The sequence below is a fragment of the Pseudochaenichthys georgianus genome, chromosome 1, assembly GCF_902827115.2.
Source record: "Pseudochaenichthys georgianus chromosome 1, fPseGeo1.2, whole genome shotgun sequence".
Classification (NCBI taxonomy): domain Eukaryota; kingdom Metazoa; phylum Chordata; class Actinopteri; order Perciformes; family Channichthyidae; genus Pseudochaenichthys; species Pseudochaenichthys georgianus.
The window spans coordinates 46,663,871-46,773,607 of NC_047503.1; the positions used below are offsets into that span (position 1 = coordinate 46,663,871).

General features: G+C 40.7%; 6 protein-coding genes and 1 long non-coding RNA gene across 12 annotated transcripts in view; 4 read left to right on the forward strand and 3 right to left on the reverse strand.

Annotated features, from left to right (window-relative positions):
- Positions 1-747: 747 nt before the first annotated feature.
- Positions 748-9,826, forward strand: LOC117453239 (B-cell receptor CD22-like). Its single transcript, XM_034092106.1, has 8 exons — positions 748-817; positions 1,363-1,707; positions 2,461-2,730; positions 4,111-4,380; positions 4,712-4,972; positions 5,097-5,184; positions 5,282-5,336; positions 9,557-9,826. The coding sequence occupies exons 1-8, from the start codon at positions 748-750 to the stop codon at positions 9,566-9,568; spliced, it is 1,371 nt and encodes a 456-aa protein (XP_033947997.1). The 3' UTR covers positions 9,569-9,826.
- Positions 9,827-21,466: 11,640 nt separating this feature from the next.
- LOC117453255 (igLON family member 5-like) lies at positions 21,467-26,077 on the forward strand. Its single transcript, XM_071204179.1, has 6 exons — positions 21,467-21,539; positions 22,113-22,373; positions 23,495-23,576; positions 23,684-23,744; positions 24,769-24,944; positions 25,039-26,077. The coding sequence occupies exons 1-6, from the start codon at positions 21,467-21,469 to the stop codon at positions 25,103-25,105; spliced, it is 720 nt and encodes a 239-aa protein (XP_071060280.1). The 3' UTR covers positions 25,106-26,077.
- Positions 26,078-31,664: 5,587 nt separating this feature from the next.
- LOC117451297 (N-acetyllactosaminide alpha-1,3-galactosyltransferase-like) lies at positions 31,665-40,516 on the forward strand. Of its 5 annotated transcripts, none has more exons than XM_071203853.1 (9): positions 31,665-32,134; positions 34,237-34,332; positions 35,046-35,115; positions 36,379-37,478; positions 38,074-38,171; positions 38,299-38,388; positions 38,493-38,588; positions 39,062-39,199; positions 39,492-40,516. In XM_071203853.1, the coding sequence occupies exons 5-9, from the start codon at positions 38,167-38,169 to the stop codon at positions 40,174-40,176; spliced, it is 1,014 nt and encodes a 337-aa protein (XP_071059954.1). In that variant the 5' UTR covers positions 31,665-32,134; positions 34,237-34,332; positions 35,046-35,115; positions 36,379-37,478; positions 38,074-38,166; the 3' UTR covers positions 40,177-40,516. The 5 variants fall into 5 exon arrangements, with proteins under 5 accessions (XP_071059954.1, XP_071059952.1, XP_033945421.1 ...); XM_071203851.1 differs by having other exon boundaries at positions 36,379-37,462; XM_034089530.2 differs by lacking the exon at positions 36,379-37,478.
- A 15,888-nt stretch (positions 40,517-56,404) lies between these two features.
- Positions 56,405-62,225, forward strand: LOC117451201 (uncharacterized). The gene is made up of 22 exons (XM_071204872.1): positions 56,405-56,508; positions 56,586-56,656; positions 56,740-56,835; positions 56,920-57,044; positions 57,447-57,590; positions 57,670-57,756; positions 57,844-58,008; positions 58,080-58,176; positions 58,260-58,477; positions 58,559-58,569; positions 59,201-59,346; positions 59,624-59,832; positions 59,913-60,030; positions 60,158-60,357; positions 60,426-60,540; positions 60,623-60,786; positions 60,857-60,954; positions 61,034-61,164; positions 61,329-61,518; positions 61,603-61,744; positions 61,829-61,949; positions 62,020-62,225. Exons 1-22 carry the CDS (start codon positions 56,489-56,491, stop codon positions 62,088-62,090), a joined length of 2,739 nt encoding a protein of 912 aa, XP_071060973.1. The 5' UTR covers positions 56,405-56,488; the 3' UTR covers positions 62,091-62,225.
- Positions 62,226-72,264: 10,039 nt separating this feature from the next.
- LOC117451233 (B-cell receptor CD22-like) lies at positions 72,265-88,301 on the reverse strand. Of its 2 annotated transcripts, none has more exons than XM_034089438.2 (13): positions 88,270-88,301; positions 88,113-88,192; positions 86,760-87,116; positions 86,422-86,631; positions 85,937-86,290; positions 85,512-85,736; positions 84,481-84,750; positions 83,343-83,600; positions 82,769-83,029; positions 81,938-82,019; positions 81,797-81,851; positions 77,288-77,376; positions 72,265-74,029 (listed from the first exon to the last, which is right to left on the reverse strand). In XM_034089438.2, the coding sequence occupies exons 2-13, from the start codon at positions 88,180-88,182 to the stop codon at positions 73,975-73,977; spliced, it is 2,286 nt and encodes a 761-aa protein (XP_033945329.1). In that variant the 5' UTR covers positions 88,183-88,192; positions 88,270-88,301; the 3' UTR covers positions 72,265-73,974. The 2 variants fall into 2 exon arrangements, with proteins under 2 accessions (XP_033945329.1, XP_033945336.1); XM_034089445.2 differs by having other exon boundaries at positions 77,240-77,376.
- A 9,647-nt stretch (positions 88,302-97,948) lies between these two features.
- Positions 97,949-98,853, reverse strand: LOC117451332 (uncharacterized). The gene is made up of 3 exons (XR_004552642.2): positions 98,599-98,853; positions 98,130-98,211; positions 97,949-98,007 (listed from the first exon to the last, which is right to left on the reverse strand). It is a non-coding gene; the product is annotated as an uncharacterized lncRNA (long non-coding RNA).
- A 4,027-nt stretch (positions 98,854-102,880) lies between these two features.
- LOC117451220 (sialic acid-binding Ig-like lectin 10) overlaps positions 102,881-109,737 on the reverse strand; it is an 18,756-nt gene continuing 11,899 nt past the window's right edge. The window contains exons 12-13 of the mRNA XM_034089413.2: positions 104,780-104,868; positions 102,881-104,608 (exon numbers count right to left, since the gene is read on the reverse strand). Coding sequence (XP_033945304.1) covers positions 104,554-104,608; positions 104,780-104,868 — 144 coding nt within the window. The 3' untranslated portion in view covers positions 102,881-104,553. The remainder of the gene's footprint in view (positions 104,609-104,779; positions 104,869-109,737) is intronic.

Sequence of the window (109,737 nt, forward strand, 5' to 3'; positions counted from 1 at the left end):
CGGCAGAACCCCGGGTAGATGAGACGTCCATGAGAGAAGGTCCTCCGCGAGCAGCGGGGTTGTCATCATGGCAACAACTCTTCCTAAATCCGGGGAAGCCATGGTGCCTGGGGTAGGCCACACATCAAGCGCAGGTGTGTCTTGTGGGTGTTCAGCGTCGGGAGCGACACCGGTCCCGGAGATCCCCAGCACCAGGTAGCCGACCAGGTAGAATAGCAGGGGAGGTAGCCACATCATATATAAAATAAACTCCTTAATGTTTCTTGATTTATCGTCCAGTTAAACTTGTCCTCTCTGACTCTAAAGTCTCAGAAAGTTGACGTGAACTTTATAAACTTCTTCCTTTTGACCGAAGAACAACCGTCTGGTTTCTCTCTGAAAGCAGCGGCACTACTATCCAGAAGAATATCCTATCATAATTAGAATTTTCTTTTCTGGTGTCAGTGGAATATCGGCAGCCAAAAAAGTTAAAGTCATATGTTTTGTTACAGAAAAGTTTATTTTTTGACAACAAAACATAACTGTGTAATGGGTGTTACTGGCATTTGGCTCATCATGCATATTAATAATCTAAAGAGGAAGGAAATCTTTTAAAAGCCTGATATCCGTCTTCTGCTTATTGAGGAAAGGCATCTTTGAACACATCGTTCCTCCTTCACTGTGAGTAGAAACATTTTATTGATGTAATGATTCTGTAAACCTCCTGTGGACATTATTTAATCTGACATGTTTTATAGTCTCACAGAGATGAGAGGAGCAGCTATGAGTTTCACTGCAGCAGCAAGTGGATTAGTTGTCTTCCTGCTCTCTGTGTCAGGTACTGTACATCTACACTTACATTCATCACATGAACAGAGGGGATTCTGGGAAATGTGGGACTTGTTAAAATCAGGTCACATGTGGGAATAAGTGTGCAGTCTTCTTCTTTTTCTCATCTGTATATCAGACGGAAGCTGCTCACACCTCAGTGCTCTGCATGTATTGTTATTGTTCACACTGACCTCAGCAGCAACCTGACCACAGAGCGAACAGAGAGGGAACTGTTCAGAGAATCACACACTATTCTAATTAATGTGATCGCTAATCATTCACTGTTCATTTATATGAAGGCATTTTCCAATCTTGTGTCAAACTGAACCCTTTTTGCGTAGACTTCTGTTCTACCTGCTTTGAGTAAGAAACAACAAAGTCAAAGAGTATCATTGGTTTTAAAATGCCTAAGAAGGAATTCACATGTGTTTCTGCTCTATCCAGTAAAGTTTGTAAAATGTTTATTTTATCATTCTTTGTTGAAAGTACTGATCTGGCAATTTCTCAACAATGTATAGATTCACTTTGATTGTGGTGTGCTCTGTGTTACAGTGGTTCAGAGTCAGTATGGCATGACTTACTCTTCTACTAAGATCTGTGCAGTGAAAGGATCAACAGTGGAGATAAGATGCAGCTACACATACCCATCAACATCAAATGGTCATGTTAACACAGTGGAGAAAACATGCTGGTTCACTACATGGAAAGATCTTAAACCTGTAGATGTGACCACAGACTCAGAGTATGCAGGTCGTGTAGAGGATCTCTGTGAAAACAACACCTGCACTCTGAGAATCAAAAACCTGACAGAGAGCGACTCAGTTGAGTACTGGTTTAGCATCAAAACAAGGCAATATACCCACTTGGGTGTTCCTGGAACCACTCTGTCTGTTACAGGTAACATTTACACTGGGTTTATAACAATAACTGAGTTATAACAATTAATTTCTTAATTTCAACTTCTTGCAAAATAGTGTCAATATTTTGATTTATATTTATGTTTTAACATAATGACAGTTTTGTTAATTCTAGCTTTATTCAGATCTCCAGGTGCAGGTGAGCAGATCAGGATCGTCTACTCTCCTTCAGTGTCTCAGCAGTTGTCCACCTGGTCACACTTCTTACATCTGGTTTAAGAACAGACAGGAAGTGAAGGAAGAGACATCTTCTTATGCATACTTCAATTATGAGTCAGCAGACAGTTATTCCTGTGCTTTGAAGGGATATGAGGACTTCCCCTCTCCTGCAGTGTGTGAGTTTACTCAAAGTCTTCCACTGACATAATGACATTAACATCCAGTATAAAATATATCATCATTGCACTCATGTATCTATTTACCCACCAGAGGTCGCCAGCAGACATGGCAGTGTCCAAAGACACTGAACCAGGGCTCTAGGTTTTCTGTTCGATTTTAAACTCGGTACAATATAATCTTGCTACGAGGGATGCTACTAGAAAGAAGAATACACGAGAATTATGAAGGAAACTTCTTCCATGACATAAAGATTAACACTTTCCCTCAACGTTTTTAGATTTCTGATAAAGGATGGAATCAAGTTAACCACCCACTCTGTGTTTTATTAAACTATTGCTCATTAAAATATCTTCGTGGAATTAAATGTGAAATGTGTTCATGTTATCCCCTCCAGATGCTCCAAAGCCTCCCTCTGTGTCAGTGAGTCCCTCTGCTGAGATAGAGGAGGGCAGTTCAGTGACTCTGACCTGTAGCAGTGATGCTAACCCAGCAGCTAACTACACCTGGTACAAGGAGGATGGAAATGCAGACCTTTCTTTTGTCAGTGAAGGACCACGTCTTTTCCTCAGCTCCATCCAGTCCTCTGACTCTGGACAGTATTACTGTACAGCTGACAATCTGCTGGGGAGTCGAAGATCTGAACCCATCTTTATTGATGTGACATGTAAGTAAAACCCAGATGATTTAAAAAGCATCATGCAACCAATGAAAACTTTGTTCACAGTCTGCTGCTGTAGGTCAATGAGATGGAGAGCAGCTACAGTCGATGATGAACATGAAGTTGTGTCTACAATTGGCTCCCAAATCTGCACAAATGTTCTGGGTATTCAAGCCAACAGTAATACAGAAAATGATATACGTATATACTAGTGCTGTCAAAATTATCGCGTTAACGGCGGTAATTAATTTTTTGAATGAATTGCGTTAAAATATGTAACGCATTTAACGCATGTGCAGAATGGCCCGCCCCATACGTGCCACCAGTGGCAGCGCCAGGGTATGGCTGGGGTAGGCTACACCAATACCAATAAATGGCTTAGCCCCACCATGAAAAATGATGTTAAAGTAAGCAAAATAAAGTCTGCCAACTCGCGAGGAGTAAATTGCACAGACAGCAGTTAGTAAGATTGATTTCAGTAGCCACGGTTTTGAAAACTTTTGTCACGTAGTGATCGTCTTCTCAATAGAACACCATCTGATAATGGCGTGGTGTTGTTGCAGGAAGTCCCGACGGAGAATACTTTTGCTGTAGTACAGGGGTGCACATAACTGGTACGCAGATTATGTGCGTAATCTGAAATGCGTACCGTCACTTGTGTCACACAGCGCATTTGCGTTCCGACGTACTTGTGAAGCTTTTCCAGAAGGCGGTTAGATCACCGGACGACAGAGTCGGTCTCCGTGTGCACAGACAGGGCTGCTGTTAACGTCGGTCTGTACAACGGAATTGTGCCAAAACTACGCCAACCGGCTGCGGAGGGAGACTCCCCCCCTTCACTGGAGAACTGCGCTGAAACAGCTGATCACAACGTTCACACTCTGTGGTCACGAAGTACTCCACTAGCCGCCGCCGCCCCCCCTCTGTCGACTTTCCTGAAGTACTCCCCCGTTGATAGAAATCAACACGTAATGAATTAAGACCCCACGGTTTGATGATTGATAGGTGTGTGGGTTGTCTTTCATTTTGACACGCAGACATTTTTTAGAATAAACATAGATACTGTATGATAAATGGATATATCCGCCTTCTTTCATTTATCTTTCCATTCCCACAACAATATACATAAAGAAATGGCATATTTTGGACATAGTTCGAATGGTGATTAATCATGATTAATTAATTTTTAAGCTGTGATTAATGTGATTAAAAATTGTAATCGTTTGACAGCCCTAGCATAACATAATGTTTTCTTCAGCTCTAAACCTGTGAAAAAAAACTCCAAATGCCAGATGTTCCCACAGAGAGAACTCTTTCTCATTTCAATACACAATTCAACATAGTGTGTTTTTACCCGTTTTTGTTAATTTATTGTATTTCCTCCAGATGCTCCAAAGCTCCCCTCTGTGTCAGTGAGTCCCCCTGCTGAGATAGAGGAGGGCAGTTCAGTGACTTTGACCTGTAGCAGTGATGCTAACCCAGCAGCTAACTACACCTGGTACAAGATGAATGGAAATCGTAAACTTCCTCCTCTCACTACAGAACCAAAGCTTTTCTTCAGCTCCTTCCAGGTTTCTGACTCTGGAAAGTATTACTGCAGAGCTGATAATTTGCTGGGGAGTAGAAGATCTGAATCCATCTCTATTGATGTGAAATGTGAGTAAAACCCAGGAGATTTAAAAAGCATCATGCACCCAATGACAACTTTGTTCACAGTCTGCTGCTGTAGGTCAATTAGATGGAGAGCAGCTGATGAAAATTAAGTTTTATCTACAATTGGCTCCCAAATCTGCACGTATGTTCAGGGTATTCAAGCTAGCAGTAATACAGAAAACGAAATCTATATACAACATAATTGTTGTCTTTAGCTCTATACAGTACCTGTCAAAAACACTTTGAAAGTCAGATGCTCACACAGATAACCATTTTTCATTTCAATTCAACATGATTTTTACTCATTTCTGTTGATTTATTGTATTTCTTTCAGATGCTCCAAAGCTTCCCTCTGTGTCAGTGAGTCCCTCCGCTGAGATAAAGGAGGGCCGTTCAGTGACTCTGACCTGTAGCAGTGATGCTAACCCAGCAGCTAACTACACCTGGTACAAGGAGGATGAAGACTCTCTAAAAGCTTCAGGACAGATCTTCACCATCACTGACTTCAGAGCTGAACACAGTGGGAGTTATTCCTGCGGAGCCCAGAACAAGTTAGGACGTAGCAACTCCACCTTAACTCTGATTGTTGTGGCAGGTAAGTTCTCTACATTCACCAGACCTGATTAACTTTGTAATAATAATAATAATAATAATATAATATGACAATGTGATTTATCAATCTGTAGTTAGAAGTATCACATATGTGTTCATGTTTCTAGGGAGTTCAACAATGACAGTGAATATCATCGGGACGACTCTGGGGGTCTTGATGCTGATTCTTGTGTTTCTCCTGAGTCTGTGGATGAGGTACAGCAATATAAATTCATCAGTTTAAATATCCTTCTTACGTGTTTTAGTTTACTGTTATGAAAAAAATCTGTATTTGATGTTGCCCTTAATCCAGGAAGAAGAAAGCTCTGCACTCCACCACTGAAGCACATGAACCTGTAGAGATAGAGGTGAGAGAGAGCGGACCTATTGACAACACTTTCCCTTCCTCAAAGCTATACTGTGGCTCATAAATGCAATGTGAAGAGAACTTGTGTTTAAAGCAACCCGGTAACATGTGACGATTTACCATGCTGGGAGACGTGAAGATGTCACGATTTCGTCCCTTCAAACGTGACGGTTACACGGTATAGTTGACCCATGTTAACCAGTGGAGAAATACCCGGAAATGCCAATCAAATGCTACCCCGACGGCCGGTTGTTATTGTCAATATTAATATAATAATGATTTATTTTGTAATAGTCACATTCGATTACGTCAATGTTCTTGTTGCCCCAGCTGGTCGACACCTCTTTGAGCAGAAACAAAAGCTACATCAATGTATTAAATCGATGTTAATCCATGCGTGTGGATGTGGAATTAACGGACGTGACGTTGTGCGATTGCGTTGCCAGGCAACAGCTTCGGTTCATGTTAATTTACAAACTCTTCAACTACAACCATTTTTATATTTAAAAACATGTTAGAAGGCCTCACGAAATACTTTAATGTATATTAACATTTAAATTTGAAGAAATGTGTGTATAACAAAATACATCCGTCATAAACGAAACCGGAAACAGACGTAGGCAAGATCCTCAGCTCGATGATTGGATGGTGTAGCCGCAATGCACGCTGGGATTTGGTGTTTATGCGATGTGAAATCCGCAAACATTTTTTAAAAATAAAAGAATACTTTATTCCGAGTGTGGTTGCTTTTCTCTTTGAAAGTCATCACATAACGGCATTGTACTCCACGGTTCGGCTGCATTAAATATTACATATCCGCCGTAGTTCGCTATTTATAGAGCCCTGCTGAGAAGACTTCTAGACAAACATGAAGAACTGCCGCCAAAACTGAAAACGTGATGTGGATCATAAATATATCAGCAATTAAACAACATCTTACATTTATTTTCACACAATACGTCTCCTTGCAGTATCAACACTAATTCTGCTGACTTTTATATTTGATCCAATTGGTAGATAGGCTGTATTTACACCATAACGGTGCACAGCTGATAGAAAGGGACACCTGGTGGTTAAAGCACGTTATTGCATTTTATTATTTTTATTATTAGATATTAATAGGATCCCTATAAAGTATATTCATTACTCATTATTCTCTACTAATAGTTCATTAAATACTGTATATAATGACTATTTTGCACATCCCTTTCAATATTTCAAGATTTTCTAAGGTTTATTGCCATATCATATACACAACTACGGTGTAGTTATGCAATGAATGAAAAACTTGGGTCACAGGTTCATTACAACACATCTATCAATATGTGTGTATAACAGAGGTGGGAGTAAGTCCTACATGTGCAAGTCATGAGCAAGTCTCAAGTCTTGACCTACAAGTATCAAGCAAGTCCCAAGTCACTGTGATGAGAGTCAAGCAAGTCAAGTCATTGCTCAGGTCAAGCAAGTCAAGTCAAGTCATTGCTCAGGTCAAGCAAGTCAAGTCATACGAAATTCTGATGAATAAACCCAGTTTCCACATTTAAATCAGTGACAATTAGACAGTGGTTATGAAAATGGATTCAACCCACACTATGATCTTCATTACATGCACAGTTAATAATTTGAAATCAAATTTAGACCAATGACAATCATATTAGATTCATATTAACCCTATAACTGCAGACAATATAGCTAGGACTCAAAAAGTCTGTTCAAAAAAGCAGAATTCCAGGTAAGAAAATCATATATGGCATTTGCCATTACACATATTTAATTTAAATGTATGTTAACACTAGAACCGCCAACAGCGTCAGCACCTACATAGATATCATTTTCAAATCATTTAATTTGTTCCTCTTCATAATTTCCTTATAAACTAAGTAGGACGATTTAAAACTCACTTAATTGGGTTAATTTTGAAATTGCTTCAGTTTATCATCATAACAGATAAAAAAGTTCAGATTCATTTTACAATAAATCAAGGAATGATGCACTTCTACAAACAAAAACAACATAATTAAAACATTTAAACAAACTACTAAAAGTAGATGAACTACATCATTCAACAGTTTACAGTAACTTCTGATAATAACACAGGGGAAATAAACGAGGCATCTCTTTTCCTCTCTCTCTCTCTCTCTCTCTCTCTCTCTCTCTCTCTCTCTCTCTCTCTCTCTCTCCTGACAGCCCGTCAGTATCAGGGTTAGTCAAAATGAATCCCTTGGCGGTTCTAGTGTTAATTTACCGTTTTGTCTTCTCTTTGCAATGCTTAATCGATTTGAAACCAAGTCTAACGTAGCTTAAACTTAACGTTATCTTTCTAGCTAACACAACACATGCACGTAACTTTCTCTGTGGGGTTTTTTGTAGTGACGAATGAAGTTGGATGTTGTGGTGGTCGTGTCACTGATCTTTATGCTGCAGACCCTGCATACCGCTGTTTTCTTCTTATTACCATCCTCGACAATATAATCCTTGAATCCAAACTTCACTATTTTTGGAGTAAAGCTAGCTGCTGCCATGTTAACTGAGACTCCTGCCTACTAGTGGGTTGCCAGGTTTGCGTGCATGGCGCTATAATCACTCAATCACGTTTTTCGAAAAAACTAAACTTAATATCTCACTACAAAAACAAACACAAATATTTAATTTTAAACAGTCAAGTCCTTTCAAGTCATCTATCTCAAGCTTAAGTCAAGTCTCAAGTCATGAATAGCAAGTCAAAGTCAAGTCAAGTCTTTCATCAATGTAAGTCAAGCAAGTCTCAAGTCAAAAAATATGCGACTCGAGTCTGACTCGAGTCAAGTCATGTGACTCGAGTCCCCACCTCTGGTGTATATCTCCACCATTAAACTGTCATATTCTGCACATTTCTTATACTCTCTACATACATCTTATAAGAGTATTATACATATGTATAATATCAGTTAAAATAAGTGCTTAAACATAGTTAACATTGCAGGAAAGTAATATATTAGACGTTAAATACTTTGTCAGGCTTAATATTTATCTGTAGATACAAATGTCACTGTGCTCTGCATGTGTGACCATTAAAGAGGGTTTCATCCCATATTCTTCTTCTATACCCCCAACGTTTTTGTCTTATTCAAAAGAAGACCTTAACCTAAAGTATTCTTTAATATTTTAATTAATTATTAGTTTGTCTGTTTTGCACATCCTCCTATTAATATCTTCTTTTATCTTAAAAACAAAGACCGTTATGGTGTAAATACAGCCTATCTACCAATTTGAACAAATATAAAAGTCAACCAAATTAGTGTTGATACTGCAAGGAGACGTATTGTGTGAAAAGAAATGTAAGATGTTGTTTAATTGCTGATATATTTATGATCCACGTCACGTTTTCAGTGGTGGCGGCAGTTCTCCTGTTTGTCTAGAAGTCTTCTCATCAGGGCTCTATAAATAGAGAACTACGGCAGATATGTAATATTTAATGCAGCCGAACCGTGTATTACAATCCCATTATCTGATGACTTTCAAAGAAAAAAGCAAGCACACTCGGAATAAAGTATTATTTAAAACAAATGTTTTCGGATTTCACATCGCATAAACATCATATCCCAGCGTGCATTGCGGCTAAAACATCCAATCATCGAGCTGAGGATCTTGCCTACATCTGTTTCCGGTTTCGTTTATGACGGATGTATTTTGTTATACACACATTCCTTCACATTTTAATTTACATTAAAGTATTTCGTGAGGCCTTCTAACATGTTTTTCAATATAACTACAGTTGTAGTTGAAGAGTTTGTAAAACGCAATCGCACAACGTCACGTCCGTTAATTCCACATCTACACGCATGGATTAACATCGATGTAATACATTAATGTAGCTTTTGTTTCTGCTCAAAGAGGTGTCGACCAGCTGTGGCAACAAGAAATTTGGCGTAATCGAGTGTGACTATTAAAAAATAAATCATTATTATATTAATATTGACAATAACAACCGATCGTCGGGAAGCGTTTGCTTGGCATTTCCGGGTATTTCTCCACTGGTTAACATGGGTTAACATACAATACCGTGTAACTGTCACGTTTGAAGGGATGAAATCGTGACATCTTCACGTCTCCCAGCATGGTAAATCGTCACATGTTCACGTCTTGCCGTGATACCGGGTTGGAGATAAAACCGGCCCACTCCACATGTAGAGTCACAGTTCCAGCTGTAACTTTACACAAAGTTTCTGTGATTTTCTTCAGACGCTCACCTGATGGAAACAAAGAAGAAGGACGTTGAAATGTCCCTGTGGAGAGCGAGGCTGTGCAGGATGTGTGCAAAGTGGATATATTCACGTTCAACTCTTAAAGCTTTTATTGTCAGTTAGTAGCAGCAGCTTGTAGGTTTAGAGAATGAGCTGCTGGCAGCTTGAAGTGAATCATGTCGAGGTGTCAAACATGATTTATCGTTAAGACCAGCCGATGGTCAGGTGCTCTATATTACTGCTTCAACTATGTGTACATGCTTATTTGTTATATGCAGAGTTGTTGATATGACAAAAGTCTCGTCAAATTGTTTTTTTAAGTCCACATAATAAATAACTTTTGAAAAATCCTGATCAGCTTCTTGGCTTGCCAGGAACATCTAATTTTACTCCGTGCCCACTTTAGATTTTAACACATTTAAATCAACATGAAAACAGAAGCACCCTTCTAGCAACTAGCAACACGTTTCAAGTGTTCTATATCAAGGAAATGGATCATCCCCCTCAGCGAGATTCTTACCATAGAGCTCATGACACATACGTCCCCCGTGCCAGTTTTCCAGTATCAGGTCCCAAGCTAGTCATTTGGTCATTTGATAGCAGACTGTGCAGACTGTGCAGCTTGGAAGCGAGAGCAGGCCACCACTATGGCGGATGAGGAAGGGATTGTGCTATCACACAGTGGTGTTTTGCCTCAGAGCGATTCTCCTCATCGTGATGGTTTCCGGATTTCTCGTAACAGAACATGCTCATTCTGTTTCTCTTCCAAGACCCAAGAAAAATAGATTGTGTTTCTTTTGTCTTGACCCTGATCATCTAGTGGCAGAATGTGTAGCTCAGAAGAAGCAGGTGGCAGCTTCCAAGCGGTCTATGGAAGAACCAAAAGGCCGGCTCCCAGTTGCAATGCGACAGAGTGGTGAGTTGCAGTTAAGTTCTGCGTCCGTCTCTGAAGCGGTGAGGGTGGACCTGGCTCAGAGCAATGTGGATCTGTGTTCAGTGAGGGATGTGTGTATTCCATGTGTTGCTCCAATATCAGCTTCTTGCGAGCAGTATAACGTGTGCTTAATGCAACTTATATACTCAATACTGTGGCTAATCACCACAGGAGCAATTTGGGGTGAAGTGTCTTGGGATTTGAACCTGCGACCACCTGATCGGAACACCAACGCTCAATCCACTGCACCACACACCTCCTATAAACCAAAAACAATGAAATGGCATTTTCCATCCTCTCTTATTGTTACGTGCCGCAGTTGGTGCTTGTGTGTGTGTGTCTCTCTCTCTCCCTGATTGTGTCCAGGTGCAGCCTCTTCCCCAGGTGCTCCCAACCCCCAATCAGGGCCTCCTTAAAGGACCAGAGGAAGCCTGCAGTGGCCCTCTTCTTCTCCTCTGGCTGCGTGTGTGGTGTGGTGTGGTGTGGTGTGGTGTGGTGTGGTGTGGTGTCTCGTCTCTGTGAGCCCTTCTCACTTCTCTTATTTTTCATCTCCTCGGTCTCGGTCTCACCGGAAGTTGATTTGTCTGCGCCATCTTGAGTAGCGTCCCAATGGCCTTATTTTTGCCGGAGGACCGAGGAGCGATAATGGAGGAGCTTTAACCGAGGAACCACCAGACCATCCTCCGATGAAATTCTCAGACACTCGCCCCGCCCCCTTACTGTGTATCGCTCACTGATTGGACGATGCAGCGCATGCACTGATCTGATGCTTCTTGACATGAGAGCAGTTTCCCAGCGGAGTGAAGAAAACACATGAACCTCACGGGACTCACTCCTCAGTTTATACCGTGTTTTGTTTCAATTCATGTTTCATTTAGTTACAAATATGTGATATATCTGAACAACAACGTGGTCAAAAATCATTTTCTTCATTTATTGGAAACATTTTCATGATCGCTTTTTTCGTTTATACATTTTAAGAATGGCGTTTATCTTTTTTGAGAATGAGTTCTTATTTTATTTCATGTATTTGGGTCTACAACAGATGATACACATGTTTGTGTCAGTCAACGTGTGCTAACAGAGGCGGGGGTGTGTGTGGAAATAACGGGGACAGAGCTGCTGTCAGACGATCAGCTGTGCAGCGTCATCACAAACGGACGTCGCTTCACGTGACGCTCCGGAGGAAAGGATGTCCCATTGCTCTTAAAACTCATTTCCCTGCTTCTCGTGGTTTCCTTGCGTCCCTCCATGCTTCCCTGGTGGGAGGGACTAGTCGTAGGGAAACAACGCAAGTGAGGGACGCAAGGAATCCATTTAACCGAAGTGAGAAGGACCCTGTGTGAGGCCTAGTTTAACTTGTGTTTTGTTTATTGTTAGGAAATGTGCTCCAGTTTACCTTTTTGTGTATTGTTTAATTTAGTCACTTTCTTTTCGAAGAAAGTTGTTCTTAGTTACTTTAAGTTTGTTTTGCAAATTGGCTGGTGAGCCTCTTTTCTTTATTAATTAAAGCATCACTTCGTGGCTTCAGCAGTCAGTTTCCTCTCCTTTTTCTCTCGCCCGGTTATTTTTGTGTTTTGTTTACTTCCCTTTGTACCCCTAGTTTAGGAGGGAACGTACCACTTATAATTAATAATATGCCCTTCATCCTGTTCAGTTAAGCTGCCTCGTGGTTCACGGGTCAATGCGTTCCTGCTCCTTCACTCCACCTGCAGACTGTGTGACGACGTCCTCAGTGCTCAGAGAGATCAACTGTTATTCTCTTCTTCATTTAAATGCTCTTTTCTGGTGTCAGTGTCATCGGCAGTGAAACAAATGTTTAACCAAAGTCTCTTTTAATGTGTACTTTTTTAAAACAAAACGTTGTTGTGTAATGGGTGTTACTGGCATTGGGCTCATCATGCATACTAATAATCTAAAGAGGAAGTAAATCTAGTCTTTTAAAAGCCTGATATCCGTCTTCTGCTTATTGAGGAAAGGCATCTTTGAACACATCGTTCCTCCTTCACTGTGAGTAGAAACAGTTTATTGATGTAATGATTCTGTAAACCTCCTGTGAACATTATTTAATCTGACATGTTTTATAGTCTCACAGAGATGAGAGGAGCAGCTATGAGTTTCACTGCAGCAGCGAGTGGATTAGTTGTCTTCCTGCTCTCTGTGTCAGGTACTGTACATCTACACTTACATTCATCACATGAATAGAGGGGATTCTGGGAAATGTGGGACTTGTTAAATCAGGTCACATGTGGGAATAAGTGGGATGGATATGGATGAAATGCAAACTTTCCAGAAATATTCAAAATATATGTTTTGTGTAGCTTTGTTGAAACGGGTAGATGTTACCAAGTTTTAGTAGTTTTTTAGTGTTACATGTAAAGGATATTTGTACAAATGTCTTTCCTGTATTGGTCAACGTCATTTTAACTTATCTGTGTGCTTATTACTCTGACACGCTTCAAACTGAGAATATTGTTCATTCATAACTTTTCCCTCCTCTTCATGTTATAACATTTTGCTTTGTTGTATTTTTAAGATGAGCCTGGTTAAAATCTTTCTGTCGTTTTCATAAAAATGTTAGTGTTTTCGAGGGATATTTTCTAACAAGTCATTTCATACTGTCTCAACTTCTCTCATGTCTACACTCTGCACCAAACCCTTCTAGTTCCTTCTCTCCTCTCTGACCTCAGTGTTATATTCCCATACCCTGAGTTAAAAGCAGTCTACTTCTTTTTCTTATCTGTATGTCTGACAGAAGCTGCTCACACCTCAGTGTTCTGCATTTATTTTAATTGTTCACACTTAACTCAGCAGCAACTTGACTAACTCTGAGCGAACAGCGAGGGAACTGTACAAGAAAAGCACATATTTGTACATTGAATAATATTCCTAATATGTTACTGTTCATGCATCTTAACACATTGTGTTTGGACTTATGGTCTGGTTTAATTCAGCAACAAAGTCATACATTAGTATTTGCAGCAGTTATCAACTCCCTTAAAAGGAATTAAGAGGTGACTTGATGTGCTCCCCTTCTCTAGTGTATAAGATGTATATATTTTTTACATTTTAGAAACTCAACTTCCATAAAAACATGATATAGTTCTCATTATCAGTTCAGCTCTAGTTAGATAGATTCATGTTTATAACGTCTGCTGATAATTGGAGATTTTGAAATTATAGTCACAAAAACTCCATAAACACATTTGTAGTTTGATGCACTGTTTGTTATTAACCAATTGTTAACTTAAGTTATTAACTTTGATCATAGTTTCTGATGTGCTCTGTGTTTCAGTGGTTCAGGGTCAGTATGGCTGGGGAGTGACTTACTCTTCTACTGAGATCTGTTCAGTGAAAGGATCAACAGTGGAGATAAGCTGCAGCTACACATACCCATCTACATGGAAAGGAAGTGTAAACACAGTACAGAGAACATTCTGGTTGACTCAAAAGAAAGATGGTGAATATGTAGATCTGAAAATAGACTCAGAGTATGCAGGTCATGTAGAGGATCGCTGTGAAAACAACACCTGCACTCTGAGAATCAGAAACCTGACAGAGAGTGACTCAGCTGCGTACAGGTTCAGATTCACAACAAGAAACGATGCATTCTGGGGTATTCCAGTAACTTTGTCCATCACAGGTATCTGAAATTGTCCATCTGAGATATTTAAAATGTTATTTTAATTTCTATTTTTAAACGTGATGTTTTTTTTGTGAAATTATACTTTTATTCAGATCTCCAGCTGCAGGTGAGCAGATCAGGATTGTTTACTCACCTTCAGTGTCTCAGCAGTTGTCCACCTGGTCATACTTCCTACATCTGGTCTAAGAACAGACAGGAAGTGAAGGAAGACACATCTCCTTATGCAGACTTCAGATATGATCCAGCAGACAGTTATTCCTGTGCTTTGAAGGGATATGAGGACTTCCCCTCTCCTCCAGTGTGTGAGTTCACTCAAAGTCTTCCACTAACACAGTGGTTCTCAAAGTGGGGGGCGCAGAGGCATGCCAGGGGGGGCGCGAGAGACCAGGAGGAAAAAAAAACAAAACAAAAAAAAACATAAATTGATAAATTATTGATTCGAAAATAATATGATATAGATGGTACAGTACTATTACGTCTGGGTCTCTGTGTTTCAATAAAGCTCGGCTCTGTGTGTGTGGAACGAGCCATTTTGTGTGTGCGAGCGAGAGAGCGAGAGCGTACCGGTACCGGAGATCGTTGTTGTTAGCTTCTGGTGCTAGCGAGCTACGCTAACAGATATAAGGAGTTTTTTCAACAACAAAGTGGAAGAGAGTCCTCTCCTGTCAGACTGAGAGACTCAGTGAGCTAAAGGACTCTCTCAGTGTTATCTCAGTGGGTCTCAAACGTTTGGGTCATCATTAATGTAAACAATTATTTCCGAGGCACACGTTTAGATGATCAATATAGTTATAACAAAATAAGAGAATAAATGAAAAAACAGCTATGAAATACTATATGACAATAGAACAAGAATAAAGTTTAAAATGGTAATTTATAAAATATCTATAAAGAAAAAGTAAATCTGTTTACAGTTCTGTTTCATATGGGTGTTGAGAGATGTATCCATAAATCTCTTCATTTTGCTCTCAAAGTGCACCAGATTGATGCTTTCAACTTCAACATTTAAAAATAAATCCTCGCGAGGGAGCATGCCCCTGGACCCCCCTAGAGTAGGTCCACACACCACCTATAAAAATAGCACTTTACCCCTGCTTACACCTATATGCCGTGAGCTGATTATCGAGCCTTCATTGTAACTGTCACACTGTGTATATGCGTGGGGAGTGTTGCAGTAGAAACTTCCACTGTAGCGACCGGTACATTAATGGGAAACCCTAAATGTTTGAGCACCCTCTATGAAATGTCAAGCTACCCCACAGCATCCCCAAAATAAATCTCTGGCGCCACCACTGAGCCTGACTATTTGTGTTGGGGGGGGACCCGACTTTTTTTTTCTCCAAAGGGGGGGCCTGACAGAAAAAGTTAGAGAACCACTGCACTAACATAATAACATTAAAATACAGTATAAAATATATCATCATTGCACTCATTTATCTATTTACCCACCAGAGGTCGCCAGCAGACATGGCAGTGTCCAAAGACACTGAACCAGGGCTCTAGGTTTTCTGTTCGATTATAAAATAGGTAAAATATACTCTTGCTACGAGAGATGCTACTAGAAAGAAGAATAAAGGAGAATTATGAAGGAAACTTCTTCCATGACATAAAGATTAACTCTTTGCCTCAAAGTGTTTAGATTTCTGATAAAGGATGGAATCAAGTTAACCACCCACTCTGTGTTTTATTAACCCTTAGATGCATAAGTGTTTCTTTTTTGACCCGGTGAGGTGGTTTTCGTGAAGTATCTTTGTAATTACATTTTTATATAATTTCATATTCCAGCTATTCCTCAAAAAACATGTTTTGGATATCAGGCCATTCAAATTGAAAATGTAAATGTTATACATTTAAAGAAATTGTAGTTTTTGTATTACTACCCCAAGCTTCCATAACTGGGTCAAAATGACCCGCATGCATTTTCTATAGAATTTCGTTTTTTTTTTTCAAAATGTAAAAAGTTTCTAAAATTATAAATAGTGAAAAGTTAAATATAAAATATTTCTATTGTGAACCCAAATATAATAGTAAATATTATACAAGTGATTTTTCTTAACCAAAATGGCATAAAAACACATTTTGACCCACTGTAGAGTGTAGGGTCCAGTCACTCGGGCATCTCAGGGTTAAACTATTTCTCATTTAAAATATCCTCCACTGTGGAATTAAAATGTGAAATGTGTTCATGTTATCTCCTCCAGATGCTCCAAAGCTTTAAAATGTTTTGCATTGTGTTTGTGAAAAATTGTTCCTGCTTTGTGCCTCTGGACATTTGCAAGTTGACATATCTACTTTAATGTTAATAACTTTATCAATCAATCAATCAATGTTTATTTATATAGCCCAATATCACAAATGATACATTTGTCTCAGTGGTCTTCACAGTGTGTACAGAATATCAGTATGACAATACGACACCCTCTGTCCTTAGACCCTCACATCGTACAAGGAAAAACTTCCAAAGAAAACCCAGTTTAAAGGGAAAAATGGGAGAAACCTCAGGGAGAGCAACAGAGGAGGGATCCCTCTCCCACGGACAGACGTGCAATAGATGCCGTGTGTAAATTGAAAAGATAATACATTTGCAACATAGGTAGTCCAAATGTTTGGAAATGCATGTGAGTATAATAGGAAGATGAATCCACGAGGATATCCATCCAGGACCTATGATCCAGGACCACAGCCACGACTCAAGATCCAGCGCTCGCGATCCAGGACACAGGACCGCAGGATCATCCATGACTCCGGATCCCAGCGTATATAGACACCAAAAAGAAAGACATTTGGGGAGGCTGGGTTAATCGGAACATGAGTGTACACGGGTATAGACAGAGAGAAGGAAGAAGTAAGATGTCCCCCGACAAACTAAGCCTATATCAGCAAAACTAGGGGCTGAATCTAATCAGCCCTAACTATAAGCTTTATCAAAAAGGAAGGTCTTAAGCGCACTCTTAAAAACGGATAGGGTGTCTGCCGCCCGAACACAAACTGGAAGCTGATTCCACAAATGTGGAGCTTGATAAGAAAAGGCTCTGGCTCCCATTGTACTTTTAAAGATTCTAGGAACAACCAACAACCCTGCATTCTTGGAACGCAATGCCCTAGTAGGACAGTAGGGTATAATGAGTTCTTTAAGGTAAGATGGCGCCTGCCCATTAAGGGCTTTGTAGGCGAGAAGAAGAATTTTAAATTCTATCCTGTGTTCTATAGGGAGCCAGTGTAAGGCAGCCAGAACAGGAGTAATGTGGTCCCTTTTCCTAACTCTGGTTAGTACACGAGCCGCAGCATTTTGAATCAGCTGAAGCGACTTGATTGACTTCTTGGTACTCCCTGATAATAAAGAGTTACAATAATCCAGCCTAGAAGTAACAAATGCATGGACTAGTTTCTCTGCATCGTTTTGAGGCAAGATATGCCTGATTTTTGCAATGTTACGTAGATGGAAGTAGGCGGTCCTTGAAATTGATTTTATGTGGGCGTTAAAGGATAAATCCTGATCAAATATAACACCAAGATTCCTTACAGTCTCACTGGAGGCCAAATTAATGCCATCCATAGTTAGTATGTCTTTAGATAATTTGTTTCGTAGATTCTTCGGGCCAAGTACAATAACTTCAGTTTTGGTCGTGTTTAACATCAAAAAGTTTAAGGTCATCCACGTTTTTAAGTCCTTAAGGCAGTCTTGAATTTTATTTAGATGATTAATTTCATCAGGCTTGATTGATAAATATAGTTGAGTATCATCCGCATAACAATGAAAGTTTACAGAATGATTCCTTATAATATTGCCTAACGGAAGCATATATAATGTGAACAAAATAGGTCCGAGCACTGAGCCCTGTGGCACTCCATGGCTAACTTTGGTTTGCGTGGAAGATTCATCGTTAACACGTACAAACTGAGAGCGTTCAGATAGATAGGACCTAAACCAGCCTAAAGCAGTTCCCTGTATGCCAACTAAGTGCTCTAGTCTTTGCAATAGGATATCATGGTCGATAGTATCAAATGCAGCACTGAGATCGAGCAAAACAAGAATAGAGACAAGTCCCTTGTCTGAGGCTATTAGAATATCATTTGTGACTTTAACCAGAGCTGTCTCTGTGCTATGATGTGTTCTAAAGCCAGACTGAAAATCTTCAAATAAATCATTGTTTTTTAAGTAATCACACAACTGTTTTGCGACCGCTTTCTCAAGAATTTTTGAGAGGAACGGAAGATTAGAAATAGGTCTATAGTTGGCTAAAACCTCTGGATCGAGGTTGTGCTTTTTAAGAAGCGGTTTTATCACTGCTACTTTGAATGATTGTGGAACATAGCCTGATAATAAAGACATATTCATAATATTTAATAAAGAAGTGCTAATTAATGGAAAAACTTCCTTCAACAGCTTAGTTGGAATTGGGTCTAACATGCACGTTGATGGTTTAGAAGAGAGAATCATTGAATGTAATTGTTCAAGGTTAATGGCTGAAAAGCATTCTAGTTTACTATCTAGTGTAATATTAGAACTTACGATTCCGGGAGCTGTTGATAACACTATACTGGTCGAAGGCAAGAGGTCATTAATTTTGTTTCTAAGAGTAACAATTTTATCGTTAAAAAAGCACATAAAATCATTACTACTGAGTGCTAAGGGAATAGAAGGCTCAATCGAGCTGTGGCTCTCTGTCAGCCTGGCTACAGTGCTGAAAAGAAATCTTGCATTATTCTTATTCTCATCTATTAATGAAGAGTAGTAGGCTGCTCTCGCTTTACGCAGTGCTTTCTTATATTCATTGAGAGTAATATGCCAAATTAAACGGGATTCTTCAAGTTTAGTGGAACGCCATATCCTTTCAAGTTGTCTAGACTTTTGCTTTATTTTGCGGGTTTCGGCATTATGCCATGGAGCTAATCTATGTTGTTTTATTTTCTTCTTTTTCAAAGGAGCAACAGAGTCTAATTTTATTCGCAGCGCATCTATAGCACTATCAACAACATGATCAATTTGGGGTGGTGTACATTTTGTATAAGTTTCCTCCCCTACATGCAGACATGCTATCGAGTTAAGTATTGGTGGAATCTCTTCCTTAAATGTGGCTATAGCACTAACAGATAGGTTTCTGCTGCAAGAGCTTTTGACTAATGCTTTGTAGTCTAGTAACAGTACTTCAAAAGTTACTAAGAAATGGTCGGATAAAGCAGGATTATGCGGTTCGACTAATAGTTGCTCAATTTCAATACCATAAGTCAGAACAAGGTCGAGAGTGTGATTATAACAGTGGGTTGGTTTATTTACACTCTGACAGAAACCAACAGAATCTAATATAGAGTTAAATGCAACAGTAAGGCTATTTTTATCATCGTCAACATGAATATTAAAGTCACCTACGATAATTACTTTGTCTGTTTTAAGAACCAAAGTTGATAAAAACTCAGAGAATTCTGATAAGAATTCTGAATAAGGACCTGGTGCACAATACACTGTAACAAATAAGATTGCCTGCAAAGTTTTCCAGGTCGGATGCGTAAGACTAATAACGAGACTTTCAAAAGAGGTATAATTACATTTTGGTTTAGTATTGATAAGTAAACTTGAGTCAAAGATTGCTGCAACTCCACCTCCTCGGCCCGTGCCTCGAGCAATATGAGTGTTGACATGGCTGGGTGGAGTGGCCTCATTTATGCTGACATATTCTTCATGTCTCAACCAAGTTTCAGTGAGACAGCATATATCAATATTATAATCTGATATTAAATCATTTACCAATATTGCTTTAGATGCTAGAGATCTTATGTTTAAGAGACCACATTTAATCTTCCTGTTTTGTTGCACTGTAGTAGTTGTTACATTTACTTTTATTAGGTTATTATGTATGACACCTCTATTAGGTTTTACCTTAAATTGTCCTTGGGCAGACACACACACCGCTAATATTGGGTATTTTATTGGGTTCGGGATTCCTATGGGTGACTGCCTAGGAGAGAGCGCAGAGAAGCGTGTAAGACTGCGACTCTGCCTCCTGGTCTCAACTCCAGTTTGTCATGGATTACGTCCACAAAGCCCTGAAATGTTTGCCGAAATGAGATCTGCACCTTTCAAAGTAGGGTGAATGCCGTCTCTCTTAATCAGACCAGGTTTTCCCCAGAAGGCTGTCCAATTATTTACGAAGCCCACATTGTTTGCTGGGCACCACCAAGACAACCAGCGCTGAAATGATGACATGCGGCTATACATGTCATCATTGATCAGATTGGGGAGGGGACCAGAGAAGATTACGGTGTCCGACATTGTTTTAGCATAACTACACACCGACTCCACATTAAGTTTGGTGCATTCTGATTGGCGTAAACGAACATCATTACCACCGACGTGAATAACAATCCTACTGTATTTACGTTTATCTTTAGCCAGCAGTTTAAGATGCGCCTCAACGTCGCCCGCTCTGGCCCCCGGAATGCATGTGACTGTGGAGGCTTCGGTCTCTAAATTCACGTGTCTCATAATAGAGCTACCAATAACCAGAGTTGGCTTCTCAGCGGGTGTCTCGCTGAGTGGGGAATATCTGTTAGATACGTGAACGGGTTGGTGGGGACCTGCGGGTTTCGCGTTATGCCCCTTCTGAACAGTCACCCAGCCTCCCTGCTGCTCGGGAGTTGCCGGGGGACGGCTAAGAGGAGCTTCCTTTTGCCGGTCCGCACATGCTAACATGGGCTTTACTTTAGCTGAGTTACTTTCTAAGATGCGGAGCCGGGCTTCTATGGCTATGATTCCCGCCTCCAACCTAACAACTATACTACATTTAACACATGTATCCTTACCAGTAAGGGAGGCCGGGAAGTAACCAAACATGAGACAGGAAGAGCAGGAAATAGCACCAGAAGGTGGGGAAAGAGCCATGGCTAGCTATCAAGCTAAAGTAGCTACCGTTAGCAAACCCGAAAAGAGTGTAGGCAACTGTGGAGTTACAGTCGCTAAGAGAAGGAGAGTTGTGAGTGCTTAAGCTGTAGTAACGTGTGATTACAACGTCAGGCAGTTGCCGTGATCAAGAGTTTTAAAACGATCGATTAAGTTTAAGTTAATAAGCTATCAGCAACAGAACAGGCACACGGGATACCCGGAGATGACAACAACAACCGGAAGTTACGACGTGCAACGTGCTCACCGCAATAGGTTCCTCCTGTGGTTAGGTAGATAACTTTAAACACTTATCCTCCAGACTCTCCAAAGCTCCCCTCTGTGTCAGTGAGTCCCTCTGCTGAGAGAGAGGAGGGCAGTTCAGTGACTCTGACCTGTAGCAGTGATGCTAACCCAGCAGCTAACTACACCTGGTACAAGAAGGAACAACATGCACACCTTTCTTCTGTCAATGAAGGACCACTTCTTGTCCTCAGCTCCATCCAGTCCTCAGACTCTGGAAAGTATTACTGCAGAGCTGATAATCTGCTTGGGAGTACAATATCTGATCCCTTCTCTATTGATGTGAAATGTGAGTAAAACCCAGATGATTTAAAAAGCATCATGCACCCAATGAACACGTTGTTCACAGTCTGTTGCTGTAGTGGTCAATGAGATGGAGAGCAGCTACAGGAGAGGATGAAAATCCATTCATGTTTACATTTGGCTCCCAAATCTGCTGCTATGTCCAGGGTTTTCAAGCCAGCAGTAATACAGGAAACTAAATATATTTAAACAACATAACTGTGTTCAGCTTTCTACCAGTCAAAAACACTTCCATATTTCAAATGCACCCACACAAATAACTGTCTCATTTCAATACTCAATTCAACATGATGTATTTGTAATATTTTGTTGATTTATTGTATTTCCTCTAGATGCTCCAAAGCGTCCCTGTGTGTTAGTTAGTCCCTCTGGTATTGCTATACATATACATTGATTGATTTATTTTCTTTTTATGAACTTTTATCAGTTAAAATGATCTTCCAATGTAAAAACTCATCTTCAAATGTCATATTAAATGTATTCTTTCCCAGATGCTCCAAAGCTCCCCTCTGTGTCAGTGAGTCCCTCTGCTGAGATAGAGGAGGGCAGTTCAGTGACTCTGACCTGTAGCAGTGATGCTAACCCAGCAGCTAACTACACCTGGTACAAGGAGGATGAAGACTCTCCAAAAGCTTCAGGACAGATCTTCACCATCACTGACTTCAGAGCTGAACACAGTGGGAGTTATTCCTGCGGAGCCCAGAACAAGTTAGGACGTAGTAACTCCACCTTTCATCTGAGTGTTGTGGCAGGTACGTTTTATGCATTCATCTACAACCACACACTTATCAGCTTGTTTGTTTTCAGTCACATTGTCTGGGTCGGAGGCTGAAAAAGGAGTGCATGTTCAAATGTACCTTTCCAGTTCGGGATAGGGGTTGTTTACTTTCTTTTACATAAGGAAATAATTATCCTGAGGGTCCTGATTCAGTATGGGTTGCATTCATTCCCTTTGTACTCAGAGTGAGAGTTGTGTCTGTTTTGTGAAGCTTATGCCAAGTGCAAGAGCCCACAGGCTGAGAGATATTCCATCGGTATTGAGAAGCAGTGTTGTGCTAGTTACTGAAAACCAGTAACTAGTTACCATTACTACACTGAACAAAAATATAAACGCAACACTTTTGTTTTTGCTCCCATTTTTCATGAGATGAACTCAAAGATCTAAAACATTTTCTATAAACACAAAATAACCATTTCTCTCAAATATTGTTCACAAATCTGAGAAAATCTGTGATAGTGAGCACTTCTCCTTTGCCGAGATAATCCATCCCACCTCACAGATGTGGCATATCAAGATGCTGATTAGACAGCATGATTATTGCACAGGTGTGCCTTAGGCTGGCCACAATAAAAGGCCACTCTGAAACGTGCATTTTTGCTTTATTGGGGGGGGTCCGAAAACCAGGCAGTATCTGGTGTGAGGGGTAGGATTAGGGTTAGGGTTAGGGTAATGTTGTGAATTGAGTGGCCCATTGTGGTGGTGAGGTTATGGTATGGGCAGGCGTATGTTATGGACGACGAACACAGGCCACTTTATGTGGATAATTATGTAAATGATGCTGTATGATGTCCTTTTGTTGTTCTATATATGTTTTTATGTTTCATGTGGAACTACTTGAGCAGGTCCTTGCCTTGAAAAAGAGATCAATGATCTCAATGGGATGTATCTGTATAAATAAAGGTTTGAAATGAAATTTGGTCATAATAAGGGCTTGAACAATCGACCTATTTGATCGTATGAGTTGGAGGACTTGTTGAAATAAAGTGTTACACCCCCTGCATTACTCCAAAGTGCCCCTAGAGGCCCTTGTATCCATATTAAGGAAACACCGCTGTATTAACTGTCTGTTCTCTGTTGATCTCTGTTTCTCAGGATCACAGAAGCTACTATCTTTTGTAACAATCCCGGTTGTTCTCCTGGCTGTAATTGCTCTCTCTGTCTTCCTGTGGATCAGGTGAGCAGATCTGATCGTCTTAATCATTGTTTGTTAAATCATTAAAAGTCTGTTTGTCTGGTGTCAAACATTTGATCTTCTTTCTCTTCATAAACTCTCCTAACCAGAAGAAAGAGGGCTTCTAGAGACTCGTCTGAGCCTGAAGAGAGAGCGGACAACAGGCGAGAGGTGATAATAGATACTTACGTAATTCATCTAGTACAAAATAAACAACCCAGTAACACGGCACTTCGTGTTATAGTCACAAAATTAATTTAATCTATTGATTCGTGTTCACCAACACGATTTCCCCCTTTTTTTCGTGTTGCACAGAACGATTTTAAAAGCAATGTATTTCTACTGGTAATGTGTTTCGTGCCTGCAGCACGTCTTTTTGTCCGGTCGGGTCGTGGAAGACCGGAAGCTGTGTGGTTCATAAAAACATGTTCTTACTCAATATCAAGCCACGATTATTGTTTTTATTTTAAATTGTATAATGTCGAACTTTTCTTGCCGTCCGCGAGGAAAATAAATGGCACTCAGAGCCTCAGAATACTGAAATCTGTATTTTTTTTATCTTTTTTTCCTTATAATTTGTTATTATTTGGTGCAGGCACGAAACATACTACCAATATAAATATATTTCTTCTAAAATCGTTCTGTGTCAGAATACTGAAATCTGTATTTTTTGAAATCTTTTTTTTCTTCTAATTTGTTAATATTCACATTGCTTTTAAAATCGTTCTGTGTGACACGAAAAAAAAAAAGGGGGAAATTGTGTTGGTGAACACGAAGCAATAGATTCATTTCGTGACTATAACACGAAATGCCGTGAGACTGGGTTGAAATAAAACATATTACTCTCAAATTATGAGGAGTATTTCATGGTATTTAAGTGCTTCTAGAAAATGCATCTGACATAGAAGGACCTCTTGCTGCTCTTTTTACATCCTTCTATAAAAAGTTAATTTATATTACCATCTCTTTGATTCTCCTATAGACGGGAGTACATTTCAAGTACATCCAGAGGTTTTCCTATCTTTGATCCTTTAATCTTTTCTGTCATACAGCATCATGTTGATGAATCAGGGATATGTTTCCATCATTACCACAGCTGCTGTTGCTTTGGCCTTTTCTGTCCTGGGTCCATTCCTCTGTAAATGAAATACCTATTAATGTAAAATGTGTACCTGAAAGTGTTTCCTCCCTGCAGTGTGTACCTGATCAGCCGGAGCAGCAGGAGGACCTTCAGTATGCCAGCGTTCACTTCTCCAACAACCGGGCAGACCCTCTTTACTCCAACATGAGAGCAGCTCGGCCCCTCGGACACACGGAGCAACAGGAAGTCCCGGAGTACGCTGCCGTCAAGTTCAGCAGTGCTGCCCCGAGGTGAGCAGATTCTCACACAGGAACATTGTTCACATATCATTTAATTCCCTTTGCATTATTATTACCACTAAGAAATACATGTTTTATTTCTCAGGACCAGAGGGCAGGACCCTGAAGAGGATCCAGCTGCATTGTACAGCACGGTCAACAAATCCAGATAAACACAGCAGGCGTTGCTTTTGAAGGACGATACTTCAGTTTTTTCACATTTCACATTTCTATTCACACAGGGTGATGTGGATTTTTTTTTTTATTTCTCAGGGTGGACCTCTCCAAGAATGAGGGTTTTCAGCCTAGTTATTATTATGTAAAGAATGTAATGTAAAGAATTGGCTAAGTATTTCACAACTTAATGCATTGAATTGTAAATATTTCTTATTTACATGATTTATACCACCGAAAAAAATTACAACATTTAGAGATGTTGCAACAAGGGATCTGATCCCTAACTGCTGGCTTGCTGAAAAAAATGTAGATATTACTGAAGAGTTATAATCTACTGATAACAAACCATTTCCATTGTTTTGTAAGTACATTGATCTACTTTCTTTATATAATATCTTTCTTTACAATGTTCTTTTTCTTGTCTACACTGATATCAACAACTACTTGTTTGTGTTATTTTTTTTCCATACCAAAATAAATGTTTTTGAAAAGCACGTTGGGATATTAGAGGAACATGCGTTTGCTGATGTAGTTGCAGTTTCATTCTGCTGCCACTAGGTTTCAGTAAAGAGCCATATTTCACTGATGGAAAACCATTACCAAGAGCCTGTAGTACATTTATCTTTGGTGTGTGTACGGCCGTAATGTTCACACATTCTTAATCTGCCATATGTTTATGTAAATATAAAAGTTCCATTATCACCAATTCAAATAGCTAATTTCTTTGTTAGTGTTTAAGTTTTAAGTTAACCATCACAACTTGTTGCATTCGTCTATTTTGCTTTGTTGTTAACACCTGTTATTCTGACCCTTCTCTGTTGTTCTGTACTTCATGTGTTTACCTTTCTCTCGTTCTGTTCTGTTTTAGTTTGAGTTCATCAATAAAGGTTGAAATTCTCATAACTCTTGTCCACACTAATGCTAATGATAGCATTAGTATCACTAATCTGTCATTTCAAAATAGAATAATTGCATGTGTTCACTTAAAATAAAAACACTGGAAACAATATTAAACAAAACAAGCTGCAGTGATGAAAGTGCAGAGTTTGTGAGGATACATCAGAAGGTATAAAGACCACAGTAAAGAGAGACTGTCACACTGAGGGAGAGAAGTGTGTGAGTGAGAGAAATGTGTTAGTGAAGTGTGAGTGAGAGCAGTGTGTGAGTGAGAGAAGTGTGTGAGTGAAGTATGTGAGTGAGTGAAGTGTGTGAGTTAGTGTGTGAGAGTAGTGTGTGACCACAGCCAGGGGCGGACTGGGGAGAAAAAGTGGCCCGGGATTAATTGACAGACAGGCCCACTTAATGCGCGGCATGTAACGGCCGGCCGGCGACGAAAGTATGTAACTTAACAAAAAACCCTATCATTTGATGTTATTTTGGACAATTATGTTATGATTCTGTTTAGTTGTATTTTTGTTGTGTGCTTTTGTGTGCTATTTCCTGTCTCACCCCTCTCTTATCTGTGTTCCTCTGCAGGGCTGGTGTGTGACAGGGAGTTGGCTGGCTCCTCCCAGTAGCAGACGAGGCACACCTGTTTCCACTCACCTCTTTACCTGTAGATATAAAAGCCCGGTCCTCATGCCACTTCCCTGCCAGATAATTCCTCTGTGTTTCGACCCTCCGGTGTGTCTCGCTGCTCTCCTCGTTGTTTGGATTATTGTTTGGATTTTTGCCAGCCAACTTCCTGACTCCACTGCCGTATTTTTTGTTCTCTGCTTGAATAAAGCTTTTTGTTTATCGACCATCTCTCTCCAGTCTTTTGCTTTGGGGTCCAAAATCCTATAGGCCGTAACAAATTATTCATAAAGTAATCACATTACCTGAGCCCTTGAGTTGCCTAGCAGAATAGTTACATCATATATTTAGTGATTTTAATGTTAACAGATCATTGATGCAATAACATTTGGACCCAATTTGTCTGACTTGACACATGGAATAAAACATGGGCGACGTACGAAGCATCCTCAATGTGGGTGAGACAATTTAACAGGGGGTGTGGGCAGGTGGTGGACCTCACCTCCTCTAGGGGGGTCCGGGGGCAAGCTCCCCAGATTTTTTTTTTAAATGTTGAAGTTAAGCATCAATCTGGTCCATTTTGAGAGCAACATTAGGGACTAAATATATGGCAGTCAGTAGGGGCTTAGATTGTGAGCCGTAGGGTCGCGGTTCAAGTCCCCGACCAGACCTATTTGGAGTGTGGACTTCTACTTGGAGAGGTCCCAGTTCACCTCCTGCCCTGCCGTGGTGCCCTTGAGCAAGGCACCGGACAGCCCCCTTCCCCCCTCACTCCCATTGCTCCGCGGGCGCTGTCCAATAGCTGCCCACTGCTCCTAGTACTACACTCCTGGTACTAGGATGGGATTAGTTTAGTTTATTTATTTTTTTCGAGCGTGTAAAACCAAAGAAAATACAAATGAAACAAAAGATGATACAGACATGATATACAAATGAATGCAATAACTAAACGAAATATTTAAATAATAATTTAATAATCTGTAGTATCATTGTCTGATAACAATAAACAACAAAACTTTAGGTAATTACACGTCCGAAAAGGGGTCGGAAGAAGTTTACACTTATTTAATCCGACCCCTTCTCTTTTTTTTTTTTTACATCTTAATATACGTTAATATACAATATAAATGAATACCTTAACCTTGAATAATTCATATAATCATTCATATAATATACATAGGCAAGTTAAGAGAATTGTCTCTATATATTTATAAATATTTATATACACATATGTATACACAAATTCATAAATTGAATACAAAACAAGAACATAACAGTTATGGTTTAGCAGTTTCCTCCCTGTACCTTGTGAGAATTGTGTCTTTATACCTCTTTTTAAATAGTTAAAAGCAGAGAACACATTTCAATGTGTGCTCTGCATGTGAGACCATTAAAGAGGGTTTCATCCCTCACAATTCTTCTTCTTCTTCTTCTTCTTCTTCTTCTTCTTCTTCTTCTTCTTCTTCTTCTTCTTCTTCTTCTTCTTCTTCTTCTTCTTCTTCTTCTTCTCCATATAAAACAGAACTGTAAACAGATTAACCTTTTTCTTTCAACATTTATTTGAACAGCAAGTGGAGGCAAAAGTGACTGCACCCAAAACAATAAACCTGCTAACTAATAGCCTAAACTCAGTAACAGAATGTGGGCGACACGTTCTTCTCCACAGCCGCGCGACCTCTGAGTCAGACGTCACCTCACCCTTTTCTATCCTACGGGTACAGCCGTCCAGCCACTCCCCCTGAACCCTGTTGTAACAATATAATACACTTTTTGGGGATGCAGCTTGGGATGTGAGGACATGGCTTAGAAAGGGTGTGTCGCCTTCTGTCCTGCCAGTGTTGGCAGGACATTAATTAAAATGTCGAACTCGGACTTCATTTTAAGGACATTTCCGCCAGGGTGTAGAGCTATATTTGTTCAAGCACCGGATTGTCAAAACAGGAGAGTGTGTGCACCAGTCTGCCTTGATCTATGTATTCATGTCTGTGACGCTCACAGTATCTGCTGCCCGCAGCTGTTTTATAGAAGGAACACCTCCTTCACTTCATGAAATCTCTGCAGCACCAGGAGGCAGCGGGAGGGTTAACTCAGCCTCTGAGAAGAGGAGCGCGCCGTGCCTTTCACGCACCGCCTTTCACGCACCGCCTTCACTGTGTTTACCTTCAGAATCATTAGAAAGGCTAAAGAGCGGTGTGGCTGATGTGTTTTAACCACACACACCCCTACATACACACACACACACACACACACACGATTTAAACGCAGACTTGTGTTCCTCCATGTTATGTTACACCGTTACATGTATTACGTTACAACCCAACCCTGGCCACACCCCACTGGGCTGGGCCGGAACACTTACAAATGTGGGCCGGTAGGATTTAGGCAAAAAAAAAAGATTTTTTTTTTTTTTATAAAGTTTTTTTTTTTGTTTTGTTTGTGGCCCTCCGGCCCATACACAGCACCGGCCCACCGGGGAAACTCCCGGTATTCCCAATGGCCAGTCCATCCCTGACCACAGCACAGCCACAGTCCTGCTCTTCACAGACAGAAATACTGATAGCTAACCTTCAGCTCGTGCTGCTTGTTGTAGTTTGGTTTGAGTTTGGCTTGAATGAATATTATCAAATGTAAAACCCAAGCTATTAGAGATGTTAAGATTCACCGATTCGCATCGGTGCACCGGCATAAACGTTCAAGATGCGAGTGCACCGGTTGAAAGAGTGCACATCGGCTACAGTTTGTGTTGAACTCGCGATGCATCGATTGCGTAGCGTCTTTGCATCGGTAAAAAACCGATTCATTCATATAAAATCCCCTCATCTTGTCAACGCTCAGCAGAGACGATCTTTGATATTTGCTTCGCCACTACGGAGGCCGAGAGTCTCAGTTATCAACACACACGGAAGTTGAGGAGAAAGAGAAACACAGCGCACCGAAAAATACCTACAAATCAAACGTTTGGCAACACTTCGGATTGTTCAAGAAAGACGGTGTAATAGTCCTTTATGCTATATAGCTGACCGCAGGTCATGGAGAGTGATCAGGTATCCGTAGACCTTTGTATGAGGTATCTTTATTACTCAACAGGTCTACAGCCATGATACATAGATCCGTCCTAGATGCGGGCTTGCATACACACAGTATCACTCCGCAGCCGCACCCCATCAGTAACGTCCTGATGGTATATGTGCGCGGCACTATATACTACAGACGGTCAACTTGAACACTCGCTCGCAAATTGTTAACGATGCCGAGCCGCTTTAAAGTACACAAGTAGTACGAGGAACTTAGCGACGCACATAAAGAGGCGACATGGGGTCTGCGGCTGAAAAGAGAAACCTGAAAGTTAGACTATGAGTTAAATCACTCAGTGAGGTGTTCTGTCAGAGAGAGGTGTTTAGTTTACAGCAGCCTGTGACGGCCAATAATAATTTAAATGTCTTCCTTACTGTAAGCAGTTATGAAATACCTGTTTGTGAAAGGTTATTTGTATTCTTTATTGTTATAGAACCCACTGCTTTCTGCTCACTGGTGAGTCAGCCTATGGATGAGTGTTAAGCACATCAGGCTGGCAGCTGTATGGCATTGCACTATGGTAGCTGTTATTTGCACATTGTTAATCATGAGCAATGCATCCTTACATTGTTTAACTGTGAGGTGTTATACAATTGTACTGTACTCTGGAGAGCTTTTAAAGTTAAAAAAATAAACGGCATGATGGGATGTGCAGTACCAAATATGTAAAGCACTTTTTTGTTAATGTATGATTTGCTGCATATAAGGAATAAAACAAAAATCCTCTGTCGTACCATGTTGAAGTATCATTATTTTTGCATCGTGTTGAATCGTATCGCACCGAATCGCATAATGTTGAATCAAATCGTATCGAACTGTATCGCAACAGGGGTGAATCGTATCGTATCGCATCGCCTGGTGTTTCAAATGTATCGTTAATGTATCGTGAACAATGAACAAATGTTGAGATGTTACTTTCTGTACACATTATAAAACTGTCCAGTAGGGGTGCAACAACTAATCGACTTAATCGATTAAAATCGATTACCAAATTAGTTGGCAACTAATTCAGTCGTCGATTCGTTGGTGACGTCATCACATGTGTTCTACACCCCGTTAAGCTCCAACGTTATTGCTCTTTTTTATCGGTACAGGAGACATTTAAAACATATGTCATATCTATTATTGCTACATAAACGTTATATCGCAGTCTTAGTGTCACCAACTCCGTTTCTAATATGCAATATGACTACAAAATGCGTCTATAATGTATTTTCGATCTTCCCAATTCAGACGAGATATCTCTCCCCCGCCTGCTTGCGAGGGGGCGGGGCAGTTTACACACACACACGCAGCTGCTACATGCATGCAACACACACACACGGAGGAGATGGCGGAGAGAACGCGCTCCGAGGTATGGTTAAACTTTAGCCGTCTCGATGTGGACAATGCTCGTTACCAAAAGTGCAATAAGAGTTTAGCATGTAAGGGCGGTAACACGAGCAATTTGTCTAAACATTTATCAAAAGTGCTCCAGATCCAGACGGAGGAATGCACCGGGTTCGACTGTCTTTCTAGTAGCTCTGTAGCCCCGTCCACGAGTAACGTTTCCACGTCAGGTGTTCTGTGTGCTAGCAGCAACACACGGAGCTAACTCAGTTATAAAAACATGGGTTAATGATTAGAGGTAACCGAGTTATTTATTTTGTTAAAGTTTCAGCTATTCTGTTTACAGTTCTGTCATCACATTATTTATTACGATTTGTTAAAACATTGTTGTTTCTTTTGATGTGAAATATTATGCATTTAATTAAAAATAAAAAGCGATGTTAGTTTTGTTCACAATTTGTTTAGTTAGCTTATTTCTTGTCAAAAGAACCGTTAATACTATCGTTAAAAGGACAGGATCGATAAGCAGTATCGATATAAGTAGTAGTACAGTTAAAACCTTAACGATCCGAATAATCGATTAATCGTTTCATTAATCGATAGATTAATCGATTATCAAATTAGTCGTTTGTTGCAGCCTTACTGTCCAGGGAGCTTCATAATAATATCAAGTGATGTTAATTTGCATTAGTAGTTTGTGTAATTTGCATTTTATTCACAGAACATGGTTTTAGATCTTGAAGTTTGACTGCTTTTATAATAAAGGAAGACATTAGGATGTGTCTTCTCTTGTCAGTGAGGAGAGGTGCTCTGTTTACCACAAACTGGTCTCTCTCTGCAGAACAACAAACCATGTAAAGCAATAATGTGAAGAGGAAGGAAGTGGTGTTTTAAACCACTTGCTGTCTGTCTCCTTTCTACCTTCAAGCCCACAGAGGGGCGTTAAGGTCTGTGAGAACTCCCTTTCTTTTAATGTATAGAAGGTTTTACTTGTGGACATCAATCTTCTTATTTATTTTATTGTCACTGAAGCCGCACGGAGACGAGAGGAGCAGCTATGAGTTTAACAGCGAGTGGATTTGTTGTCGTCCTTCTCTCTATGCCAGGTAATGTAAATCCACATATTTTTGTATCCACATTATATTTAGCTTTTCTAAACACTTTACAAAACATTCCATACAAGCATAGAGAAAAAATACACAGGTATATATTAGTAAAATAACAAGATGCAATTAAATTAATTTGGAGAAAATACAAAGAGACAACAGAAAGAAACGGAAATTAACCCAACAATCTACTTAATATTGAATTAAATAAACAAAACAAGCTTAACTCAACAGGGTCAATGAAAGAACTAATCATAAACAGAAATTAATCGAACAGTCCACTATAACAATGTTTAACATGTAGTGTAATGCACAGTGACACAAAGAGGCAATACAGACGATGCAGGCCAAGAGCAACACCCGCCAGGCAGCAGTGTAGCGGTGAAGCACAGACGTTGAGGCAAAACAGCAGTCTTTCTGTATTAGCCTTCCAGCGCAGGTGATGTTACGATAATAATACTACATTCATATTATTCAGGAAGGATGAGACAAGCAAAAAGCGTACCTACCGACCAGGCTAAGTTAAGACACTCAGCAGGAGAGCTTCGTTCAACAGCGGCAGCAGACATGAGAGGCTTCTCAATACTCAAATTTCCCCTCCTCGACTCCCCTCCTCGAGACTTAGACCCGCCCACAGGAGATGCGAGCGGAGGACCGAGGAGGGGAACCGAGGAGAGAGGAGGGGAAGTAGCAGACGTTTAAAGAAATGAGAACTCCTCTCCTCTGAGCGGTCATATTAAAGCGACGTCCGTTCATTATGACGTGGCAACAGCTGCATCAGCTGTCGAGTGTTTTGTCATATTTTATAATCTCTGTTAGATCAGCTGAACATTGTTCCCCCACATATTTTATTTGAATTCATTGAGAGTGCGGTATAATGAGACAATAACAGGCTACAGATGCGGACACACACACACAAATATATTTATATAAATATATACAATTTAAAGTATGAGAGCACTCTCATAATAACGTAACACAGTCAGAGACTGGATATAGTCCCCCCCCCCCCCCCCCCCCCCCCCCCCCCCCCCTCTCTCTCTGGTCGCTGAAATGGGGAATTGAAATTACGGGCCAAAAGTTGTATTTGCAAGTATTAAAAGTAAGGACATCAAACCAACTGAGACCCGTCTGTCCGCGGCATCTGCGCACTGTACAACACACACCTACACACTGTACAACACACACACCTACACACTGTACAACACACGCACCTACACACTGTACAACACACACCTACACACTGTACAACACACACCTACACACTGTACAACACACACCTACATACTGTACCACACACACCAACAGCTGCTAAAGCATAATCAGGCTACAGCCGTTGTGTATTTTATTATGTGAAGCACTAAATGGTTTTAGAAAAATATGGACTCTTTGTAGATATCTACTAAACTAAAGCAAATAAAGAGAGTAGGCCTGTTATACTGAGTGATATATATTTTACACACTGCTCTGCTTTCTGCACCTCACAGCTGTTCTCACTGTAAACATCGCGTTGCGATGAGAGCAGGTTCTCAAATAATATCCAGGGGATGCATGCAGAGCTGTCATTGGCTGAGATAAGTCCGGCCGTGCGTCACACCTCCACCGTTCCCGGAAATGCATCCGCGGAGGAGCCGTGGAGGAACCATCAGTGTATCCTCGGTTATAGCTCCTCCAGAGAGCCTCCTCGATGCTCGATCCTCGGTCCTCGGTGTGCATTTAGAGAAATGAGACGTCCTTCAAAATGGCGCGCTGAAATTCATTTCCGGGTCACTACCGGAGGACCGAGGAGTCGAGGAGTCGAGGAGGGGAAATTTGAGTATTGAGAAGCCTCTATGGGCTGCAGGATCCCTGCAAGGGTCTACAACCAGCAATAAACATTTAGTATGTATGCTACTTGCTACTTACCGGAAGTGGCCTTTCTGCCAAAGAGCAAGAGGGAGCAAGAGCGACACTGACCCCACTTTGGACATGTTGCCCCGTGTTGATAGGGCTGAACAGTTTATCCTGCTTCATTGAGATAACGACGAACAAGTACATTTAAATGTGCCAAAACAATCAGTGTTAAATAATAAACTGTACTTTGTTTCCGGGTCCTGATTCAGTTTCTGATGTTTCACTGTCCTCTACTGGGGGATCTTAAGTGAGACACATTCAGGCTTCTTCACTCAGAGAGCTCCCTCCACTGTCTGCTTTAAAGGGTCAGTTCACCCAAACTACTAAAGTACTGATGTCCTCTCTTACCTCCTAAACATGCAAATCATTCATAATAAAGTTTGCTGCATGCTGTGAGGTTGTTTTTCAAATGTTAAAGTGTTTTAATAAATGTAAACATTGGAAATAGGTTTACAGTTAACTGATCCACCTAAACATCCAAAGTCATTGGACATGTGTTTTTCCAGTCCACTTGATTATGTGTGTGATGTGTGTGTGTTCATGTTGGGTTCACACTAACAGGCATGTGAGTTGCTCACGTCTCAGAGTTCTGCATTTCTCTGAAACAGAAGCAACCTGACCGCAGAGAGAGCAGAGACGAAACAAACCAAGAGAAATGAAATGACATTTTCCATCCTCTCTTATAATTAATACAGTTCTCTTCATCCTGTTCAGTCAAACTGCCTCATGGTTTCAGAGGTTAATGCCTTCCTGTTCCTTCACTCCACCTGCAGACTGTGTGACATCCTCAGTGCTCAGAGAGATGAACTGTTTTTCACCCTTATCATTTTAAATCCCTTCTAATGCTTTTTTCAGGAGTCAGTATAGGCAGTTAAACGGGTCTTTACCCATAGTTTATTTAGTTTAAGAAAAGTGTATTGTTTGTTAAACAACACAACTTTACTGTGTAGTGGGTGTTACTGGGGTTTGGCTCATCATGCATATCAATAATCTAAAGAGGAAGTAAATCTTTCAACAGCCTGATATCCGTCTTCTGCTCATTGACGACAGAGGAAAGGCATCTTTCAACACGTCGTTCCTCCTTCACTGTGAGTAGAAACAGTTTATTAATGTAATGGTTCTGTATACCTCCTGTGGACATTATTTAATCTGACATGTTTTATAGTCTCACAGCGATGAGAGGAGGTGGAAATAAGTGGAATGGATTTGTGTAAACGGTTAACTCCGTGAAGCAATACAAGTAATTAAAAAAAAAAATAATAATCTTTCTCTGCCAGGTACTCTACACTCTTGATTACCTTCGTCACATACATACTGATCTTTTATTGAACCACCTTGTTCTTTGCAAACAAAACACTTTGATTTAATCTAGATTATTATACATTTTTAGTAGTTTGTGCCTTCATCTTGTTCCTTATTTACAACTGGACCTTAGTTTATGACCCCGTCATAGTCATTCTTCTTATTCATGTTTAATAATGTAAGGTGATTGTGTTTTTGTTACTCAACTTCTATCATGTCACCGTAACTCTGTACCAAACCCTTCTAGTTCCTTCTCTCCTCTCTGACCTCAGTGTTATATTTCCACGCTCTGAGTTTAAAGCAGTCTTTTTCGTTTTCTTATCTGTATATCCGACAGAAGCTGCTCACACCTCAGTGTTCTGCATTCATTGTTATTTTCACACTGACCTCAGCAGCAACCTGACCACAGAGCGAACAGAGAGGGAACTGTTCAGAGATTCTCACACTATTCTAATTAATGTGATCACTAATCATTCACTGTTCATTTATATGAAGGCATTTTCCAATCTTCCTGTGCCCTGACTGTAAAACTGACCATACACTTTTTGTGTAGACTTCTGTTCCACCTGGTTCAATTAAGAAACAACAAAGTCAAAGAGTATCATTGGTCACCCAGCAGCTAAATACACAGACAGACAGACAGACAGACAGCCAGACAGCCAGACAGACAGCCAGCCAGACAGACAGACAGACACACACACACACACACACACACACACACACACACACACACACACACACACACACACACACACACACACACACACACACACACACACACACACACACACACACACACACACACACACACACACACACACACACACACACCTTGCAGAAAAAAAACATGGCATTTTCCAATCTTCCTGTGCCCTGAATGTAAAACTGAGCATACACTTTTTTTCATACATGTCCTTTTTTTTAAAGGACATGTATGAAAATAATTACCAAACAATATATCGATTAATACAAATTGATCAATTTATCCAAAATGCAACATTTGAGAAAGTCACATTAACATTTAGAGCTTTGTGATGTGAATGACACAGGTCTCTCTGAATCTCCGGAAGGGATCTCGTACGGACGGCCCGGGGGCAAGGCAGAAGCCGAGAACGGGGACTCGGGCGGACGGCCCAGGGGCAAGGCCTGGCATATGTACTACAGTGCAGTGGCGAGCCGTGACTTTTATAGCTAGGCCATCTGACCCCCCCTGAGCCATCATGAACAAACTTATGCTAATCATAAATCTATCGATTAGATTTATGATTCGAAAATAATAAAAGTAGGGTCGACATGTGGATATTATCCGGCTGAACAAAACGTGCATTTATCTAACAGGTTAGATAGAGGGTTGTGTTCTGACACTTGGTGAGTTCCCTGACACACCGGGGACACATAAAATACGTACAAAAGTGCATTTTGCATGACAGGTCCACTTTAATGGAGCTTTGTAAAAATGCTCGTCATCATTAAGGTATGATTGTGCAGTGCCACACCTTCTCACACAAACTAAACCCACTAATAAAACAACGAAAAATATATAAGTTTAGCTTATTTTTATTGAAGAGGATTAGGGCCACATGGGAAAACATGTTTGGCATCAGACCAAAAGTAAAATCATCTTAAAGTCAGAATTCTGTTTTTTCTTCTCAGAATCAAAGTGTTTTTTGTACTTTCAGTCACATCCCAAAACATTGTCCTAATAAGGCCCTAATCCTCTTCCGTACTTTTTCACTTTTTCCCTTCATCATTAACTGGCGTGTCCATCATGTATGTTGTGAATGTGGAAATCAGGTCACATGGGGTGGTATTTCTCAATAATCGAGTGTGATAAAAAAAGATGTATACATCTGTCCAGAAGGGTTGCCAGCGTCCCTGAGCCCTCATGAGCTCACAGCTTTTAAGTCATGCGTCGAACTATGGGCGACAGTTAGGTGTTACATAACAGTGTCGACATAGTAAGTGTATAGGAGCGGTATCCGTCGGTAACACACCTAAAAAACAGAGGGGCAGGTCGTTTTCCTGTTAACGTCAGAGAAGACCTTTGAACAAGAAGCCCCCCCTCTGCATTTTGACCCAGAACACAAAGCTGAACCGCAGGGAGACGAATCGTGTCTTAAGACAACATCAAGGGTGGGCTATTTACCTGGTAAAACTAGTATTTGATGATTATGGATGAATGCCGGTGACTCTCGGTTGAGTTACCTTTGTATGTCAATTTAATTATGTTATCCTGTTTGCACAGTTGGTCCGGTCAACAATGTATTTCTTAGTCTGAATTCAGTTTAAAGGTGTTTCCATACTATGAGTGAGATTTTCGAACATTGACAATAATTTATGAAGGTTTTTGTCTAATTGTTGGATGCTATATGTTTTTATTTACACCGGCAATTCCCGGAAAAACATAACTAGCACTGTTTTTGTCTTTTCTAACTAAACTCTTCCAGAGAATAGGAGAATAAAACATATATATAAAATCTAAATGTTACCAAATTTGTAAGTGTATTTTATTTTGACAAACTTCTTGAATGGCTGCTTGTGTTAATATTCAATCGCTTGTACTTTTAGATCTTATATTGTAAAATATCATTTTGGAATCAACACCAATATTAAGCTACCCTATCACCTCCACTATCTCGAAAGTTAAAAGAAAAGCACTGCCATACCTAGATGGGTGAATTTGAACCAATGAGATTCAATGAGAATTGTTTCAATAAGTAAAATACTTGCTCTTCTTTTCTCAGGTGCCGTTTCATTCATGAAACATCAGCTGCTGTCTCGTTCTTTCACAAGATAGATCACCTTACACTGAGCCTTGACCACAGCGTTTCTCAACAATGGGGTATTTCACATCTTTAAAATAAAAAACAAACAAAATAAATACTACTTTATTGTTTAAGCTACGGTGCCACACACAGAGGTTTCTGTGTAATCTGACTAATCTGACATCTTTGGCTCTTTTTTCGCAGACATCTTCAGAGGATGAGGAGTGTTTTCAAATGTGTGCTCTTTGTTCCCATCGCACTCTGTGCTATCTACTTAATATCTCCATCTGTAAAGTGAGTCTGTGATAAATGTACGGGACACTACATACAAGAACAATTACTGTAAGCCTAAATGCTAACATTACTTAATGAACACGTGTTTTTATTTTTTGTTTTAGACCTTTAATGGGCTTCATACCTATGGGGAAATGCCATTTGGAAAGTGCAAAGATGCTGAATCTGGACAGCAGTGTGGACGCCAGCCTCAATCTCCAGTAAGACCAGAAGACCGTTTACAATGTGGCTGAACAGATAGTGCTGAGACCAACACAGACATGTATCTATCATGTTGAGAAGCCGCAGGTTTCATCTGATTGGACATAAAGCAGCAACAACAAATAAGTGGTGTTTTTTGTATTTCACCTTTTTAAATAATTCCTAAGAAGAAGGTGTTTTATAAATAAATGTTGGCTTAATTAATGGAGCCACATAAAACTATTTTTGCTTAATCCATATTAGAAGGGTAGCTATTTTATACGTTTAACCTGACATTGCAGTGAAAGTTTTGGTGCAACAGAATTTAACTAAATCTAAGTTGAGTGTAAATATAAAATATTACTATTAAAACTATTTAGATGCATATGAGTTGTTTAAGTCACAATTTACCTGTAGTAAACTTCAGGTTGGTAAAGAAGAGAATTATAAAAGGGAATTCAGTCTAAATAAATGCATTTGTTTTATATTTCAGGTCCAGACCTGACGTGCTAACCTGTACATATTGGAAAGCTGCCATCATCTGGGAAGGGATGTTTGACCCCCGCCTCTACGACGAGATGCACAAGATGAAAGGATCCTCTGTGGCTCTAACAGTCTTTGCTGTGGGCAGGTTGGTTTTCACATTATAAAGTAATAACTCTAAAGATAATCTGTCGTCAAACCTAAATACCTCCTGCTCAGCCAACTGTATGTTTAGTGCATTAATGTTTAACTAGGTTGTAAAAACGGTTTACTGTTAAAAAAAAATAAAACCTGGTGGCAGCAAACCGTTTTTACTTGCAGCAGCAGACTAAAGAAGATCTGCAACAGTTTGTTGCACGAATCAATGGACCTCAGTTTCCTCTGGAGGTAGAGTGATAAGAGTCTAACAGAAAAGTGACTTGTTTTCTTTTCCTCAAAAGATACCTTGATGCTTACCTACACACATTCCTGAACTCAGCCGAGCAACACTTTATGGTGGGTTTGCCCGTGACCTACTACGTGTTTACGGACATGCCAGAGAAGGTGCCTAACATCAAGTTGTCTCCTCTGAGAAGCATGAAGGTGATCAAAGTGGAGAAGAACTCCAGGTGGCAGGACGTCTCTATGATGCGAATGAAGAGCATATCAGATGTGATAGAGTCTGATATTCGTCACCACTGCACGCACGTCTTCTGCTTTGATGTGGATCAGGTATTTACCGGGAGATTTGGATCAGAGGCTCTTGGGGATTCAGTGGCTCTGCTCCACGCCCACTACTACCACCTTCCAAAGTATTTTTACACCTACGACCGCAACCCAAACTCCAAAGCGTACATGGAAACTGGGGATTTTTACTACCACGCTGCCCTCTTCGGAGGCTCGTGGAAGAATGTGAAAGCGTTGACCGAGGCCTGCTATCAGGGCATCATGGAGGACAAACAAAACAATGTGGAGGCTCTGTGGCACGATGAGAGCCATCTGAACAAGTACATGCTGCTCCACAAACCCAGCAAGGTTCTCTCTCCAGAGTACTGCTGGGATACCAGCATCGGTTTCAGGCGCGACATACAAGTCACCCGATTACTGTGGGAACCAAAATATTATGACACACTTCGCACACCTTAAAGACTTGACAAATGCTAACAAAAGTAAAGTCTCAGGTTCTCGTGCTCCCTGGCTCATTGTATTATCTCAGGAATTACTTTGCAGATCTGCAAGTATTGTCATAATGGAGTGACAACTTATATAAATACACGCTTTTCTTTTATCCGGATATCAAATGTTTTTGTTGCATTTTTTTACAGATGTATATAAGTCAACTTTTTACATGTTTGATCAAACTGTCTGCACTTGTTGATCCAGCTTATTTATTTGTATGTCACTTTGCCAAATGCCACTCTCTCTGTTTTTAACTGATACTTATTGAATGTGTTCAAATGTTTTATAAATCTCAATTGCTTTTCTTCCCCCTGTTAATGTGTGATTTGTGTGTCAGTCTTTCCTCTTCTGTAAAGCGATGTGCTGCTCTTCGTTAACTGTATTCACAGTGTTCATGTACAATGTCTATTAATTATATCTTCACCAATTTAAAATACACATATAATCACCATAATGTCAGTGTGTCAGATTAATATGTTGTCTTCAAAGCATCCAATTTGAATGTATTGAAATGGGGGTCGTAGACATACATGCTAACAACAGAGACACTTTATGTTAGGGATGCTTTGCCTTTAGTTCATTCAGAATGGAACAATAGAAACATATTTATTCCGTGACTGCAGTGGCTCCCTGCCATTTCTCAAAGATGTGTTGGAGGAATGGACATTTAATATCATCGTATCAGTTTCTGAAGAAAGCTTAAAGGGAGAACCCAGTATACTGTACTCTGCTAAGCTTTAGTAGAAGAAAAGGATTTTAATATAATTTGATGTAGTTGCATTGACAAATCATTAGAGCTCGATCAATATTGAAAGTACATTTTTTTGTTTACTTCAACAGTTTTGTCATGAATGTCATATTGTTGTTCTTTCAGTCTGATATTCATTATGAAATAGCACTTCAGTTTAACCCAGATGAGCTTTGAATGAGCTGGTGTGACTCCTGATGCCTGAAATCTTTCTATACATTTGTACTATTGGAAAATAGGGTGGTCCTTAGGAGAGTTGGGTGTTACTGTAATAATATTACTTTTGTGGGTAACGGAGTAGTGTAACTCACTACTTTTATAATTCAGTAATCACACTACAGTTACTAACATTGCCCCGACACGCGTTACTTCGTTACTTACTAAATATCAGCCATAATCACACTGACGGACAAGAGGGGTTTCCGCCGCAGGTTTATATGTACGTAATCTGCGGGTCCACATCTCCACGTGCAGTGCTGCATAAACATGGCTGAGTCAGCGATAACTTTCGAGGGGTGGAGGTATGCCCATTATTTTGAGTTCGTCCGAAGAATAGACAGGAATGTGACGGTGAGGTGCAAACTGTGTCCAGGCCAGAAGCTGTTATCCACTGCTGCAAACACCACATCAAACCTCAACAAGCACCTGCAAAGAACACATGCTAAGGTGAAGCTAACGCACACGCTATTTGTTGTTTGTTTATATCACGTAGTCTGTTCTTCTTCTCTGTCTTCCGGTTATTGCCTGTTTTGAATGACGGATACACACTAACGCCGCCTGCTGGTAAGGAGAGTTATTGCCACTCATGCATGCGCAGTTCGTACGTGCTCGGCGAGTAAAGTAACGAATACAGTGACGAGTAAAGTAACGAAGTAGTGTAATATATAACTTTTTTTTAAAGTAATGTGTCATATATTTAAACATTTTAGTAACGACCCATCTCTGGTCCTTAGTGTAATGTACATTTTCAAATTCATTTATTTTAAGCTCCAACCACCGGAATTCGTTGTGATAGTCAAGAAAACTCTCCTGGTGAATTTTATTCAAATTCCAACAGCATTTACCCCTCCCTCATCAACCTTGACGTTTAGCCTTAGTAGGGTGGTCCTTAAAATTGAAAGTCGGAAAGTCTAAGGTCCAACCCCCATAATTCATTCTATTAGTCAAGAGAACTCTCCTGGTGAATTTGTTTTCTCAATCTGACAACATGTACCCCTCCCTCATCGAGCTGGGCTGCCGCACCAGCAGCCGTGGTGCTACAACTGAGGCTAAACTTCAAGGTTGATGAGGGAGGGGTACATTTTACGAAAACAGTTCTTGTATATGTCGAGATACTTAAAAACAAATAAAGCACAGCTATGTAAGATGCATTTGAAAGAATAAATTGAATTTCCTCGGTCACATCAACAGAACTAAATGATTCACATTTCTATAAAACAAAGTAAAAAGACACAGAAAGATCAGACGGGAAAAGCAAAGTTCTTTTGATGCTGAGCTCTAACCAACATATCGGTATCTTGGCCTTGTCATCTTGATGGAGGCAAAAAAGAAACAGGATTTATCCTCAGTATCTTTCAAAAATGGTGAGGTAAATTAAATGAACTTTTAATATTTACACAATTTTTTATTATTGCACTTCATTTATTTAATGTTGAGAAAAGTCTGGTACAAGTGTTCATACACTGTTTATCACTGTGTATTTCATGAAAATTCAGCAACGAAGCTGAATGAAAACTTCACACATATATCTGATTAAAAACAGTTTAACAATGAATTTAACTTTTACAGTACTGACTTTTCACATGATGAATAGCAGATGAAAAGCAGCAAAAATAATTACTGATACACTCTTATATCTGAAAATTGTATTTCCCTTTCACATGGTGAAAAGCAGATGACCACTAAAGGTGCTATAATGACTGTAGCTGTCATATATACTTGAGTTTTCACACAAACGCAAAAACACAACATCTCCGACCTCTAGAAACAGCGTTGCACCATTTGCAGATGACCCAAAAAGAGACATCTGATGTTGAAGTGCACGACAAACTCTCTCTCCGTTCTTGAACAACACAGCACATGAAGGATGTGAAGGATGTCCGTCAGCACCAATGTAGAGCTCAAAGTGGTAGGCTCCTCTCACTGGTGCAATGAAATAACCTGTGGGACATTTCTAGTCAGTGCAGGTAACTTGAGATGTGTTTGTTGATCATGTATTTGAATTGTGCATAGCCAAAAACGTGAGATTGCTGTGACTTAGAGTGTGGAGATTTGAGTACCTGTGTTTGGGTTGTAGGCATTCCCAATGTTTGAGAAGACGTATCTGAAGACCAGATTAGTTTCAGTCTTAAATGGTCCGATAGTTCCCGAGCCTGAAGCCAACAGAGATGATGAGAAAGCCACCTGTTTGACAGAGAGAGAGAGAGAGAGAGAGAGAGAGAGAGAGAGAGAGAGAGAGAGAGAGAGAGAGAGAGAGAGAGAGAGAGACATTTTATTTCCCTACATTTGTGTGTCTGAAAGAAATAATGTTTGATAGTTACAAGTATTTCATCATCGCTCGCATTATCAAGGTTAGCATTACCTATGGAACTTCTTTTTATTTATATATAATACATTTCTGTTGCATCTTATATATTTGTTCTAACATATTATGTCTGCTAAAACAGTTTTTTTTCCTGGTTTAAGATACAGTATCACAAATAATTGTTCACTACAAATTGTTAGAGCCATGATCTTCTCCACAATACCTTGAAGTTGTTGCTTTAGCTTCCCCACCTCAATCTTCTGTAACTCTAGTTCTTTCAGCTTTGCAGTTTGACCTTGATTACAAAACCAAATGCATGTATATTGTTAATTATTTAACCATCCATTTGTTTTAACTCGTGCAATACTTTTTGTGTATATATCATATTGTATGAGTTTCTGAGACCTCTACGTCATCCAAATGACTAGTACGTTTCTAAAAGACCTGTTGTATACAATGTGATACATGTCTTCTGCCCTCTGGTGGATCATTCAGGCATTGCCGGCTGTAGATTGCTTTTACTGACCAAATCCAAAATCAACAAGTCCTCCAACTCATACGACCAAATGGGTCGATTGTTTAAGCCCTTATTACGACCAAATATGTCGTTTGTTCAAGCGCTTAATACGACCTATAATTACATTTGAAAATTGTCGGCCTCGAGTGCTCCCGTTGAATGCAAACGTTACAGAGGGTTGTTTATTCACAAATAACCCTCTCTGTAAAATCCTAAATTGTAGGATAGTTTGGCCATTAAAACGCTTTATGATTAGATTTCTAGCGAGAAGTATATATTGTACTTTTAGAATTCATGTCCAGTCGATATGTAGGATCTATAGTTTGATAGATATTACGAAGATGATTTGAGATTTCGTCAGGAGAACGTGTATATGCGGCAAGCTTCCATGTAAAGTTACGGGTTGAAAACAGTATTTCCGGTCTCGCCGTTTTCATAATAAAACCAATGATCAAATGATTTAACAGTGATATCTGCACTACTCATCCACTAAAAAAACATCAGTTTATCCTAGTTAATTATACGACATTAATTGGTTTAAATTGTGTACAATGCTTTTGTGTTTTTCCCATAGGTTTTTCTCTTTCGATTCTGAGAGACACATTTCTTTTTTCAGAGGTTTTGATAGGCTAAAATCACACCGCAATGCACGTCGGGATATGGTGTTTATGTGATATGAAATCGGAAAACATTAAAAAAAATAATAATAATAATACTTTATTCCGAGTGTTCTTGCTTTTCTCTTTGAAAGTCATCACATAACGGCATTGTAATACAAGGTTCGGCTGCATTAAATATTACATATCTGCCCTAGATATGTATTTATAGAGCCCTGATCAGAAGACCTTTTGACAAACTGGAAGAGATGCCGCCAAAACTGAATACGTGACGTGGACCATAAATATATCAACAATTAAACAACATCTTCCATTTCTTTTCACACAATACGTCTCCTTGCAGTATCAACACTAATTCGGCAGACTTTTATATTTGATCCAATTAGTAGATAGTCTGTATTTACACCATAACGGTGCACAGCTGATAGAAAGGGACTTTTTTGTAGTTTTTAAAGATATTACTGATTTTCTGAACTACCTTTCCAACTCCTCATGCAGTTGACTGTTACAGGTCTATACAGGTTCATGGTACAATGCATAAGCTTCACATCGAGAGACTGAAACTGTATTTTCCTTTACCGTTCTGTTTTAAACTCACAATAAAGTGAATAGTCATATTATGTACGATATTATTATGTTTTATTAACTAGACCACTGGTCTAAACCGCACCTCCTAGTGGTTAAAGCACGTTATTGAATGTAGTTGTTGAATAAGTTATATTTATTTAGTTATTGATGAAAACATTTAAATATTAAGAGTAGCCTACATACAAAATAGGGGTCAATGATAGAAATATAGAATGGAAAATATCTAGAAGATACTGTAGTGATCTCTACAGTAAAACAGTTTAGTGCAGGACGTCCAAAGATATTAACAGGAGGATGTGCAAAACAGACAAACTGATAAGGCTGAATTTTCCTCAGGTGTAACTAAAGTCTGATTTAAGGGTTGTTTATATTTCACATCATTAATCAGAATCTGCAAAGTAACAACAATAAATGTAGTAGAGTAAAAATACCAGGTTAACCTCTGAATTGTAGTGGAGTAGAACAAAGTAGTACATGCTGCTGTAACAAAAACATTTCCCAACTTGGGATCAATAAAGTATCTTATCTTAAGATGATCGATGGCTACTGCCATATTTGCTAAATGTGCATCTGAACCTTGACAAGTGCATGTTTCAGGCTTATCAATTAACAACAGGAGGGGTCACAGACATAAGACCAGCTGTCATGTGGTATTAATGCTGCCCATTATGGACACAAGCAATTTTCACCCATGTATTAATTATATGTTTTAAATTTGATAACACCAATGTGTGTAGAGACGTGCCATAGAACATGTTGCGAAACACACAATAGCCAGCAAGTGTCATTCTGGGGGGGAGGGCCGGGCTGGACCCGTCCAAGTCCAGTTTTGGATAGTCTGGCGTGGTTCCATTCCATTTCAAAGAGCTTTGACGCTCAGCGTAACCTTGTCGCACTGCCACTCCAATATCCAATCACAGAGCTTGAGGGCTAATCACGGGGTTTGTAAAGCAAGGCGGATGTTGTAGTCCCAAACGATAGCTGGGGATTCTGGTTAGTGTAGTGTCTTCGGAAACTCTGTAGTGTCTAAACTCCGAAAAAACAATTTGTTTCTCCGAATCGAAGGTTAAAAACACAAAAGCATTGTACACAATTTAAACCAATCAATATTGTGTAATTAACAAGGATAAACTGATGTTTTTTAGTGGATGAGTAATGGAGATATCACTGCGTAATCATTTGACAGTGTGGGGAATACTTCCGGTTTTATTATGAAAACTTCGAGACTGGAAATACTGTTTTCACCCACGCTAACTTTACATGGAAGTTGCCCCATATACAGTACACGTTCTCCTGGCGAGACCTCAAATCATCTTCGTATATCTATCAAACTGTAGATCCTACACATCCACTGGACGTGGATTATAAAAGTACAATATACACTTCTCGCTAGAAATCTAATAAAAAAGCATTTTAATGGCCAAACTATTCCATAATTTAGGATTTTCCAGAGAGGGTTATTTGTGAATAAACGACCCTCCGGAGCGTTTGCAATCGACAGGAGCATGTTGTTTCTTACACGACCACTAGAGGGGCTACACTTTAAAACGTGTCTCTGGGTCGTATTTAGCTGCTGAACAATCGACCTATATGGTTGTGTTTTGTAGGAGGACAGGCTGTCCAAAATGGCTACCGTCATGTAACGGTTCAGACGCTTTTGGAAGCGTCATCTTTGCCAATATTGAATAAATTACGGTAAGAATTATTTTTATATTGTTTCTGATATTTCACTTTACTGTATTGAAGCAATTTATAATCAGTCTATATTTTGTAGCTTATTTAATAGAGAAATCGTGTTGAAAATGTATGTATCAAATAGTATACAGCAGGTTGTTGAGTACATTTTTCCGGAAAATATGTGACGTTGGAAAATATGTGTCGTTGTAGTACATGTCATGATGCAATCTGCATTTTGCTTACCACAATGCCAAACAAACTGTTTAGATTATTTAATTAACCTCTTAAGCCGAGAGCCCCCTCAGTCGGGGGCTGCGGGGTGTTTTTTCAAACACAGACATCACAATACGTAGCATTACGGAGCAAAAACGGAACATCGTCTCACCTTAGCTGTTATTCTGATCAAAAGTCGATAAAAACGATTAAACACGCGGCTGAAAGTTAATCCATAGGTTAATCCAATGTGTCTGTCAGTGTCTGTCACGTTGACAACATTATACCCAAGTGTTTGAAAGCTGGGTAAAAGTGATGTGAACAGAGGGATAGAGCAGCCAGAGAGTTAGCGGCCTGTGAGAGCCACCGAGCGCACCCAGAGGACAGGCTGTTTCACCCAGGAATAAATGTGTGAAAGCTGGGGAAAGTGTTCCTGCAGCCCCCCCCCCCCCCCCCCCTCTGCATCATTCACCTGTGAATTAGTCATGTTTGCGTAGACTCCTGCATGGTGACCATAGAGCAGGGACCAATGGAGTGAGACATAGCCGTATAGTAGGTAGCGGGCTTCTACCGAGGGGGAACGCTCCATTCGATCCAACAGTTCAGGGATGCACTTGACAGAGGCAGAAAGACACTTTTCAAGATCACCATAGCCGGGCAGGCTGTCCAGCTTATGCCTCTTCACATGGAACTGATGCACCGTCACATCCCTGTGCAGACGCACCAGGCAACCTTGCAACTCCCGCAATATGGTGTGTATGTAAGACTGACTGAGCCTGTTTGCTTTTAGATGCGAGTCCATCAAGTACCGGATAAACTGCAGTATATTTTTTATATAAAAGGCAACAGTCGTGACGGCAAGGTTGCTGTTTTCTCTCAGGTCATGTGGCCAGGCACGGATCTTTGAAGTGTCCTTCAGGAACAGCCAGTCCGACAGACGGGGAGAGTCTCGCCCCATAAATAGTAGAAAAGTCTTGACCCGGCTCACCTTAGACTGCACATTTTCTGACAACTTTCTGTCTGGATCGATCCCCGCGTTGTGGTATCAGTACTCTGTCATTACCGCCTCCATGCTGGGTGGAAGTGTGATGTGCCGCATTGTATTTGCACGCCCACTACCAGAGGGCCTGGGTGACGTTTTCCCAGCCACGGGGACCACTGCCCGTCTAGCACGCCGAGCTTCGGTGTTCCTGACAATACAGGTACGGAACAATCGCCATGTCCTGCTGGTGGAGGATGATTGCGCACTGACAATGGCTGCAGCATTTACAATGCTACTGTGTAGGCGGGTGACCCTGACCCTGGGCTGTGTCACTGGAGTCGTGATGCCGGAGATCGTTGGGATTTTGGGTTGCTTTTGACCCATGAGGAGCTCCGTGACTTCAATTGCCATCTCCGGCTCAACCACGTCAGTCATGGCCCGATCATCCCAGTCCTCACAGTCCTCCTGCAGCTCATCACTAGGTGCCAGTTCGGCCCCTATGGCGTTCACAGCAGTGTCCTCCATGACTTCGAGCAATCCAGGGGTATATCTGCCTGTTGCGACTGGATTGCTTCTGCCTGTTTGACGTGCTGTCGCTGATTTCCTCCTGATTCCCGCTTTTGTTTATTGTGTGGTGGACTGGCACATCATAAAGTATTATTAGAAGCAGTGTCATTTAGAAGATGGTCTGTCAATCATTTCCGTCTCCGGGCTGGGTGAGGTTGCCTGAGTCAAATTAAGCCGCAGGCTCCACTCCTTGTGGTGCGCTTCCGTCAATTCCTTTAAGTTGCAGGTTGCTTTCTTGATATTCAAGCTGTTGAGAAACACCCGGGCTGGACCAGGCCGTTGATCCTTTTAGACACAAGTGTGATGCACATGGCTTTCCTACCCAGGAATACGTGTTTGAAAGGCGGGGGAAAGTGCTGTGAACAGAGGGAGAGAACACCAGGGTGTGAGACGTCCGTCCATGGGATGAGACTCGATCAGAAGGACTCAGGCCCCCGAGCGACACCGGGCAAGCGTTGATGTTTTTCATCGACGCACGGGCCGAGTGATCCACCACCCTTTTCATAGACATGCATATGTGGTCACGGAGGATCAAATGGGTAGCCTGTGATGAAGTAGGGTCGACCCTATATCATGTGAAGCCACCGAACACTGGTCCCCGGGGGGGGGAACCGGTGCCTGGAGCAAGGCCGATTGCTGAATGCCGCAGCCGACGAAGGCCGCTATGCAACAGTGGAGGGTTCGAGAAACAACAGTGTTTGCCGGGCGCACCACGGCGGAGGTGGGGAGGTTCCAGCCCGGAACCTCCGTCCCGATGCGGGACCCGTGGTGGGACCCGTAGTGGGACCCGTGGTGGGACCCGTAGTGGGACCCCTGAGTCCCGTAGTGGGACCCCTGAGTCGGTTCGTCTTGGTCACGCTTCATATCGGGCGGCCCATCAGAGTCGAACCCGCAGTTCGGAGGAACCGACCACCAGAGCACCGGCACGAGGCCGGGCCGGCGGAGGCCCTCCGATGGCGGGTCACGTTTGCCATTCAATCAGTGAGAAATCAGGGAAAAACGATGTTATCTTTTGGGAGAACCAGAGAAAAGGGGTGAAAATGGAGAAATTGTATCCCAAGATAGTGTCTCTTAAGGCGGGTAGAGTCCCCTGACAACTCTCCTTACATTCCTCCAGAGTCAGGAAAAACTCTGTTATCTTTTGGGAGAACCAGACAAAAGGGGTGAAAATTGAGAAATTGTATCCCAAAATAGTGTCTCTTAAGGCGGGTAGAGTCCCCTGACAACTCTCCTTACATTCCTCCAGAGTCAGGAAAAACTCTGTTATCTTTTGGGAGAACCAGAGGAAAGGGGTGACAATTGAGAAATTGTATCCCAAAATAGTGTCTTTTAAGGCGGGTAGAGTCCCCTGACAACTCTCCTTGCATTCCTCCAGAGACCAGTTCAAAAACTTAAAGTTTTGTAACAACCATACTGGGGGGTCTCCATGCAACAATTGTATCCGAGCCAAAGCGCTCAAAAACGGGTTTCCCATTTCGTGCAGAAGTTAGCTTGGAAAACATGAATGAATTTTTTTGACGGAGGAGGGGAGGTCTCGATTCCCCTCTCCGTTGTAAAATGCAACGGGGGAGTGGAAAAGTGTCAGGGGCTTCCGCCCGAAGCGCCGAAGACTTGAGCTGTTTGGAGCCCCTTCTCTGTTGGCACTCGTTTTTTTAAACTTCATTTTTGATGGGTGGGGGCGCATGGCAGGCCGCCTATGAGCTCCCAAATGCTGCCTGGAACCTCCAGGATTTGTGAGCGAAGCTCCATAAACTGAGAAAGTCACCCAGAAATGTCACTTTTATAGCCCAATAATATATAATACAAATACATTTAAATAGTAGTAAAAGTAATAGTAGTAAAAGGTACAATTGTGCTCCTAATTACCCGGAATTTGATTTATATAGCGCCATGATAGTGAATACAAATCATTTTCATGGAAAAAAGTGTTAAAACACCTGATTAATATGCTTGTAATGCTGGCAGCAGGTTCACTGCTGTAAGCAGGGTCTCACACTCAAAAGCACCTAGGCAGAGATCCAGAGTGATGCACATAGCTTTCCTACCCAGGAATAAGTGTGTGAAAAGCGGGGAGAAGTGCTGTGAATATAGGGAGAGAGCAGCCATGGAGAGAGCAGCCAGAGAGAAGCGGGCTGTGAGAGCCACAGAGCGCACCCAGAGGACAGGCTGCTTCACAGCACTCTGTAACCCAATGAAGCAGCTGCAATCGTGGGTGAACAATGTTTAAATAGTGTGACACTTCCAGGGCACTTGACAGCACTTTGTAACCCAGGAAAGAAGCTTGAATTGTGGGGACATGAGTGTTCATTTCATTGAATTTCAAACCTTTATTTATCCAGATTGGTCCCATTGAGATCATAGATCTCTTTTTCAAGGGAGACCTGCAGCATATAGGTTCCACATGAAACATAAAACAATAAGGACAGTGTTAAAAGTGCATTAAACGGTTTATTACACTTGTGTCCAAATTAATACTTTTCTTGTCAATGCTGGTACACTAAACTGAACGGCAATTGGAGTATCTTTTCCATTGAGATGCGTTAAGCCATTTCGTCGTCAGTTTCAATGTTAATTGTGTCCATTTGACGCCATTTGCCCTTACATTCCTCCAGAGACCAGTTCAAAAACTTAAAGTTTGGTAAGAACCATGCTGGGGGGTCTCCAGGCAACAAATTCATCCGAGCGGACACATTCCTCCATGAAATCACACACCCGTTTTTTTTCTGAGTCCTCTCAAAAACCAGGTTTCTGAAATCATGCGGACAGTAGTCGAAGTAGAAAAAGATGAATGCATTTTTTTGTCGGAGAAGGGGAGGCTTGGTTTCCCCTCTCCGTTGTAAGTTGCAACGGGGGAGTGGAAAAGTGTCCGGGGCTTCCGCCCGTAGCGCCGAAGACTTGAGCTTTGTGGAGCCCCTCCTCTGGTGGCACTCATTTTCTCGAGAATTTTTTAAAACTTCATTTTTGATTATTTTAAGATATAATTGACCGTTTTTTCACGGGTGGGGGCGCATGGCAGGCCGCCTATGAGCTCCCAAATACAGCCTGGAACCTCCAGGATTTGTGAGCTAAGCTCCATAAACTGACAAAGTCACCCAGAAATGTCACTTTTATAGCCCAAATAATATATAGCCCATTTCGTCGTCAGTTTCAATGTTAATTGTGTCCATTTGATGCCATTTCCTTACATACCGTAGGGTCTTGTGTGTACACTGTGTGGACATTAACTACCGGTCGTGGTACGCCAAGTGTACAGCACTTCAATGAACGATCGTTCATGAATGCGTTCATATTTTGGGCGAACGTGAACTGAACGTACTGTATTTCCGCTAGATGAACATAATTGAGAACGCGTTCATTTTCAGCGCTGTATAACGGCGTTCAAAAGTGCGTTCATTCTCAGCACTGTATTAAAACGACATGGATGAATTAGTATGGACGAAGCCGAGAGCAGCTGCAGCAGCACTCGCTCAGAGTCAGACTATACGGTGTCGGCGTATGAGCATTTAAAAGAGTTTTACATTAAAGTCAGTAGCCTACTGACTCAGACGGAAAAAATCTAACGTTTGCCTGTAAACTGTGTCCGCCCGGTTTGAAAAAGCAAGTCCGTACATCGACGACGTCGACAGCAAACCTTAAACGGCACATTGAGAATAAGCACACGACTAGCCTTTCACGGTATGTGCGAGTGGCGAATAAAAAAGAGAGCCAAAACAGATCCACTACAACCCAAATCCCATTAACATCGTACAGGCAGGGCCGCCTTAATGCGCGGGCTGACCTGGACTGAAGCCCAGGGGCCTATGGAGATCGGGGGCCTATCATGAGCCAATAAAAAAAATAAAAAGTTTTATTTCGGATGTTTTTTTTACATTTTAAATAAACAAAGTCTTGGCTTTCAGAATATGAAACTTTTATTTCCAAAATCACACGATATATAGATTTTTAAAGCTTGTAAAGGGAAGATGACAGCTCTCCCCTGCGACTCTGCTGTTCTAAAGCGCCGTCTCCGCTGAAATTATTAATGCAAAGCGTATAGTAATCATAGATAACACGGCAGGGTCCGTTAAAGTTTGTTTTCATCTGTTTTCAAATAAAGTCTTGGCTTTCAGAATATTAAACTTGTTTCGGCAAATTCAGATGATAAATACAACTTGTAGCTTGTGACGGCATAATTACAAGCGGAGAACGGAGTAACTTGACGTCACAGCAGGCATAACAACAGCCGGTGTTTCTCGTGAGCGTTTTCCCTGGGAAACAAACATAATACACACAAATGCAAAAATACACAAACACACACACACACACTCACACACACTCGTGAGCTTCCAGTAATCCAAACGAAAATATCTTCCCTCCGTAGTATTTTGATCATTTGCTCCGCTAATCAATCAGATCGATGGATTCCAGAGATTTTTCTCAAAAATGATGACTCCGAAACAGTCAGTGGGCACCACTTAACAGCCAATCAGAATGACAGTATGTTTCACATGTGATTTATTCCAATTGTGAGTGATTGAGTGACAGATGAAGGTTGTTTAGGAGAAAAAGTTGAGAAGAAAAAGTTTGAGAGTGGCGCTCGGAAAAGGAAATTGTTGAGGGAAAAGGAGTTTCGAGACAAACAGCTATTACAAAAAATGCCGAAGCTTACAGGTTATTGTAAACCTGTAGGCCAGGATGAGGAGGAAGGACAGATGAGTTCTGTACCGAGCGCCAGCGGCGCCTCGGAGTCAAGTAGGCCGTCTGGTTCTGATAGCGATGGAGTAGCGGGAGAGGAAAAACAGACATGAGGGACATTATCTGTTGGAGGAGATGGAGAGGACGACGAGGACTTGCTACGTGGAGGGGAGCCATCGGCAAACCGGACAAATACATGAGGGAGGCCCGATACGTCACTCATCTGGAGGAGAGGACCAGGCGCGCGTAGAGCAGAGTGGAGAAATGCGATCACAGAGCCTGCCGAGGCTATAAATGACTTTGATTTGTTGTTTAAATAGGGGGCCTACAAAACCGTCATCAGGTCCTGATGGCAGGTTAAGGCGGGCTTGGGTGGAGGACTTCTCTTTAGCAATACAGAGTGAAAGCCGCTATGAGACACCTTTCTACTACAGAGGACTCATCCACTATAGACTAGGTAAGGGTACAGAGACCCCTTTTAGTCCAAAGTTCACAGGAGATAGAGTTATCTGTTATTTTCAAGCCTGACAGAGTAAAACAAATTCACTTCCGCTTTGCTTCAAAATAAATGTCAAAATAATTGTATATATAGGTTGGATATTGGATTGATATTCACTTGTGTTTTCTAGGTCTGCTTCACTAACTGTCAGAACCTCTTTTCTTGTGGATTTTAGTCAATTTTTTCTTTTTAGATTATTATAAAACTAAAAATAAATAAAACGGTTTTTTTTACAATAGCTTCCATATAATGTGACCTATTGACCCCAAATAAATGCAGCATTGTACAACATAACTAGACGAGAAGGATACACCTCTTTGTACATTTAAATGGCTTTTTCTATTTGATATGAATATTGTCATGACAACTGAATCTGTGTGAACGTGAACATTAATAGAATATCACCTCCCATCTTCAGAGCAATCTGACTATTATAACATTAGCGTTAAGAAAGCTTAATTAAATATCTGCCACAACATAAGTAACCGGATCAAAGTAACAGAACAGTCCGCGGCATATCACTTCATAATGTATCATATATTTCCTTATCTGAGTCAGCTGAGCCGTATCCGTGCAACACTCACAGTGTCACATACTGTATGCAGAAGTATTATTTTCAGCAACACATTAAGTTGATGAAACACTCGAGACAAATGTAATTAAAGTCAGATCCACTCGTGTTTTAGACGGGGCAGTGATTTCATAAACCTGTTAATGTACGCATTCAAACACTCGAATGCTCCAAATACCACTCCTTTCATGTGAACGCGCACCTAACTTGATAGGACACGGCTGGCTTGAGCGATCCACTTGATAACTCGCTTCGTAGTACAGTTTAGCGAGAGCGCGTATGTTTTGGATTAGGCCAACCGGCTAACTCAAACATATCCAGGTCAGGTTGAACCAGCTTCGTAGTACAGGCCTCTGGTTTGCTTTGGGGGGACAATGCTTCACATGATGCCAGAAAGGAAACAAAATAAAATAGAATGACTAAAATCCTATAAAAAAAGAGGTGTATTAATCCAATGCTGCATTGATTTGGAGTCACATTGTGGTATAGTTACATAGATTGGTAAAATGATCAATCAAAATATCACAGCGCTGGCTCAGTGAACTATAGAAACTAAGCTTTCTTTAAATAGCCTTTCCACAAGCTTCCTGTTGGTTGTTTTAGCAGAATACCTTGTGGCAGTGACTCTTTCTTTAGAAGTCAACCAGCTCTCTTTTAATATAGATCTATAACATCTGTCATTAACTGTGTTGTGGTGCGGTCCCAGCATTAGATGGGTTAATGTGTGTGTTTGAGTCAGTCTGTATGTTCTTCTTTTAACACCAGATGGAGCTGTGTACTCACTTGTTCTCATGATGCCCAGAACATAAAACTGCTGACTCTTAATGAGCTAGTTTGGCAGTACATTACATACCATGACATTTATCTATGAACATTTGTAATGTCTTATAGGTTTTTTCGACGACGCCAAGAGTGACTTCCAACAAGTATTGAAGATTAATCCAGATTTTGAAGATGCCAAAGTGAGCCTGAAACAGACACTTCTGGACCAGCAGCAGAAGATAGACAGGGGATACTGACAACTCCATAAACTATAGAATATACCTTTTTATAAATCCTGAAATCTGTTGGCTTGAAGAAACAATTTGTCAAGTTTTGTCAAATTATTTACAATAATGTACAGCTATCATATAGAAACTTGGAATTGTATTTGATCCGAACATGAACCCTTTGATTAAAGATATCAGAATGAAGATTAACCTTAAAGTAAACACAAACCACAGACAAAATAACCTACACAAGGAACAGAAACAATGAAAATAAAACTATTGCTGCAAAAACATTCAGTTTGAACCTATGAAACCAAGTAGAAATCCCACAGGGACATTTTGATATGGTTTTTGTTAAGCAGAGCATTGATTATTCCTTCTTCTGCACTGACTCAACACTCTTCGAGTTGGAACATATTGTTACGGCCTCATAAATGAACATATATCATTGCATAATTGGACAGAGCAGAAACATCGACCCGGGTGAAACGATAAGCTCGGGTTTTACTGTCTGTAATAAATGTTAGTGCATCCTTAGTGGCTTGAGAATATATACAAACAATAATCAAGTGTTAGATTACAGTCATTATAAGGAGGCTCAAAGGAAAAATCAAAAGCACATGTGATTTTAAGGAAAAGTTTCATTTATTATTAACTGTGGATTATTTTTGTTGCTTCTTCAAATATAAAAAAGTAATATATATCAAATACAAATCTACTTTTGGTGAACAATAAATACTTTTTTTACACTAAAAATGTGTGTTTTTCCTTTCCATACATATGTTTTTACAATATGTTCTTAATAAACTAGGCATACATCAGCTCACCCTGTGTGTGTGTGTGTGTGTGTGTGTGTGTGTGTGTGTGTGTGTGTGTGTGTGTGTGTGTGTGTGTGTGTGTGTGTGTGTGTGTGTGTGTGTGTGTATGTGTGTGTGTGTAGAATTCTTAACAAGCCTCACCTGTGCTTTGTCGTTAAGTGGAATATAAAGCAGCTGCTGATGTCTCAGTTAATCATCCAGTCCCCTTCCTTTTAGACTTGTGTTTTTGTTGGAAGGTGTGCTGGACATTGCCAAGCTCTGATACTGACTGTATTATTTTTGGTTTTACTGCAACATGCTGAGGCTTGGGAACATGTAAGTTACATTTCTTGTATATTTCTTTCTATGTGTGTACTTAATTTTCTCTAAATGATGTGTTTTATGTGTTCAAGTTTGTTATGGATGGCTGCAGCTATCATCTTGTGTCAAGCCAGGCCTAATGTGAAGCTAAATTCGCAGTCAAGTAAGCTTCAATTCTCATTAAGTCATTTTACACAGCATATTAAGTCGATTTACATTCTCCTCACAAGCCTTTTCTTTTAACAGGCAGTGGTTTAAGGTCTGACTGTGCCGCAAATGTAATGAGACTGTCGTTGGACAAGGCTTTAGCAGTGGGAAACCAGCTTGAGGTGGAGGCTATCAGTAAGTATTAACTGCTAATAATGCAGCTGATTGGTTCATCACTGAGGAAAGGGGTCCCAGACAAAGCTTATTTTCTCCCCTCAGATGGCACCAAGCACATTTTGTTAACACCTAGCATGGCTGCTCAGTGTGGATACAGCATGGAATCTGACCCGTGGGGTAACACCAGAATCTACACCTCCCTCATGGGCTGCTTTGTGGACAACAAGGTTTGTTTTGAGCTAAAGTGTTTTTAACAGCATTCAATGTAATTTTCTACCAAGTGTAGCTGTGCTAATTCTGTCTCAAGTGACTGAATTAATGGCTCAACAAACACATGGTTGCTCCCATTTTTGTGTTTCCCTGAATTTATTTGTAACCCCTTACCGTTAAAAAACCCAAAGTGCATTTCCCTTTTTTGTTTGGCACATCCCTAAAATATTAGCACTGCTCCACTCAAAGCTGTATTCCTCAATGAATCTACTGGGTACTTTCTGGACTTGTTTGTTATATCCATTTAGACTTCAAATGTGTCCCTGAAGGCAAGGATATTACATTTTCAATGACAAAGAAGCTGGAACCAAAGAATATTGGGGAGTTTCACTTAATTTAGTTTTTTTTTATATTTATAGGATGATGCTACATTTAACGTTGGCTTGAGACTCCAGATGTACGGCGAGAATCCATCAGACGTGGTCAGTCATGATGTGTCTCAGACTTGCAGCTACACTCGCTGGGCCTCCAGGGAGATCCACTGCGACAGGAACTACATGGAAGTAGGTCATCTTTACATTGACGAGTCCACCATCTTGTGTGTATGGAAACGAATGCTAAAACCACCATCTTCTGTTTTAGGTTTCGCACCACATGGCTAACCTTGATGCTGAAGCTAAGGGTCAGACTCGGGATGGTAAAGACGAGAAGCTCAACGCCAAGCTTGAAGTATGTTGAATTAAACCGTTCAGATACTACAGTTTAGTTCCTCCCTACACCAATGAGGATTTAATTATTATTTGTTCTTTCCTGTAGGCCTCTGGTGCATCACAAGGTATCTGGAAGATGACGTTTTACACCCCAGAACCAGTGGCCATGGTGTTGCAAGAGGCTGAACAAGCCGGCTACGCTGCCAAAACTACCACTAGTCGCCTGGTTATGCGAAGCCCGTACAATACAGCAGAGAGTTATTCAGAGGATGTAAGCAACACACTCCTATACAGTGTTTCTTTCCCTCCATGTCAATTATAGTAAACCTCTCCTCTCTTTAGGTGGCTGGAGTCCCCATGGAAGTTTTCAGGGTGAGCGCCTACTACATGGCACCACAGGGTCTGAATGTAGTGAACTTGGCAGCTGCTTGTCCCAAAGGTGAGTCCTGAGCAACATATTGCCTTCACAGTGAGCTTAATTGTTGCACAGTTAAACTCAACAGCTCCATTTGTCATTAACAGGTGGCGTCCTCTTCACCGAGGATATGGTCTCTTGGCACGTACCTCGCCGTGTGACTCCTTTGTTGGACGGCAGAATTACAGTCTCAGAAATGCACATGGGAATCAACGGGCAGAGGCTTGATAGATCTCAGATGGCCGCACGGGGGTACACACTGAGCACCACAGACTTCCACATCGTCGTCGAGATCCCAGTGGGCTCGCCTGATGGTTACTACAAGGTTGGGGAAATCTCTAGATTAGAAATGCAAGAGTCACTAGTGCATTTGCATGTTTTATTGAAATGTCATGAATTATTGCAGAGCCATGCCCCAGATTATCAATCAATCAATCAATCAATGTTTATTTATATAGCCCAATATCACAAATGTTACATTTGTCTCAGTGGTCTTCACAGTGTGTACAGAATATCAGTATGACAATACGACACCCTCTGTCCTTAGACCCTCACATCGTACAAGGAAAAACTTCCAAAGAAAACCCAGTTTAAAGGGAAAAATGGGAGAAACCTCAGGGAGAGCAACAGAGGAGGGATCCCTCTCCCAGGACGGACAGACGTGCAATAGATGCCGTGTGTAAATTGAAAAGATAATACATTTGCAACATAGGTAGTCCAAATGTTTGGAAATGCATGTGTGTATAATAGGAAGATGAATCCACGAGGATATCCATCGAGGACCTATGATCCAGGACCACAGCCACGACTCAAGATCCAGCGCTCGCGATCCAGGACACAGGACCGCAGGATCATCCATGACTCCGGATCCCAGCGTATATAGACACCAAAAAGAAAGACATTTGGGGAAGCTGGGTTAATCGGAACATGAGTGTACACGGGTATAGACAGAGAGAAGGAAGAAGTAAGATGTCCCCCGACAAACTAAGCCTATATCAGCAAAACTAGGGGCTGAATCTAATCAGCCCTAACTATAAGCTTTATCAAAAAGTTACCAGTACCACATCACCTACTTTGTGGAGCCCATGCTCGAGGTACTGTGGAGGGAAGATGACACCCAAGATGATGCCAGATACAAGGTTTTGTTCCCCATCATGACCCCTCTGATGCCTCAATCTCCCCAAATCCTGGATGGTAAGTCAAATGTTCTAGTAGGTATGAAAAAAATGACATTTGAACTCGGGCTTGCTCGGATATATCCTAATGACTGCTAAACCCATTAAATAAAGTCTTCAGTTTTTGCAAAATGGTGTGTTTGGATGGGATTTGAAGCCAAGTACAACATCTACTTTTGCTTACAAAGGGCACTTTTTTGTTTTTTTAAATAGCACTCAATCCAACTACTCAAAGTTTCTCTATCAATGTTGAGGCTGGTTTAGAAGTTGTAAACCTGCCACTTTCTGTTCCTCAGACACTGTCCCAGAGACTCGGGTATTCAGCGTTCTCTTGGGAACCTTCCTCCATGACGTTGAGCTGAGGAACATCACCTTCTCCACCGGGGTCCTCACTGTTGAGGAGAGCAATGCCAAAGGCTTCACAGTCCAGGAACACAGCTTGGCTAATGGCTCCAAGAGCTTCTCTCTTCAAGTGCCCTTTGATGCCGATGTTGTCTTAAAACATGTATGACATTATAGGTTCAAAATATCACTTTTTACCAGCATATTTTCAGTGTTGCTGAGCTTTTATTTCATTTGTTGCAGAATCCTGAGCGCTTGGTTACATCCTACTTCCTCCCTCTGATCTTTGGGTTGATCGTCCTGCCTGAAGAAACTCCTTTTGGTCTCCCGGTCGACCTGCAGGCCTCTCTGCAGGATATTGGTGAGATCATATTGAATTTGCTTTTGACAATATCTTAATGAAAATTATGTTTTCTAAAATTAAATGAAACTTATATAAGAGTAAAAGCAACACAATCAAATGGATAATGCCTGTTTTGCTGCTCTAGTGCTACCCATCATGGCTGGCACCTGTGACCAGAACCAGTTTTACATCAGCGTGAAGTTCGGGAGTCACGGCTCTAATTTAAAGGCTATCGTTGGACCTCGAGAGCTGACGGCTGAGATGGCTGAAGACTACAATTTCTATGAGAACGGCACACACCTCAGCCTCATTCTGCCATACACTGCCAAGGACGCTGTTTTCGAGGTATGTCAAAACTACAAAATCCCACCATAGATCTTCTGCATTGGCTAACTTTACTTTCTTTTCCACAGCTGCTCACTGCAGAATCAGTCAAATCCAGAATTGACCTGCTTCTGTTGGAGCGTGCAAACGACTGGGTGCTTGCTGATCTCTATCTGGCTTGCTACTTCCCCTTAAAAGCAACAGGTAAGATGGAACATGTAAGTATATTTGCTGCTTTAATTTATTGATGTGTGTTGCTTTACACATTGCCTGCTTCTTCCTCCAGAGTGCCACCCCAATGGCACAATGACCGCTGTGAAGGTTGAATCGACTCGTGATCTGGAGCCAAGTCAGCTGACGCTAAAGGACCAGTCCTGCACACCACAGTTCAGCGACGATCGCTTTGCATATTTCTCCTTCAGGGTGGATACCTGTGGAACCACCAGAACGGTGAGTGTGAATCGCATTTAAATATCAAAAAGGTTTTGTCAAATGTTAATGCGGTTTTGTTGTTAAATAGTTCTTTGACAACTACATGATGTATGAAAATGAGATCCGCCTGTCTTACAACAACGCCAAAGGAGCAGCAAACACATCACCAGTTGATCCCGATTACAGGTAAAATATTTGATTATGTCTAATTGGAGATGAACACCTTCAATGTATGCATTTATATATATTTTTTTTCCCCCAATAGGCAAACTATTTCCTGCTTCTATGTGGTCAATGAGACTCAGACTGTTGCCTTCAGCGCTAAACCAAGAACCTATGAGCCCGCTGCAGAGATCGGCACCGGGCAGCTGATGGTGCAGATGAGGCTTTCCCAAGGCATGGTGGAATTTTACAACATCTTGTTCATGCATACAAAACACTGTTTGCAGGTCTCCTTTGAAAAAGAGATCTATGATCTCAATGGACCGATCAGATTAAATAAAGGTTTGAAACTGTAAATGTCCAGGCCTCCTGTCTCTAACGGGACTCCTCTCCTGCAGATCCATCCTACGAGCTCTTCTACCAAGCAGAGGATTATCCAGTGGTGAAATATCTGCAGCAGCCTCTGTATTTTGAGGTGGAGCTGATGCATTCTACCGACCCGAGCTTGGAACTCATTGTTGAGAACTGTTGGGCAACCCTTTATGAAGATAGGACATCTCTGCCAAGCTGGGACATCATTGTGGAAAGGTAATGTTGTTTAAAACTAACTAACTACTCTCATTTCATTTGTTTAACTGCTGCTTTATTTTAACTTTCGAATTCCTTCACTAGCTGTGAGAATCGCAATGACAGCTATGCAACCATTTTCCATCCCGTTGTGAGTGGCTCCAGAGTTTTAGTCCCGTCCCACATCAAGCGGTTCTCTGTAAAGATGTTCACTTTCACTAAAGATGACGAGGTTCTGAAAGACCAGGTAAGACTTGTAAATCCAAATCTGGAGTCTTTTGGCCACTGCTGCATGTAGCCATGTGTAATAAATCATCCTGTCTGTCCACAGATCTATGTCCACTGTGATGCAGTGATTTGTGACACAAGCAGCCAGGCAGATGGTTCCTGCAGAGGCCAGTGTGTGCATCCTCCAGGTCAGAGCTACTCAAGACCTGCAGGTGTAAAAAAGGGTAAGTGACCGAGTCTGAACAAATGTAGTCGCTCTGGATGTGCAGTTGGTAATCTTTACTTGTTTTGCAGAGCGAAGAAGCACCGACTCAACACGCCAAAGGCAGATCTCCTCTGGGGCAATTATTCTGTCTAACCTTTGAATATTTTCTACAAGTGTTTACATGTTGTCATTTGCACCTTATGTTGTTTTGTTTGGGACCAGGGGAACAGTTTTATCAATGAATGTACTGTACTGCCTTTTATATTGATGGATGACAATAACGAGTCGTATATTTTAAAAAAAATAAACTAAAAAAAAAAATGGCCACATTTATTTTGTCGCTTTTATCAATGTTTTGCATCTTCTGTGGTCAATTTTAAGTGACATATTAATAAAAGCAGGTTCTGTGTCAACCAGTACCCGCCTAACTCCAAGAAAATGCAGAGAAGCATTAACATGCTTAACATAACAACAAGAGGCGGTGGTGGCGAAGTCCATAGGGACTTGGCTTGGCAACTGGAAGGTCACCAGTTCAAGTCCCGGCAAGACCAAGTGCTACCGAGGTGTCCCTGAGCAAGGCACCGTTCCCTACACTGCTCCCCGGGCGCTGTTCAAAATGGCAGCCCACTGCTCCTAACACTAGGATGGGTCAAATGCAGAGAACAAATTTCCCCACGGGGATTATAAAGTATATCAAAAATCAAATAAAAAAAAAAAACATATGTAGAAATGATATCCTATATAATCAACTCCAATAAGTTGATTTAGGCGCTAAATGAAAAACGTTTTGAAGTTGTTATTGCCCCGCCTACTAGAGACGCACTAAAACATGATTGGGCGCTTTTGTTGTGTGTTGTCACTTCCGCCTTTAGGAAACACAACGAACCTTAACAGAATTCAGGGCCAATGGAGCAAGACAACCCTCAAATACTTGAAAATGCTCACTCTGAGTTTAAAAACTATAGAACTTCAAATGTGCAGAACCACTGTATACAAAGTTTATCTCTTCCTACTTACAGTCCAGGTACTCTTTGTTCAATTTTTGGCGATGTCTGTAGGCTACTAGTGTTGCAACTTATTCTGCTACCCGTCTAAATCTGTGTCCCCGGTTAAAGCTAACGTCCATCGTGTTCTGTCACTTTCTCATTTCATTACATGTATTGTTTTAGAGACTTTCAACGCTGTCATATTTCCACAGGGATTGTAAAGCCAGTCATTTGGCCACTGCTTACAACAGCGGACAGATAAAGTACCTCGGGGTGGATTTTGGTGAAGCGGTGGAGGCAGGGCCGCCTTAATGCATGGGCTGACCTGGACTGGAGATCGGGGGCCTATCATGAGCCAATAAAAAAATAAGTTATTTCGGATGTTTTTTTTACATTTTAAATAAACAAAGTCTTGGATTTCAGAATATGAAACTTTTATATCCAAAATCACACAAATACATTTGTAAAGCTTGTAAAGGGAAGATGAAAGCTCTCCCCCGCCACTCTGCTGTTCCAAAGCGACTCCTCCGCTGAAATTATTAATGTAAAGCGTATAGTAATCGTAGATAACACGGCAGGGTCCGTTAAAATTAGTTTTTTCGGAAAAGGAAATTGTTTAGGGAAAAGGAGTTTCGAGACAAACAGCTATTACAAAAAATGCCGAAGCTTAAACACTTTTTCTGTTACCAGCTGTATTCACCTTGCAGGGGTAGCTATGTTGCTTTGATCCTGGATCAAGTGTTTAAGTCATGGATTTTTAAAGTTTAACTTCTTCATATGTCTAATATTAAAGTTCACTTGTCATTCAGAAAGTATGACGCTGCGCTGTCAGTGCGCTTCTCCATGTTTGTGATTGGTCGAATGCTCCAAATACCACTCCTTTCATGTGAACGCGCACCTAACTAGATAGGACACGGCTGGCTTGACCGATCCACTTGATAACCCGCTTCGTAGTACAGTTTAGAGAGAGCGCGTATGTTTTGGATTAGGCCAACCGGCTAACTCAAACATATCCAGGTCAGGTTGAACCAGCTTCGTAGTACAGGCCTCTGGTTTGCTTTGGGGGGACAATGCTTCACATGATGCCAGAAAGGAAACTAAATAAAATAGAATTAAAGATATCAGAATGAAGATGAACCTTAAAGTAAACACAAATCACATACAAAATAACCTACACAAGGAACAGAAACAATGAAAATAAAACTATTGCTGCAAAAACATTCAGTTAGAACCTATGAAACCAAGTAGAAATCCCACAGGGACATTTTGATATGTTTTTTGTTAAGCAGAGCATTGATTATTCCTTCTTCTGCACTGACTCAACACTCTTCCAGTTGGAACATATTGTTATGGCCTCATAAATGACAACCCAGTCTCACGGCATTTCGTGTTCACCAACACGATATTTAATCTATTGATTCGTGTTCACCAACACGATTTGCCCCATTTTTTCGTGTTGCACAGCACGATTTTAAAAGCAATGTATTTCTACTGGTAATGTGTTTCGTGCCTGCAGGCTGCAGCACGTCTTTTTCTCCAGTCGGGTCGTGGGAGACCGGAAGCTGTGTGGTTCATAAAAACATGTTCTTACTCAATATAAAGCCACAGTTATTGCTTTTATTTTAAATCCTATAATTTCTGACTTTTGTTGCCGTCTGTGAGGAAAATAAATGGGGCTCAGAGCCTCAGGATACTGAAATCTGTATTTTTTAAATCTTTTTATCCTTCTAATTTGTTATTCTTTTCAAAATAACACACTGTTATTTACTCACCAATAACACACAATTATCCTTGCTTTTATTTATTGGTTTAATTCCATAATCTCTGGCTTTTTTGGCGTCCGTCAGGAACTGAATTTCAAAATAAATATAACCGGAAACAGACTTAGGCATTTCGAGCAATTACCCAAGATCCTCAGCTATGGTTTTAAGCTCGCTGATTGGATGTGTTAGCCGCAATGCATGCTGGGATTTGGTGTTTATATTATATGAAATCCAGAAAACATTTTAAAAGAATAAAATAATACTTAATTCCGAGTGATCTTGCTTTTCTCTTTGAAAGTCATCACATAACGGCATTGTAATACACGGTTCGGCTGCATTACATATTACAGATCTGCCGTAGTTCTTTATTTAGAGAGCCCTGATGAGAAGACCTTTGGAAAAACTGGAAGAAATGCCGCAAATATATTAATAGGAGGAGGTGCAAAACAGAAAAACGGATTAACCTTTATTTAAACATTAAATAACAGATGAAGGTCTTCTTTTAAATAAGAAAAACACTTTGGGGGTATCTATCTACAGATAAATATTAAGCCTGACAAAGTACTTAACGTCTAATATATTGCTTTCCTGCAATGTTAACTATGTTGAAGCACTTATTTGAACTGATATTATCAACACATCCTCACTCCCAGGTCGGCCTATATTGACGTTATGTCAAGTCCCCTGCCGGCTTTTTCCAACGCAAGGGGGGGGGCCTTAGCGTCCATTTTCAACGCAAGGGGGGGGGCCTTAGCGTCCATTTTCAACGCAAGGGGGGGGGGCCTTAGCGTCCATTTTCAGCTTTCCGGGATGTCCATGTGCTTCTATGGACGCTCATGGAAGCAAGGCATTCGTTTGTGTCGACTGCCCTTAAAGGCAATGTGAGCGTCCATTCTCATTGGATAGCGGAGAATTGTACACCCGGAAGTAAATATTCCCCTTACTGACGATTGATTTTACAGTGATATCTGCACTACTCATCGACTAAAAAACACCAGATTATCCTTGTTAATTACACAACATTGATTGGTTTAAATTGTGTGCAATGCTTTTGTATTTTTCCCCTTCGATTCGGAGAAACAAATCTTTTTTCGGAGTAAAGGGTGGCAGAAGAGACTACACTACCCAGAATCCCCAGCTATCATTTCTCCCTGCAGAAAAAGAAAACATGGCCGAACTTCGTTTTATTCTGGGTGTAAAATGCCTATTTTAAAGTTAGTTTGGCCATTAAAATGCGTTTTGATGTCATTTGATGCGAGAAATATGAGTTGTTATTTCAGATTATGTGTGCAGTGGATGTACATGATCTTTAGTTTGCTAGTTATTACGAAGATTACTTCAGGAAACTGCGTCCAACGTTTTCATTGTTACCAAGGTGGTTGCTAGGGACGCTGCTATCGATATTATTTATGTTATGTTGTGTAACTGTTTAATGGTGTTATCTGTATTGCTACCCCCTTCCCCGTCAATGTATAGTGTTGGTCCACAGCGCAAACATATTAGTTTAACAAAATCCGCATCTAAAGATACGTTATTTCCCCTTGTGCAATTCCAGTCTCACATCTCACAGCACATCGTCATTAACAAATACCGGAAACAGACCGAAAACATTTAAAAAAAAAAAAAATAATACCTTATTCCGAGTGTGCTTGCTTTTCTCTTTGAAAGTCATCACATAACGGCATTGTAGTACACGGTTCGGCTGCATTAAATATTACATATCTGCCGTAGTTCTGTATTTATAGCCCTGATGAGAAGACAAACATGAGGAACTGAAAACGTGACGTGGATCATAAATATATCAGCCATTAAACAACATCTTACATTTCTTTTCACACAATGCGTCTCCTTGCAGTATCAACACTAATTCGGCTCACTTTTATATTTGATCCAATTGGTAGATAGGCTGTATTTACACCATAAAGGTGCACAGATGATATAAAGAGACACCTGGTGGTTAAAGCATGTTATTGAATTTCATTATTTTTATTATTAGATATTAATAGGATCCCTATAAAGTATATTCATTACTCGTTATTCTCTACTAATAGTTAATTAAAGACTGTATATAATGACTATTTTGCACATCCCGTTCAAGATTTCAAGATGTTCTAAGGTTTATTGACATATCATATAGGCCTAACACAACTATGGTGTAGTTCTGCATTGAATGAAAAACTTGGGTCGCAGGTTCCTCAACAGTGCATTACAAGACATCTATCAATATGTGTGCATACCTCCAGCAATGTTAACTATGTTGAAGCACTTATTTTAACTGATATTATACATAATGTATTATACTCTTATGATGTATGCAGATATTTCATCTCCGGCCTTGTCAGGTATTGAACAATCAATAAATAAAGAACACAGAATTGTTAAATATAAAACACAGAATTTGTGTGATTATACTAAATGATTTTCAAATAAACACCACTGCATATTTAACTGTTACACATGCTGATGTAACGCAAATGTTCCAACTTGGGATCAATAAAGTATATCTTATCTTAAGCTGATCGATGGCTACTGCCATATTTGCAAAATGTGCCTCTGAACCTTGACAAGTGCATGTTTCAGGCTTATCAATTAATGTAATGTAATGTAATGTTATCAATTAACAACAGGAGGGGTCACAAACATAAGTCCAGCTGTTAAATAAAGCTCTTCTGACCTTAGCTGGCGTGTGGGTATATATATTAATACTGCCCATTATGGGCTTTGCAGAGCGAAGAAGCACCGACTCAACACGCCAAAGGCAGATCTCCTCTGGGGCAATTATTCTGTCTAACCTTTGAATATTTTCTAAAAGTGTTTACATTTTGTCATTTGCACCTTATGTCATTTTGTTCATGGTTTTGTTTGGGACCAGGGGAACAGTTTTATCAATGAATGTACTGTACTGCCTTTTATATTGATGGATGACAATAACGACTCGTGTATTTAAAAAAAAAAATAAACAAATTAAAAAAAAAATAGCCACATTTATTTATATAGTCGTTTTTATCAATGTGTTGCATCTTCTGTAGTACATTTTAAGTGACATATTAATAAAAGCAGGTTCTGTGTCAACCAGTACCCTAATAACTGCAAGCAAATGCAGAGAAGCATCAACATATGTAGAAATGATATCCTATATAATCAACTCCAAATGATAAGTTGATTTAGGCGCTAAATGAAAGACGTTTTGAAGTTGTTATTGCCCCGCCTACTAGAGACGCACTAAAACATGATTGGGCGCTTTTGTTGTGTGTTGTCAATTCCGCCTTTAGGAAACACAACGAACCTTAACAGAATTCAGGGCCAATGGAGCAAGACAACCCTCAAATACTTGAAAATGCTCACTCTGAGTTTAAAAACTATAGAACTTCAAATGTGCAGAACCACTGTATACAAAGTTTATCTCTTCCTACTTACAGTCCAGGTACTCTTTGTTCAATTGTTGTCGATGTCTGTAGGCTACTAGTGTTGCAACTTATTCTGCTACCCGTCAACATCTGTGTCCCCGGTTAAAGCTAACGTCCATCGTGTTCTGTCACTTTGTCATTTCATTACATGTATTCAAAGCTGTCATATTTCCACAGGGATTGTAAAGCCAGTCATTTGGCCACTGCGTACAACAACCGCGGAGAGATAAAGTACCTCAGGGGGGATTTTGGTGGAGGCAGGGCCGCCTTAATGCACGGGCTGACCTGGACTGAAGCCCAGGGGCCTACGGAGATCGGGGGCCTATCATGAGTGTCATGGCTTAGCTCTCAGCCACAACAAACACGCGACAAACGAGGGCGTGAATAGAAAATAGTTTATTTGGCTGCTGAAGGACACAAACAGGCAAAACAAGAGGTCAGCTGGTCGTGGCTGCCCTTCCTCCTGCCAGAGAGAGAGTGAGCGAGATCCGGTCCAGTCCTTTATCCGGCTAGCGAGATCCGCCAGGTGTCCTCAATTCCCGTGAGCACACACAGAGGGAGAGTCATTAAAGGGCCACACACACACCCACCACCAGAGATAGTGAGGCAGGGGTCGTCACATGAGCCAATCAAAACAAGTTTTATTTCGGATGTTTTTTTTTTACATTTTAAATAAACAAAGTCTTGGCTTTCAGAATATGAAACTTTTATTTCCAAAATCACACGATAAATACATTTTTTAAGCTTGTAAAGGGAAGATGACAGCTCTCCCCTGCCACTCTGCTGTTCCAAAGCGCCGCCTCCGCTGAAATTATTAATGCAAAGCGTATAGTAATCATAGATAACACGACAGGGTACGTTAAAGTTTGTTTTCATCTGTTTTCAAATAAAGTCTTGGCTTTCAGAATATTTAACTTGTTTCGGCAAATTCAGATGATAAATACAACTTGTAGCTTGTGACGGCATAATTACAAGCGGAAAACGGAGTAACTTGACGTCAGAATGAGAATATGTTTCACATGTGACTTATTCCAATTGCGAGTGATTGAGTAACAGATGAAGGTTGTTTAGGAGAAAAAGTTTGAGAAGAAAAGAAAAAGTTTGAGAGTGGCGCTCGGAAAAGGAAATTGTTGAGGGAAAAGGAGTTTCGAGACAAGCAGCTATTACAAAAAATGCGCAAGCTTACAGGTTATTGTAAACCTGTAGGCCAGGATGAGGAGGAAGGACAGATTAGTTCTGTACCGAGCACCAGCGGTGCCGGCCTCGGAGCCAAGTAGGCCGTCTGGTTCTGATAGCGTTGGAGTAGCGGGAGAGGAAAAACAGACAGGAGGGACATTATCTGTTGGAGGAGATGGAGAGGATGACCAAGACTTGCTACGTGAAGGGGAGCCATCGGCAAACCTTACAAATACATGAGGGAGGCCCGATACGTCACTCATCTGGAGGAGAGGACCAGGCGTGCGTAGAGCAGAGTGGAGAAGTGCGATCACAGAGCCTGCCGAGGCTATAAATGACTTTGATTTGTTGTTTAAATAGGGGGCCTACAAAAACTATCAGCCCCAGGGCCTGATGGCAGGTTAAGGCTGGCAGCAACGTATTGACAAAATAACTATAAACTAGAAATTAGTTCATTTTTGAAACCATGAACTTTAGTTCATAATTTTGAATTATGAACTATGAACTGAACTAGTTCATTTTAAAATGTGTGAACTGTGAATTGAACTAGTTCATGTAGAAAGTGAACTTTCCAAACACTGGTGTACAGACATGCAGTTCGGCCCCAGAGCAAAATAAAAATAAGCTGAGGTGCTACATGGATAGCCAGTGCAGGGGCCTTCCACGTGGAAAAAGAACCCGAGACGGACGAACTTTCCCCGCACCAGATGCACCAGAGGGCGTAATGTCCAGTGTAAATGTTACCTTAAACAGACAGAGTGGTTCCAGGATAACCCGCGTATGCCTCGTTGTTTGTTTTGATATTGAACATGTACTCAGCTGAGTCGCTCTCTCTCAGGTTTCTGATTCTTAGAGTGCAGATGTTGTTTTCACAGAGATCCTCTACACAACCTGCATACAGTCTGTGGTCAGATCTACAGGTTGACCATCATTCTGTTTAGTAAACCAGTATGTTTTTCCTACTGTGTTAACAACACATGTATATGGGTATGTGTAGCTGGAGTTTATCTCCACTGTTGATCCGTTCACTGCACAGATCTTAGTAGAATAGCAAGTCACTGCCCAGCCACCCTGACCCTGAACCACTGAAACACAGAACACACCAGAAACTATAATAAGACCATAACAATAAGTTAATGAGAAAAAGTGGATCATACTACTAATATTATTTAGAGCAGGGGTTCTCAACGTTTTGATGAGTGAGGGCCAATTTAGGTACCCAATATTGGATTGAGGGCCGCCCAACAAAAAACGTAACACAAAATAATTCCAAAACAAATCCTTTCTTTATTGTACTAACCAATTATACATACAGTATACATTAAGAACTTGCAGAGGACACAAAGTTGGGTTATCTACAGACAGTGACTAGCTAAAATCGCTAGCTAACTCCCGTTTCTGATTCTGATAATTTACAACAGATTTTCCGCTTAACCGCAACTCACGAGCAAACTTTCCACAAGCTGTCATTCATAATTTAGGAATGACAACCCAGGGGGCGCAGTTTTACCATTCTTAAATTCCATTCTAATTCTTACTAGATACGAACCATGGAGGATTAAAATATAACGCATGCATTTCAGCGTGTCACATTAACTATCGCGGGCCGCCAGAAACATTTCCGAGGGCCGCACTTTGAGAACTCCTGATTTAGAGGAATTGTACCGAGGTCAAGCTTCAAGTTCCCCAATTGTCGGAGGTCTACATGTCTCTGATGAATCCTTAACATACATAAATGAGTAGGGACAGTATTGATAATAAGAGTGTGTGCTTGTCAGTTTCCTCTCTGTTCCCTCTGCGGTCAGGTTGCTGCTGAGCTAAGTGTGAACAATACAAATAAAGGCAGAACCCTGAGGTGTGAGCAGTCTCTGAGTGATAAACAGTCAGATAAGATCAAAGCTGAGCATTCCAAGAGAAGGAACTGGCAGGGTTTGGTGAAGATCAATAAGAGAAGATTATATCTTCAAAACGAGCTGGCTAGTTTTAAGAATAAACAGTGCAACATGTTTTCACAGGGTGAGGAGTGACCAGTGGGAATAAACAATATACTCAACAGCATGAGGAATATATTTGAGGTTACTTCATGCAACAAACAAGCACAATATGTGTTTATCATAATTGATAAATGTTGATTATTTCTTACTTCTGGGTGTTTAGATTTGGTCTGTATTACTTTGAAGACATTTTACAGTTACAATTATTAACTGCCTAATTATTAACCTAATTAATAAAATTATTTCATTAGTGCTTATATGAGGTTTTACATTTCAATTGTCAATATTTCAGAAATCCATGTGTAAAATCAGACGACAAACAACCTGCAGCCCAAACTGAAGCTTAGCCACAAGTATGTCCGCAAGGGAAGAGCAGGACAGTGGCTGTGCTGTGGCCACACACTTCACTCACTCACACACTTCACTCACTCACACACTTCACTCACTCCCATACTTCACTCACTCACTTCACTCACACACTTCACTCACTCACACACTTCACTCACACACTTCACTCACTCACACACTTCACTCACTCACACACTTCACTCACACACTTCACTCACTCACACACTTCACTCACTCACACACTTCACTCACTCACACACTTCATTCACACACTTCACTCACACACACACACACACACACACACACACACACACACACACACACACACACTTCACTCACTCACGCACACACTTCACTCACTCACACACTTCACTCACTCACACACTTCTCTCACTCACACACTTCATTCACTCACACACTTCTCTCACACACTTCTCTCACTCACACACTTCATTCACTCACACACTTCTCTCACACACTTCTCTCACTCACACACTTCATTCACTCACACACTTCTCTCACACACTTCTCTCACTCAGTGTGACAGTCTGCGTTCACTGTGTTCACCTTCTAATGTATCCTGACAAACACTGCACTTTCATCACTGGAGCTCAATTTGTTTTTACTGTTTCCACTGTTTTTACAATCAAACAAATGCACTTTGATATTTTAACATCAACATTTATTGCATTAGATATGCGCGGTTAACATTTCAAACAGATAATTATATTTATACCAATCAAACCAAATCAATACAGAAGAGAAAAAGAAACATGCTTGCAGAGCCAAACAGAACAGGAATTAACAGCAAAGTGAGATACACAATTATAATGAGCTCTGATGATAAAAACCTTAAAACTACAAAAACATAATATCACATAACATGTTGATAATGGAGCTGGTTAATAAAACGTGATGGCCAACAAAGCATGTGTGTTAAAATACTGTACACAAAGATAGTTATATACCCACCAGTTCTATTAAATGGTTTTCTATTGGTGAAACATACATCTCTTTACTAAAAGCTAGTGGCAGCCGTATGAAACTGCACCAAGATCAGCTAATGCATATTCCACTCCAATACCCAATGTGCTTTCCAATAACAAAAGGTTTTATCGGGTGGGTTTTAATCCATTCATCCATCATGTTCAATGTGTTACTTTTAGCAGAATAACTTTTATTTTACCTTTTGAAAGATATGAATATGTGACATTTTAAAGGTCACCTAATATGCAAAATTCACTTTTTCATTTATTTTCTACATCAACATGTGTCCCCTCTTCTTCATGTCCCTTCTACATCAACATGTGTCCCCTCTTCTTCATGTCTCTTCTTCATCAACATGTGTCCCCTCTTCTTCATATCTCTTCTACATCAACATGTGTCCCCTCTGTGGAAAGATACTCTGAAAGTTTAAGGAAAAAAGATTCTCTCTCTTTTTGTCCTGATCCATTTCTATAAAAACCTGTCTGAAAATGAGCTGATCAGATTTTGGCCACTTTATGATGTCATAATGATGTGTTGTCTTGTGTAACCATTAGCCAATCAGAAACCAAGGTAACCCCGCCCCCTTATCACCTGAATCTCCTCCTAGAGCACCATTGAGTTCTTTGTAACCAAATCTCTCTCAGAGGGGCGTGGGGAGGGGCTCCTTATTTTCATCTAAAGTAACAGACAGAGAATCAGCACTTTGGAAACAGGGCTGAAACAGAGGGGATTATGGGTAATGCTGCAATGATCTGTTTGGTGTTTCAGCCAATCAGAGACAGGTTCTGTATAGATCTGAGAACTATAATATATTGATGAAAAACAGTATAATAGGGGACCTTTAAGGCATTTAATCCAATAGTAGTTGGGACATTTCTGACATAAGGTCAAGTAAGCCTCAACATCATTTTGATTTATCCTTTGGATGATAAATGTTATATGAAGTAATTAAATGTTATATGAAGTAATTAGAGAAATGTAAAAAGGTAATTGTCTTTTATCATTAAAATCTAATGCTAATATCTAGAATTTCCCAATAAAAAAATGCTGGCAGTGGGAAGCCAGTTAGGGATCACATCCTTTGTTGTACCGAAAGCTACTACTTTTTTATTGGGAAAAAGTAATGCTAACCAAGTTAAATTCAAATGTTGATGCATTGAATACATTTGCTACTACAGATGTCCAACTAAGAGTAAAAAAAGCTAAGCCGAACTCTTTTGAATTAATACATGTTATGTGTTTTTAAGATACATAATTGTCTCATGGCACATTTTTGGAGAGGCCCATCCTGTGAAATATATTTTAAAGATCAATATTAACCTGCGTAATTTACTCATTGTCATAAAACAGAAGTATCAGACTTCAATGCACAGCCTGCTGTGTTCAGTGGGCTTTGGTGATCACACTGTACAATTCAGCTGGGTCCTCTGGTCTGGTCCTGAGAAATACATGATAATATCTCTCAGTGACAATAGGCATACAAAAGCAATTCATATATTTCAAAGTAATATCATTGTAATCTTGTAATGAGGGTAATGTTCCCGTGTGAGGATCTGCTCACCCAACCCAGTCTCACAAAAAAACGTGTAATAACTACGTTGGTCCACAACGTAGGACGTAGTATTTAAACGATAACGCCTCTGAAATTGTAAGATCCCTACGTTTTTTTTCACCATGCATTCCAATGGCTGGCGTCTATGTCACGTGATCTTCACATTTCTCCCTGCAGAAAAAAAAACATGGCCGAACTTCGTTTTATTCTCGGTGTAAAATGCCTATTTTAAGGTTAGTTTGGCCATTAAAATGCCCTTTGATGTCATTTGATGCGAGAAATATGAGTTGTTATTTCAGATTATGTGTGCAGTGGATGTACATGATCTTTAGTTTGCTAGTTATTATGAAGATTACTTCAGGAAATCGCGACGTTTTCATTGTTACCAAGGTGGTTGCTAGGGACGCTGCTATCGATATTATTTCTGTTATGTTGTGTAACTGTTTAATGGTGTTATCTTTATTGCTACCCCCTTCCCCGTCAAAGTATAGTGTTGGTCCACAGCGCAAACGTATTAGTTTAACAAAATCCGCATCTAAAATGGTGCAGAAACGTTATTTTCCCCTGTACAATTCCAGTCTCACATCTCACAGCACATCGTCATTAACAAATACCGGAAACAGACCGAAAACACTTTATTCCGAGTGTACTTGCTTTTCTCTTTGAAAGTCATCACATAACGGCATTGTAATACACGGTTCGGCTGCATTAAATGTTACATATCTGCCGTAGTTCTGTATTTATAGAGCCCTGATGAGAAGACCTCTAGACAAACATGAGGAACTGCCGCCAACACTGGAAACGTGACGTGGATCATAAATATATCAACAATTAAACAACATCTTACATTTATTTTCACACAATGCGTCTCCTTGCAGTATCAACACTAATTCGGCGGACTTTTATATTTGATCCAATTGGTAGATAGGCTGTATTTACACCATAAAGGTGCACAGCTGATATAAAGGGACACCTGGTGGTTAAAGCATGTTATTGAATTTCATTATTTTTATTATTAGATATTAATAGAATCCCTATAAAGTATGTTCATTACTCGTTATTCTCTACTAATAGTTAAGTAAAGTCTGTATATAATGACTATTTTGCACATCCCTTTCAATATTTCAAGATTTTCTAAGGTTTATTGACATATCATATAGGCCTATGGTGTAGTTATGCATTGAATGAAAAACTTGGATCGCAGGTTCCTCAGTGCATTACAAGACATCTATCAATATTTGTGCATACCTCCAGCAATGTTAACTATGTTGAAGCACTTATTTGAACTGATATTATACATATGTATTATACTCTTATAAGATGTATGTAGATAGTATAAGAAATGTGCAGAATATGACAATTTAATGGTGGAGGTACACATATTGAAAGATGTCTTGTGATTCACTGTTGAGGAACCTGTGACCAAAGTTTTTCATCTCCGACCTTGTCAGGTATTGAACAATCAATAAATAAAGAACACAGAATTGTTGAATATAAAACACAGAATGTGTGTGATTATACTAAATGATTTACAAATAAACACCACTGCATATTTACAACTGTTACACATGCTGATGTAACGCAAATGTTTCCAACTTGGGATCAATAAAGTATATCTTATCTTAAGATGATCGATGGCTACTGCCATATTTGCACAATGTGCCTCTGAACCTTGACAAGTGCATGTTTCAGGCTCATCAATGAACAACAGGAGGGGTCACAATTAATGTAATGTTATCATGCAACAGGGGTCACAAACATAAGACCAGCTGTTAAATAAAGCTCTTCTGACCTTAGCTGGCATGTGGGTATATATATTAATGCTGCCCATTATGGGCACAAGCAATTTTCACCCATTTATTAATTATATGTTTTACATTTGAGTGTTTCCTATCCCCTAAACCTCCAGGGATGTACACAGTTTAATACTGGCAACTTCTTATTATGGGAAATATGAAAACGTCTTTTAAAACTACAACTCCCAGTAGAGATGTTGCGAAACACACAATAGCCAGCATGTGTAGTTCTGGGGACGCGGTGGACCCGTTCAAATCCAGTTTTGGACAGTCTGCCGTGGTTCCATCCCATTTCAAGTGCTGTTCGAGGCTCTGCACACTCTCCAATCACAGAGCTTGAGGACTATCACGGGGTTTGTCAAGCGAAGCGGAGAGAATACTTACTTCCGGGTGTAATATTCTGTAAAGCAAATGAGCTGCTCCGACCCTCGGTCCTGACGGACTCCAACTTGTGTTTATTAATCAAACAAATAAATAAACACAAGGATAATTATGTGTTATTGTTGAGTAAATGGAGAATTGCACAGGGGAAAATAAAGTATCTATTGTGGTGATTGACATTATTCACCCACGGATCTATGGGTTAGGGTATTGTTCTGCACGGACATTTTAGTGAGCCGGACTTCCTGTCTCCGCCGGTCTTCGCTTCCGGGGCATGAAGTTGTTTACATGTGTTTTGAGATGCTAAATAAAAGTCTAGCTTGTACCTTTGATACCCCGCCTCCGACTCCCATCTCTCGGCACCACACTATGCCACAATTTTAGATGCGGATTTTATTAAACTAATACGTTTGCGCTGTGGACCAACACTATACATTGACCGGGAAGGGGGTAGCAATAAAGATAACACCATTTTACCAAACATAACAAAAATAATATCGATAGCAGCCTCCCTAGCAACCACCTTGGTAACAATGAAAACGTTTGTATAGACACCATTTCTTGAAGTAATCTTCATAATAACTAGCAAACTAAAGATCATGTACATCCACTGTACACATAATCTGAAATAACAACTCATATTTTTCGCATCAAATGACATCAAAGGGCATTTTAATCGCCAAACTAACCTTAAAATAGGCATTTTCCACCGAGAATAAAACGAATGTCGGCCATGTTTTTTTTTTCTGCAGGGAGAAATGTGAAGATCACGTGACATAGACGACAGCCATTGGAATGAATGGTGACAAAAAACGTAGGCATTTTACAATTTCAGAGGCGTTATCGTAGAAATACTACGTCCTACGTTGTGGACCAATGTAATTATTACACGTTTTTTTATGAGACTGGGTTGGCTCACCTCGGGGCAGCACTGCTGAACTTGATGGCAGCGTACTCCGGGACTCACTGTGGCTCCGTGTGTCCGAGTTGTTGAGCTGCTCTCATGTTGAAGGAAAGAGGATTCGCTCGGTTGTTGGAAAAGTGGACGGTGGCATACTAGAAAATAAAAAAAATAATACTTTTTATTTGGAGGTGCCTTGTAGGACACCCAAGGACACCTTTCAATGGATACAACAAATTATCGAAAAAGAAAAACAACAAATCCTGAACCAAACATAAGGGGGACAGGGTCAGTAGCATCACAGCATAAAGAATGGTTGGTGTGAAGTGGGGATGGTTAGATAATCAACTGAGGATGAGTGGAAGGAGCAAGAGGGGGTATACTCATGTGAAAGAGGTCAGTGAGATGGTTGGTGGGGAGGTTGTGGAGGGCTTTGGAGGTGAGAAGAAGGTTGTATTAGTCAATGTTGGTATTGAAGAGGGAGCCAGTGTAGCTGCTTGAGAAGGGGAATGATGTGGTCAGAGGATTCTGTGCGGGTAATTATCCCAGTTCTGAAGGATTTGGAGCTTGTGGAAGAGATTAGTGGACAGACCGGAGAGGGAACCCTTGCAATAGTCAATACAGGATGTGACAAATGCATGGATTAAGACTTCATCTAGAGAGGGATGGAGGGAGTCTGGAAATGTTGCGTAGGTGGAAGAATTCAGTTTGGGTGATGTTTCTTATGTTAGGTGCATAAGAGAGGGTGGTATGGTGACAACAAGGCTTTTGACTTGACTGGAGAAAGGTACAGAGAAGCAATCAATGATTAGGTTAGGGCAGTGGTTCTTAAACTTTTCTTTCAGGCCCCCCTTTTGGGGAAAAAAAAAATTCGGCCCCCCCTACACAAATAGTCACGTGATGGGCCAAGTTAATATTTATTAAAATACATAAATATGAGCCTGAGCATTCCTTTAAAAAAAAAAAATCACTTTGCTAGACCAGTGATAATAAAAAAATGCTCCATAAGTCTGCGTGCTCAAAAAAATAAATACTTAATACAATTGTGCAATTCCTTTGCTAGAACAATACGTTATAATACTTTGTTATAAACACAGAGACCCAGACGTACTTGTACTGTAGCATATTATTTTCAAATTAATAATTTTTCAAATTAAATACAAATTATGATCTTTTTTTTGTTTTTTCATAACAATGTTTCCTCCTGGTCTCTTGCACCCCCCCCCTGTCATGCCTCTGCGCCCCCCACTTTGAGAAACACTGGGTTAGGAGGAGGGAAGGTTTGTGGCATGGAGAGGTTGGCATAGCAGTGAAAGTGGACATCATGGTGAAGGAGGAAGATGATCAACAAGAGTGGACCCAATACTGACACCTGGAGGATAACTCGTGAAACAGCAGAGCACCCTGACCTGTGATTGCTCGTTTAGACATATTGTTGTCTGACATTGGGATCAGCTGTACATTTGAATGTTATTTGGTTTATAGTTTTTCAAAGGATTGCAGCCAGGACAGAAAACTCAAATGTGGTATGATGGAAGAAATATCCCTGCTTCATCAACATCATGCTGTATGAAAGAAAATATTAAGGATGTTTCAAGACCGTATTAACCTGTTAAGCCTGTTTCTTTTTTTTCACGACACTGTGTCTCAGCATCTTATTATTTAAAAACCTATTCGTGTGTTATACCAGATTAACGAGAATAATCTCAGCTAACTGACGATATGAACCATTTTTACAAAAACAAAACACAAGTCTCACAAGAAGCGTTAGCATTAGCCCTTAGCTAACACAGGCAGATGCTACTTCCGGTGCTAACTAGCAATAACAATTGTTAAAACTTAATATTTTCTGCACAAACTACATATCATCTGAAAGTTGATACTCCACAGATTATTTTGTTATAAGTATCATCACTGTAGGACACACACTCACTGAGCTATCAGCCAGAACAGAGAAGGAAAAAAAAAACAGTTTTCAAAACCATAACAATAATTATGTCTTACCGTTGCTTTTTTGTGATCAAAAGTGATCACGTTGTGATCGTGTTCAAGGGAATAAAAACGCTGCTCAAGGTTAATCCAATGTCTCTTAGTCACTGTAGAATTGTTTCTGATAATCTATCATTACATTCATGGCAGCAGAGTAGATATAAAGTTTCGCAGTCCCGAGCTAATGCTGTCTCACGTGCTGTTTACGCAAACCTCTCTCTACTTGACGTAAGTGTTTAGCGGGACTTACTAACTGTCACTCGATTATATTGGCTCTAACGGTTCAGAAAAGGTGTCAATCACCCAAATCGACCAATGGGTTCCAAAGATATGATCCTGCGTAGTATAAACTACGCCCGCTCCGGCTCCATTACGCATTACGCAGCCAGAAGGGAGAGCTTCACCACCGAGCAGGTGCTAGAGATGGTAGCTGACAATAGCGGGGCTATGATCCTACCAGATGACTCTTCGTCGGATGATGAATATCTCCTCCAGCCAGACCTGGATCCAGACAGTAGTGACTCGGATGTTGAACTTCCACCACGGGAAAGGTATGTAATCTCTCTGTTTTTATATATTACTTATGTGTTTGGTGGAACTGCATCACAGTGTTAGCTTAGCCAACAGGAATGATTAGCCAAAATGCTAAATAGTGTTACTTGTCTTTTTGGAGTTACATTTTCTAAATGAATGGCCAGTAAATGAATATACATGTGTTTACATTTATAGTCCAATATTATCCTATAAGTATAAGCCAGTGAATTAATCTAATCTCTTTGTTTTTCCACATTTGTTAGATGAGGAGTGACCCCAGCAGGACAAAGCCACACACCCAGAAGACTTTCAAGGAGCAGCTTGCTGCAGAATTGTTGGAGTTTGCTGAAGGCCCTGCTGAAGGCCCTGCACCTCCACCACCCCCTCCTCCACCACTCACATGCATGCCCGAGTATTATGGGGAAGATGCCACCAAGGTCAGGAAGAACTGCAGGAGGTGCCTAGATGCTGGACTCAAAAGGGTGAAGACACCTGTGTACTGCAGGAAGTGCCAGGTCCCTCTGTGCTTCACTGTCAAAAAGAACTGTTTCAGGGAGTGGCACAACCTAAATACTGGAATATTCAGGTAGGTATAAAGTTCAGGTAGGTATACCGTTTTGCGAGTGTTTATTTAAAAAAAAAATACTTGTTGTTTTTTAGTGTGATTTTATTGTATAGTGTGTTGGTAAAATATTTGTAGTTTTTACAAACCTACAGTGTGGTTTTATTGTATAGTACGTTGGTAAAATGTTTGTTTTTACATGCCTATAGTGTGTTGGTAAAATGTTTGAAATAAATCTGCCCCAGTTGGAGTCAAATGTTACCTATGTTTCCGTTTTTTTTATTGTGCAAGTACACCTACACACACTGACCTACAGTGTAGTTTTATTGTATAGTGCTTTGGTACAGTTACATACACACCCACAGCTACACTTACACATACACACCTACACATACCCACACACACCTACACTTACACACACCTACACACACTCACACACAAACAAATATTTAAATTTAAATATATATTCTTTTTAAATATTTTGTTTTGGGTGGAATGAATACCTATAGTGATGATTCAATGTAATACAATGATTTTTATAGTCTAGTTCCTGAAAAAGGTCAAATGGCACTGATGGAACCAAATGTGCCCAAATGTGCCCAAAGCTTATTCCGCCTGGACTTTATTTTCATAAACCTCTCTAAAAAGGTCAAATGTCACTTGTTTTGCCTCAATCTTGATACAGGGTACTTATTATATGTTATACTTTGGATTCATAAAGCTTTTAGGCTACCAACCCATCATTCAAGGTTGGTCTTTACTATAAGTAATTGTCAAAAGTTAGACACTTTTATTATTGTTTGTTTGATGGCTCATCTAAACTCTCCTGTCATTTCAGATCCCGCTTTCCTCCAGGCCCTTGTAATCAGCTAATTTCCCTCACCTGGTCTCCTCAGCCCTTCCCCTCACCTGTTACTCATTCCCTCATCACTCCACAGTATTTATACCACCTCATTATCAGTTGTCCTTTGCCAGATTGTCTTGTCGTTTCCGCCAAGCTCTCCAGTGAGTGTTGTGCTCTAGTCCCGAGTTTTGTCCTGCCCAGTTTTCGATTCCTGCCTGCCTGTCTGACGGATTTACTGGTTTTGACCCTGCCTGTCCTTGACCTGAAATAAACTGAACATTACTATATACTGGTTGTATCTGAGTCGTGCTATTGGGTTCTGATCTGTACCTGTGATCGTGACAGTAATGGGTTTTCTTTAGGCGGAGACAGGAATTTACATTTTGTTTGCTATGTTCCATCTGAATTTACTCTGACACAGAACAATCTATATTGATTCTGACACTTCTACATCCAACTCACAGATGTAACCTTGCTTTGATAACAACAATTATTCATATAAACCGTATAAAGAAGTGAAGTTATAGTCATTTGTTCTGGGAATGTCATTTTCGAGCCTGAAACCTGAAAAACAGGCTTGGGGTTTAACAAATAGAACAGATTGTTGGGACTAGATAAACAGTATTTGTTATAAAAATATTCTCACCTCTTCTGTGTGTCTCTCTTCAGGTTCAGCAGAGTCCCTGGAAGCCCTCTTTTTTCTGGTTACAAAAAAAGTGATAAAGTTCTAACAAACAGATTTTCAATGATTTAACAAACAATGATTAAGTTGAACAGATCTGCTAACCTGATCCACAGGAAGACAGAGAGAGATATGACAGCCAGGAGAACAACAGGGATTGTTACAAAAGGTAGTAGCCTCCGTGATCCTGAGAAACAGTGATCAACAGACAGTTAATACAGCAGTGTTTCTCTAATGGGGATACTTTTTAAACCTGAATACTGTTTTTCCTTCCCTTTGAATCTCCTGGTGCTCCCAGAGCAGCTGGATAGCTGACCAGCCCAGTAAGTCTAGGGTTTGTCTCAACACTTTCTCCTGCTCAGTTGTGCCCAGAATGTCCCTAATGTTAATCTTCAACTTAATTCTGAATAAAAATACCTGCATTACTAAGGTCTTATCAGTTTTAGGCACACTGATGGTCAAGGTCTAATTAAAAGGACGGTATCGTCTGCAAACAATGAAATTGGCATCTAATGTCCCAATAAATGGGCACTGTGCAGACCTTGGATTTACCTTACTTTTCTGTTCTTATGTAAGAAAGAAGAACCCTTTATTCAAATTGGGTGTGCTTATCCCTGTTTGTAATCCCTGTTTTTAAATGCCTTTTTAAATAATGTATTTATGCTGTATTTGTTCTTAAATGTATTTTGCTTTTAATCTGTAAAGCACTTTGAATCGCCACGTGCTGAAAAAATATATAAATAAAATTGCCTTGCCTTGAAACACGGGCACAATACAATTAAATGAACCTATTTTAATGTAACAGAAATAAAACTTTCTTACACCCACCACATCAAGAAAGAAAACTGCATCATACAGACTTTTTTCTGCCTCCTATATGACTGAAAACACACAAGCTGATAAGTGTGTGGTAGTAGATTAATGCATAACAATTACCTGCCGCAACACTCAGATGAAAGGTGGAGTTACTACGTCCAAACTTGTTCTGCGCTCCACAGGAATAACTCCCACTGTGTTCAGCTCTGAAGTCAGAGATGGTGAAGATCTGTTCTGAAGCTTTTGGAGAGTCTTCATTCTCCTTGTACCAGGTGTAGCTAGCTGCTGGGTTAGCATCACTGCTACAGGTCAGAGTCACTGAACTGCCCTCCTCTATCTCAGCAGAGGGACTCACTGACACAGAGGGGAGCTTTGGAGCATCTGGAGATTCAGAGATTATAATGTAATTATTGCCATAAATGTTCTTTTAAAAAAAAACATTTTAATAACAGTAAATATTAGTTAAATATAACAATTTTTAACAGTCGTTTCTCGATGATGTCATCATTAGCAATTCTATCAAATGTGATTAGAAGTTACTGCCAGTTCACTTTTCGTTACCCGCTTGTTCCCTGGATCCCATGTAATGTAAAGCAAGCTGAGCTGAAGAAAGTAGTGATGATAAGTAACATCTTCTCTTGAAACAACTAGACAGATTTAAGCTTGTTATCTTTAAATAAACTGTCTTACTCACATTTCACGTCAATAAAGGTGTTTGCAGATGTGCTCCTCCCCAGCTTGTTCTCAGCTTTACAGAAATACTGTCCAGAGTCAGAGGACTGGATGGAGCTGAGGACAAGCTGTTGTTGTGGTTGTTCACGATTTCCATTCTTCTTGTACCAGGTGTATTTAGCTGCTGGGTTAGCATCACTGCGACAGGTCAGAGTCACTGAACTGCCCTCATTTATCTCAGCAGAGGGACTCACTGACACAGAAGGAAGCCTCGGAGCATCTGGAGGAGAAGTGTGAACAGTACATATTAAGAATGTGTTGCTCACTGCATTAGCTCAAAGGTCTCTACATTATTGAACGCTGAATGAAGCTGCATTTCGAGTCATTACAGAGCATTGAACGAGGAACTCATTCCAAAATAACCCTAACTTGAAGGACAGTTGTTGAGTATTTACTAATCACATTTTGTAGAGTACACTGAAAACACTAACACATTGACTTTAATTAAATGTATTATGTCAATACATTAATAAATGTTGCATTAGGTGAGTTGAAAGCAATAATATTTAGTTGAACCTAATATTATTCATTTTAAATATATATTATTGCTTTCAACCAACCTAATACAATTATGTTTAATTTGTTGACATGATACATTTAATTATAGTCAACGTTTCAGTTTTTTCACTGTAGCTAAGGAATATATTTTAGAGAAACAACCGTTAGATATTATGTAAATGAATTAATATGTAACGTTAATAATTGTTCATGGGTATTTCTGAATTCTTATTAGTCATAATAAAGTAATGATTTGTCATTGGTTAAATGCCGTTTAGTGTATCACTTAATCAAGTCACAACTATGAATTGAGTCATGTAATTTAAGGATTTAGAGATAGCCTTGTAAAGTTAATAAAAGTCAATATTAGTTAAATATAACAATATTCAACACTCTTTTCTCAATGATGTCATCATTAGCAACTCTATAAAATATGATTAGAAGTTACTGCCAGTTCACTTTTCGTTACCCGCTTGTTCCCTGGATCCCATGTGATGTAAAGCAAGCTGAGCTGAAGAAAGTAGTGATGATAAGTAACATCTTCTCTTGAAACAACTAGACAGATTTAAGCTTGTTATCTTTAAATAAACTGTCTTACTCACATTTCACGTCCATACGGAAGCTTTGAGATGCAGTCCCCCCCAGCTTGTTCTCAGCTGCACAGAAATACTGTGCAGAGTCAGAGGACTGGATGTAGCGGAAGACAAGCTGTGGTCCATCAATGAAATAAGAAAGGAGTCCATTTCCATTCTTCTTGTACCAGCTGTATTCAGCTGCTGGGTTAGCATCACTGCTACAGGTCAGAGTCACTGAATTGCCCTCCTCTATCCCACCAGAGACTGACACTGACACAGAGGGATGCTTTGGAGCATCTGGGGATACATAAATAAATTATGGGTGTAAATTGCAATCAAGCAACATGTAAATTCAAAGGATAAATAGTGTGTCCATATCCCAAGTATGTTTACATCGTAATGTAGATCCTGGATGTGTAACACGTCTCCTGCTGATGAGCACTGACAGCCAAAAACACGTGTTTATTCATTTGAAACCTGAACATCTTCATCTTGCTAGCAGACTAACTCTAACCCTGCATGAAGACAGTGATGTTAATCACGGTGCACTAAGTGTTCTTGGAGATTAGGATATTACACGTCATATTGAGCTGTACATCTCTCTGTAGGATAAACTGGTTCTTTTGAGTTATAACTGTTTTTTCACCTCCTTAATGTGTATTTCAAAGTGGGCCCACATCATGATTACATTCTGTGGCAGCTGCCGACTGAGCTTTTTAGTGAGAATCCAGTTTTTTCTTCATCTTGCTCCTGTAACTTGGAATAACATGAAGAACAATATAAAGCTAACCTTATTTATGATATATATTTGTGATGTTTCTTGCTGCCTACAGGATTTTCTGATATTGTTGATATTTTGTATTTTTATCTCTGATATGTTGTTAATGCGGTCTCTACCAAAATCTATTTAATCTGTATGTTGTTTACCTGAGAAGCTTTTTGTTTGTATCAATAATACTGCTGCGTCTGCATTACGAATCAGAAGACTATTGTAAGGTTTCTATCTGAGATTGTCAATGTATTGAAATGTCAGTGTGTGTGTGTATGAGTGAACTCACACACTGTAGGAGAAGAGAAGGCTTCATGACCTTCCAGAGCACAAGAGATCATGTCTGTGAGTTGAATCCAGCCTTCATAGGAAGATATTGATGTTGTCGTGAATTTATTTCCGTTATTGAACCAGACGTAGGAAACACCAGCTGGACTGCAGCTGCTGTGACACTTCAGCTCTGCTAAGGGATTAGACTTCTCGTAACTTATTTTGATCACCTGCACCTGGAGAGCTGGATATGAGAAAAAGAAACAATATTATATCACTAGGTCTGAAATGAAACTGATGATAAATGTAACTTTAACACAACAGTCTAAAGTAGGTGAACACATATGATAACTCATCCAACAGTAATTACACAAACTCAACTTCCAGTATTCTCTAATTGTAATGTGTTGGTGTATACATACATCAGTGTGTGTTGATCAGTACCTGTGACAGTCAGAGTGGTTCCAGGTAAATCACTCCTCCATTCAAACCCTGGTGTTTTGAATGTGAAGAGATACTGAGCTGAATCTGAGTCTCTCAGGTCAGAGATCCTCAGAGTGGAGCGTCCTTTCTCTGTTTCAAGGATCTGAACACGTCCTGCATACTGGGAGTCTTCACTAAGGTCCTCAGGTTGAGAGGGATTCTGTCCCTGATGACTACGCTCAGGACTGAACCAGAACTTAGATGTAATACTGTCATTACTGCTGTACGTGCAGGAAATGTCCACTGATGATCCTTTTGGTGCACAGATACTTCCTTCAGTATAAGTCACCGTGTTGCTTTCTCGACCAGTGACACCTGAAAAATGAGAAAACTCATTTTTAAACAATTGTTTTTCCAGAGTTGATGAGAAGTCACATACCCATACAGTTAGCTAAGGCTTCCACTAGATGGTGTTATGTTAGAATAAGGTAGTGAAGTGAACTCACACACTGAAGGGGAGGGAGAGTCCTCAAATCCTTTCAAGGCACAGGAATAGCTGTCTTGAAAACTCAAGTCGACTTGAAGAGAAGATGTTCCTGACAGAGTGCTTCCTCCATTTTTGTACCAGACGTAATCATCATCAGGTAAATCACAACTGCTCTGACACTTCAGGTTTGCTCTGCTAGAATCTTCACGTTCCACCTGCACCGAGAGATCTGTATTTGTGAAGAAGGAACAGGAAAGTTATTTAAGAATAAACTCTCAACATTCATGTATATAAAAACACATCACAATGATATTATTGTTTTCTTAAAGTTGAACGTTTGGAACTGATTGGTGTTACCTGTGAGAGACAAAGTGACTCCAGGTGAACCACTATATTTTCCATCTGGTTGGTTGGTTGTGATCCTGAACTTGTACTCAGCTGAGTCGCTCTCTGTCAGGTTTCTGATTCTCAGAGTGCAGGTGTTGTTTTCACAGCGATCCTCTACACGACCTGCATACTCTGATTCTGTTGTCACATCTACATATTCACCATCTTTCTTTTCAACAAACCAGAATGTTTTCTCAACTGTGTTTACACTGCCTTTCAATGTAGATGGGTATTCGTAGCTGCATCTCATCTCCACTGATGATCCTTTCACTGCACAGATCTCAGTAGAAGAGTAAGTCACTCCCCAGCCATCCTGACCCTGAGCCACTGAAACACAGAGCACATCAGAAACTAGAATCAAAGTTAATCTATAAATTGTTGAGAAATATCCTGATCAGTACTTTCAACAAAGAATGTAAAAATAAATATTTTACAAACTTTACTGGGATAGAGCAGAAAAACACATGTGAATTCCTTCTTAGGCATTTTAAAACCAATGATACTCTTTGACTTTGTTGTTTCTTAATTAAAGCAGGTAGAACAGAAGTCTACGCAAAAAGGGTATGCTCAGTTTTACAGTCAAGGCAAAGGAAGATTGGAAAATGCCTTCATATAAATGAACAGTGAATGATTAGCGATCACATTAATTAGAATAGTGTGTGATTCTCTGTCCAGTTCCCTCTCTGTTCGCTCTGTGGTCAGGTTGCTGCTGAGGTCAGTGTGAACAATAACAATACATGCAGAGCACTGAGGTGTGAGCAGCTTCCGTCTGATATACAGATGAGAAAAAGAAGAATACTGCTTTAAACTCAGAGCGTGGAAATATAACACTGAGGTCATAGAGGAGAGAAGGAACTAGAAGGGTTTGGTGCAGATGTATGGCGACATGAGAGAAGTTGAGACGGTATAAAAGGACTTGTGAGAAAAATATCCCTCAAACACTAAAGATTAATAAAAAACAATATTTTTTTATAATCTTAGAAATAAAACTAAGCAAAGGTTTTCACAGGGTGAGGAGGGAACAATATCCTCAGTTTACAAATGTTCTGGGCACACAGTTACTTTAAGCAAAAGATACAAGCAAATGACGTCGATCAACACAGGAACGATCTTTTTACGAATATCCATTACAAGTAAAAACTTGGTAACATCTAAGTGTTTCATCAAAGCTACATGAAACATATATTTGGAATATTTCTGGAAAGTTTGCATTTCATCCAACCCTGATCCACTTATTCCCACATGTGACCTGATTTAACAAGTCCCACATTTCCCAGAATCCCCTCTGTTCATGTGATGAATGTAAGTGTAGATGTACAGTACCTGACACAGAGAGCAGGAAGACAACTAATCCACTCGCTGCTGCAGTGAAACTCATAGCTGCTCCTCTCATCTCTGTGAGACTATAAAACATGTCAGATTAAATAATGTTCACAGGAGGTTTACAGAATCATTACATCAATAAACTGTTTCTACTCACAGTGAAGGAGGAACGATGTGTTGAAAGATGCCTTTCCTCTGTCGCAATGAGCAGAAGACGGATATCAGGCTGTTAAGAGACTAGATTTACTTCCTCTTTAGATTATTCATATGCATGATGACCCAAACCCCAGTAACACCCACTACTCAGTAAAGTTTGTTTTTTTAACAAACAATACACTTTTCTTAAACTAAATAAACTATGGGTAAAGACCCGTTTTGCTGCCTATACTGACTCCTGAAAAAAGCATTATCCTCCTGGGACCCGAGGAAAAAAAGTGTCTTCCAATTTCAGCCAAAATTAACAGATGGACTATGTAACGTATTATGGTTATAGAGTGATATTAATACAATAATACATTCACCTTTATTTAAAACATAACTAAGTAATTGATCTGAACATTGCTGTTTATTTGGTCAATACAAAACTAGCTTGTTTGTTGGTGAATCTTTCCAGATCTTCAAAGATTTGTAGTCAACGTAGTGGGAAAGTACCTCATTGACTCCAGTCAGCATGGGCTGTAGGGTCATCTTGACTAGTTTTATGGATGTGGTCTCCATCTGACCTGCTCATAGAAACAAAGCTTGCATTCCTGAGGCAATTCTCATTTTTCATGCGTCCACTTCAAATGAAAACAACAATAAGACATACGTGCTTCTCTTGGTCCACAGAGGGCCATGTCTTTCCAGCTCGTCCCTATCTATCTGTGCGCTCATGGAGCCTCCTGCATATTTCCCCCCCTTCTTTTTGACCCTCTTCTATCCCAGGTGTGAAGGTCTCATCTCTCTCATCATCTGAGAGCTCAACATCTGAATCTTCCTGAACTTTCTGGTGCAGAAAATGTCTGCTTCAGTTCCGTCTCCTGCAACAATATTGAGTCATAAAGTCCATGAAGATAGTCCTGACGTCCACTAGAATGGACATTTATAAAAGGGCTGTTATTTGAAAACTTGAATTATTTAATTGCTTTCAGAACTAATTATATAGTTCCTCACATGTTAATAAACAAGAATATATATGATTTTCATGGTAAAAATTACAATTATTCAACAATATTTGATTTCTCCTCCTGCTTCTATACAATTTTGTTTTTCGTATGCCAGCCATTTTGGATGAAAAGAAAGAGGAACTTCCCAGCATGCAATTTTAACCAATATCATATCACTGGAAAGACCAGGATGTCCTCTGTACAGTACATCAGGGATTGATAGAGTATCTCAAAAGAGTAAAAGGAGATGCATGTTAACAAAATGTCCACTACAGTGGACATTTCCAATGGGCTGGGTCCCAGGAGGAAAGGATATTAAATGATAGGGGTAAAACAGTTGATCTCTCTGAGCACTGAGGACGTCACACAGTCTGCAGGTGTAGTGAAGGAACAGGAATGCATTAACCTCTGAACCCACGAGGCAGTTTGACTGAACAGCATGAAGAGAACCAAATTAATTATCAGAGAGAATGGAAAATGCCATATAATTTCTCTTGGTTTGTTTCTTCTCTGCTCTCTCTGCGGTCAGGTTGCTTCTGTTTCAGAGAAATGCAGAACTCTGAGACGTGATAAACTCACATGCCTGTTAGTGTGAACCCAACATGAACACACACAATCAAGTGGACTGTAGGATTTGGACACACAGTGTTTAATGATACGAAAAACACATGTTCAATGACTTTGGATGTTTAGGTGGATCAGTTGAATTAACTGTGAACATATGTCCAATGTTTACATTTATTAAAACACTTTAACATTTGAAAAACAACCTCACAGCATGCAGCAAACTTTATTATGAATGATTTGCATGTTTAGGAGGTAAGAGAGGACATCAGTACTTTAGTAGTTTGGGTGAACTGACCCTTTAAAGCAGACAGTGGAGGGAGCTCTCTGAGTGAAGAAGCCTGAATGTGTCTCACTTAAGATCCCCCAGTAGAGGACAGTGAAACATCAGAAACTGAACCAGGACCCGGAAACAATGTACAGTTTATTATTTAAAACGGATTGTTTTTGCACATTTAAATATACTTGTTCGTCGTTATCTCAATGAAGCAGGATAAACTGTTCAGCCCTATCAACACAGGGCAACCTTTCTAAAGAGGGGTCAGTGTCACTCTTGCTCCCTCTTGCTCTTTGGCACGAAGACCACTTCCCGTTTACGTGCTTTCTCCGATGGCACCATGGATGTATAATAAGAACTGGATACAGCGTGGGAGGCAGGGCCTCATTCATTCCTATGAGAGTTGCTCAATGGCGCATGATGACAAAATGGCCCAACTTTTGAGAGAGCGAAACGTCACAGATTACCCGGCATGCCTGAGAAGTATCCGTATGTGCACTCATAGAGCATGCGCAACTTTGACCACGCCGCCCAAAAGGCTCGTTCACATTAAGCACGTGAATTTGCGTACACGTAACAGCACCGCGCGTTCATGACAGCATGGTACTGGATTTATATTAGTGAGGCGGCAAGCTAGTAAATTATGCTAAGTTACACATCAATCGTTATGTACTTTTATATTACGCTGACATCAGGATCTAGTGATATCCAAGCAACAGAGCTTCATTTAGCATGATACTTGTGTGGGTTGTACATGAAACCACTTGGTAATATATAAAAATGTATATGTTGAAGCCTGTTATGATCAATTGTGAGTTAAAACTTTATCTAAAAAGTAAAGCTGATGATGGATTACTGTGGTGGAGTTAAAATAACAATAGCCTATTTCTTTTTTAAATGTGATGGAGTAAAAGGATAGTAACTGTAATTATTCATGTTAAGTAGCCCACAAGTAACTAAAACAATTGCAAGTGCAATAAGAAGCTACAGGAACATTAATCTACGTCGGTAATATTAACTTTATTTAATACAACATTTACGGTACAAGATTTACATCATACAGCCCATGTAGTATAATATTTTACAAATGATGAATTACAGCAAACATGTGCAATATATCCATTATTACAGCTCCGTGGGCTGGCAGTAAGGCGATATGGTCCGTTGTTATTGTGCATCCATGGGTAAAGAGAAACGCATGTAGTGCTGAACACGTAACATGAACGTGCCGGGCGGCGCGGTCCCGTGGGTTAGATGCGCGTTCATAATGCAGAGGGAAATAACTCTCAGAATAACGTTATTAGCACATTTTTACAACTTGAGGAATGAATGGTTTTAATAAGGGCTATACAAACATTCATACTGGGTAGTTTATTTAGTTTAAAAAAAATTATCCAACGAGTTACAGACCACTCTTTCCCAAGGTAAGTCAATGGGAAAAAGTGTTTCCGGGCCCAGCAACCTAAAGGAAGTGTAGTACCGCCGTTTGACCAGCACGAATATTCTCATCAGACTCCGGCGCACTTCCTGGGGGCTTGGATGGCACCGGTGAGTTTGCTGCAAGCCCCCAGGAAGTGCGCCGGACTCAGATGAAAATATTCGTGCTGACCAAACGGCGGTACTACACTTCCGTTTGGTTGCCAGGCCCGGAAACATTTTTTCCCATTGACATACATTGGGAAAGAGTGGTCTGTAAATCGTTGGATAATTTTTTTTAACCTAAATAAACTACCCAGTATGAACACTTGTATAGCCCTTATTAAAAATATTCGGTCCTCAAGTTGTAATAATGTGCTAATAACGTTATTCTGAGAGTTATTACCCTCTGCATTATGAACGTGCATCTAACCCACGGGACCGCGCCGCCCGGCACGTTCATCTTACGTGTCCCGACCAATCAGAGCACACTGTGCTCACAGGGAGGGTGGGGGCTGGAGCTATTGGAGCTACAACGAGCCGTTAAAGGCAGAGAGTGCAATTCAGTGAATACACATAGTTTACAGAGATGCTGTTTGAGAAACCAATGTGAGTTGCGTTTATCTTTAAGAACGGACCCATATCGACTTACTGCCATCCCACGGAGCTGTAATAATGGATATAGTGCACATGTTTGCTGTAATTCATTATCATACTACATGGGCTGTATGATTAAATCTTGTACCGTAAATGTTGTATTAAATAAAGTTAATATTACAAGTATATATATATATATATATATATATATATACACAGTGCAATCATTATTTCATGCTAAATGAAGCTCTGTTGGATATCACTAGATCCTGTTACAGCGTAATATAAGTACATAACGATTGATATCACATTAGCATAATTACTAGCTAGCCGCTCGCTGCTAACTGCCGCGTCGTTAATATCAAATCCATCATAATAAAAAAATCATTACCATGCTGTCATGAAAGCGCGTTGCTGTTATGTGTATGCAAATTGACGTGCTTGATGTGAACGAGCATTTTGGTAAAAGTTGCGCATGCGCTATGAGCGCACATACGGGTACTTCTCAGGCATGCCGGGTAATCTGTGACGTTTCACTCTCTCAAAAGTTGGGCCATTTTATCATCATGCGCCAATGAGCAATTCTCATAGGAATGAATGAGGCCCCGCCTCCCACGCTGTATCCAGTTCTTATTATACATCCATGGTTTGCGGTGGCTGCCGTTTGTTGTATGCATAGCATGACAAGTAGCATACATACTAAATGTTTATTGCTGTTTGTAGACCCTTGCAGGGATCCTGTCTGCTACCGCTGCTGAACGAAGCTCTCCTGCCGAGTGTCTTAACTTTGCCTGATCGGTAGGTACGCTTTTTGCTTGTCTCATCCTTCCTGAATAATATGAATGTAGTATTATTATCGTAACATCACCTGCGCTGGAAGCAGTGGCGGTTCAAGACCAATTTGACTGGGGGGCCAGTTATTTTCTGAGGGGGTGTTACGTTCCCTATTGGGCTAGGGGAACCAAAGGGAAACGACACGACCAGAGTGGTATTGGTATTAATTATAAGTGGTTTCATTATAAAGCAAGGTGTAACAAAATGGCAGGCAGGCAGCCTGAAACAAACAAAAGGGCCAAAAGGGCACAGGTTGACAGATAACCAAACTAAGGGAGGACTCAAAAGGAGTCTAAAGGCATACCGGGGAAATCAATACTAATATGCTAAATAAAGAACGAAACAAAACCTCACTTCAAGAGTGGTACAACTAACAAATGGAGTCTACACAAAACACACAGCTAACCTAAAGGCAACAGTCACAAATCCTAACGATACTCTAACTAACTAACACTAACTAACCTACTCTCCACTCTACTAACACACAATATCACACAGAGATAAACGCACCAGATTAACCACAGAATGATGAGCAAAATGCGAGAGGCGTCTGTTCACTCAACAGAGCCTCCAGAGTGATGATAGTCCGCAGCCTTTGTAATCCTCCCCAGCAGGTGTGCGTCGGCTGTTCGCTGCGATTGGACGACGTCGATCCAATCACCATCTTCAGAAGCGGACCAGGAGATGGGCAGCCAATGATGCTGGAGCAACCACACAGCTCATTTGCATAAACACACACACAGCTGAAAACACTCACAGGCAGATTAAGGAGCAGACAAACAGCAACCGTAACAGGGGGGCACAATAAATGCAGGACGAAAAAGGGAACTAGACAGTATGAAGTAATTGCGCATAAGAAAACAATGCAATACAGTTATTGGTATTTGTTTCAGTACACTTATTTATTTCAGATAGATCTTATCGTTATTACCGTTAGCTTCAGCTTAAGTTATAGTGCAATGTTTGCACTAACACCATATTTATATAAAAATAAAGGCAATGAACAGTTACATCTCTACTTTACATAAGGGTGTCTGCACAATCTCACATTACAGCAACAAAATCCAGCGTTTTTTGGCAAACCGAGTACAAGAAAATATACATTTAAAAAAAAACTTTTCATTGTTAGGGGGGCCACAGGTCAGTGTTAGGGGGGCACTGCCCCCCCCCCCCTGCCCCCCTCTAGAACCGCCCCTGACTGGAAGCCTAACACAGAAAGACGGCTGTTTTGCCTCAACGTCTGTGCTTCAGCGCTACACTGCTGCCTGGCGTGTGTTGCTCTTGGCCTGCATCGTCTGTGTGAAGCTGACGGTTGAGCGGCCCAGACCAAGCAAGGAGGCAGAGGCAGAACGTCCAAAAATATAACCCGACGTGGGCATTTATTAAAAACATGGGCACAAAGTTCACAGCCTCAATCCTGCTGTTCTCCTTGTCCACATCCTGCAGCCACAAGGATCTCACACACACACCCCTCTCAACAGACAGGGCAACAGAGCCTAAATACCCACACTCCAATCATCACAACAAGACACAGGTGAGGGGGGAGGAGACAACACAGGACACCAGGTGCACACAATCATCAGCCACAGACAACATATACTGTGCAATCACGCTAATAAAGTGCCATATTACCCGGCCTGAAGCCGTCAGTCCATAGTGACGAAGTTACCTACGTCACAGTCTGTATTGCCTCTTTGTGTCACTGTGCATTACACTACATGACCACATTTTAAACATTGTTATAGTGGACTGTTCGATTAATTTCTGTTTATGATTAGTTCTTTCATTGACCCTGTTGAGTTAAGCTTGTTTTATTTATTTAATTCAATATTAAGTTGATTGTTGGGTTAATTTCCGTTTCTTTCTGTTGTCTCTTTGTATTTTCTCCAAATTAATTTAATTGCATCTTGTTATTTTGCTAATATATGCCTGCGTATTTTTTCTCTATGCTTGTATGGAATGTTTAATAAAGTGTCAAATTGTTTAGAAAAGCTAAATATAATGTGGATACAAAAATATGTGGATGTACATTACCTGGCATAGAGAACAAATCAACTCGCTGTTAAACTCATAGCTGCTCCTCTCGTCTCCGTGCGGCTTCAGTGACAATAAAATAAATAAGAAGATTGATGTACACAAGTAAAACCTTCTACATTCAAAGAAAGGGAGTTCTCACGAACCTTAACGCCCCTCTGTGGGCTTGAAGGTAGAAAGTAGACAGAAAGCAGGGGGTTTAAAACACAACTTCCTTCCTCTTCACATTATTGCTTTACATGGTTTGTTGTTCTGCAGAGAGAGACCAGGGGCCTATACTACGAACCTGGTTCAACCTAACCTGGATATGTTTGAGTTAGCCGGTTGGCCTAATCCAAAACATACGCGCTCTCGCTAAACTGTACTACGACGCTGGTTATCAAGTGGATCGCTCAAGCCAGCCGTGTCCTATCTAGTTAGGTGCGCGTTCACATGAAAGGGGTGGTATCTGGAGCATTCGACCAATCACAAACATGGAGAAGCGCACTGACAGCGCAGCGTCATACTTCCTGAATGAAAAGTGAACTTTAATACTAGTCAAAAATGAAGAAGGTAAACTTTAAACATCCATGACTTAAACACTTTATCCAGGATCAAAGCCACAGAGCTGCACCTGCAAGGTGAATACAGCTGGAAAAAGAAAAAGTGTTTGAATGCGTACATTAACAGGTTTATGATATCACTGCCCCGTCTAAAACACGATCTGACTTCAATTACATTTGTCTCGAGTGTTTCGTCAACTTATGTGTTGCTTAAAATAATACTTCTGCATACAGTCTGTGACACTGTGAGTGTTGCACGGCCAGATACGGCTCAGCTGACTCAGATAAGGAGATATATGATACATTATGAAGTGATATGCCGCGGACTGTACTTAATGTACTCTGATCCGGTTACTTATGTTGTGGCCGATATTTAAGTAAGCTTTCTTAACGCTAATGTTATAATAGTCAGATTGCTCTGAAGATGGAGGTGATATTCTATTAATGTGCACGTTCACACAGTCGGTGATTTTTGCCGGCCGTCTTTCCAGCTTCGGCAGTTTTTCTGTATTTCCTTTATCCTGTAATATGACTTGATCGCTTTAAACTCCGCACACTGAGCTCTGATTGGTCAGCAGGCGGTGCTTTCACTGAGTTGAGCTCTTAGCCTGCAACCTAACCTGGTCCCGACCAGATTAGCTGCTTAGCATATATTACCATGGAGATCTAGCCTGCTAAAAAGAGAACCAGCTTCGTAGGACCGGAAAGCCGGAGTTTTCCCTGAATTTAGCCGGCTAAGCGAAAATCCTGCTTCGCAGTATACCCCCCAGTTTGTGGTAAACAGAGCACATCTCCTCACTGACAAGAGAAGACACATCCTAATGTCTTCCTTTATTATAAAAGCAGCCAAAATTCAAGATCTAAAACCATGTTCAGTGAATAAATTATTAGCAAAATAGACAAATGTAACAAGTTGTGATGGTTATGAACTTAAAGAGTAACAAAGACATTAACTATTTGAATTGGTGATAATGGAACTTTTATATTTACATAAACATATGGCAGATTAAGAATGTGTGAACATTAAGGCCGTACACACACCAAAGATAAATGTACTGTACAGGCTCTTGGTAATGGTTTTCCATCAGTGAAATACGGCTCTTTACTGAAACCTAGTGGCAGCAGAATGAAACTGCAACTCAGCAAACGCATGTTCCTCTAATATCCCAACGTGCTTTTCAAAAACATTTATTTTGGTATGGATAAAAAAAATAACACAAACAAGCAGTTGTTGATTTCAGTGTAGACAAGAAGAAGAACATTGTAAATAAATTATTATTATACAAAGAAAGTTGATACATGTACAAAACAATGGAAATGGTTTGTTATCAGTAAATAATAACTCCTTAGTAATATCTACATTTCCCAACAATAAAAGCCAGCAGTTTGGGATCAGATCCCTTGTTGCAACATCTCTACATTTTGTAATTTATTTTGGCAAAAATCATGTTACAAAATAATAATAATAATAATAATAATAATAATAATAATAATAATAATAATAATAATAATAATAATAATAATAATAATAATAATAAACTAGGCTGGAAACGATTTGCCTCATTCTTGGAGAGGTCCACCCTGAGAAATGTTTAAAAAAAATCCATATTAGCCTGTATAAATAAAAATGTGATTGTAAAAAAACAGAAGTGTCATCCTTCAAAAGCAACGCTTGCTGTGTTTATCTGGATTTGTTGACCGTGCTGTACACTGCAGCTGGATCCTCTTCAGAGTCCTGACCTCTGCTCCTGAGAAATAAATGATGAGTTTTTAGTGGTAATAATAAAGCAAAAGGAATTAAATGATATGTGAACAATGTTCCTGTGCGAGGATCTGCTCACCTCGGGGCAGCACTGCTGAACTTGACGGCAGCGTACTCTGGGACTTCCTGTTGCTCCGTGTGTCTGAGGGGCCGAGCTGCTCTGATGTTGGGGTAAAGAGGGTCTGCCCGGTTGTTGGAGAAGTGAACGCTGGCATACTGAAGGTCCTCCTGCTGCTCCGGCTGATCAGGTACACACTGCAGGGAGGAAAACACTTTCAGGTACACATTTTACATTAATAGGTATTTCATTTACAGAGGAATGGACCCAGGACAGAAAAGGCCAAAGCAACAGCAGCTGTGGAAATGATGGAAAAATGTCCCCCCTTCATCAACTTGATGCTTTATGACGTAAAAGATAAAAGGATAAAAGATAGGAAAACTTATGGATGAACTTGAAATGTACTCACGTCTAAGAGGAGAATTAAAGAGATTGTGATAGAAATTAACTTTTTATTGAAGGATGTAAAAAGAGCAGCAAGAGGTCCTTCTATGTCAGTTCCATTTTCTAGAAGCACTTAAAGACCATGAAATACTCCTGATTATAAATTGGGCGTAATATGTTTTATTTTGTACTAGATTAATTACATAAGCATCTATTCTCACCTCCTCCTTGTTGTTCGCTCTCTCTTCAGGCTCAGACGAGTCTCTGGAAGCCCTCTTTCTTCTGGGTAGGAGAGTTTATAAAGAGAAATAAGATAAAATGTTGACACCAGACAAACAGACTTTTAATTACATTACTATGTAATGATTTAACAAACAACGATTACGATGATCAGATCTGCTCACCTGATCCACAGGAAGACAGAGAGAGAAATGACAGCCAGGAGAACAACAAAGATTGTTACAGCAGCTGGTAGCTTCCATGATCCTGAGAAACAGACATCAACAGAGAACAGATGGTTAATACAGCAGTGGTTCTCTAATATGTGTACCAGTAGTACCCCTAGGTGTACTGTGGGGGGCACATGAGATTTGTATGCCTATAGTTTTTATTATTTCTAAATTATTGAAACTGTTCCAGTTGAATTTAAATAATGATGTAAATAAAACAAATGTATATTTTATACTCCTATTTCCCAATTGCAATTACATTCATGATGAGGCTTTAACTTTTTATTTGAATTTAAAGAAAACATTATGAACCCTATCACTGATCCAAGAAACATTTTTTAGAAGTCGGACTACTATGCAGATGATGTGACTGAAACAAACAAGCTTATACGTTTCTGGTAGTGGATGAATGCATGAAACTTACCTGCCACAACCCTCAGATGAAAGGTGGAGTTACTACGTCCTAACTTGTTCTGGGCTCCACAGGAATAACTCCCTCTGTGTTCAGCTCTGAAGTCAGTGATGGTGAAGATCTGTCCTGAAGCTTTTGGAGAGTCTTCATCCTCCTTGTACCAGGTGTAGTTAGCTGCTGGGTTAGCATCACTGCTACAGGTCAGAGTCACTGAACTGCCCTCCTCTATCTCAGCAGAGGGACTCACTGACACAGAGGGGAGCTTTGGAGCATCTGGAAGAAAAAAGTAATACATTTAATATTACATTTGAATATGAGTTCTCACAGTGAAAGATCATTTTAACTGACAAAAGTTCATAAATAAATACATCAATCAATCATATGTATATAGTTCAATATCACAAATGTTACATTTGTCTCAGTAGACTTTACAGTTTGTACAGAATATGAGTGACAACACGACACCCTCACATCGTACAAGGAAACACTTCTATAGGAACCCCACATTTAATGGGGGAAAAGGAAGAAACCTCAGGGAGAGCAACAGAGGAGGGATCCCTCTCCCAGGACGGACATATGTGCAATAGATGCCATGTGTAAATTGAAGAGATAATACATTTACAGCATAGGTAGACCAAATGTTTAAAAATGCATGTGTTTATAATAAGAAGATGAATCGAGGTGGATTTCAACAATCCTGTGGGAGCCATCAAGAAGTAGCATGGTGAGAATCAGGCAGGACCACAGAGAAAGGTTCAGCAATGACTCAGGATCCCGGCGTAGACAGACACCAAAACATATTTGGAGGAAGCTGGGTTATTCAGAACATGAGAGTATGGTAGAGACAGAGAGAAGGAAGAAGTAAGGTGTCCCCCGACAGTCTAAGCCTATAGCAGAAATGATCCTGGTGCAGTGTCTTTGGGCAAAGCCATGTCTACTGGCTACCTCTGGCGTGTGAATACGATAAATACAATGTAATAATGTTTTGTCAGTGGAAGACTGTAAGTGAACTCACACACTGAAGGAGAGGGGAAGTTCTCATATCCCTTCAAAGCACAGGAATAACTGTCTGCTGAACCATAACTGAAGTCTGCATAAAGAGATGTGTCTTCCTTCACTTCCTGTCCATTCTTGAACCAGACGTAGGAAGTATGGCCAGGTGGACAACTGCTGAGACACTGAAGGTTAACATCCAATCCCAATCTGCTCACCTCCACCTGCATATCTGAATAAAGGTAGAATGAACAGACTGTCACTATTTTTCTAAGTTTTGTGCTTGTTTTGAACCTGAACCTGTACTCAGCTGAGTCGCTCTCTCTCAGGTTTCTGATTCTCAGAGTGCAGATGTTGTTTTCACAGAGATCCTCTACACGACCTGCAAACTCTGAGTCTGTGGTCAGATCTACAGGTTCACCATCTTTCCATATTTCCATTTAGTAAACCAGAATGTTTTTCCTACTGTGTTAACAACGTCTTTCCATGTAGATGGGTATGTGTAGCTGCAGTTTATTTCCACTGTTGATCCTTTCACTGCACAGATCTTAGTAGAAGTGCAAGTCACTGCCCAGCCTTCCTGACCCTGAACCACTGAAACACAGAGCACACCAGAAACTAGAATAAGACCATAACAATAAGTTAATGAGAAAAAGTGGATCATACTACTAATATTATTTAGAGAAATTGTAACCAGGTCAAGCTTCAAGTTCCCCAATTGTCGGAGGTCTACATGTATATCTCTGATGAATCTATAGCGGCCAAAATCCTATTGAACTAAAACAGCCGCCGAGGCACTAGTTAGCGGATCTTACGCAGGGCAATGATCATCCAAGTCCAGACAAGAACCTCCATTTGTGCATTTTATTCCAATAATATAGTACAATGAACAGGTTTCCTATACCTATTTTCCTTAAGCCTTTCCTATGGCTTTCCTTTGTGTGGCTTGAAACACCCTGGTAAAAAAACGTTTGCCTACTGGTGCTCTGGCTCCCACCACCCACCTGTCTCCAATATATACAATTACACCAGGTGCTCTAATCACCCGGTGCCCAAACATGCCTTCAAAATAAAAGCATAGAAACTACTTATCACGCTAACTACGAATACATATAAATAAATGATAATAATAAACACTATAAACAGCAAGAAAATAAATGTTAAACTATTAAATAATATAATGAGATATATATAGCTCATGAGTAGGGACAGTATTGATAATAAGAGTGTGTGCATGTCAGTTTCCTCTCTGTTCCCTCAGGTTGCTGCTGAGCTAAGTGTGAACAATAGAGATAAAGGCAGAACCCTGAGGTGTGAGCTGTCTCTGATAAACAGATCAGAGCAAAGCTGAGCGTTGCAAGAGAAGGAACGAGCAGGTTTGGTGAAGATTTGTGATCAATAAGAGAAGATTATATCTTCAAAACGAGCTGGCTAGTTTTAAGAATAAACAGTGCAGCATAGGGGTGTAACGGTATCCGTATTCGTCCCGTACCGTCACGGTTCGGACGTCACGGTTCGGACGTCACGGTTCGGCACATGCAGTCACACGGCGAATACGCCTTTTTTTACGAGTGGGAAAAAAGTCTGTCCTTCAGGGCAGCATCAACTACACTATTTATAATCCAGGGGGCGGTATTGCACCTAAAAGCTGTTTGCCAGCTGCCCTTAAACAACAAATGAAGAACAAGAAGAAACACAACAACAAAACGAACTAAATACAAGAAGAAGAAAAGTTAGTATGGCGATTTCAGATAACACACAGGAGCTAGAACCCACCTGCTTCTTTTAAATCAGCTGTGTGGGAACATTTCGGGTTCCCTGTGGACTACAATAACGATGAAGTGTGCGAGTGGTGGATCCGACGAGGACGGTGTGTCGGCGTTGTTCTACAGCGGTGCGGTATGCTAATGGAAACACACGCGATACATGCTAAATCATATCAGGAGGCATCACCCAGATTTGCCAATCACCGGAGCCGGCAAAAGACAACAGCAGTTCAACAGCTGATCCCCGCTGTTTTTAAGAAGCCAATCGATATGAGAGCCGAGAGACCAAAATAAATAACGGAAGCTTTTGGCATATGTTTTTCAACGACTTTGCGCTCTTGAAACACTTTCTTATTATTTATGATGTAAGACATTCTTTTTAGTTTTACAGCTTGATGAAACCTTTTTGTTTGACATCAGCCATTATAGATAATCTGGCCATCTGAGTGTGTGTGGTTTGTTTCTAACTGTTTAATACAGTTAATTATTCAAAATGTCAGAGTTCCTTATTTTGAGACTGAAACTTGCACTACTGTTCAAACATAAATAACAACAAACCTGGAATTATGCATTTGGGACCTTTTTTTGCTTTTTCTTGTTGTACCGAACCGTACCGAACCGTGACCTCCAAACCGAGGTACGAACCGAACTGTGACTTCTGTGAACCGTTACACCCCTAGTGCAGCATGTTTTCACAGGGTGAGGAGTGACCAGTGGGAATACACAATATACTCAACAGCATGAGGAATATATTTGAGGTTACTTCATGCAAAAAACAAGCGCAAGATGTGTTTATCATAATTGATGTTGATTATTTCTTACTTCTGGGTGTTTAGATTTGGTCTGTATTACTTTGAAGACATTTTACAGTTACGATTATTAACTGCCTAATTATTAACCTAATTAATACAATTATTTCATTAGTGCTTATCTGAGGTTTTACATTTCAATTGTCAATATTTCAGAAATCCATGTGTAAAAGCAGACGACAAACAACCTGCAGCCCAAACTGAGGCTTAGCCACAAGTATGTCCGCAAGGGAAGAGCAGGACAGTGGCTGTGCTGTGGCCACACACTTCACTCACTCACACACTTCACTCACTCACACACTTCACTCACTCACTTCACTCACACACTTCACTCACTCACACACTTCACTCACACACTTCACTCACTCACACACTTCACTCACACACTTCACTCACTCACACACTTCACTCACTCACACACTTCTCTCACACACTTCTCTCACTCACACACTTCATTCACTCACACACTTCTCTCACACACTTCATTCACTCACACACTTCTCTCACACACTTCACTCACTCACACACTTCTCTCACCCACACACTTCATTCACTCACACACTTCTCTCACTCACACACTTCTCTCACTCAGTGTGACAGTCTGCCTTCACTGTGTTCACCTTCTAATGTATCCTGACAAACACTGCACTTTCATCACTGCAGCTTAATTTGTTTTTACTGTTTCCACTGTTTTTACAATCAGACAAATGCACTTTGATATTTTAACATCAACATTTATTGCATTAGATATGGGCGGTTAACATTTCAAACAGATAATTATATTTAAACCAATCAAACCAAATCAATACAGAAGAGAAAAAGAAACATGCTTACAGAGCCAACCAGAACAGGAATTAACAGCAAAGTGAGAAACACAATTATAATGAGCTCTGATGATAAAAACCTTAAAACTACAAAAACATTATATCACATAACATGTTGATAATGGAGCTGGTTAATAAAACGTGATGGCCAACAAAGCATGTGTGTTAAAATGCTGTACACAAAGATAGTTATATACCCACCAGTTCTATTAAATGGTTTTCCATTGGTGAAAAATACATCTCTTTACTAAAAGCTAGTGGCAGCCGTATGAAACTGCACCAAGATCAGCTAATGCATATTCCACTCCAATACCCAATGTGCTTTCCAATAACAAAAGGTATTATCGGGTGGGTTTTAATCCATTCATCCATCATGTTCAATGTGTTACTTTTAGCAGAATAACTTTTATTTTACCTTTTGAAAGATATGAATGTGACATTTTACAGGTCACCTAATATGCAAAATTCACTTTTTCATTTATTTTCTACATCAACATGTGTCCCCTCTTCTTCATGTCTCTTCTACATCAACATGTATCCCCTCTTCTTCATGTCTCTTCTACATCAACATGTGTCCCCTCTTCTTCATGTCTCTTCTACATCAACATGTGTCCCCTCTGTGGAAAGAGACTCTGAAAGTTTAAGGAAAAAAGATTCTCTCTCTTTTTGTCCTGATCCATTTCTATAAAAACCTGTCTGAAAATGAGCTGATCAGATTTTGGCCACTTTATGATGTCATAATGATGTGTTGTCTTGTGTAACCATTAGCCAATCAGCAACCAAGGTAACCCCCGCCCCCCTTATCACCTGAATCTCCTCCTAGAGCACCATTGAGTTCTTTGTAACCAAATCTCTCTCAGAGGGGCGTGGGGAGGGGCTCCTTATTTTCATCTAAAGTAACAGACAGAGAATCAGCACTTTGGAAACAGGGCTGAAACAGAGGGGATTATGGGTAATCTGTTTGGTGTTTCAGCCAATCAGAGACAGGTTCTGTATATATCTGAGAACTATAATATATTGATGAAAAACAGTATAATAGGGGACCTTTAAGGCATTTAATCCAATAGTAGTTGGGACATTTCTGATATAAGGTCAAGTAAGCCTCAAAATCATTTGGATTTATCCTTTGGATGATAAATGTTATATGAAGTAATTAGAGAAATGTACAAAGGTAATTGTTTTTTATCATTAAAATCTAGCTCTATGCTAATATCTAGAATTTCCCAATAAAAAAATGCTGGCAGTGGGAAGCCAGTTAGGGATCACATCCTTTGTTGTACCGAAAGCTACTACTTTTTTATTGTGGAAAAAGTAATGCTAACCAAGTTAAATTAACAATTTGATGCATTAAATACATTTGCTACTACAGATGTCCAACTAAGAGTAAAAAAAAGCTAAACCGAACACTTTTGAATCAATACATGTTATCTTTCTTTAAGATACATAATTGTCTCATGGCACATTTTTGGAGAGGCCCATCCTGTGAAATATATTTTAAAGATCAATATTAACCTGCGTAATTTACTCATTGTCAAAAAACAGAAGTATCAGACTTCAATGCAAAGCCTGCTGTGTTCAGTGGGCTTTGGTGATCACACTGTACAATTCAGCTGGGTCCTCTGGTCTGGTCCTGAGAAATACATGATAATATCTCTCAGTGACAATAGGCATACAAAAGCAATTGATATATTTCAAAGTAATGTTATTTTAATCTTGTAATGAGGGCAATGTTCCTGTGTGAGGATCTGCTCACCTCGGGGCAGCACTGCTGAACTTGATGGCAGCGTACTCCGGGACTCACTGTGGCTCCGTGTGTCCGAGTTGTTGAGCTGCTCTCATGTTGAAGGAAAGAGGATTCGCTCGGTTGTTGGAAAAGTGGACGGTGGCATACTAGAAAATAAAAAAAATAATACTTTTTATTTGGAGGTGCCTTGTAGGACACCCAAGGACACCTTTCAATGCATAAAACAAATTATCGAAAAAGAAAAACAGCAAATCCTGAACCAAACACAAGGGGGACAGGGTCAGTAGCATCACAGCATAAAGAATGGTTGGTGTGAAGTGGGGATGGTTAGATAATCAACTGAGGATGAGTGGAAGGAGCAGGAGGGGGTATACTCATGTGAAAGGGGTCAGTGAGATGGTTGGTGGGGAGGTTGTGGAGGGCTTTGGAGGTGAGCAGAAGGTTGTATTAGTCAATGTTGGTATTGAAGAGGGAGCCAGTGTAGCTGCTTGAGAAGGGGAATGATGTGGTCAGAGGATTCTGTGCGGGTAATTATCCCAGTTCTGAAAGATTTGGAGCTTGTAGAAGAGATTAGTGGACAGACCGGAGAGGGAACCCTTGCAATAGTCAATACAGGATGTGACAAATGCATGGATTAAGACTTCATCTAGAGAGGGATGGAGGGAGTCTGGAAATGTTGCGTAGGTGGAAGAATTAAGTTTGGGTGATGTTTCTTATGTTAGGTGCATAAGAGAGGGTGGTATGGTGACAACAAGGCTTTTGACTTGACTGGAGAAAGGTAGAGAGAAGCAATCAATGATTAGGTTAGGGCAGTGGTTCTCAAACTTTTTCTTTCAGGCCCCCCTTTTGGAGAAAAAAAAAAGTCGGCCCCCCCTACACAAATAGTCACGTGATGGGCCAAGTTAACATTTATTAAAATACATCAATATGAGCGTGAGCATTCCTTTAAAAAAAAAAAAAAATCCTTTTGCTAGAACAGTGATAATAAAAAAATGCTCCATAAGTCTGTGTACTCAAAAAAATAAATACTTAATACAATTGTGCAATTCCTTTGCTAGAACAATACGTTATAATACTTTGTTATAAACACAGAGACCCAGACGTACTTGTACTGTAGCATATTATTTTCAAATTAATCATTTTTCAAATTAAATAAAAATGATCTTTTTTTTGTTTTGTCATAACAATGTTTCCTCCTGGTCTCTTGCACCCCCCCTGTCATGCCTCTGCACCCCCCCTGTCATGCCTCTGCGCCCCCCCTGTCATGCCTCTGCGCCCCCCACTTTGAGAAACACTGGGTTAGGAGGAGTGAAGTTCTATTTCGTCCCTACTGACCGCCAGAGGCGGTGCTTTAGCACTGGATATGTCCATCGCGCGCATGCGCAGCTCGAGTACCAATAACAACAAAGTCACCTGTGACCCACGTGACACCGGCTATATCAGCCGGTATTGTCAGAGGATCTGTTCCTTTTCATCTTCTCGCTGCGCGAGGGTACCGTGGCTACGTTTTCGTAGCCTACAGCGTTCAGGTTTGAACGTTTGATCTGAGGGATTTCTCTGCAAACAGCTGGCCGCGTGAAGCTTCGCGACTGACAGTCGGGGCTACGGGTCGTTAGACGCGTCCTCCAGGAGCTGCGCCGGCTGTGCAGAGCCTCGACAGACAGGTTTGTGTCAGCTTGTTGCTGGTGATGGCTGTGTTTCCACACCTGCTCCCAGCCAAGTTGTCCTGATTACCGTCTTATTGTTTGTGGCTTAGACTTTCTGGTGACGACAGTGTTCCCGCTTCCTCTCCCATAAAGTTGCCCTTATGCTCTTTTGAAAGTTCTGCTTGTGGCGTTGTGCCCGAGCTATCATTAGCATTTGAGTCCCAGCTTTGGCTGCGTCCCTCATTCGATTTAGTATGGAAAGCCAAGAGTGTCATACTTTAAACCCGTTTTTCGTTTAGATGCAGAAAGTAAGGTAAGTACTTTCTATTTTCTAGAAGCTATTATCTGGTCTTAACATTTGTGTTCTGACTTGGTCGCTTGATTGTTAGCAGCAGCCGCTTGGCTAACACCTTGCTGTTGAGCTTAACTATTAACTCAGGGCAGTGCTCCTGCTCCCTGTAGCATAGGGTTTGATTGCAGTAGCGCTAGATCGTTGTATTACTGCTCCTAGTACTAGACTCCTAGCACTAGGATGATATGCAGAGAACATCTTCACGGCGGGTGCTGTGTGCTCGGCATGTGCGGTTACTACTGTAACCAGACACGGTTCTATGCGGGCTGTTCTCTTTCTTAGAAGCTAATTATCTGGTCTTAACATTGTGTTCTGACTTGGTTGCTTGATTGTTAGCAGCAGCCGCTTGGCTAACACCTTGCATGTACGGTTAAGCTTCATTATTTAACTCAGCCGGTGAGGGCAGTGCTCTCGCTGCTGCTCCCGGTAAACGCATGGTATGGTTGCAGTAGCGCTATATCGTTGTATTTACTGCTCCTAGTACTAGACTCCTAGCACTAGGACGATATGCAGAGAACAATCTTCACTGTGTGTGCCGTGTGCTCTGCATGTATGGCCATTAAGGAGGATTTCATCCTCCCAATATTATATTGTCTAGTGGGCAGCCGTTGGCTGACACTTTTAGGCACCGGCCACAGTTACTATTGTAACTAAGGGTCTAAGCCGTAAGTACTGGCCATAATTACTACTGTAACTACGGTTACAAGCTGTGTAAGTACTGGCCATAGTTAATACTGTAACTACGGGGTTAAGCCGTAAGTACTGGCCATAGTTACTACTGTAACTACGGTTCCAAGCCGTGCACGTACTAGCCATAGGCAATACCGTAACTACGGCTCTATGCCGTGTAAGTACTGGCCATAGTTACTACTGTAACTACGGTTCTAAACCATGTAAGTACTGGCCATAGTTACTACTGTAACTACGGTTCCAAGCCGTGCAAGTACTGGCCAGAGTTACTACTGTAACTACCGCTCTATGCTGTGTAAGTATCCAAGCCGTGCAAGTACTGGCCAGAGTTACGACTGTAACTACGGTCTGAGCCGTGTAAGTACTGGCCATAGTTACTACTGTAACTACGGGCGGATGCCGTGTGAGCCCTGGCCATGGTTACTGCTGTAACTACGGCTCTGTGCTATTCTATTCTTTAGAAGCTAGTTATCTGGTCTTAAACATGTGTGTTATTTGACTTGATCTCGCTTGATCGTTAGCAGCAGCCGCTCGGCTAACGTCTTGCGTATACTGTTAGCTTCTTTATTTTACCCAGCTAGGTGAAGGCAGTGCTCTCGCTCACGCTCCCTCTACCGGTAATGCGGATGTAGCTACATCCCTTTTTCTGTTCGGCGAGTAGTAGCACCGCTCTACTCTTCCCGTTCAGCAGGTAGCCGGTGAAGGCTGTGTTCCCGCACCCGCTCCCGGTTACACTGCATCTGGTGTTCGTCTCTAACTCAACCAGTTTAGACAGTTCTCGCCCCCGCTCCTGGTAGACGCCAAACCGCCTTGTTTTTTCTGTTAAGCAGGTAGCTGGTGAAGGCTGTGTTCCCGCACCCGCTCCCGGTTACGCTGCATCTGGCATTCGTCTCTAACTCGACCAGTGAAGGCAGTGTTCTCGCCCCCGCTCCTGGTAGACGCGGAACTGCCTTGTTTCTCCGTTAAGCAGGTAGCCGGTGAAGGCTGTGTTCCCGCACCCGCTCCCGGTTACACTGCATCTGGCATTCGTCTCTAACTCAACCAGTGAAGGCAGTTCTCGCCCCCGCTCCTGGTAGACGCCAAACCGCCTTGTTTTTCTGTTAAGCAGGTAGCTGGTGAAGGCTGTGTTCCCGCACCCGCTCCCGGTTACACTGCATCTGGCATTCGTCTCTAACTCAACCAGTGAAGGCAGTTCTCGCCCCCGCTCCTGGTAGACGCCAAACTGCCTTGTTTTTCTGTTAAGCAGGTAGCTGGTGAAGGCTGTGTTCCCGCACCCGCTCCCGGTTACACTGCATCTGGCATTCGTCTCTAACTCAACCAGTGAAGGCAGTTCTCGCCCCCGCTCCTGGTAGACGCCAAACTGCCTTGTTTTTTCTGTTAAGCAGGTAGCTGGTGAAGGCTGTTTTCCCGCACCCGCTCCCGGTTACGCTGCATCTGGCATTCGTCTCTAACTCAACCAGTGAAGGCAGTGTTCTCGCCCCCGCTCCTGGTAGACGCTAAACTGCCTTGTTTATTCTGTTAAGCAGGTAGCTGGTGAAGGCTGTGTTCCCGCACCCGCTCCCGGTTACGCTGCATCTGGCATTCGTCTTAATTTAACCAGTGAAGGCAGTGTTTCGCCCCCGCTCCTGGTAGACGCTAAACTGCCTGGTTCCGTTAAGCAGGTAGCTGGTGAAGGCTGTGTTCCCGCACCCGCTCCCGGTTACGCTGCATCTGGCACTCGCCTCTAGCTCAGCCAGTGAAGGCAGTGTTTTCGCCCCCGCTCTTGGTAAACTGCCTTATTTACTAATCCAGCTCGGTGAAGGCAGTGATCTCGCTCCCGCTCCCTCTGCCGTAACGTGGGTGTAATTACATCCCTCTTTCTGTTCGGCGAGTAGCAGCAACGCTCTACTCTTTCCATTAAGCAGGTAGCTGGTGAAGGCTGTGTTCCCGCACCCGCTCCCGGCTACGCTGCATCTGGCTACCTACAGAATGGTTCATTCCTGTAGCGCCTGTAGGGTTTCTCTTGAGCCCGAGGATGGCCACGACCTCTGCCCCTCCTGCCTCGGCCGCTTCTGGCGGTCAGTGAGGACGAAATTCGAGCATCTGAGGGAGGTTCTCACGGTAAACGCCTGCATGAGCTGTAGCTGCATGCCTCGGGTGCTCAGAGTGGCTCGAGTCACTGAGGTGGAACGTCTGGCAGCAGCCAACAGACACCTCTCCTTGTCACGTCCTCCTCCAGATCAATTCGGCCGTTCCCGGCGACTTGAGGGAGCGATGGCTTTGTGTGCTCCCCCCAATAGAAGGACTAGAAATAGGCTGTCCTCTAAAGTGGATCGGCTAGCTGCCGA

Bases quoted from the DNA above. Each gene is read 5' to 3' on its own strand.
- LOC117453239 (XM_034092106.1), top strand. From the start codon at position 748: ATGAGAGGAGCAGCTATGAGTTTCACTGCAGCAGCAAGTGGATTAGTT. The intron at 818-1,362 runs GTACTGTACATC...TCTGTGTTACAG, and splicing joins CTTCCTGCTCTCTGTGTCAG to TGGTTCAGAGTCAGTATGGC. The intron at 4,381-4,711 runs GTGAGTAAAACC...TATTTCTTTCAG, and splicing joins CATCTCTATTGATGTGAAAT to ATGCTCCAAAGCTTCCCTCT.
- LOC117453255 (XM_071204179.1), top strand. From the start codon at position 21,467: ATGCACACCTTTCTTCTGTCAATGAAGGACCACTTCTTGTCCTCAGCT. The intron at 22,374-23,494 runs GTACGTTTTATG...TCTGTTTCTCAG, and splicing joins TCATCTGAGTGTTGTGGCAG to GATCACAGAAGCTACTATCT. The intron at 23,577-23,683 runs GTGAGCAGATCT...TCTCCTAACCAG, and splicing joins TCTGTCTTCCTGTGGATCAG to AAGAAAGAGGGCTTCTAGAG.
- LOC117451297 (XM_071203853.1), top strand. The intron at 38,389-38,492 runs GTGAGTCTGTGA...TTTTTGTTTTAG, and splicing joins TTAATATCTCCATCTGTAAA to ACCTTTAATGGGCTTCATAC. The intron at 39,200-39,491 runs GTTGGTTTTCAC...TTTCCTCAAAAG, and splicing joins ACAGTCTTTGCTGTGGGCAG to ATACCTTGATGCTTACCTAC.
- LOC117451201 (XM_071204872.1), top strand. From the start codon at position 56,489: ATGCTGAGGCTTGGGAACAT. The intron at 60,787-60,856 runs GTGAGTGTGAAT...GTTGTTAAATAG, and splicing joins CCTGTGGAACCACCAGAACG to TTCTTTGACAACTACATGAT. The intron at 60,955-61,033 runs GTAAAATATTTG...TTCCCCCAATAG, and splicing joins CCAGTTGATCCCGATTACAG to GCAAACTATTTCCTGCTTCT.
- LOC117451233 (XM_034089438.2), bottom strand. From the start codon at position 88,182: ATGAGAGGAGCAGCTATGAGTTTCACTGCAGCAGCGAGTGGATTAGTT. The intron at 84,751-85,511 runs GTGAGTTCACTC...ATGTATCCCCAG, and splicing joins CTTCTCTTCTCCTACAGTGT to ATGCTCCAAAGCATCCCTCT. The intron at 83,601-84,480 runs GTGAGTAAGACA...CTTCTCCTCCAG, and splicing joins CTTCCGTATGGACGTGAAAT to ATGCTCCGAGGCTTCCTTCT.